This window comes from Aulostomus chinensis, chromosome 22 (genome assembly GCF_037954235.1).
Source record: "Aulostomus chinensis isolate RoL2024-O1b breed Wild chromosome 22, RoL_Achi_v1.0, whole genome shotgun sequence".
NCBI classification, from domain to species: domain Eukaryota; kingdom Metazoa; phylum Chordata; class Actinopteri; order Syngnathiformes; family Aulostomidae; genus Aulostomus; species Aulostomus chinensis.
In genome coordinates, this window is record NC_141341.1 from 3,185,677 (window position 1) to 3,302,341 (window position 116,665).

The 116,665-nt window shown below is 45.6% G+C and overlaps 6 protein-coding genes and 2 long non-coding RNA genes across 14 annotated transcripts; 3 read left to right on the forward strand and 5 right to left on the reverse strand.

The window, feature by feature from the left end:
- Positions 1-14,600: 14,600 nt before the first annotated feature.
- LOC147240370 (uncharacterized) lies at positions 14,601-16,318 on the reverse strand. The gene is made up of 3 exons (XR_015111343.1): positions 16,095-16,318; positions 15,612-15,678; positions 14,601-14,661 (listed from the first exon to the last, which is right to left on the reverse strand). It is a non-coding gene; the product is annotated as an uncharacterized LOC147240370 (long non-coding RNA).
- A 2,411-nt stretch (positions 16,319-18,729) lies between these two features.
- On the forward strand, positions 18,730-58,705 carry pleca (plectin a). The gene is made up of 33 exons (XM_086194155.1): positions 18,730-19,206; positions 21,722-21,783; positions 26,118-26,207; positions 28,673-28,750; positions 29,038-29,130; positions 32,354-32,520; positions 34,440-34,555; positions 34,669-34,775; positions 35,304-35,423; positions 35,504-35,599; positions 36,193-36,320; positions 36,901-36,994; positions 37,074-37,228; positions 37,404-37,755; positions 38,808-38,885; positions 39,062-39,223; positions 39,315-39,419; positions 39,508-39,603; positions 39,710-39,835; positions 40,233-40,385; positions 40,468-40,622; positions 40,721-40,847; positions 41,691-41,874; positions 42,643-42,800; positions 42,921-43,099; positions 43,188-43,326; positions 43,423-43,779; positions 44,086-44,169; positions 44,252-44,356; positions 44,880-44,978; positions 46,900-50,247; positions 50,414-57,418; positions 57,839-58,705. Exons 1-32 carry the CDS (start codon positions 19,092-19,094, stop codon positions 56,603-56,605), a joined length of 13,620 nt encoding a protein of 4,539 aa, XP_086050281.1. The 5' UTR covers positions 18,730-19,091; the 3' UTR covers positions 56,606-57,418; positions 57,839-58,705.
- Positions 58,706-60,924: 2,219 nt separating this feature from the next.
- Positions 60,925-64,544, reverse strand: LOC147240372 (uncharacterized). Its single transcript, XR_015111342.1, has 3 exons — positions 64,001-64,544; positions 63,855-63,913; positions 60,925-61,509 (listed from the first exon to the last, which is right to left on the reverse strand). It is a non-coding gene; the product is annotated as an uncharacterized LOC147240372 (long non-coding RNA).
- An 81-nt stretch (positions 64,545-64,625) lies between these two features.
- eppk1 (epiplakin 1) lies at positions 64,626-87,819 on the forward strand. 2 transcript variants are annotated; one of them, XM_086194149.1, is made up of 3 exons: positions 64,626-64,642; positions 73,085-73,182; positions 73,495-87,819. In XM_086194149.1, exon 3 carries the CDS (start codon positions 73,501-73,503, stop codon positions 87,379-87,381), a length of 13,881 nt encoding a protein of 4,626 aa, XP_086050275.1. In that variant the 5' UTR covers positions 64,626-64,642; positions 73,085-73,182; positions 73,495-73,500; the 3' UTR covers positions 87,382-87,819. The 2 variants fall into 2 exon arrangements, with proteins under 2 accessions (XP_086050275.1, XP_086050274.1); XM_086194148.1 differs by lacking the exon at positions 64,626-64,642 and adding an exon at positions 69,083-69,181.
- A 150-nt stretch (positions 87,820-87,969) lies between these two features.
- Positions 87,970-95,894, reverse strand: fbxl6 (F-box and leucine-rich repeat protein 6). Of its 3 annotated transcripts, none has more exons than XM_086194151.1 (10): positions 95,764-95,894; positions 94,118-94,770; positions 93,629-93,787; positions 93,394-93,457; positions 92,844-92,975; positions 92,466-92,573; positions 91,955-92,068; positions 89,621-89,852; positions 88,483-88,726; positions 87,970-88,311 (listed from the first exon to the last, which is right to left on the reverse strand). In XM_086194151.1, the coding sequence occupies exons 2-10, from the start codon at positions 94,642-94,644 to the stop codon at positions 88,182-88,184; spliced, it is 1,710 nt and encodes a 569-aa protein (XP_086050277.1). In that variant the 5' UTR covers positions 94,645-94,770; positions 95,764-95,894; the 3' UTR covers positions 87,970-88,181. The 3 variants fall into 3 exon arrangements, with proteins under 3 accessions (XP_086050277.1, XP_086050278.1, XP_086050279.1); XM_086194152.1 differs by having other exon boundaries at positions 94,118-94,700; positions 95,764-95,891; XM_086194153.1 differs by lacking the exon at positions 95,764-95,894 and adding an exon at positions 95,407-95,607 and having other exon boundaries at positions 94,118-94,700.
- Positions 95,895-96,083: 189 nt separating this feature from the next.
- Positions 96,084-106,070, reverse strand: LOC147240375 (tubulin beta chain-like). Its single transcript, XM_086192488.1, has 5 exons — positions 105,895-106,070; positions 100,831-100,939; positions 99,714-99,824; positions 99,249-99,493; positions 96,084-99,017 (listed from the first exon to the last, which is right to left on the reverse strand). Exons 1-5 carry the CDS (start codon positions 105,949-105,951, stop codon positions 98,205-98,207), a joined length of 1,335 nt encoding a protein of 444 aa, XP_086048614.1. The 5' UTR covers positions 105,952-106,070; the 3' UTR covers positions 96,084-98,204.
- A 532-nt stretch (positions 106,071-106,602) lies between these two features.
- Positions 106,603-108,742, reverse strand: aamdc (adipogenesis associated, Mth938 domain containing). Of its 4 annotated transcripts, none has more exons than XM_086193179.1 (4): positions 108,520-108,742; positions 107,620-107,759; positions 107,426-107,521; positions 106,603-107,243 (listed from the first exon to the last, which is right to left on the reverse strand). In XM_086193179.1, the coding sequence occupies exons 1-4, from the start codon at positions 108,536-108,538 to the stop codon at positions 107,103-107,105; spliced, it is 396 nt and encodes a 131-aa protein (XP_086049305.1). In that variant the 5' UTR covers positions 108,539-108,742; the 3' UTR covers positions 106,603-107,102. The 4 variants fall into 4 exon arrangements, with proteins under 4 accessions (XP_086049305.1, XP_086049307.1, XP_086049306.1 ...); XM_086193181.1 differs by lacking the exon at positions 108,520-108,742 and adding an exon at positions 108,331-108,412; XM_086193180.1 differs by lacking the exon at positions 108,520-108,742 and adding an exon at positions 108,327-108,410.
- Positions 108,743-110,932: 2,190 nt separating this feature from the next.
- Positions 110,933-116,112, forward strand: gdf6b (growth differentiation factor 6b). The gene is made up of 2 exons (XM_086192805.1): positions 110,933-111,330; positions 111,561-116,112. Exons 1-2 carry the CDS (start codon positions 110,991-110,993, stop codon positions 112,451-112,453), a joined length of 1,233 nt encoding a protein of 410 aa, XP_086048931.1. The 5' UTR covers positions 110,933-110,990; the 3' UTR covers positions 112,454-116,112.
- Positions 116,113-116,665: the final 553 nt, after the last annotated feature.

The window sequence follows — 116,665 nt, forward strand, 5'->3', positions numbered from 1 at the left end:
TTCGCCCAGACGTCCAATAAAAACAGACACGGAGTGCAAAGGCCACCTGGTAGAGGTCACTTCCTGTCAGTTGCTACCTGATAAAGCTTGTGACTGTAGGCGAGGGTTTCTTCTTCAGTGTGTTAATTTATTACGTGAGTATTTCATCTATAAACAGATTCAGCAGCAGGACTAGAAACGATGAGCGGCAGGCGGCACAAAGAACTCTTCTCTACTGGCCCTTGCTCCCGACCTCCAGGTTCTGAGATCGATAGGTATTTGACTGAACGCTTTGACCGAGTCGTGCAATAGAAGCTTAAGTTCCACGGACCGGCACAGACTGTTTCATGGCTCTCCGTCTGTGTTTGATGGTAGTAAGCAAACACAAGCTCGTCTGATTTCAGGCAGGACAGGGAATGAAGAGCACATGGAGATGCCAGGCGTCTGGGGCTGCCTCGGGCTCTGAGATGAATCAAAGCTCCACCAGCCCTTGTGATCTGCTTCCCTCATCCACAATCTGCTGATCCACTGTGCCAGATCTCAGTCTTTACACACATATCAGTCCTCACCCGTTTGGGATTCCATCCATGTTTATGATTGAGGGTTAATTTTCCCAAATATCTTCACATACCGCTTCAGTTTATCATTTATATTTTTCTGTCAGACAGTCAAACTGAAAAGGAACTGGCAGCACACTGTTTTACCCCTTCTGGGAAAACCTTTTTTTTTTTTTTTTTTCAGTTTCCAACGTGCCGCGCCCTAAAGAGAGGTGTTATCGCCTTCTGGGGAGTTCATGGCGCCATGATTGCAAACGCCAAAGGTCATGATGTGCGTATCACGACAATAGAAAGAGATTTCTCTGGATGCCAGGTTTTATCGGAGATGGCGCCGCTGCCTGAACGCCCTGCCTGCTCCCTTTGATCAAATCTTGGCACCTGGTTGTTTTTTTTTTTTATCTGAAGTACGAAGCTGCCTGACGGTGTGGAAACAATAAGAAGAACTTTGTTCGCACTTTTTTATCCATCAGTCACAGAAAGAATAACACAGCAACTGGACTTATCAAGACGATCGGTCTGGAGAAATCTCTGCTAAACTATGAGGATTATTCTCTGACACTTAACCTACTCACTGCCTCCCAGTGAGTTTTCATGAAACATTGCTCCCAGTAGAAAAAGTATCTGCTTCACATTTACTTTTTTTTTTTTTTCTAACAGAGCAACAAATAAACAGGCCGAAGGTGATTTTCATTTGGGGGATCTTGAAAAAGCTTGCAGGGATGAATTATTACCGTGTGGATTTATTGAAACAGAACAGTGGGTCCAGATGTTCCTCTGTGTTTGCGGAGCAGGGAGTTATTTTCTTGTATTTGAGAGGTCAATGTGGCGAGGCGTCTGCATTAGAACTGTAGTCTAGTCAGTTTCATCCGCGTCTACATCACAACAGAACTGCAGGGCTTTACGTTAGTTGATAGACACCTAACATTTCCCCACGAGTAAGCAGTTTAACTGCCTTTTAACAGGTGGAGACGCAGCGCAGACTCAGGTGCGATGGCGGCCATCGGCCTCAACCGGTTCAAGTGAACGAGAGCAGGAAGTGACGGAGAATAAAAGGAGCACCAAAGTATCAGGATTAATACATCCAGATACAAATACCATACTATGACAACAGTGATGCAAATACTAGCACAAGTACAGAAATAATGATGCTAATGCTAATACAAGTACAGTAATGCTACTGCTAGTACAGTAATGCTAGTACTAGTACTACTAATAATTGGAATTGGCAGGATGACGGTGAAAGTGTGCAGCTGTTACAGGAGGGCTCAGTTCTACCACCTCATTTAAAAGCGAAGGGGAACAAATCTCAATCGCCTGCAAACATTTTCCAAACCCTCTTTTTGTATTTTTAGCTCCGCTGGCAGCCGCCGATGCCCTGGACTCCATGTTGCTTTCCGGTGTCGATGTAAGTGGAGGCCGAGTAGGAGAAGAATTGAACACAGGCGCAGTTGTCTTTGCTAAATGGAAAGAAATGACTTGATGGCTTTTCCATTGAGCTCTGCAGAATTGGCCGGTGGGGGATGTGGGCTATGAATGTGGAGGGAAAATCAGGGAGGCCAGAGATCACGGACTGTCAGTGCTCGAAGTGGCTGACCTTAAGTGATGTCTGGCCTTTTCCAAAAGAAACACACGAACCATCTGACACAACGCCCACTTTTTGGAAAGGAGTAGTGACACCTTCAGATGGGCGCCTCTGTCCATGCAGTGGCATCCGGCCCTGACTTTTAAGACGAAAAATAGAGGATTTGCATGAGCTGTCGCTGCAGCGGAGATGACACACGAAACAGGAACATGCCAACTTTTATGGGAATAACACTTAGTCTGACCAGACAAGCTAATAGGTGTCCTTCTTTCTTCTCTTCATGCGTTCCGGATCTCCGGATGCCGACCTAGCTAGTTAGCTTAGCCACAGTGAAGGCTAGCAGCGGGGGAAGTAGACAGAGAGATGTCTCAAGAGTCATCAAATGCACTTTTCTCCAAAACGGTGATTGCCGGCGTTCGTAGAACTAAGGTTACGCTTAACATTCGCCATGAAAAACACCTTTCACATGTTATCTTAGAGTCAGATACATAGCTGGAACTACTTTTCTGACTTTCCAGGGTGCAGTTGTTTGACGCAGCACCTCAGAAGCCCCTTTGGCCCCACAAATCAAAATGTTGACAACTAGAAGAGGGACTGCTACTGATGAACACAGTCGACTTCGTAAGAGAGGACGAAGAGGACGAACCAAGACCCTCAGCGTTAACCATTTATTTCCAATCCGGTGCAGCCACTTCTTTTCACAGAGGCAATCTGTCAAAACTTCACATGTAAACCTCCGTTTCAGCAGCAGCATCCGGCTTTATTTCCTTCAGCATCCATCACAGGATGAGCGGGGTCTTATCTTTCCTCCTCTCGTCTGCGGTACAGACAGATGGGTGTTGTTTGTGCTCGGGAGGCTGAGGGAGGGATAATTTGATCCTCTAACGATACAAGTAATGGTCTTGTCATTGTTAATAAAGCTGCATCACTACCAGACTGCCAATTAGTGCAAGCATTAATAACTGTGTCATCCTTTGGTTCGCTGGCAGGGGCTTTTATCAGGGGTCACAACATTTTTGATATCCTTGAAGCTGATTGGCTGACAGGAGGGAGGGGTCGTATGACCATAATGATTTACATCATTCATTTTTTCTCTCTTGGGGATATTATGAGCAGGTTGCCATTCAATTTTTGGGGGGGGATTGTTAAAAAAAAATCATGTTTAAAGGCCTTTAGCTATGAAAAACTTGTCCAGAAAAGTCTCCCATTTACACATCTGTATTTAAATGTTGGGATTTCACCTCAGTGGGTTGGTCCTCCGTCTGAGGGGGTTAATTCTGCCCTCTGCTGGATAGAAAGAGACCTACTTTAAGCACTGCTACTGCACAGTGTTGTTCATATTTCAAGACATGCAACAATGTATGTTCACGTTAAAAAAAAAAAAAAAAAAAAAAGGTTTGAAAACCGGCATAAGGTCTGGTTTAGTGCCCACGCACCTATTAAACCGCTGGCTTCACCTTCAGCTGGTTTGCAACTTTCCATTGTGGAGGCTGAAACATGACTAAGCAGGGACGACGAAATGTGAGGCCAATTAAGCCACACTCAGCTTTTCCTGCCCGTACCGCGGCGGGAAGGGCGAAGCAGCCAGGCAGCCCAGATGGGAACATGTGGCAGTTGCCACCTTTCATCTACCCTTCCGTGTTTTAGCCCAGCCTGCCATGAACGTGAACTCCACCATTTAAAAGACTCCACCGTACTTGAATGGAGTAGCTACAGCAGCACGTAGCCTCTAACCTTGTTCAGAACTATGTGTGGGTGCATTTATCAGGTTGTGTAGTGTGAAGAGCTGCGATGGAGATGAATTATACTAGAGACTTCATGGAGGCTTTGATTCAGAGCGGCCAAGGTAGGAATCTTCATTCTTGGATCAGTTCTATCTTCTTACCAAAAGGTGTCAGCACACAAGTAGTTTTGTGAGCGAGCGGCGTGGTCCGGAGGATGAAGCAGGTACGGGTGTGTGCTCAGCTGCTGCATCAGATAACCAGACAGGAAAGCCCTGCGTGTCCGTCATACAAGTGGCAGCACTCTATTTTCCGCCAGAATCGGGCTCTCCGACCGCTTTGTTCAGATCCACATGTGCAGCCAAAGTTTATTTGGAGTTTAGGAGTGAAGCAAATTACAGTTCATAACTTCAGACCTTGAGTTGGACACCACCCACGGTGCCTGGCAGCGTCTGGTCTCTGCTGTTGAATCCAGGGGGTGTGGGCTGTGGGAAGCCCCCTGACTGGCTGCTTTGTACATGCAAGATTGTGATGGGTGAATGCTCTGCAGCACATTGATGTACGACGCCCGGGGGTGGGGGTGGGGGTGGGGGTGGTGGTTAAGAATAATCCACTCCAGCATGGCCAGCATGCCTTCAAGACTCAACCCCACATGTTGCCTGGAGCAGGTAGAGCCTAGCAAAGAAATGTTCGTAACAATACCTCAGAGCCTCAAATTACTGCAGTAGACAGCGTACTCTACTCTCAGAACTGTAGTTTTTAGTCTCATCGTTCACAGGTTCGAAAAATACCTGGAATAAATAAATAAATACCTGAGACTTACATGAGCAAAGGAGAAGTCCTCAGTAACCTGGATTTAAACAGGACGTGTGGAAAAAGGAACAAAAACAAAAGCACTTATATTTTTGAGAAGTGTCATTTTACTGCATTACGTTAAAGTTTTGTTTTTTTTAATTATGAAACAGAGAAAAAAAAAAATCTAATTCCAGGTGAGACCCTGGGAAAGTTTGCCTTTTTCTGCCAATGAATAATTGGTTTTTGTTGAATTCTTTGACACATCCCACCAATATCGCCCATTATTGAGGTCATTACAAACTCCTGTTAAATGGGACTGAATAAGAACTTGTGCTTCGTTAAAAACGAACCCTGCCCGCACAAGTACGACGACAACAACAACAAGGTGTCAGGATCACTTTATTCCACAGCGAGTTCCTCCACATCTTCCCAAGGGGTCCTAATTTTCTGTGTCAACAGAAAATCCTGCTTCCATCCACCAAGGTGAAACCAGCCAAACCCTCACATTAAATAAAACCCAAAACATATAACGAGCTCCTCAGCGGAGGTAATGAAGGAGCCATGAGCCCTTCATCTAATAATGTGAATCAACAACAACCTATATCCAGTTATCACATGTGGCCCACTTCAGACGAAAGCCCTCATGTCAAGATTTATGTCAAAGGAATCTCCTCCAGTCGGAATGTCGTTTTCTAATGTTGGTAGAAAGAGGCAGCCCTGAATCACAGCTGCTTCTCCAGTAGTCACACAGTGTGAGCCACATCCTGTGCAAGTGGGGCAGATTTGCTCTGTCTCCCACTTCTCTGCGACTTCCACAGAGAAGCCTTTGTTATAGCAGTTTTCCGCTCTTTGTCTAAATCCTGTAAGAAAACGTGAATCTGTCCCTGGGAGTTTCTGCAGCGCTACACATGGATTCCATCCAGCGGCGCTCGTCAGAAAACCACCACGCATGAGATGCTGTTTCCACTGAGGAAAGCCTCACAAATTAAACCCAACTCGCAGCGCTGCCTAGTTCCCAGTCTGGCCTCCGCTTCTCTTTTTTTTTCCTGTTTTTTCAGCACGCCCCCCTGGTTTTGATCAGAACACAATGTCGTGAGGTCAGATCTGTCTCTTTGGCATTTCAGTGTTTTCTCTAAAAGTTGTGAAGGCGCTGAGAGGAGATGGACTTGTGCTGTTGTTTCTGCTCTGGACCGCCAGACGGTAGGTTTGCCTTCTTTTTTTTTTAAGGAGGAAAAAAAAAATTTCATTTTGGAAGTCAAGTCAGTGAGGTGCTTCGTGTGAATGAAACTGCAGTAGGCTGACTTGAGTGTTTGTGTTCTGTATGCTGCTCCCGGTGTCGGTACTCATTCATAGGATCGTAGACTTAAGACATCTGGAATTCCACTCATCGCTCCTCTAATCCCACCTGTGCTGGCAGGGCTTGGCTCAGTAATTAAGATGTTTTAATGGGGATGAAGTCGATGTAGGAATGTGAAGTTTGGGCTGTATTACGGACGTGCGAGGATGCAGAGCATGTGTCACAATATGGGAGTCATGGAGCACATACCATGTGAAGAAAGTGGGAGTGGGCTGGCTCCTCCCATGAAGCAATGGTGGAGTGAATGTATTCCAGACATCTGCTCTGCTCCCTGGGTTTTATACATTCTCTTTGTTCACTGTAACTAATTTCCAAACTGTGCTGCCAGTTTCGAAGGCTTTGAGGATTTGGTAGCATTTTCAAACCAGGATTATGTGAGGTTTGGCCCACAGCGAAGTGCCAGGACGTCAGAACAACACTCACTCTTTCCTCTTTGTTTCAAGGCTCCTGATTTCAACTGCTCGTCCTTAAGTTTCATGTCTCATACTGAACTGCAGGCGTTTCCAAACTTTGTCATGATCTGGACCCCAAGGTTGACTCTCAGTAAGCTGCAGAGGATCCGTGCACATCTACGGATACGAAGGATGAGGCTGGGTTTTACATCTGCTTTATTCTGGTCCAGCATCCCACAGCTCCCCCTTAAACAAACCCCAGTTATTCAGTAACGAGTGCCTGCTTGGAGCCACTCCGCTGTGAGTGCGGTGAGTCAGGCTCGGGTACGAGCATCTGTGCCATCAGGCATTTTAAAGAGGAAGAAGAAGGAAGACAGTTGAGAAACAGCGGAGGGTCCATCAGCAGAGCTGTGCAAGCCAGGATTATTATTAACCCTTCAAGTGCCGTGACTCTAAATCGGACACCTGAGCAGGAATGAGCACGCCGACTGGACCTGTGAATTAAAGTTCACGTTCCGAATCATTACAAAAAACATAATAAAGATATTTGAAGAGCAGTAACAAAGAAACGTGACATCATTTGAGACGCATGTGTCACCAGGATCCGGTAGAATGGAATAGAGGGGATTGTGGGTATTGTAGTTTCATCTGAACTGCAGTTTTCTGCTTTCTGAGAACTTGTGTACTTTATATAGACATCGCACAGATGCCTGTCTTATTTTTGGTTTTATTTCTGAGGTTGATCTATCTATCTGTCTATCTATCTATCTGTCTATCTATCTATCTATCTGTCTATCTATCTATGTATCTATGTATCTATCTATCATCTATCTATCTATCTATCTATCTATCTATCTGTCTGTCTGTCTGTCTGTCTGTCTGTCTGTCTGTCTGTCTGTCTGTCTGTCTGTCTGTCTGTCTGTCTGTCTGTCTGTCTGTCTGTCTGTCTGTCTGTCTGTCTGTCTGTCCATCTATCCATCTGTCTATCTATCTATCCAATAGTTATCAAATTTACGTTGTCAAATCAATTCAAAAGCCCATCGCAAACATTTTAGAGACATCAAACTGTTCACTCCTGTGTGTGAGAACCCTCAAGGGCCCCTGGAACCCCACTCAGAGAACCACTGGAACACTGGAACACTATATTTTCCAGTCTGTCGAAGGCGTGTGCATCACAACTGCATTCTGGAAACTTAACAGGGCCTGGAGTACAGGTTGGGATGTCTATTTCGGCCAGTTTAATGGAGCCCGGTCGTAGTGTGCGATGGTGACTTTGGCCCCGGTGTTGGGTTTCCGTGTGGCCTAAAAGAGGAAAGCGACACCTGCTCCGCACAAGCTGGTGTTCCCGGGCAGTGTTCTGACAACAGACACAATGGAGGAGCTCCTGTTTTGCCCGCAGCAACGTGATGCTTTGGGTGTCTCAATGGTGGGGCAACCCGCCATTGTGTGTGTGTGTGTGTGTGTGTGTGTGTGTGTGTTTCGTCAGTCGGGCAGTTTGTGTTGAAATCAACAGGTGTGTTTGGTTCATCGTGCCAACCAGGTGAAATGCTCACAGCACAGGGGCTCGGCTGAAGACGCTCGTCACTCCTTCATGACAGGGCCGGTCGAGGGGAGGAACGATAAGCACTTTCTGATTTATGGCTTAAAACAGCAGTTGGTATTTTGGAACGTTTGGTGGTAAAATGTTATCCAGTTTAATACGTTTCTGGGAAGTTTGCTGGTCAAACTCGCCAAGCATAAGGAAACAATTAGCGTCTGATGGAACAGTGAGGTTGCATAATGAATTAACATTGAGTTCTGGAAGGGGAAAACTCAAAAGTGGAGGCATGGCTTCGGTGTAAACATTTGGAAAGAGGAGGAAGGGGCTGGTCTTGGATGATCCAGGACTCGTGAAGCAAAATGGAAAATAACTGCGAGCTTCAGCTGGTAAATCCTATGGACTGGATGAGTCGGAAACTTTGACTCGAGCTCAAGGTGGATCTCAGAGTTGTTGTGCTTCTTATCAAGGCTGCTGCGAGGGAACGAGCGCTCTGTGTGTGTGTGTGTGTGTGTGTGTGTGTGTGTGTGTGTGTGTGTGTATGCGTGCGCGTGCGCGCACGCGTCCCACAAAAGAGCCTCATATATTATTAACTCCTGCAGATAGAATGCAGCCAGCGAGGAATGCAGCGCACCACTCTGTGTGTGGCAGAGCAGTGGAGACACTTCAGCTGTATGGAAGAGGAGGAAACTTTTAACTTCTGGAAGATCTCATGTTGAAAAACAGTTGAAATAAGAGAAAAGAGTTCAGCACGGGCGAGGAAACAAAGGGGGAGGGAGGGACAGAGAGAGACCAGCCACCTCTGGCTGAGCACAAGGAAGAGAGGCGAGGGAGGGGTGCTCTTTCGTTCTCTTCTCGCTCGTAAAACTCGTGGACAACTTGGCTGCAGCTCTCGTTTTAAAGTCCGGGATGACACCACACCCCTAGGCGCTCCCCCGCCACCACCACTACCACTCCTCCCCCCCCCCCCTTCACCTTTCACCTCACCCCCCCCCTCCTTCAACCCTCCCACCTGTCTTCAGAGTCTGGGTCACTTTGTACCAGGCCCGATGCCGGCAAGCCCCCCTGGAAATGTGTTCCCAGCCCTGGTGGTTGTGGGCCACATTGTTACCTTGATCGTTGCGTGGCGGTGGAGAATACGCAAGAAGGAAGGTAAGAAAACTCTCAACTGCGACTCTTACTTCATGAAAACTGCTGACACGAGGCTTTTTAAAGGTAGATTGAAAGTTTTGCTGTGCAAATAGTCTCTGCCCGGCTGTCCTCGTCCATCGTCTCTGCTCCCTCTCGTCCTGTGTGTTACTCCCCCTTCTTTTTTTTCCCTCACCCGTCTCAGTTTCCTGTGGTGTGGAGTTGCTGCAGTTAACCCCGTAAATGCTGGTTGTAAAGTGGTGACGTCAGAGCTGGAGGGGTCTGCTCTATTGGCGGGCTTTAGCTGCGTCACAGCTTCCATGAGAGCAAACCTCGGCATGTCTCCGTCCGTCGTTCAGGTCTCTGGAGAATTCATTGTTGGTTACATTATTGTTTCATGAGCCGGTTCTGCTGGTTTGAGTTTGAAGCACAATCCTCCTCGCATGTCAGTCATCAACTACCAGCAGAAAAAGAATCACTTGATGCTCTGAGCAGTCGGAGGATTTGCATCGCTGGCTTTTTAATGTCACGGCCACACCTCAGTCAGGCGTATCGTACTGTTGACACTGCTGATCACAATGCTGGCTGTCAAACTGCAGGCGACACACCCCGAGGCAAACGCAGCCATCGGTCAGGTGGGGATGGGACGACAAACGTCCGAAACCTGTTTGAACAGCAGGAAGTAAAGCAGCCAAAATCAACCTGAGAGTAGCCTGGGGACACGTCGGCTACCTGAATAGTTTGGAACAGGATGCTCACCATCTTTGTTTAACTGGAACTGCAGCCAGGCACGCTTTCCTTATCGCTCCCTCAAGAACCAGGTCGAATAATAGCACACTCAAGCCCTTCGACACAGGAAATAGAGAGGACACACCTTGATGAGATAAGAGCGGTTTTCACAACATTGACCTGCCTGAGTTTCTTGATTTAAGGCCGTTTTAATTAGGCAGAAGTTTAGAACTGCAAAGCTTTTTATCTGCATGTCTGTTGGCTCAGCTTCAGCCAGTGCAGGTTGCCCCGCAGAGCGGCTTGACGAGTAAATTGCAGGCAAACATTGCATTGCAAAACTCGGCGTGCTATCTCTTCCTTCTGTCAATAGCCAGCTTATTTGCCTTTGAAGAGATCTGCTTTCAGCTCTTGACGCAGTGCAGACAATATGTCTACACCCCGTGCACCAGCAGCGGTCATGTTCCCTCTTCCTAGACTGCGTCTGAGCTTAAATGATGTATTTTTAACCGAGGAGGGAGGAGTCCTGATCGATGTCTCCAAGCGTGGTCATTGTTGACAGTACATCTGTGGGACAGATCTGCAGCGTCACATGGTCCATGTGAAGACACTTGTGGGAAGAAGCAACAAGGTGCCTTTGACACAGTGGGAAGGTGAAAGTAGGTAAAAGGGGTTTACCCAGAGCCAGGTTTAAAAAAAGCCCAGCGAGTGCCACACAGGGCAGGCGGCAGGCGGCTGGCGTGTAGTCGTGCACTGGACACTGGGGACGGTGGACTGTCTCCTGGATACCATCATAACAAACTTGAGGGGGGGAAATTCTGTGGTTTTCCTTCACGAGGCCTCACGCTTGCAAAGATGCCGAGTGGGTGCTCGGGTTATGAATCTACAGACGAATCATAAGTGCTTGGTGATTCCGTACCCTTGATTATGCTTTGAGATCTTTAGTGTGCGAAGCTTTCTGAAGAGTGGAAATGTGACCACTTAGGAAGCCACACCCAAATCTGCACGGGCATTCGCGGAGAATGCAGTGTGCCTGCTTAACCGCACGCCACATTCAGTAGATTGTAAGTTTGGTTTCAGAGTTTGGCTGCTGGTGTGCAGCTGTGACTCACTTTCCTGTCTGCTTTCACTGTGGCAGTAATGACAGGCCGGAGGAGGGAGGGAGGGAGGGAGGGAGGGAGGGAGGGGGGACGGATCTACTTAAACCCAGAAGTGAGAAAAAAAAAAAGTGTTGTCTAAGGACGCCAGGTCTTGAACAATGCTCGCCCATGATGTCCTTACTTGCCCTTCACAGTAAACCGTTCTAGCGTTCACGTTCGTCTGCTGCGTCTCTGGCGGCCAGCGCTCGACACGCTTTTAAACTGATCTGAATAACTTCTTTTAGGAAAAAACAAATTGGCACCGACCACAAAAATCCAAACACGTGCGTCCCCTTTGATTTTATCAAGAGCACAAGCGATGTCTTTGACTCGCTGATTTTGCTCATTGCTTCTCTCAAGCTTGTTGCTGTTTTCCAACGCCAAAGTCAGCAGGCTTCAGTCTGCTGAAGCATCTGACCGCTGCTGACAAGAAGCAGCATTTATCATCATACTTTGAATATCACGGCTCAGCAGGGCAGAGAGGAAACGTTGGCAGGGATTTCACAACTAAAGGTTGCGGTTTCAGTGCGGTGCGATGTGAGAATACACTCATCACTCACCTAAAAACTCCTCGTCTCTTTCTGGGGCAACAAATGCTTCATGATGCTATTTGGGTTGCAACGAGATCTGACTTTTAAAGTACAAATTTAAAAAAACTTCCTTGAGTTAAAGATTATTGTAGTGCTTTTATTACAAACTGTAGTTCTTTAAATTGATACTTGGCCAGAAAAAAAGTATATTTTACCTTTCAAGCACTCCCAAAGGATGTCTTGAGTCCTGCATCACTTCTTTGCAACTCCAGAACGCAAAACGAGCCAGACGCTTAGCTTCAAGCTAAACGGCTTGAGGCCAAAGGCGACTGGCGCTATAGCAACAGCAAAACTGAGAGTTTGTAAACTTACCTGTCTGGATAGTTTTCCAGTTGTTAGCAACCAGTCGGGATTAGCTTCACGCTAACGCTACAGTAAGTGGCTGGCTCTTCCTGCATTCCGGATTCATAAAGGAGTGAACCAGCTCAAGATGTGTATTTGTAAGTAATGAAATAAAAATTTGGAATCAAGTGTTGTTTTAATGTAATTCAAAAATATTTATGAATAAATATGTTCTCAACAAGGCTGTACTTGTCCTGAAATGGGAAAACAGTCTTGTTTGTTTGTGTTTATTCTGCTTCAACTTTACTGAGGTCAGATCATATTTATTTACCCTGATTGGAACAAAGGAAAATCGGGTTGCTCAGTGGGTGCCAAAATGAAAAACATATCAATGCAAATATGGCATGAGCAGCAGCACTGCGATGCCCCGCCATGAGGTCCCCTTGGCTTCCACTCCTCCTCAGGTTGGACAGTTAATTACGTGGAATAAAACGCGCTTTCTCTTCTGCTCTGACTCGAAAAGAAACCGCTTAAATGTGAGGAATTCTCAGAGAAAAGAAAAGAGAAACAAGACTTTTACTGTGTTTGTGTGTGTGTGTGTGGGGGGGGGGGGGGGGTTTACGACGCGCATCTGTTGTTAATGTGTGAGGGGGAAGAATGCTATATCACCCGCGGGCAAACGTCACTGTCAAACGCTCCTCTGTGCTCACACACACACACACACACACTCACAAACTCTGGTTGTGATTACCACACGTTAAATGCGTCTTCCCAGAGGCTATTCTGGTTTACATTCGGGGGTCTGGTGGTTATGTAATCCTGGGAAAGACACACACACACACACACACACACACACACACACACACTAAAACAGGACTGTAGTGCAGTTCGTCCTCAGCGGTCTGCAGACTACAACCCTCCGGTCCGGTATTTCTGGGGCGAGTCGTTGTTAGGCACGAAGGCGAGAGGCGAGGAGGAGGATGGAGCGTCTCTCAGGCAGCCGGAGTGGGCTGGGCTTGTGACAAAGTGTCTGCAATCCGACACGACCTCGTTTGGTGCGTGTGCGTGTGCGTATGTGTGTGTTTTCTTCTCCATGTGGCTGGGCTGGAGTGGAGAGGGAAGTTCGCAGGGCTGGGTCTGGGGGCGTTTTTGAAGACGAACAGGCGCGCTCTGCCTTGACGCGCGGCGCACACACAAGCCGGGATGGCTGAAGTGGAGGAGTCGGGGCTCGTAGCCGCGGTACCGTCCTGGTGTGGCGGGCTGGAATGGAACATGATGTACCGACGAGCTAATTACATCCACGAGATGAGCTGCGGGGAAGTGGGGCCGCATCTCTACAGCCGAATGTGCTGCGCAGGTACGTCGGAGCGCTTGCCGCTGCCTCCATCTCTCCGCGACTGTAATAGGAGGAGAGTCCGGGTGGGAGGGGCTACTGGGGTGCAGGGTTAACCATTTCCATGCCTCCTCCCACATGTCCTTGGAGTTGTTGTTGTTGTTTTTTAAAATTTTTAATATTTAGAGCACTACATTTTAAAATGCATGTACTTTTTACTCCATAAAAACCACGTGAAACTATCAGTCAAAATATATTTGCTTAGTTAAATAAAAACCCCACGGCGATTAATGATCACGTGAACTTAAAGATCAGGATCATGTTGAGAGGTCAGTCAAACCTTTTTGAAGCTTCGCAAGAGGAAAACGCTGTCGAAAGAGTTTAGAGGCGGCGTAAACATCCCCAGTTTTGCAAAGAAGTTTTTTTGTACTTCAAGTGAACAACACAGGAGATGGAACCCTTGTTTCCAAAAAAAAGTTGTAATGAAAGTCATGTGACTGACCAGCTGATACCTAATAGCAGCCGCTTCCTAAGGGCAGTTACAGCTCGCTTTCCTAAAGGCATCTCTTCTTCTACTCCACTAGTTTCAGCCACAGCCATGCGTCACGGCGGCTGTACCGCCATCTGCTGGTAGTAGGATGTTGGTGGAAACACCTGATTCCTTTTCTGTTGGCTTTGTATCTGCAGTTGGCTTAAAATTCACTTGATGACTCAATGGAAACTTCATTAATGGCTAAAGGACAGTAAAAATACATCATGTACTTTTGCTTTTGATACTGAAGTAAACTTAATATGAAATATGTTTTTACTTATACTTGAATACAATTTTGACTTTTACCTGTAAAAGAACTGTTGACTTTCACCAAAATACTGTTGCATCTAAAAGTATTTCTATTTTTACTGAAGTAAAGAAACTGCGTACATCTCCCCCGGTACAGCAGGGCCCGAGGTTCAGAATTCGACGTGGACCAAAGCTGTGTTGAAGACGTACTGTCGTTGTTGTAGTAGACGTAGTAACTAGTAGTAACTTCATCACAGCTGCTGCAGTAGCTGAGTAGAGACTTGAGTTTCAGTCCAGAATGGAAGTTATTTTGAAGTTAAAAAAGAAGCCCTTAATGACCGACTCCAGTAGCACAAATATCAATCATTTACTCGTTTATTGGAGGTCTAGGAAATGCAAGCAGGTGTTTTTCTAGTGACATGAACAGTTGCAGTGAGGTGGCTCTCAGCTGGTCTGGTGAGCTGGACTTGTGTCGTCTCAGCATGTGAGAACCCGAGGAGTCGATTGACTGGCTGAAGCCTGTCTGCCTCTGGAGCAGTAGGGGGCGGGACCCCCCTCACAGCTGGTTACAGTCAGACCTTCTCCTCTTTGACCTTTTGCGTCACACACTTAGCAAGTTAGCAAGGGGTCCATCTTGGCTACTGCAGCGCGAGCTAGTGAGCATGCGTAAACTCCCAGGCCAGTCAAAGCAGAGCGAATCCCTCCAGTGAGTCGAGTCGGACGGATGCAAGAGATCGTTTAAACGCGCCATCGTGTGTGGTCCTGCGGGGGAATCAACGTAAACTCGTTTGTGTTTATGTCACAAACTCGTCAAGTGATGGTTTTGCGGTCTAAAAGTGCTTGTTTGAGTAAAAGAAAGAAGCCTGGTGTGTGTTTACGGGCTCTCCAGGGCTTCACCACACAATTCTAATGTTGCCTGTTGAATAAACCAGCAGTCATCGACTGAGTCAACATCCTGGCTGAGTGCTGACAGGATTAACCAGATTATTTCATGATTAATCTTTGCTCACCTGCTGATCAGCCACACACACACACACACACAAACACACACACACACACACACACACTCGCTCATCTGTTGCTTCTCAGGTCCTGTAATCACTCTGTAGGAGCTGTGACAAATGCTTTTATTCCCTTGAATTCGCAGTTCTCTGTAGCTCTGATGTCAAAGCCCCTCCTCTGCAAACAGAGCTGAGTGTTTTTACTGTGTTGTCATGGCAACTCCCCTCACAAATCACTCTTCCCATAATGAGACGTGACTCTGTAATAAACAAGAGCAGAGCCCTGGGTGACCTTGGACTCTCCCAACAGTAGTCTGAGCGTTGGCAGCTGCTAGTCAGATATTATAGGAAGGGCGATCAACGTCTCCGACAGGAGAGGGAGACAAACAGAGCTCAACATCTCTGTTACCTGCGTCACACCTGAACACATCCAGAGGATCCAAAGCTGATCTTTTCACAACTTGGAGACCTTAAGGATTTCTTTTTGTGTGCCAACTCCCTGCCTCCATAATCGTGAGATAAATCTGTTCACCGGCTCAAGAACCGCCTCTGCGTTGTTTACCAGATGAATTCTGCATCTCCCATAGTTTTTATCTGCAGCTGCGCTTGTTTTGAAAGCGAGTACATTCCTCCGTTAACAGGCGGCGCTTGCTCTTCTTCTGCCTGCATGCTTTCACTGCCCCAGAATGCCCTGGGGCTTCCATTCCTCACCTTGGCAAATCTCCTACGTGAACCAGAGTTCATACCATCATCCCTCCATCATAAATCCCATCCGGACCTGTGAGCCAGATGATACCTGGTGTTTGTTAACATTCCTGACTCCGGGACCGACATCGCATGCTGTCACTTGCACAGGAGGTTTTCTGGGCTGGGGAGAGGGGTTATCGTAGAGAGGCGGCTCCTCCGATCTGTGAGGAGGGTGGGCGCGCCCTCCGCAGGCATGCATACCTCTCACGCCAGAACTAACATCAACAACAAAAAAAAAAGAACCTGCTATCAGCTCTCTCTACTTGGGTTGTCGCTGCGCGTTATCAGTAGCAGAGAAAGGAGGACTATCCACCCAGCAGTGAGTGAACTAACCTGTTGATAAGACCGCTAACAGTCACTTAATTACATCAGCATGATAGAAAATGGAGCTTTAAATCCCTGATTGTGTCAGGAACTTGATTTTAAGCCACCGATCAACTCACTCACATCCTGGCTTTGCTGGTTTCAGACACCTCCAAGTCGTGGAGGCGCGTCTGCCCCTGCACACACACCCGCAGGTTGAGTCGGGGGTCGAGTGAAAGTGTAATATTAGCAGTTTCCATTCGTCTTGTCCTGACAAGCCGCCTTCATCTTTAAGCATCCCAAGAATCTCTCTCTTCTGTCAGTGTCTGCAGTGAAAATTGATGCTCTCAGAGTGAAAGGTGATGCAGGTATTTATGGGGAATGAATGAGGCAGTGTGGACGTGCTGGCTTACAGCACCTTTGGGGTAAAAGTGGAATGTCACTGTGAAAAAAATGTGTTTACCCAGGAAAATGAAACATATAATACACGCATATTCCCGGCTTAATCCTGTGTTTCTGTGTTCGTGCTCCATTTATGTCTTGACAGATGCCAAATATATGTGCGCAAAAACAGACTCAAACAATACATTCGTCCCTCCCACATCCATCTCACGATGCTCTGAAGCCCCCCAAATTTTGCCAGACTTAAAGAAGCGGCTCTAAAATGGTGGATAAAAAGATTTGAGCGTTACACAACCCGGGCGAGATGACTCATTTCATCAGAATCTGACCCATTTGGTCCTGTGAAAGGCTAAAGGGGAAAACAATTCCATTATTTATTCACATTCAAGTTAGCGGAGGGCTAACTGGCACCAGAAGTAGCTTTCTGGTTATTGCTAACTTAGTTGCCGTAAGACGGTGGATAACAAATTTAAGCATCGCTTAAACCTGCAAACCAACTTGTGAGTTTTACCCATTGGGCCTGAAATCATCTGGAAAGTTAAAAAAAAAAAAAAAAAAAAGGATCCACAAAAACAAAACGATTCATGCTCATTCGTGAGCAAAGAGCTAACCAGAGGGAGCAGGTAGGGGTCGCTGGTGTGGATGCTCTGTCAGGCAGAGGCCGTTTTGCCACTGGCTGATGAAAAACTCCAGTCAAACCAGTGAGGTCCTCCCTCAGTTCATGATTTTGAAACACTTGAAGAGTTTTTGATGCAAGAAAAAGTCTCAGATGCAACACAATCCTCCTTTTCTCCAGGCACACACACACACACACACACACACACACACAGTGTTCAGAGCCACAATAGCTGCTTTGTGTCGGGGATCCAAACTTACTGCCTCTCTACTTCTTTGTCTATCTCATCTGGTTTGTAGTAGAACTGGCACAACAGAATCCTTTACACAAGTTTGGAAACTAATCTAAGAGTCCAAACCAAATGCTTGAAAGCAGACTGTTCTCATAAATGCTTCCATTATTCCTGGAGCCTCTCTTGTCGACCCCCGCGTACGGAAACAAAGACATGGGTGCCAGTTTCCCTGTAATCGTCTCCGTATGGTCGACGGGGTCAGCCAGTGATGTGCCGTGTCGTTGTTTCCACTGTGTCTTCATTAACCTTTCAGTGAGTCTGCAGTAGCGTGTCCAGCCGTCCCGCTTCTGACCACACACACACACACACACACACACACACACACACACACACTCTTGTGGATGTCGAGCTCGTTTGAGGTTATCAGGCTCCACTGGACCTATTTTGTAAAGCTTAGTCTTAATGAAGGAATTTCCAGATTAGTGACCTGTGCAGACTCTCATGCAATAATTAGTCACTCTGTAGATTTTAGGGCCGCAGGGTCGAACTGTTCTAAAATTACCTGAGTTCAAACCTTTTCACACACACACACACACACACACACACACCTCTCTCGCTAGGTTGCTGTTCTAACGATCTCTGAATATTGTCTCCCAACGACGGTAGTAACTCCACCTCTTATTTTATCACAAATTAGCTTTAATTTTCTCTCAACAAAACCTCAGGAGAGGCCAACCTCTGTGTTCAGCTGCCTCGCCTACGTTTGCTCTGAGAAATGCTGCGAAACGGGATCATTGAGGTGCCTTTGGATTTGCCTGTGCCCATTGTTGCTATTTTATGAGTTTAGGAATGATGTCTGATGGAAGCTGCCCTGAAGCATCAAGCCAGTGTGCAACCGCCACTAACTGGATCGTCTCAATTTGGTTGCTTGCTAAGCAAAGTGTTGCTTTCCACGGCGAGAACAACAAATAACAGACGGAACAGTTTGTTTTCAGCGGTCGCGTTCGAACACTAAACTGAAAATGTTCTTCATTTTCTCCCCTTTTCATAAAGCGGCAACTAAAATGAGGCTAAAATTAGCAATAATTGAATAACCTCATTGTGACTAAGACTAAGATGTGTTTTAGTCAAAAAAATAAATCAAAATCTCCCCAAAACCCCTAAAAAGACACATCAAAGCCAAATCTGATGAACAAAAACGCTCCAACTAAAGTCGGCTCATCCCCTCAGCCTCTCATCTCTCATCGTGCCAAATGGAGTCAAAACATCTCGGTTGAGTGAGGGTTTTTTTGTTGTTGTTTTTTCCTTGCATCACTGAAATATCACTTCGCTTCAGCGGCGAGAGGTGATAATAACAGAATGAGTCAAGATGATGGGAACTGAACGAGAAAAGAAGCTGCTGAAATGGAACCCCCATGAACTGTTCCATCAACTCCTACCAGCTGCTAGAAGATGTTGACCTGGGGTTCGAGAGACCAAGGATGAGTGCGGATGTTACTGAAGCTCTGTGTGTTCGGGTGTTGCCTGTGCGGAGGTCTGTTTCAGTTGGGAGGTCCATGAAGATCTCTGTTGAGGTGTGGTTTAGTGGGTGGGGTCATGGCTCAGCCAGGAGGAGATCCCTTCCACCCTACCCCCTCCCCATCCGGAGACCACTCTGAGGTGAATGACAGCTTCTGACACCGTTGCCCGCAGGCAGGCATTTTGCAAGAGCTGGTGAAAGAAAAAAGATGCAAACGTAGCGTGCTGAGGGAGTCGAGCGGCACTCAGGAACTGAACCCTCCCAGTTAACTGCAGGGCTGTGAAGCAGTCGAGGCAATAAGGAGAAGTCTGATAAAGTAGTGAAGCCTGCAGAGGCTCCCGTTGTGTTTGTGATCGCTGAGATACGGCCAGCATGGCGATGCAGCAGCGATTCAGAAACTACTCCTCTGACAGCATGAGCAGTGACGGGGTCTTCATCGAGGACTCCTACTACCAGGGGATGCTCAGGGCCATGGATCACAGGAAAGGTAGAGTCGGCTTTTATGTGTATTTCATGTTTTCTGTCACTGGAAGAACCGCTTTCATGTAGTTTGTTACTCAGAAAAGCTAAGAGTCGAACGTCTGTGCAACAAGTTATAGAATCCCTCCTTGCCTGCGGTGGTCCTCTGCCTCCTTTCTATCAAACGGGCACCACCCCTTAATATGTCATCACTTTTCCTCTTATTATTGGTCAGCTTCTCCGACACCCATTTCAGGCGGATGGATAGAAAGACGTAAAGACATCATGCAGCTTGTCCTCCCTCATACAAGAGCTTCAACAGTTCCTGCGCCTAAAAGAAAAGATTCTGTATCACAAAGCAGTCGCCGGATGCAGCGTTGTGCAAAAAAAAAAAAAAAAAACAACCACTAGATTTGCGTGACAGGCTGACTTTCTGTCTCTATATCACATCTGAAGTGAGCGCAGAGATCAGATCTCTCTCACCTTATCTCTCTGTTTGACAGAGAGGATGAAAGAAGCCAGTGAGAGCTCTGTCTGCAGCTCCGGGCTACGAGAGTCCGCCAAGAAAACCCAGTATTTGTAAGAAGGATCAGTCGAGTTTGTTTTGCTGTGTCGTGTGTTTCTTCGGTAAGACTTTGGGAATGTCTCACCGTGATCCCTCGTAGTTAAAATAACACTTAGTGTGTTGCCTTCAGGATCCAGCTGAATTCTCAGTTTATTTCCACTATTTCAACCCAACATGCCTCGTCTTGCTCTTTGTTTCACTGAAGCAGAAGTTAGTGACTTAATTTGGATAGAATAAACCGAATGAGTGAATGCAAGTGTAACTTCTGTGTGTGTGTGTGTGTGTGTGTGTGCGCGCGTGTGACACACAAGTCATGAGAGCATGTTTGTGAGTCACTCACCCAACGCTACCCTGCAATGGGCGTCGGCTCCACAGGGGAGGTTCTGTGGTTCCTCTGCTCCTTCATCATCTGATCACTTCTCCGGCTACTTTGATGTCAGATAATTTAATCAATTTAATCATCACTGGTTGAGCAGTGAGACTCAAACGTCAGCGCAGCCACGCAGCCGTCTCTGTGGTGACCAGAGGTCCGGCGGGCTTTGCCGTGATGCTGCACGAGCGAGAATGTTCAGGGGAAACAGCTCGTCGCTGCTGGAATGCGGGGGCCCTCGGTGAAACAATCAGGCGGTAAAATCAAAACCAAAGCAAGGCGAAACTTGCTCCCGTGGAGGTGATAACGTGCTGGGTGACAGAGATAATTTACTTTTGCTTTCCTGACAAATGCAACCATAAGAGTGAGTGAAGGTTCCCCTGCCAGTCCTCGGCGTTCCTGGCTGCAGGCTGCAGAAATACGCTGGGAAAACCACAGAGCATTTCTGTCGATGGGCCTGATGTTTCCCCGTCGGGTCATCAATTGTGGGGTCGTAACTATTGCTTTGTTTTATCTCATTAAATACAAGTTGGGTTAGCAGGGCTCATCTCAGGGGCCGCAAAATCAACTCCAGGGGATGGAAGCACAAAAGATCTGTTTCTGCAGTGGAAGTGTTTACTTTTTCAGAGTTTGCTTCAACTTTTGCCTCGTTCTCATGGAATGACGGCCAGTTTTACAGCCGCTCCAAATGACTGAAATAGATTACGCTGAGAAAAAAAGGGCGTGTTTGTTTTCCTGTTGTTGCACCATGGGAAGACAGTCAGCAGCAACGGGAACAAGAAGTTGCCCTTAAGTCTGGGCAGCGTTCAAAAACTGAACCTACACCAATAGAGTGACTTCACGACAGATTAATATCTATCCATCCATTTTCTGTGCCACTTATCCATTAATGTTCACAGGGGTGGAGCCTATCCCAGCTGACATTTGGCGAGAGGCGGGGTTCACCCTGGACGGGTCACCAGTCCATAGCAGGGCTATCAGGAGCAATTGGGGGTTCAGTATCTTGCTCAAGGACACTTGGACATGGTCACCAGGGGAAGTGGGGATTGAACCAGTGACCCTTCAGTTGCTAGACGGCCACTCTACCTCTGAGCCGCGCCGCCCCCATATTAACATCAGTTGTAGCGTCATACAGTTACAACTGACACTGCGTAGCATGTTCAATTACAAATCTGTGGGTTTAGGGTTCAGCTGTTTGACGTTTGCACACACAAAACAGTTTCTTAACATGAAACTACAGGACAGGACAGCTTGGTAGGGGGAGCTGGTGGTGCCCCGGCCCACGTGCCAGAGATTTCACCACCGATGCCAAACTTCATTTATAACTGAAGAAATGGTTGAACACACGGGTTTGTATGTCCGTGACGGCTCGCTCTTTACGCAGTATTGAATAGGTTCCAAAAATAAAACGCGTCCGTTTAAAGATTCAAGAGCGTCACAACTGTGTCATAGAGGTGGCTGAATGTGCTCCACATGTGCAGCTGATGTGATGTCACGCTGACATGCAGCTGCACGGTCGGTCGTCGTTACACTACCATAGAAAATGTTTGACCTGAACTGTAATGAAGTTGAATAAACTGAACCTCCTGCATTTCTGTCTCTCGCCAGATGAACGGGACCGAGTTCAGAAAAAGACCTTCACAAAATGGGTCAACAAGCACCTGATGATGGTAAGACCCCTGCGACAGAAACACCTCCAGTAGTAATACTGCTTTTCACAACAAGGTCCAACGACAAAGCACATCTTCAGCTTATTTATGGTTTTAAACTCACTAAAGGACCCCAGATGTCCTTGAATGACCCTGAACACCAGGCTATCCTTCCTGCTTACAGTAGCTTCAACAGCATGAAACGCTTTCATGAGGAGAAGCTGCACTCTGTTCTAAATTCAAACCCACGTTCTGGGATAAAAAATAAGCTGCCAAAAAACCAAAACAAAACCCGACAACAACAATCGCACATAGAGAGCACACAAAGCAGCGTGTGTGTTCGACTGGCTACACCTCTCTCAAAAAAGGGAAATGGTTTTGAAAAGGTGAAAAACATTAAACTAATCACTTCTCCACTACGCGCTTGTGGGCGGCTGAGTCATGACCACCTGGTCCTGCCACACAGAGGCTTCTCCAGGTCACATCTGGACTCCAGACTGTCGCCGCGGCCTCACAGGGCTCCTCAGGGGAACTGGAGGCTCTGAATCAGCAGCCACCTCTGCTGAATGCCTCTACACCCATGGCACTGTAAGAGGATCCACCTGGCGCTCCAGCCCTCGACTGCTGAAAAGGAAACAGTCCCCGAAGCTGCGCTGCAGCGGATGATGATTTTCAGTCTCAATGACGTGGGAGAAACACGATCGCTTCACTGGCCGCAGTACAATCGCATCAAAGGATCACTTCGCTTTGAGAGGCAGGTGCGGGGGGGCGAGTCCACGGAAGAACCTTAAACTTGCGTTTCTTTTTGCGACGTTCCTGCGCTTCATTAGGTCACCGGTTCGTGACAGCGAGAATCAGCTTAGACAGGAGGAAGTGGCTGCAGGATCAAGTGGAACATCACGTGTCATGGCACATAACCCCTCACCTATTAAGATAAACAGCACATCTACAGAAAAGCCGCCAACGTTTCAAAAAAACAGCAGGGGCTCTGAAGTATTTTGACTAAAATGTTTAGTTTCAGGCAAACCTTCCAAATATTGGCTGCTTTTATCTCCTTCAGTGTGAGAACTGTTGGTGTAACCGATGATGAACTCAGGACTGACAGACACCCGAAGTGTCGGGGCTGTGGTGACCTTCTATTCATCCAGTCAGTGAACCCTTGTCGCAGGATTGTGATCCTCTGCAAGCTATCTCCAGTAGATGTTTGGGGATTTTAGCGAAGAAGATTAGTAGCCAAACAGACTGTCGCGTCGGAGACTACGACACAGCACTCAAAAGAAATGAGATAATCAATTAGCATTGCCTACGTCAGCTGATCTCGTTTCCCAGAGGACAGAGGACGTGATCATGCGTTGGCGTCAATGAAAAGATTTCACTGTTAGTCTCTTTATGATCTTGTGACACTCACAAGAGGCTCAGTGGGACAGTTTACTCTCCACAAAAAGATCCTGCAATGATTTTATACCTTAGAAGAAGAAAATGAAGCCCATTTTAAGCCCAAGTCCTCATTAAAGGGGACATGTTAGCCTAGCCTCCAGGCTAAAAACAAACCAGGTTTAAACTAGCAACGATTTTGACCCGGATCACTCGGTTCACTCCCGGCCCAAACCAGACTTCTATTTAAGAGTGACAATGATCTAAAAACTATATTCTAAAATAACAGCTTTTAAAGTTGATAAAGAGTCCATTTTGGACAGCTGGTAGCGGGCGAAGGCAGCTTGCTAACCGTGAGCATGGATTCATGGGCACCAGCTGCAGGTTTGTCACCGTGTGTTCAGGTTGGACTTTTGGTGCAAAAGTTGGAATTTCCCTTTAGATGCTGCTCTTTCGAAATGAGTCAGCATCGGGGACCTGGGGACCTGTTTTTCCTGCTTCAACCGCAGGGGACCTTTCTAGCTTTCAGCTGCCGTGACAGTTCCGATCTCTGGATTCCATTTAAATATTTCTGAAAATGTTCTAAGATCAGCTCAGTTGTCCTGCAGATTCTCCTCCGGATCATTTCAAACACTCATGTTTCCTCCTGCACAGACTCCATTTAGAACACCTGTGGTTCTGCCTCTTGGCTCTCTGACTACACATCCAACCGACAGTTAAGACTCGACTCCCTGGGAGCGCTGAGGAGAACAGAACCCCTGACCAGCGGTTACACGGGGACAGAAGGGTTCTGAACTGTGAGGAATGTCGAGTCTTTGCCATGTGCGTCCTGTGATACAGGGCACTGAGCAAGATGACTCACAAACTTTATTGTCACACATTGTTTTTACATGTCGGGAGATTTCTCTGATTTGAATCCAAAAGACTCAGCCGGGTCGGCCGTTTGGCGAGCCCTTGGGTGTGGTAGACTCACGGACACAGCAGAGTCGTGGGAACATGCCAGTTTTTTGGGCAGTAAACTTACTGTCCATCATTTTTGGAGCCAGACAAACAGATATGTCTCTACAGACCTGCTGGACCTGCTGACTGCTAGTTAGCTTAGCTGCAATGAATGCTAGCAGTGAGACATTAGAGAAAACCACTCGAAAGTCATCGAATACGTTTTACTTTCTGCACTGCAAGCTTTCGCAGCAGCTGGGTTAACTAGCAGTGAGCCGTCTGGTGGAGCTCTGTCATGCACACAGAGGAGAGAAGGGTCATCTGCTTGTCCGGCTCCATAACTGTCATTTCCCAAAAAGCCGGCATGTTCCTTTAAACTGCGATGCCTGGGATTACGGATAGCAAGAGCCAGACATTATTCTGTTTCGTATCAAAAGCAAGACCAGAATGAGAGTCTGATGTTTCGTTCCTCTTCGTTTTAACAGTTGACTCAATCAAATGAATGAAATAATTCAAAGCATAACACACAGGAGAGGTCCAACTGTCTGTCTAACATCTGTCATGACAAACCCGTGTCTGCGTGCTCGCCTTTACTTCTTCTGTTCCCTCACGAATCCCGGCAGTTTTGTATCTTCTCTCATCATACTGTTTCTTCTTTCCATCCTCCATCCTGTCCTCCATCCTTTCACACCAGCACTGGAAGCCCGAGGTAGGTGCTGTCTGTGTCCACTGCTGTCTTTCATCTCTGCCGGCATGTCTGTGTTAACATGATTAACCCTCTCACTTCCATCCTTTGCTGCTGATACTCAACTTTTTCTAACTTCTAGTAGAGTCTTCCCTGCAGAGCAACTCGTCAAGAGTTAATTTACTGGTTACAAACTGGGTTTCTCTCAGTTTTTGGAAATAATCTCTGGTGAATAAAATGCTGTTTTACTCAAACATACACAGACATCAAATTTGAAACTGTGTTTCACTGTCAGTGAGGGTTTATAGGCAGTACTTCAGTGTACATCTTTTATATTTCACCTCCAAGCAAGGAAGCAAGTTGGGGTCCTCACCTAAGTGCCTGTTAGTTGATACACAAGACTCTCCGAAGGGAGTTAGCTTAGCACAATGACTGGAAGCAGATGGCAAGAGTTAGCATCAGAAGTCATCAGACCCTTTTCTCTCCCTTGTGTCTGCATGTATTTAATTCAGATGCTACCGTCACTGCTAAATAAAATTACTTCAAATGGGGGTCCATGGCGGGCGGCACGGTGGTGCAGTGGTCAGCACTGTTGCCTCACAGCAAGAAGGTTCCAGGCCGGAGCCCCGGCTGGAGCACGGGGTCTTTCTGTGTGAGTCTCCATGTTCTCCCTGTTCCTGCTGGGTTCTCTCTGGTACTCCAGCTTCCTCCACAGTCCAAAGACACCAAGAGGGGACCAGGTTAATCCAGACTCTAAATTGACCGTAGGCGTGGCTGGGAGAGCCAATGGTTGTCTGTCTCTATGTGCTGGCCCTGCCATGGACTGGTGACCTGTCCAGGGTGAACCCCGCCTCTCACCTGAAGGCTGCTGGGATAGGCTCCACCCCCCCAACACCCTTAACCGGAGAAGAGGTAGTAAATGGATGGATGGATGGATGGACGGGGGTCCATGGCAACGTGAAGTTGTTTGAGGACCCCTCAGGTAGCCGATGTGGTTGACATGTATATGTGGCTGCTGAACCGTAGCTCCCCAAATAGGAACGACATCCGGAACTTCAGAAATTACAAAAATCTTTAAGAAAGAAACTCAGACGTGAACCCAGTTGCTCCTGCAGAAGGAAGACTAACTCATCTTACTCGCTGCGTGTGTTGAGGTTCTCACCTTTCTGTTGCTTTCTTATTTTTAAGCAATTGTCAAAAGGAAGTGTAGTCTGTGTGGAACCCCCCCCCCCCCCAGCATTGCTCCACTGCTGTTTGCATTACGCGTGAATGCACTACTGATGCCGACGTGACGGCAGACAGCATTTCCCTCACCTGGAAATGATGGCTGAAGATGTTTCCTGTGTTTGCTCCGCAGGCCCAGCGACACATCACCGACCTGTATGAGGACCTGAGAGATGGACACAACCTCATCTCCCTGCTGGAGGTGCTCTCCGGAGAGACACTGGTGAGCTTCGGTGACGTTGGGTGATGCTCGGACATCCGCTTCCGCTGTCTCACGCTCCCCGGTCCTCTCGACTTTATTTGCTGTCATATTTTTTCTACTGTCTTCTCATTATGTCTTTAAATGTTTATTGGATTTTACTGCGGAAGGTTTCCTGTCTTTACTCGTGCATGTTCTGATTCTGACATTTCAGTACATGCACTCTTTACTTTACTTTGGGAACACACCTCCTGGTGATGTTGCTGTGAAACACACTAATTTTCATTCTTTGCTTCCATCTCGTAACCTTACTGCACAGACTTGTTTGACCCCTGTTTTTTTTTCTTTCTCTAATTCCTGTTTGCTGACCTTTGCCCTGACCTTTCCCCCCTTTGCCTTCCTCTCTTGCGATGCTCGTGCTGTGGTAGCCGAGGGAACGTGACGTTGTGAGGAACGTGCGGTTGGTGAGTGGTGCCTGGACTGTGGCTGGCCGCCTCCGCAGGCGTGGCATGTGTCACCGCCCCAGGTTGCTGCTGGGTTGTGCATGATGACCGTCACACTTCCTTTTTGTGTCAAACATTGTCCTCTCTCATTTAATCAGCCAGCTGTCAGAAAGCTTTAGTTTATCAGGTGTCATGTAAGTGGACAATCAGAGCGGTCGCGTTGTTCGCAGCGTAAGTAGGGTCAAGTAGTCGTGTCAGTTTGCCAGTTGGCTCGACGGTTGTTGTCCTACGGTGCCTTTTCTTGGATGACGGCCTTGTTAGTGGACACTGCTCTCGTCGTCAACGCGACAAATGAAAGAAACGTTTCTGTCTTTTTTATTTTTTTTGTGCAACAGCCTGCATTCAATAATTGTACGACTTTGATTGAGATGACCAGACATGTGTGTATAGTGTTGATCTTTGTGCTAAAATGTTCCCAAATGTTCAGATCTGGAGGAATCGGTCGTCATATCCCACCTGCATCCTCGTGTCGCTCCAATGTAGCGCCGTTTCCTGCCACACAGTCAAACAGCAGGGACATACTTCATGTCACTGCCAATCAAGCTAACTCTTAGCTACCAAGCTGCTGTGTACGCTAACGTCACCGTGACCGCGGCACAATTTTTTTTCGACCCCGTATCACAGTGCTGGGCTACTTTACAGTTGAATTCGCCACATGACCGTTAGCTAACGCGACCTGTGTCTGCTTCAGGAGAAGGAAATCCCGTTACAAGAGGAAATGCGACTGAATTTAAAGTGGACAGAATTTTTAAAACGTCACCGTGGCTGTGAGTCCGATTGCTGCCCCGTCACATTCACCGACAGTCTGGCTTGTTCATGATGTCATCACACCGTGTCTGTTGTTATAGTTTTGTCTTAGTGACCCTTAGTGGCTGAAACTATATGCAATGAAATGGTGTGAACATGTGAGCAACTGGAACTGCAGGTTTGGGTTGAGTTGTTCATGTTCCCTCACGACTGGGATGCACATTTCAAAGATGGATTCTTTGACGCTCGCTGGGGAGATCGACACCATGGCAGCTTTGCACTCAGCAGCTCCAGCCGAGGCAATGAGGTCCAGCTGGTTGCCTCATGGTGAACAGCTCTTTGGCGTGTTACCAGTGGCGCTCGGTTGCGTTACCACCAAGAGCCGCTAAGAACGAGCAGAATTCTTTTTCACTTTTTTTTTCTTTTTTAATCACATCAGTTTCGCGTGGTCATGAAAAACCTGCAAGTCATTTAATTTGGGAAGATGGCACTTTCAAGGATTGGCAAAGGTTCTGAAAAATGAAGAAAGCCGGAGTGTTTTGGAAAAGTCATTCCCAGATCCTTCAAAAAAAACGTATGCTTGTAAATTTTGACATGCCTTTCGATGTTTATTTTATTGAACCAAAACTTTCAGAGAAATGTGTGACCCTGAGCCACACGGACCTGGACGTCTGTTAGTAAAAATGGAAATAAGATATAAATCTATTATCTCTCTAAGATGACAGTCACATGCAAAATTACCTTTTAAACAATAATTTCATAAATATTTGAATATTCAAAAATCCTGACGCGTATGCGTATCTCCTTCAAACGAGCAGCAGTGAGTGCGTCCATCACCATGCAGACATGGACAGAGGGACTCTGTAGCTCCACACCGGGACGTGGAAAACGTTGTTGATGTTTGGGAGAAAGACTGACAGCCTCTACCATCCATCCTCATGCCTTCACCTGCCGACATCCTGGCTGCGTCTTTAGTGCACCTCAGGTTCACGTAGGGTCAGACCTGCTGGCCAAGTGCTGCTTTGATCACAATCACGCAGAATTTGAATCCCACTTCAAATTTGCTTCCCAGACCATGACTGTAAAGACAAATAGAGTCGACCTTTCTTTTGAAGCACAAGAGGTACGGCTGGACTCTGAAACACCTGCTCCTCAGTCATGGGGCCGTTTCTGTTTGTTGATCGTTCCAAACCTTGTGTTCTCTGCTCCTCACGCTCCCTCTTCTCTCCTCTATTCCAGCCACGGGAGAAAGGGCGGATGCGCTTTCACAAGCTGCAGAATGTGCAGATCGCACTGGACTTCCTCAAACACAGACAGGTCAGCCTCTGACACATCTGGATGCTGATGTTTCTCCTAGTTTCACCTGCTTGTCCTCATTGATCACAGTTACTTTTTAAGTTCCAGTTGTGGAACGGTGGCTCTGTTTCTCACGTTTTGCTGGTATCACTCCTCCGCTTGGTTCTGTATTCCTTGAAAGTGATACTTCAATTTACAGGAAACGTCCGAAGTAGAGCCTCACACAGGACGTCACAGCTTGATTCACTGCTCAAGACAAACTCAAACATATCGTCTACAGGACAGTCATCGGTTTCTCTCCATTCCAGGTCAAACTGGTCAACATCAGGAACGACGACATTGCAGATGGAAACCCCAAGCTGACCCTGGGGCTGATATGGACCATCATCCTTCACTTCCAGGTAAATCCCAGTGGGTTTGTGTTCCCGGGTTTGAGAGGCAGATCTCCTCAGACCAGGTTCATGGTCGCCCCCACGAAATCGGCTCTATTTTTGGTGGGGAAATGTCTTTCTGAGCTGAAGACGTTTATTTGAAAGGCAAAAACACTTTGGTTCCCCGCTTCTCAGAGCTCTCAGAAGCTTCCTAAGACCTGCACAGTCGCAACCCCCAACTGCCCACCAACTGCCCACCAACACATTATGAGTTCCCTTTCTCTGGCTCGTTTCTGTTTTTCTCAATTGAATTATTGCAGAGAACTGAAACGAGGAGAGGAGGTGTTACTGGATTTAATTTCCAACTGTCTGCACCTTATTTGGACAGCTGAGCCACATTTCCTGCAGCTCCATGCGGTGTTTATCAGTTCAAGTGCACAGGAACAGCTGATCGCGTGGGATCAAACTCTCCCTCTGAACGTGAGTGGTTTAGTTAACTCTCAGTACAGTGGGATCAGTTCGCTTCTTCTTTTGCCTCTTCTCCGTTTGCCGTTGCCGCGTCTGATGTTCTCTCATCAGCTTCAGGGTGTCGCGATGTTGACACAGCAGTTACAGTAGAGTCCAAAAGCAAATCACTTCCAAATGGGCTCAATTGGACTCTTGGCAGCACTCAGGCTCTTGTACACAACCACCTCCGCTTCTCAAGTTCCTGAGTACACAAAGACTAAACAACGGAATAAAAAAACCTCTTCATTCATTCTCACACATCAGGACATTTCAGAACCTTTTTTTCTCCATCTCATGCAGCTTTCTAAGATTCGGGTAGCAGCTTGAGCTGGTTTGGAGGGTGTGGACGCGTGTTCAGAGATTGATTTAGCAGATGGTTGGGAAGAATCCGGTAAAAGAAAGAGTGGGAGTGCAGGATGAGTCTTTGTCGCTGCCTCGGGTATGATGGCTATGTTGGGATGTGGTTGTGAGATCTCATCCGGTGTGACTCAATGGTTCCCTCGAGAAGGCTGGAAGAAGATGAAGGACGTGACCATCCAGAACTCGAAAAGTCTTCAGAAATGAGAGAAATGTTCCTCCGCTGCCTGTCCCTGATGTCTAGCTTAGCATGGATGTAGTTTTCAGGGCAAAACCTCCCCAAAAAATGTCCCTTTGAATTCACTTCACGGCATGGCAGTGATTATTTCCTCAAAACAAACACACATAACCGCTTCGTCCTGGCACATGTGATTCATCATAAACAATGGCGGGGTTTCCTCCGGGCTCCCCCGGCACAGCTCACCCTGCTGACACATAGGTTAGAATCCCGGCTGTGTTCCCTGACAAACAGGGAGTCGGGATTCTTGCAGCACTTAAAAAAAAAAAAGAGGCTATGAGGGTGGAGGTCCAGTTTCCAGTCTGAGTCACGCTTTGCCCACATTGACACTGTAGCACTGAGGTTTCCCTCCTGAAAGGAAAAAAATAGCTGGAGGAAGAAATGCCTTCTTTTTCCCCTCCTCCACCCTTGCCAAAAAAAAAAGCAGCAATCATTCGTTCTGCTGTGACTCATCCTCATACCCCCAAAACACTGAAAATACTATGCAGTGGTAACAAAAAAAAGTAGTGTTTCAGCAGAGAACCGTGAAATGAAGCAGGAGTGGAAGTGAAACTCTGATCTGCGGCTCATTCACTTTTTCTCCTCTCCTTTAGTGGAGAAAAAAATAATCGAACATTTTTTTTTTGTATAAAAACACATTTCTAATATTTCTATTGAGCTGAAAGGGTTTTTCACGTCGAGTCAAGTTAAACAGAAGCAAACACAATTCGGTTTTCTTCAGTTGTTGCAACTCTGCACATGAAAGTAGTTCTGCGTGATGAATCTGCCTCTCTGGACCCAAACGAGCACTCGGGACCTGGAGCGATGGACTCGTGCTGCAAATCACACCAGCAGGAGCTCACGCACGTCTCAGTCAACCGAACCTGCAGTAAAAATATACGTATGAATGTATCTGGCTCTGGGACGCTGTGTTCTTATGACTCATAGCTCCGTTTCACAGCTCTCAGAAAAGAGGAATTCTGCCCGGGGTGGTCCTGCAAACAGTATTTATCTTATTCATTCAGTGACTCATAGACGTTTTAACTCATGTGATTTCAATTTTGTGCTCGTGTACTTGTGAAGCGTCTAAGTTTGTCTCAAAAACTTTAATTTTCAACATGCCCATCAAGCAAGTTGTTATTTGAGGTTTTTGAATGTGACTCATCTCAAATCTGGAAGAAATCAGCGGGCACATTGGAAAAAGTTCTTTACTTCAAGCACTTGCTGCCATGTAAGAAGTCATTTTAACTTGACGTGCTTCTGTTCATGTTAGTTTCCAAATGGCAGTATTAAACCAAGGTTTAAGTAGTAGAACTACCCCTCATCACGACTGTAAAAACTCCCTAAAACACAGATCCAAGCGTAGCCGCGCTGCTCCTCCAGGCGGAGTCGCCCGTGCCTCCGTCTCTGGTCCCTGTCCTTCCTGCAGCCGTCACTGGAGATGCTGTTTTCTCAGAGGAGCTCCATCGCACGCAAACAGAAGCTGCATGCAACACACAAAGAATTCATAAAAAATGAATCACCAAATATTTGGATCATGAATGAATTATGTTTTTTCAAGCAAATATCTCAAACATTCGCTGCTTCTGCTAAATCTTGAACAGGACATGAAGGTTCTTCATGTTTTGGATTGTAAAATGGGCAGAAGAGGCGATTTAAACATGAACCTTTGGGTCTGGGGAAATTGTGATCGTTGGCCATCCCTCTCTGAATTGTTTTTGACGTTTTCTCAGGATTAAATTAGTTGTTAGTTGCAGCCCTGCAGCAGAACACAAGATGTTTGTCTGATTGCGTCCTAAAAATCAATGGAATTACTACAACATTTGCTTTCCAATCATGTGATGTATGAGCGCTCACTTGAAAATGGCGTTCTGTGCGGGGCCAGCTTGACAACTGTTTCAGTTTTTGTCTGAGCCTCATTCTTCAAATGTTCTCACACACAAATGCGTTCTTGTGCTACGTTCCGTATGATGATTTTCACCCTCCATTCAGTCTCACAGGCAGGAAGCAAAGCCTGATGCTGTTTCCTACTCCTCCTGACATCTGTAATTCACCTCTTGTAATGATAAAGCCTTTACCAGCCAGAGTGACTGACAGCTGTAAAAGGTGTGACAGATGCCGGGTGTGGCGAACCTCTCAGTGCTGACCCGCTGCAACGCTCTGGCCCTCTAGATCTCAGACATTCAGGTGAACGGCCAATCAGACGACATGACGGCCAAGGAGAAGCTGCTGCTGTGGTCTCAGAGGATGGTGGAGGGCTACCAGGGTCTCCGCTGTGACAACTTCACCACCAGCTGGAGGGATGGCAAGCTCTTCAACGCCATCATACACAAACACAGGTGAGACGCTGTCGACCGCCATCCTCAGAGTCTTAACAACTTCTAGGACACCTAAGACGTCTTGCCCCAACTTGAGATCTCGTAAGACCAAGAATTTCACTCGGTTAGAAGGTCTTCGCCGTGACCTTTTGCATTCCTCAACTTGACACGGATCCCCAAATCATATTTGAGGTTGATGGTGGGACACTTGACTTGTCACTAAAAAATTTTGATGGGTTGTCATAAATATGGAGTATTGAGATAAATTCCCCAGATGATTCATGGCATTCATTTTGGTAAAATGTGGGCCTGTATTTTCTTGGACTGACTTCTGTGCAGGTTCAGGGCGCGGGGGGGAGGAGCCGCTGTGGCCAGCAGGATTTATGTTGTTTTCAGAGGTTTCAGTGAGAGAAACACTTCTGGAAGCATCTATGGAAGCTGAAGAAGCTGCTCCTGCAGTGTGGGCCTCTTGTATGTGTGCCAGACTGTTAATGCTGCATCCAATTAGGTTGAAACCCACAGTGAATCTGACAGAAGGCCACATGTCGCTGATTTGTGCCAAAAAAACAAAACAAAAAAAACCAATATCAGATCTTTTTTTTTTTTTTTTGTGCAAGATTAGTTTGAATCATTAGACAATAACGGAACCAACACAAGCAGAACTACAGACTTCATTCAGACTTTCCACGCCCATCAAGCACGTTCACAGCACATATTTTGGGTGGAGTGCCACTTACAAAAGGCCTGCAGGACCAAAAATAACAACTCCAGTTGGCAGCGGTCCGGCTGGTGTGAATGGGTGCGCGTCTCATGGAAGGTGTGGGTGTATCGCACTAATTTGGGAAAAAGGATGCCCCAGAGGGATGCTCTCTTTTGGATCGGCAGGTTGCAGCAAAACACAGCTACGCTCGTCGTTCTGCTGTAGATTCCATCCGGCTGGGGGAAGAGGAGGACCTGCAGAGACCGAGGAGCTGCAGAGCTGCAAAGAAGCGTGGAGCCTTGATGACCTGGCGGAACAGAAATGGAGCTTAAGAAGAGGATTTGGGTTCGGGCAGGAATGAGTGTTGGACTTCAGCCAGCATGGCGTCCTTTAAATAATTTGATATACAGTGTTTATGATAGGAGCTAAACCTTGGAGTATTGAGAGCACCAGCCATTCCTACAATGTTGAACCTGAAGAGGAAGTTCCACTCAAAGATGCGGCTGAATAGCGCCTCCAGCAGCACGGCGGGCTCCGCCAGCGACCTGGAGGACAGGGTGGTCATGCTGTGTGAGGACGTCCCTGCTGAAGACTCCTCCGACTCCAGCCAGGACTCCCGCAGCGCCGAGGCTCGCTGCAGTCAGAGCTCCCAGAGCGAGGAGCAGGAATCAGGATCAGAGTCCCAAATCATCCACCTGAGCAGGGACAGGCTGTCCTACAGGAAGGCCTGCTATGTGGAGAGAGACCCGGCTGAGCCACAGAGGGAATACTACATCCAGAGAGTCGTGCCAATTTACAAGTACACGCTTCCATACCTGCGCTTTTTATAACCTGGGAGTCATGAGATGCTCTGTGCATGTGCCTGCATGTAGTCAGACCGCAGTTATCTGGAAGGCAACATGTCTGCTGTCTTTGTGTACGACATGATGGGGAGGGGGGGGGGGACTCCTGTTTTTGCTTGTCCTCTCTGCTATGAGAGAACGGTGATCAAAGCGCCTCCAGCAACATCTAACATGAAATATGTAACTTTTTTTTTACCTGACAGCCGTCATCAAGGAACGAGGGAGAGTAAAAACCATAAGTGGAGTAATTAATGAATATCTGTGGCTGCGCTGGGGTGTTGCAGCTGTCACACTTGATTTAATAGGAATCCTGATTGACAGTAATAAGAGAGGAACCATCCGCTTCCACTCACTGCTCTCTCTCTCTCTCTCTCTCTCTGACTGCTCGCCATCCGCAGGCCCACTCTGATCGACATGAGTAAAGTCTACCGACAGACCAACCAGGAGAACCTGGAGCAGGCCTTCAGCGTGGCGGAGAGAGACCTGGGCGTCACCCGGCTGCTTGACCCCGAAGGTGTCAGAACACGTTTATTATCAGTCCGTCACGAGGAAACCTGACTTTCATTTTAAGTGTTGGAACAAATTTCAGCTTAATTGAATTTCTTTCTTTTTTTTTTGTCTGGATAGACGTGGACGTGCCACATCCTGACGAGAAATCCATCATCACGTACGTCTCCTCTCTGTACGACGCCATGCCGCGGGTACCAGACGTTCAGGACGGCGTCAAGGCCAATGCAAGTCCTCCTCCTCATCTGTTCATCTCTCCTCAAAAGCACTGTTGCTTTAGACAGGATATCACCTTCCTGCTACACTATGTTGATATACTCCTGCACCCCTCGTACTGTAATGTATCATGCCATCGCCGTAACGTGGGGTTGAAGTCCTGAGAAAACGAAAGCAAGTGGAGGAAAGCTTTTTTCCAGAACTGTTTTGCTTTCAGAACTGTAGAGGGACTGCGTGTGTTGAAGCCTTTTCTTCGATGGCGGTTTTATGAATAACCTCCTAAAACCTGATAGAAAAGTCAACATCCACTGAAATCTTTATTTCTCAGCAACTTAAACTTTAAAAACATAAAATAAAAACCTGGAGGACGTTTGGCTTCTGTGTAGCACGACCTGCCTTCGCCTTCTGTTGGTTGACGTCTCCTCAGGTTTTAGAGGGAGAACAACCTCGATGTTCTCAAAGTAGCAGCATTTTAAGAGCTCAGGGTAATAAAACCTTCCCGGCATCATGGAAACTGAGGCGTCCGTCTACGTCCTCAGGAGCTGGAGCTGCGCTGGCAGGAGTACTACGAGCTGGTCACCATGCTGCTGCAGTGGATCCGACACCACATCCTCGTCTTTGAGGAGAGGAAGTTCCCCACCAGCTACGAGGAGATAGAGGTCGGTGGCTTTGGGCTTACGGTCTGTTTTTTCATTGGAAAGTTGTTGTTTTTTTAAATTAATTCATTGAAACTTTGTAGGTTCTTTGGCGTCAGTTTCTGAAGTTCAAGGAGACAGAACTTCCTGCCAAGGAGGCAGACAAGAACCGCTCCAAACACATCTTCAAGTCTTTTGAGGTGAGTTTTCCAGGACGCTGTTGGTCTTCAGCTTTAGTTCCCTACCTCCCCATCAACTCACCTGTTCTGTTATTTCGTTCTTGTGCTCTTCATCGTAATGCTGTACTTGTTTTATTCACAATGCAGCGTTTACTCCGTTAACTTCATCTCCACCAGCGATTTCTACGCTGTCAGTCAGGTTTAAATATCCTGTCTTTGTAATTTTGACTCCTTCTTGTCTTGTGTTATCTTGTTATTTGAATCTGACCTGTGGCGTTTCCCCACTTCCTGACATTTTGTCTCTGCTTTCATTGTTTGAAGCATTTTGTGCGACGACACATTTTGTTGACATTTTTAAAATTCATAGAATTTTTTTCTTTGACTTTAGCAGTCCCTCTTTAGAAATTTTACTTTTATACCTCTCTGTTTCATAGATAAACAGGGACATGATGATTTATGAAACGGTAACGGTAGAGGTTGTCCTAGCATGATTAATGGAGCGCGCACACAAAACAAAACCTTACAAATGTGCCTGTTCGTGTGAATAGAAATGAATCTCGAGGGTCTAATGATACAGAGGAGATCTCCTGAGGTTACGTGTGTGTGTTTTCCAGGGTGCAGTCCAAGCAGGGCACATCAAAGTGCCGCCAGGTTACCATCCCTTCGACGTGGAGAAGGAGTGGGGTCGCCTGCACGTGGCCATACTGGAGCGAGAGCGCCTCCTCAGGATAGAATTTGAAAGGCAAGAAAGCTTCTAAGTGTCACATGATTGCTGTTGCCAAAGCAAACCACCACGAGGCATTTATAAAAAAAAAAAAAATAATATTAATGAATCATGAGACAACGGGCATTGTGTGACCATGACTCACTCATCAAGGCCACTTTTGCAATAAAACAGAAAGTGGGTTGGCTTTGTCGGAGCGGACGTTAAAAAAAAGAGAAAGAAAACCCATGACAAGCAACAGTCTCATAAAAAAATAAGGTCACTTGATGTTTTGTCTGTTAATCACAAGATTAGCATCGATGGGCACAGCTTGTAGTTGCAGCAGACTTGTTAGACCACCGTGGAGCGTTGTGAAAGCATCATCTCTATCCTAGTGGACCTGACAAAGCTTGCGTCATGGCTTTCATGCATCAAGGATACGAGTTAAAGTATTTATTCCACCGGAAGATGGAGTGAGTGCTTTTCATGCAACTTTTTCAAGTTCAGTTCAGCCTGATCTATCCAGCAGGAAGTGTACCCTGCGGCGTTGTTAAGTTGCTTCTAAAGTGGTTTTTGACCTTTGACCTCCCCTCTTCTCCTCCTCCCCTTCCCTCTGCAGGCTGGAGCGACTTCAGAGGGTTGTCAGCAAGGTCCAGATGGAGTCAGGGGTGTGTGAGGAGCAGCTCAACCAGGTGGAGACTCTGCTGCAAACGGTGAGACTCTGACCCGGGACCAAGATGAACCTTTCTGGCAGATTCCGGGCCAGCCTAGATAGCCGTCTCTGTGTTGCAGGATGTGAGGATGCTGAGCTCAGGAAAACCAGCTCAGCACACAGCAGAGGTGGAGGCCGATCTGGAGAAAGCAGAAGGGATGATCCGCCTCCTCTTCAACGATGTTCAGCTGCTCAAAGATGGACGCCACCTTCAAGCTGAGCAGATGTACCGCAGGTGCATAAGAATTCAGCTCTACCTTTGACTGTTTGTGGTCGATTCCTACGATTCATTGTTCATTCACAGCTTCCGATCAAATGTTCACAAAATTCCATATGAAATGAAAAATATGAAAAAAGACAAAAAGGGGAGACATTAATGTTTGTATGTGTCACTTACTGATGTGTCCTAGGGTTTATCGTCTCCACGAGAGGCTGGTGAACCTCCGCAGCGAGTACAACCTTCGCCTCAAGTCAGGTGTGACCGTCACTCAGATCCCCATGACTCAGATCCCCATGACTCAGATCCACACTGCCCAGGTTCTGCAGCAGGCTCCCATGAGGGTGCGGCCTGAGCTGGATGACGTCACCCTGCGCTACATCCAAGATCTGCTGGGCTGGGTGGAGGAGAACCAGCGCCGCGTGGATGACGGAGAGTGGGGTTCTGATCTGCCCACCGTCGAATCCCACCTGGGGAGCCACCGCGGCCTGCACCAGTCAGTGGAGGAGTTCCGCTCCAAGATCGAGAGAGCGAAGGATGATGAGGTATGATGGATGCCTCCACTGCAGTGTGAGTGCCGCTGTTTCATAATCCATGAAAACCAAGAGGCAGTGTGATGAACTCTGACCTTTCTCAGCCTGCTGGAACCCTCCGTACCTCACGAGATCAAGAGCTGAGCTCTGCTGTCACATCCGGGTCGCTCCTATCTAGAGCCACTATGAGCAGGCATCACCTTGACAGGCATGACAACAGATGTTATTACACATGACATCGTCAAACGCTAAATCCGGGGGATGAAGGGTGAGGCCGGCGTTCTTCCGCCAGTCCATCCTCCTGCTCCTCCGAGTCTGTTTCTGAAAAAGTGCACTCACAGCTGTTTTAATTCCAACCACCACCAGAACCAATCAGGAGCCACGTTACTGCTGAGTGGTACTGCTGGAGTTCTGACTGGTTGACCCCTACGTGCTCATACTGGTCTGAGGGGGGTGGCGATGGTTGGCAGAGGTGTTTCAGATCACATCGAAGCGTCTGATCTCAAATGAGGAGTGAGACCTAGCTCCTGAGGACAAATTCGTTTCTGTATTTTGCTCGGCGTCTTCCTTCAGGTCCGTCCTGCCGGCATGTCTTTCAGACAACTTCACGAGACCTTTTAACACCAGAAACACTTTTGTTCTTCTGCACCACAAAGATATCAACGACTCTTTGATTTTGCCGTTTCTTCCTGTTACCACCCACGGCTGAGGCGTCCAGCCTGGGGCCGGTCCAGTCAGGAAACACCCCTGTGTCAGCTGTAGCAGCTTAAACTCCACAGACTCTGAACGACTGCCGGCTCGCCGTTGATTTATCTGATCGAGTCGTCTCTCCACCAGACGATTGTGTCGTGAATGTTCTTCTGACTTGATAAGCTACAGCACGTAAGACACTGATTGGCCCCAGCATTGAAAACCACTGGCAGCGTGTTTTTATGGGGTTTAATTTGAATGTTCAGTTATTATTGAATCTATTTGAGAGACGTGTCATATTTCAGTATTTCTTGTGCTAAACAACACTGAATGTTGCCGAACTGATGTGTAACTTTGCCTCGTTGCTGCTCCAGAGTCAGATCTCACCTGCCAGTAAAGCCGCCTACCGCGACTACCTGGGAAAGCTGGAGCTGCAGTACAGCAAACTCCTGGTAAGTTCTGAAGATACGGAGCAGTAAAAGTCTCATCAGACGGGTTAATGGACTGTCTTTCATTGTGCAGTCACATGGAGTGAAATGTGACTCTGATAAAGTGATTTATTTTCAGAACTACTCTGTCAGTCCCTCTGTTGTGCTTCCTAACGTGGTTCTGGTCTGCCCCCCTTTAGAAAGCTTCCAAGGCTCGTCTGCACTACCTGGACCAGCTTCACGCCTTCGTCACTGCAGCCACCAAAGAGCTGATGTGGCTGAACGAGAAGGAGGAAGAGGAGGTCAACTACGACTGGAGCGAACGAAACACCAACATGACCGCCAAGAAGGATAACTACTCGGTAGAGACGCATCCCATCTCTCTCCTGCTGTGCTCTCCGGTGATGTGGGCAACCGTGTGATTCTGGTCTGTGTGTCCTTGCTGTGCAACAGGGTTTGATGAGAGAGTTGGAGCTCCGGGAGAAGAAGATGAACAGCGTCCAGGCCACAGGAGACAAGCTGCTGAGAGACGGACACCCTGCTAAGAAGACCGTAGAGGTGCGGCCGTCAAAAACTTTGTAGAAATCAGAATTTACACTAATACACGTGAAATGCCTGAGATCTGATGTATCCCACCTCTCTGCAGGCCTTCACCGCAGCTCTGCAGACTCAGTGGAGCTGGATCCTCCAGCTGTGCTGCTGCATTGAAACCCACCTGAAAGAAAACACCGCCTACTTCCAGGTAGGTGGAACCATCGGTTCTCCCGTCCTCTTCTCATCCGGTGTTTTTCTTTGGACAAAGGTGAATCAGACATTTGTTCAACTTTCTCTGCTTTGTCGTCCTCTAGTTTTTCACTGATGTCAAAGACGCGGAGGAGAAGCTCAAAAAGATGCAAGACACAATGAAGAGGAAGTACACGTGCGACCGCTCTGTCACGGTCACACGGCTGGAGGACCTCCTGCAGGACGCAGCTGTGAGTCTCTCAGAGTGGTGCTCCAGGCTGTGGAGGAAGTCTGTACCTGGCCTCCTCCCCTGCTCCAACATCCTTATATTAATCACTGTCTACGTCATGCGTGCAGCTGCCTGCTCGGAGGTTACAGTCACTGTTCGGTGTGCTCCTAGTTGCAGAGTCACATAGAAGCCCCTGAAATAAACCCTTAGTATTTGAAAAGTATTTATTACACTGGTCAGGAGTAAATTGCAGAATGTAAGATGATTTCTAGCTGCTGCAGACACTTGCTGTGAGCGATGCACCGTAGTACTAGTACTGTGATGATGAAGGACTGGCAGCAGGAAATACTTAAATGTCCTAGTATTTGCACAGGGAAACTGTTTGATGTCCTGTAGTAATTTGTGGATTTTCCTCACAGGATGAGAAAGAACAACTGACTGAGTTCAAAACTCACCTGGAGGGACTGAAGAGGAGAGCGAAGAACATCATCCAGCTGAAGCCGCGCAACCCCGCCACCTCAATAAAGAGTAAACTCCCCATCCAGGCCGTCTGCGACTTCAAACAAATGGAGGTTAGAAGGAAATGATTTTAGATGATCGTGGCGGAGTTTTTTTTCTAGAGTTTTCTGACATGAGCCTCTGTGTTTCTTCCAGATCACCGTCCACAGAGGAGATGAATGCGCTCTGCTGGACAACTCGCAGCCCTACAAGTGGAGGGTGCTGAACCATCAAGGCAGCGAGGCGTCCGTACCGTCTATCTGCTTCCTGGTGCCGCCCACCAATAAGGACGCTGTAAACAGTGTTGCCGGGTGAGCTGAAGCATCAGGATCAGTCAACGGCAGCGCTTAACTGAAGCACAGCGGAGCTGATCCTGCTAGGTGCACTAACGCCTCCCTACCCTCCTCAGGCTGGACGGGAACCTGCAGAGGCTCCAGACCATGTGGCAGACCCTGTACGTGGACCTGAAGAGCCTGCTGTCCTGGCAGTACTTGATGAGAGACATCCACATCATCAACACCTGGAACATCTCCATGGTAACAACAGCGCCACAGGACACGCTGGACAGAACGCAGCAGAGATTCACTTCTCCTGAACACACAGAAGCTGTATTGAAATCAGAACATTTCAGATGAGATTAACTGATACTGACTGCAGTTTGACCCCCCGGAGGTTTTAAAATGAAGGAAGGTGCGAATCCGTTTGACACAGACCCTCCCCAGATGACTCCATTATCACCTAAATGGGTTCGTCAATGGAAGTGATGTCATAATTCATTTTAATTAATAATGATAAATAAACAATAATGCAAATCATATCGCGATATCGGTCAGAATTAATCACAATGAGATATCTTTCAAAATCTTGCAACTCTTCTATGAATGTTAATGACCAAAAAAAAAAGAAAAAAGAAATCACATTTTAATTTTCATAGTCGGAGAATAAGCTGTTGTTTAAATAATTAAATACATCTTTGATAATCATAATCATAATATTAATAATAATCATAACGTCACGATGGACGTGCAGAAATGAAATGACAGGAGATATTTTTATCCATTCTTCTAATCTGATTTTCACTAAGAGAAATTAATTATATAACTGTAAACATTTTTCTCCTATCACCCCCAACCAACACACACACACACACACACACACACACACACACCACAGCATGGCAATACAAAGTCAGAAAAATCAATGTTTGTTTTCTAAAAGAAACCAAAACGACCCACCGGCTCGTTTCAGTCATCAGGAGGAAGGGAAAGGAAATGTGGATTATTTGATGCACCTCCTGTATTTTGTCTTCATGGAGTTGAGCCAAGCTGGTGCTCTGGCTCTCAAGATGTCTGAAGCTAAAGAACTGTCCTTGGCTGCAGTTTAAGAGCCTGAGGGTGGAGGAGTACCGGCTGGCGCTGAGGAACCTGGAGCAGCACTACCAGGACTTCCTGAGGGACAGCCAGGATTCCCAGATGTTCGGAGCCGAGGACCGTATGCAGGTGGAGTCCCACTACAACAAGTCCAACCAGCACTACAACTCACTGGTCAGCTCTGCAGAACAAGGTGCCAAGATGCTTCCTGTGTATATTTCGTATTTGTGTTTTTTAGCATCAAAACACTGAGTTCATTCTCCGACACGTTCATTCTGCCATGTTCAGTTCAGCTCTGGTCATTCGAGTGTAAGTTGACTGTTGGATTCATGTTACAGGCTACGTGCCACCCAGGGCAGGTAAGGGGCTTCAGTACGCAGTAGGAGCTTGTGATTGGCTGAACACAGCTCTGTGTGTGTATGTGTGTATGTGTATGTGTGTGTGTGTGTGTGTGTGTGTGTGTCGAAGGCTGTTGTGCTGCCATGATTCTTTCATTCATTCATTAACTCAATCATCGCAATCATCATCGTCCTCGCTGATTGTCCTCCCCCGGTGCTTTCTTGTCTCTGTGCATGGATTTCCACCTCAGTCACTGAATTGATCAGTTGTGTAATTAACCGCTACGAAGGATGATGGACGTGAAACTAATCAAGCATGAAGACAGTGTGTTACCACGCCAGCGAACGGCTTCAGTTTCCTGATTGCTGAAACGTGACAAAGTTCTTGTTGAAGAATCCTCAAGTCGTACTAAAGCGGATGATTGCGTCCCAGAGCAGATTCTGACACTCACATTTTCAGGCTGTTTTGTTTTTTTAACAGTTGTTTAGTCGTTACGTTTAGCTTGCAAATCCAGGAAGAAAAAAAAAAAGAAATCGTCAAAAAGTTACAGCCCGATGAGGCATCCAGAGTCTCTGCCCTCTGCCGTGAACTGACGTTTGTCCCACCGTTACATTTCAACCAGGAGAGCAGGATGAGTCCGTGTGCAAGATTTACCTGACCAAGATCAAGGACCTGCGACTGAAGCTGGAGGGTTGTGAGAATCGAACAGTGACGCGGCTTCGCCAGCCTGTGGACAGAGAGCCTCTCAAAGCCTGCGCCCTGAAGACCACGGAGCAAATGGTACGATTGTTAAAAAAAAAGAAAAGAAAAAAGAAACCTGAGATGAAAACGTGATTAGAGGATGAGAGGAGCACGTTCGACGATGACCAATTACTCAGGAAACCATCTTCTCTGTGACAGAAAGTCCAGTCGGAGTTGGAGGGTCTGAAGAAAGACTTGGGTTCCATCGCTGAGAAGACCGAGGAGGTCCTGGCGTCTCCTCAGCAGTCCAGCTCCGCCCCGATGCTCCACTCCGAGCTGGACATCACGCTGAAGAAGATGGACCATGTCTACGGTCTCTCCTCCGTCTACCTGGACAAGTGAGGCTGCGCGACTCCCTGAATTCTCACTCTTGTGTTTGATCCTGGTCTCGTTCCTGTCATAAAGCGTTAACCTCTCGTTTGTCAGGCTGAAGACCATCGACGTGGTGATCAGAAACACTAAAGATGCAGAAGACACACTGAAGAACTATGAGACCCGTCTGAGGGACGTCAGCAAGGTGCCTGCTGACGAGAAAGAGGTGGAGAGTCAACGCAGCCAGTTAAAGGTCGGTTCAAACTCCTCATCTCTGACTTGCTTGTCGTCTGTTACCTGGATCTCCGCTGTTAACCTCCGGTGTTGCGTTCACTGTGTTACTTGACAGAAAATGCGAACTGAAGCCGAAAACGACCAGGTGGTGTTTGACCGCCTGCAGGACGAGCTCCAGAAGGCAACGGCCATCAACGACAAGATGACTCGCATCCACAGCGAGCGCGACGCCGAGCTGGAGCATTACCGCCAGCTGGTCGCTAGCCTCCTGGAGCGCTGGCAGGCTGTGTTTGCTCAGATCGACCTCAGGCAACGGGAACTTGACCTCCTCGGACGCCACATGACGTCCTACCACGAGAGCTACCAGTGGCTGATCCGCTGGCTGGGAGAAGCCAGGAAGAGGCAGGAGAAGATTCAGGCTGTGCCCATCGGGGACAGCAAGGCTCTCCAGGAGCAGCTGGCAGAGGAGAAGGTAACGTTCACCATGTAGTTTTTACCGTCCCTCTGAGTGAACAGCAGAGACGCTCAACCTTGCATGTCTCTCGCCCTCTGGAACACGGCATGAGAACCCAACTCAGCCCGGTTCAGCCAAGAATTAGAGAATTAGGTTCTACAGCTGCAGCCGCTGTGATAAGACGGCAGAATTAAAGCTACACCTGACGGAATGACATGAATCCGTTCCTTACTGTTCATGCGCCAGGAAAAGATGGTTCACGTTGCTCTAAATCTTGTCACTTACTTCAGTGCTGATGCATTTTTTTCATTCATACATTTGCAGAAACTCCTGGAGGAAATTGAGAAAAACAAAGACAAGATTGAAAACTGTCAGAAAAATGCCAAGGACTACATTGATTCTGTCAAGGTTTGTCCTGACGCTTCCAGGTTCAGCGTGTTTAGCGTGAATGCCGAACTCTGGCGTGACTCCTCTCGCTTTCCTGTTTTAGGATTATGAGCTTCAGATCCTGACCTACAAAGCCCTCCAGGACCCCATCGCCTCCCCGTTAAAGAAACCCAAAATGGAGTGTGCGTCTGATGACATCATTCAAGAGGTAGGTTCCACGAGCCATCTGCAGGCTGTGATTGGTGCCCTCTTGTGGAAACAGAACCTTTTCTCTCCCTGGGACTCGTTCCTCATTCCATTTTATAGATACAGTGAGTTCTGTAAAACTGAAAGAGGCGGCAAGTGTTCTCTCGCTGTCAGCGTTGGGGCTTTCTCATATCAACTCAACTGAGGATAAAAAGTCAGCTGTGTTTACGAAAACGATACCAAATGTCCAAAATGACCACTGGCCACTTTGATGCGGTTAAACAGAAGTTAAGAGTGACGGACAAAAATAAAAAGAGTTACAACATGCAAATAGCAGCCAGTCAGAGGAATTTCCTCCTCGCATCACGGGTGACCATTTCCTCTAACTCGAAACTAAAATACCATTCATCTTATAAATTTGTGCGTATATACATATATATATATGTGTGTGTGTGTGTATATATGTGTATCCTACATGTAGAATATGTTAATAAACAGATTGACTGTTTCAGAGTGAACACACTGACCTGTTCCGTGTCCTCTAGTACGTTACTCTGAGAACTCGCTACAGCGAGCTGATGACTCTCACCAGCCAGTATATCAAGTTCATCATGGAAACGCAGCGCCGCCTGGAGGATGAGGAGGTAATTACATGCACGCTCACACGCTCAGACGTCAAACACCACCGACTCTTTTCTATTTGGTGGGAAATGATGGGTCGTCAGATAACCCTGAAATGTTTGCGCTCCAAATGTGAAAATCTCCGGTGGTGGAGCAAACGGTCTCATCCGAGTGTTGCAGCACATCACATCCCCACTACAGTTGACGTCTCTCACGCTGCATCCAGTCCGATCATAAACCTCCGCACTTCGGATTCGGAAGCCACTCCAGATTCACTCACATTCTCCAGCTGCTCAACTGCTTGTCCACAATTTTGATTTGTTTCTTTATTTCCCCCTGAAATCACCCGCACTTGTGATTTAAAAGCTGGATATTAGTTTTTAAACTGCCGCTTCAACCCCACCCCCCCTTCCTCCTTTCTAACTTTGTGTTGTTTTTATCCTTTCGACCTGCTTGCCAGTGCTTTGTCATGGTGAATATTAATCACACACTTAAGAGATGAAAGCACCAGGTATTTAAAGAGACGGCTCCTGTCAGTCCTCTCATTCCTCTCCACGTCAGACCCTTGTCTGCAGTCAAGGGAAGGTTCAGGATTGTTCTGCGAATGTTCCGAATCGATCCGCTTCTCAATTTATCTAAAATTCACATGACGCTGACGGAGCAGTTGTCTGATTCCTGTCAGCTTTTTCTTATAAATTGATGATGACACGCAATGATTTTTTTTTTTGTAGGACTAACGGAGATTTTTTTGACAGCGCTGTTTTAGTTTCTATTTGCACGTTAGGATGGAACGTTTATTATTTAGTTTGAGATGTCAGGAAACTAAAAAGAATCTAAATGTCTTTTGCAGTATCAGAATTTCCTCACCATGTGGAAAAAAAAATCTGTCAATTTCAGATTTTAAAATGACTTAAAAAATGAATCTAATATTAAAATATGAATCCATCCATCGACTCCACATTCAAATACTTGGTAGTTTCAGCTCCAACGCGTTGTCTTGGACTGGCAACTCTTTTATAAAACGCTGTCGTCCCGATGTTGGAAACGACTGCTTACCGAATCAGAATGTAAAATTTTAGAGTTTCTAAAATGTTGAACCTTCCTTTTAGGTATCAATCACGTGTACAAGTAACAGCAATCCACTCTTGATGTTCGTTTTCTAGTTTCTCATCAGAATCACTCTTGATCTTGGATTTATGTTTTGTCTCTTCCATTCTAATCCAAGATTATTTCTTGTTCTGTGTTCCATGAAGTCATGCTGTGTTTGCTGCATCACTATGCAATAATTAGGAACAATAGACAGGGTGTTCTATCTGGGCTACACTTTCATTATAAGAAATCCTATTTTTTGAGCGGTCATTAAAACAACAAACGATTCTTTCTGTTAATTCCATGCCACTAATTATTAATCTGTTTTATTCTCACATTTTTTTTGAAAGCTGTTTTTTTCAGAATGTTAAGACTGAGGAGACTTTAACCTCTGAGTGATTAACACATGCAACAACTCTTTGTTATTCAAATCAAATCTGATATGTTAATAAATGTGATCTTGTTGTGGCACTGTAGCAGCAGCAGACACATTATTTTCCTGTCTCAAAACAACATGTACATACGGGATTAATACCAGTTGCACAAAGTAGGGGGATATATATAAATTTAAATATGCGAGCTGCATGAAAGCCAAGTGTAGTGTTGTGATGTGTTGTGCAGTAGTTGTCGTGTGTGTGTGTCATACATTCAGTAACTATGACAAGTTAGTCCACACACAGTATTTTCTCTCTTGTAATAAGAGTCTGTTAAATATAATTGTTGTGACATATTCTCACATATTTACATTTCTGTGTACCTTCATGTACCAACAAGCTTTGACTTTCACGATGTTTCTCATGAAGTAGCATGCTAACGTTCGCTCCTCTACTCCCTGCTTTCCTTCTGCAAATACAGAAAGCTTCTGAAAAACTAAAAGAAGAGGAGAGGAAAAGGATGGCGGAGATACAGGCTGAGTTAGACAAGCAGAAGCAGTTGGCTGAGGCTCACGCTCAATCTGTGGCCAAAGCAGAACAAGAAGCCCAGGCGCTGAAGCTGAAGATGAAAGAGGAAGCCAGCAAGAGGCAAGACGTTGCTGTGGATGCTGAGAAGCAGAAACAAAACATCCAGCAGGAGCTGCACCACCTCAAGAGTCTTTCAGAGCAGGAGATCAAGTCGAAGAGCCAGCAGCTGGAGGAGGCATTAATCAGTCGTACTAAGATCGAAGAGGAGATCCACATAATTCGACTACAGCTAGAGACAACAATGAAACAGAAATCCACAGCTGAGACTGAGCTGCAGCAGCTCCGAGACAAAGCTACTGATGCAGAGAAACTCCGAAAAGCTGCCCAGGAGGAGGCAGAAAGACTACGCAAGCAGGTGACCGAGGAGACTCAGAAGAAGAAGAATGCAGAAGATGAGCTGAAGCGTAAATCTGAAGCAGAAAAGGAGGCTTCCAAACAAAAGCAGAAAGCATTGGATGACTTACAGAAATTCAAAATGCAAGCTGAGGAGGCAGAGAGACGGATGAAACAGGCTGAGGAGGAGAAGCTGAGACAGATCAAGGTGGTAGAGGAGGTGGCTCAGAAGAGTGCTGCCACACAGTTGCAAAGTACATCCAAAACATTCACTGAAAAGGCCACCAAACTAGAGGAATCGCTCAAGAGAGAGCAGGGCACCGTCCTTCAGTTGCAGGAGGAAGCTGAAAAACTCAGAAAACAACAAGAGGAAGCTTACAATGCAAAGGAACAAGCTGAGAAAGAGCTTGAAACGTGGAGACAGAAGGCCAACGAGGCTCTGCGCTTGAGGCTTCAAGCTGAGGAGGAGGCTCAGAAAAAGAGTGAGGCCCAAGAGGAAGCAGAGAGGCAAAAAGTTGAGGCTGAGCGAGATGCCAAAAAACGGGCTAAGGCTGAGGAAGCTGCTCTCAAGCAGAAGGAGAATGCAGAAAAAGAGCTGGAAAAACAGAGGACCATGGCAGAGCAAATAGCTCAGCAAAAGCTCTCTGCAGAGCAAGAGTGCATTCGCTTAAAGGCTGACTTCGAACATGCTGAGCAACAGAGGGGCCTGCTGGATAATGAGCTCCAGCGCCTTAAAAACGAGGTGAACGCTGCTGAAAAGCAGAGGAAACAACTGGAGGACGAGCTGGCTAAAGTCAGGGGTGAAATGGATGCTCTTCTGCAGATGAAGATCAAAGCAGAGAAGGAGACTCTGTCCACCACTGAGAAGAGCAAACAGCTTCTTGAGACCGAAGTGTTGAAAATGAAGCAACTTGCTGAGGAAGCAACCAGGCTGAGATCAGTCGCTGAAGAGGCCAAGAAGCAGAGGCAGTTGGCAGAGGACGACGCGGCCAAACAAAGAGCTGAAGCCGAAAAAATTCTTAAGGAAAAACTGGCCGCCATTAATGAGGCAACTCGTCTCAAGACTGAAGCGGAAATCGCCCTGAAAGCGAAAGAGGCCGAGAATGAAAGACTCAAAAGAAAAGCTGAGGATGAAGCTTATCAAAGAAAGCTGCTGGAGGATCAGGCTGCTCAGCACAAACAGGACATCACCGAGAAAATGACACTCCTGAAGAACTCATCTGATTCTGAGTTACAGAGACAAAAGACAATGGTTGAAGAAACTCTAAAGCAAAAGAAAGTGGTTGAAGAAGAAATTCACATCATCAAGATCAACTTTGAGAAGGCCTCAAAAGAAAAATCTAATTTGGAAGGTGAATTGAAGAAACTTAAGGGCGTTGCAGAGGAGACCCAGAAGAGCAAACGCAAAGCTGAGGAGGAAGCGGAGAAATTGAAAAAACTTGCTGCAGATGAAGAGAAGAAAAGAAAAGAAGCTGAGGAGAAGGTGAAGAGGATTACAGCAGCAGAGGAAGAGGCGGCTCGACAGTGCAAAGCTGCCCAAGAGGAAGTTGAGCGCCTGAAGAAGAAAGCTTCCGAAGCAAATAAACAGAAAGAGAAGGCAGAGAAAGAAGCAGGAAAGCAAGTTGTCCTGGCAAAAGAGGCAGCACAGAAATGCAGCGCAGCAGAACAAAAAGCTCAAGAAGTTCTCGATAAGAACAAAGAAGACATTCTTGCTCAGGAAAAGTTGAAAGAGGAATTTGAAAATGCCAAGAAACTTGCACAAGCAGCTGAAAAAGCCAAAGAGAAAGCAGAGAAAGAGGCCACCCTCCTTCGTCAGAAGGCTGAAGAGGCTGAGAAACAAAAAAAAGCTGCAGAGGTTGAGGCTGCAAAACAGGCTAAAGCTCAAAAAGATGCAGAGAAACTGAAGAAGGAGGCAGAAGCAGAGGCCTCCAAACGAGCAGCAGCTGAAGCCGCGGCTCTAAAACAGAAGCAGCAGGCTGATGCCGAGATGGCCAAGCACAAAAAAGAAGCTGAACAAGCACTGAAACAGAAGTCCCAAGTTGAGAAGGAACTTTCAAAGGTCAAGCTGCAACTTGAGGAAACTGACAAGCAGAAAACTGTATTAGATGAAGAGCTTCAACGGGTGAAGGGTGAAGTCAGTGATGCTGTCAAACAAAAGTCACAGGTTGAGGATGAACTCTCTAAAGTAAAGATCCAAATGGATGAGCTCCTAAAACTGAAGCTCAAAATTGAGAAAGAAAACAAGCGTCTCATGCAGAAAGACAAAGATAACACTCAGAAATTACTTGCAGAGGAAGCTGAGAAGATGAAGAGCTTGGCGGAGGAAGCTGCCAGGCTTAGTGTAGAGGCTGAGGAAGCAGCCAGACAGAGGCAGATTGCAGAGTCTGACCTGGCTGAACAGAGGGCCCTCGCAGAGAAAATGCTGAAGGAGAAAATGCAGGCCATCCAAGAAGCAACAAAACTAAAAGCTGAGGCAGAGGAGCTCCAGAAGCTAAAGGACCAGGCACAGGAAAAGGCTAAGAAACTACTCGAGGATAAACAGCAGATCCAGCAGCGTCTTGATAAGGAGACAGAAGGCTTCCAAAAGTCATTAGAGGCTGAAAGAAAGAGGAAACTTGAAGTTTCAGCTGAAGCAGAGAAGCTGAAACTGAAGGTGAAAGAGCTCAGTGATGCTCAGGCCAAAGCTGAGGAGGAGGCTAAGAAATTCAAGAAGCAGGCAGATGAAGCAAAAGCTCGTCTTCAAGACTCAGAAAAACAAGTTTCAGAAACTGTTGTGCAAAAGTTGGAGACCCAGAGACTTCAGAGCACCAGAGAGGCTGATGACCTGAAGAAAGCCATCACTGACCTGGAGAAAGAGAGGGAGAAACTGAAAAAAGAGGCAGAGGAGCTGCAGAAGAAATCCAAAGAGGTAAGTGACAGGAGTGAATATTGTCAGTCTTTTTCCTGCCCTGCTATTGTTAAACACATTAACCACAGCTTTTGTGGTGCTTCACCCAACAGTCCGCTCACTACAGAAGTGTTCATGTTTCATCAGTTTTACTCATTGTTCCTCTGCTTTTTTTCTCTTTAAATAGATGGCAAATGCCCAACAAGAACAAATAGAGCAACAGAAAGCCATTCTTCAGCAGACTTTCCTCACAGAGAAGGAACTCTTGTTGAAAAGAGAAAAGGCTGTTGAAGATGAGAAAAAGAAGCTGGAGAAACAGTTTGAGGATGAAGTGAAAAAGGCCAAAGCTCTTAAAGATGAACAGGAACGTCAGCAGAAGCTAATGGAAGAAGAGAAGAAGAAGCTTCAGGCCGTTATGGATGAAGCTTTAAAGAAGCAAAAGGCAGCTGAGGAGGAAATGAAAAACAAGCAGGTGGAAATGGAGGTGCTTGAAAAGAAAAGGATCGAGCAAGAAAAACTTCTAGGAGAGGAAAACAAGAAGCTCAGAGAGAAACTCAATAATCTCGAGGTTGTTTCAAAGCAGGGTTCATCCAAAACGAAGGAAATGGAGGTCCAGACTGATAAAGAGGAGCAGCTCGTAACTGCAACGATGGTGGGAACAACAAAGAAAGTCTTCAATGGTTCTGTTGACATTGATGGAGTAAAGAAAGATGGAGAATCACCATTTGCATTCGATGGAATAAGAGACAAAGTTCCTGCTGAGAGGCTCCATGATATCGGTATCCTGACCAAAAAAGAATTTGACAAACTGAAGAAGGGTAAAGTCTCTGTGCAGGACCTTGGAAAGACTGATAAAGTTCAAGCATGTCTTAAGGGTCAGAACTGTATTGGCGGTGTCATGACTCCATCCAAAGAGAAAATGAGCGTCTATCGTGCCATGAAAGAGAACAAGATTACCCCTAACACTGCCACCATGCTGCTGGAAGCTCAAGCTGCTTCTGGTTTCCTTGTGGATCCTGTTAAAAACAAACTTCTCTCTGTTGATGAGGCTGTCAAGGATGAGTTGATTGGCCCTGAACTCCATGACAGGATGCTTTCTGCAGAGCGAGCAGCCACTGGTTTCAAAGATCCCTATACTGGAGCCAAAATCTCTCTATTTGAGGCCATGAAAAAGGGACTCATTGACCAGGAACAGGCTGTCAAATTCCTGGATGTACAGCTTGCAACTGGTGGCATCATTGACCCCATCAACAGCCACAGAGTACCGCTGCAGACAGCCTACAAGCAGGGACAGTTTGACGCAGACATGAATAAGAAGCTCACTGATCCCAGTGATGACTGCAAATTGTTCATTGACCCCAGCACTCAGGGGCAGCTCACCTACAAACAGCTACTGGACAAATGCACTCAGGATCCAGAGTCAGGCCTCCTCATTTTGCCAGTGACAGAGAAAGCTGCGCAGACTGAGCGAACATTCACAGATATGGAGATGAAAGAAGTGTTCAGCAAGTCCAACATTGATGTGCCCTTTGGCAGATTCAAAGGAAGAAAAGTCACCATTTGGGAGGTCATAAATTCAGAATATTTCACTGAAGAGCAAAGGAGAGAACTGATCCGACAATACAAGACAGGCAAGATCACGGTGGAGAAGATTATCAAGATCGTCATTACTGTTGTTGAAGACAAGGAGAAGAATAATGAGAATAGTTTCAATGGTTTGAGGGCTTCCGTCTCTCCCAGTGAACTTTTAGAGTCAAAGGTTATTAACAAAGAGCTGTTCAATGAATTGAGTGATGGAAAGATAACCATTAAGGAGATCTCAGAGATGGAACCGGTAAAGAAGGCACTAAATGGAACACCAAGCATCTCTGGCTTGTTTAATGAACCAACCAAAGAGAAAATGCCTTTCTATCAAGCTATGAAGAAAGAATTGCTATCACCAGAGACTGCAGTAAACCTACTTGAAGCTCAAGCAGCAACCGGGTTTATAATCGATCCCGTCAAAAACGAGAGGATCCCTGTTGATGAAGCTGTTAAGTCTGGCCTTGTTGGCCCAGAACTCCATGAGAGACTTCTGTCTGCAGAGAGAGCTGTCTGTGGCTACAGCGATCCTTACACAGGGAAGAAGGTGTCTCTCTTTGAAGCCATGAACAAAGGCCTTATAAAGAAAGACCACGGCATTCGTCTGCTGCAAGCACAACTTTCTACAGGTGGAATTATTGACCCCATCAAGAGCTATCGCATCCCACATGAGGTTGCCTGCAAACGTGGGTATTTTGATGAGGAAATCAGCAAAACCTTGAACAAGATGAGTGACGAAACAAAGGTCTTCTATGATCCTAACACACAAGAGGATGCCACATATTCACAGTTGATGAAGAAATGTGTGACAGACAATGAAACTGGACTCCCATTGCTTCCTCTCTCAAAGAAGGCCCCAAAACCAAAGGAAGAGAAAGAGATTACAGAGGCTAAAACTAAAGAAGCTTTGAACCAGAAAACTATGGAACTGGAGTATGGGCCTTTCAAAGGAAGAAAGGTCACAATTTGGGAAATCATACACTCTGAGTACATCACCGAGGAGCAAAGAATAGAGTTGATTCGCCAGTACAGAATGGGTCATGTGACAATAGAAAAGTTGATAAAGATTGTGGTAACAATGGTTGATGAAAAAGAGGACAAAACAAAGGAGGAAGCCTGTTTTGAAGGTCTTAGGGCACCAGTCACTGCCAGCTCTTTACTTGATTCCAACATCATTGATGAGGCAACCTTTGAGCAGCTCCAACAAGGTAAAAAGACCCCCAAAGAAGTGAGCGAAACTGATAAGGTCAGGAAATATCTGCAAGGCACCGAACGTATCGATGGCATCACAATGGCAGAATCAAATGCGAAACTAAGCATTTATCAAGCGATGAAAAATAACATTTTGCAGCAAAACACGGGGCTCGCACTACTTGAAGCCCAAGCTGGAACAGGTTTTGTAACTGATCCAGTCAAAAATCTTAAATACACTGTGGACGATGCCGTGAAGGCTGGAGTAATTGGTCCAGAACTTCACGAGAAGCTTCTCTCTGCTGAGAAAGCAGTGACGGGATACAAAGATCCATATACAGGCAATAAGATTTCCCTCTTCCAAGCCATGAAGAAAGAACTTGTTCTGAGGGAGCATGCCATTCCTCTCCTTGAGGCTCAGTCTGCAACAGGAGGTCTTATCGATCCAGTCAGCAGCCATCGAGTTCCCAATGACGTGGCCATTAAACGTGGCTACTTTAGCAAACAAATGGCCAAGTCCTTTAACGAACCCTCAGGAGATGTGAAATGCTTCACTAACCCCAACACCAATAAAAGTGTAACATACGGCCAGCTGCTGGAGCAATGCACTAGAGATCCCACCTCTGGCTTGTGCTACCTGCCCCTGTCTAAGGCTGAAACTCCTGCTCCAGTTGAGAAGTCCTATCAATACTCAGAGGAACAAGCCCAAACAGATCTTGCCAACACTCAAATTGAGATCCCTCATAAGAGTTTTGCAGGAAAGACTATGACTATTTGGGAAGTCATGAACTCAAATATGCTTCCAGAAGAAGAGAGGCGTCGCCTCATGGAGCAGTACCGCTTGGGACAAATCACAAAAGAGAGAATGTTAATCATCATCATTGAAATCATGGAACACAGGGAGACTCTCAAGTCAGAGCAGAGCATGTCATGTGATGTAATCAGAAGGAGAGTCACAATTGAAGAGCTTTACAGTGCACGAATCATTGACTTGCACACATACAACCTTTTGAAGCAAGAAAAAATGAATATCCGTGAGGTAATGGAAATGCCCTCAGTAAAACAGTACCTCTTTGGCACTGGTTGTATTGCTGGAATCATGTCAGACAGTCCTCCGAAGATCAGTATTTATCAAGCAATGAAAAACGGGAAGATTAAGCCTGAAGTTGCTCTGAATCTCCTCGAGGCCCAAGCAGCAACAGGATTCATGATCGACCCAGTTAAGGATGAGCTTCTAACAGTTGATGAGGCTGTTCGCAAGGGGCTTGTGGGGCCTGAACTCCACGACAAACTTCTTTCTGCCGAGAGAGCCGTCACAGGCTACAAAGATCCTTACAGTGGAAAAGTGATTTCTCTCTTCCAGGCAATGAAAAAGGACTTGATTCCCGAGGATTATGCTTTGAGCCTTTTGGAGGCTCAGATTGCTACTGGTGGACTAATGGATCCTGAATACTACTTCCACCTCCCCACTGATGTTGCCATGCAGCGTGGATACATTAATAAAGAGACAATTGACAAAATAGCTGAACCCACTGGGGACGTGCAAGGTTACACTGATCCGACAACAGATGAGAAACTGTCCTATGCTCAGCTTCTGAAAAGATGCAGAGTTGATAAAGAAAGTGGGCTGCGGCTACTTTCACTTGCAGACCGAAGACTCCTCTTTAAGGGTCTCAGAAAGCAAATCACTGTGGATGAGCTGCTTCGCTCTCAGATCATCAACCAAAAGACATATAATGAACTCAGTGAGGGTCTCATTACTGTAGAGGAGGTCAGCAGAGACCTTAAGAAGTACCTCGAGGGTGCCAGCTGTATTGCTGGCGTGTATGTAGAGTCTAGCAAAGACCGTCTGTCAATCTACCAAGCAATGAAGAAGAACATGATCAGACCAGGGACTGCCTTTGAGCTCCTCGAGGCTCAAGCCGCCACAGGATATGTCATTGACCCGATTAAAAACCTGAAACTAAATGTCACAGAAGCTGTTAAGATGGGGGTTGTCGGTCCAGAGTTTAAAGACAAACTCCTCTCGGCTGAGCGAGCTGTCACTGGCTACAAGGATCCTTATTCTGGCAAGATCATCTCACTGTTCCAGGCAATGAAAAGGGATCTCATCCTGAAAGACCATGGCATTCGTCTGCTGGAGGCTCAAATTGCTACGGGTGGAATCATCGACCCACAGGAGAGTCATCGCTTGCCAGTTGAATCAGCATATGAACGTGGTCTCTTCGATGAGGAAATGAATCAAATCCTCACTGACCCGTCTGATGACACAAAAGGTTTCTTTGACCCAAACACAGAGGAAAATCTTACTTACCTCCAGCTGATGGAGAGATGCATGATAGACCCAGAAACAGGGTTTGCTCTTCTGCTGCTGAAAGAAAAGAAGCGGGAAAGAAAGACATCATCCAAGTCATCTGTTCGCAAACGTAGGGTCGTTATTGTCGATCCAGAGACCGGCAAAGAGATGTCTGTGTATGAGGCGTATCAGAAAGGGCTCATTGACCACCAGACCTACCTGGAACTTGCAGAACAGGAGTGTGAATGGGAGGAAATTACCATTACCTCATCTGATGGAGTTGTAAAATCCATGATTATCGACAGAAGATCTGGTCGGCAGTACGACATTGATGATGCAATCTCAAGGGGCCTGATAGACAAGTCAGCTCTGGACCAGTATAGAGCAGGAACTCTGTCCATTACTGAGTTTGCAGACATGCTGTCTGGAAACATGAGCGGTGTACGATCACGCTCATCCTCCTTTGGCTCTACTTCGTCTTACTCTAGTCCGGCGCCTAGTATAAAAACACCAGCAACCACATGGACCGACCCTACAGAGGAAACTGGTCCTGTGGCTGGAATCTTGGACACGGAAACACTGGAGAAAGTGTCAGTCACAGAGGCCATACACAGAAACCTCGTAGACAACATAACGGGTCAAAGACTGCTGGAGGCTCAGGCCTGCACAGGAGGAATCATTGATCCAAATACTGGAGAGAAATTCGCTGTTGCAGATGCCATGAATAAAGGGCTCGTGGATAAAATCATGGTGGACCGCATCAGTCTAGCCCAGAAGGCATGCAATGGATTTGAAGATCCTAGAACCAAAGTCAAAATGTCGGCTGCCCAAGCTCTAAAGAAAGGTTGGTTGTACTATGAGGCTGGACAGAGATTCCTTGAAGTCCAGTATCTCACCGGTGGTTTGATTGAGCCGGATGTTACCAGCAGAGTCTCCATCGATGAGGCTGTGAAGAAGGGCACCTTAGATGCACGCACTGCACAGAAGTTACGAGATGTTAGCGCATACTCTAAATACCTCACATGCCCTAAAACCAAGCTAAAGATCTCTTACAAGGATGCTATGGACAGAAGTATGATAGAGGAGGGGACTGGTCTGAGACTTCTCGAAGCATCGTCCCAATCAAGCAAAGGCCTTTACAGTCCCTACAGCGTCAGTGGATCTGGGTCTGCTACTGGGTCACGGTCTGGCTCCAGAACCGGTTCAAGATCAGGTTCCAGAAGAGGCAGCTTTGATGCCACAGGATCAAGTTTCACTACAACCTTCTCTTCCACATCCTACGGTTCACCCAGCTATGGCCGTCGATACTGAGGGGTTCAGGTGACCAAGCAAATGAATGAATCTCTAAGGGAAGGATGCACTATAAAGCCACATTGCTCACCAGATGCCTAATTCTCAGCAGAATAAAGACTACCAGTACTCCGCTCTGCTTGTGGTTGTTACAGGAATTTCATTATTTAATGTTATGCAAGTTAAATAATTGACTTCCTTGTATATTTCACCTTATTTTATGTTACTGTTTCATACTCCTTTATTGTAAGCCATTAGCATATGCAAGAGCTGTTATAACTTCCAATATCTATCACAAACGTATCCAGTGTACATGATATTTTTTTGATTTTTAAGCATTAGTAACAAGTATTTACTGTTGCACAAACATTATTTGCTTTTGATGTTGTGTGTTACATTATAAAGGATAGTGTTCACGACCATCATAGCCTAATTGATGAAAGACCCAAAGTTGGTGTATGAACTAAATTTTCTATGTATATTTCTGAATATTGAAAGAGATATCACTGAAGACATAAAAATGCCACTCTGCAGAGCAGAATATGGAGTCTCACACAGATGATTAACATGCAGAGTGTCTGCAGGGAGACTGCCAAGCTTCAAGATCTTTTCTCTGGTGGACGACACTGTCTCATAGTACTGCGGCAGGTTCTGAACTACGCCTTATTCCCAACTGTCTGCCCTAAAACTTGGACAAACAAGAGCAAGCTCCCATGAATCGAAGGATTATACAGCCAAACATGACCATTCACACATCTGACATTCTGGCCATGTCCCATACAACACCTCAAGACCATTGGAAACCAGCCCCTGCCTTTCCAGGAAGTATTAAAGGTACGTAGAGTGAAGATTTACTGTACTTGTCATTACAGTACTGCAGTCAAGTTGTAACGTTTGTGTCATGACCTGCGCCAAGGATGTAATGTGTGTGTCCGTTTTATTAGAGGGATATCGGAAAAGCTCATGGAAAATTAATTTCCCAATGCATTGGCCGATGTTTCTTAATGTAATTAGCCTTTTTTTTAATTAATTCATTTAATTGGTAATACTAAGCTCCTGGGGGTGACATGGATCGTCTTCTGGAACTTTGATCCAGAAGATCTCTATTTTGCGCACGGAGAGAAAATTGATGTTTCTGATGATGCGATGGAGCCTCCTTGGCAGAGGTCATCCTGACTTTACTCTCTGGGAACTTTCATGTCCAGTTTGATCTCAAATTCTTTGTTGTTGTTGTTGTTTTTTAATCTGTTTCAGATATTCTCTTTGGCTTTACTACGCTGTCTTCCAGACTCATTTGGACCACGACCTTCACTGTTATCAAGGATTTTATGCAAAAGTACTGAAACGCATTCGCTCATATAACAGTGTACTATTTTCAAGCGTGCATCCTCAATCGTGCACCCATTTGAAGGCGTGAACCATGCTTTGTAAGTGCCTGCAAAATACAGTTACAACGCTTTGGGAGGGTATTGAGTGTTATTCAATGGTGCTGTGGTTTTATTTAAAACTGATGCATGACTGAAGGAGCAGTGCCACCCACGACTCTGATCCATGTGACAACTGTGCTACCAGGTTAGCCTTGTCACAGTCCGACTGTTGCAATCTAGCTTAACAAAACAATACTAGCAAATATCTGTCATAAATATGGTAGTCATGCAGGGATAAAATGTATGGTCTGAGCTAATATTTACATTATTTGACTGACAGCCAAGTAATGGATGCACTGTATAACGTTGATTGCGTAGAATGCTATTGCTGAAAGCCATTCATAAGCATTTTTTTGAGAAAGATCTTTAAGCTTCGCCACCAGTATTTCTATTTTCCACCACAAATTTATGTTTTGATGTTAAATATTCTTTGTGGAGCTACACGTTCAGTCTATATCCTTTTATTTTCATACTCTATATTTCTGATTTGCATGATTTACTAACATTTTAAAAGGTGCAAAAATGAAATAGCTGTATCCTTTAAATCGTTTGTTTTATTCTTATGCTTCAAAGGGTTTGAAGGATGTATTTTAATTAGGGGTGTCAAGCCCTCTTTAACATGGTGTATTTATAATAAAATGGTGACAAGGAATTTTATTGTAACACCTTATGCTATATGTAAATAAATATGGAAATGAAACTTTTCTCTCTCATTTTTTATGTTAGTTGGATCAAATTGTTTTAATTGTATCATATAATAACACAGTCTTGAACCACTAAACAAGTAGACAGTTATACATATATATTATATATATATACATATATATAATATATATATGTATATATTGTATATATGTATATATATATGTATACATATGTATATATATGTATATATATGTGTATATATATGTATATGTATATATATGTGTATATATATATATATATATATATATATATATATATATATATATATATATATATATATATATATATATATATTAGAGAACTACAGCTAATTAGTTGTGATGTTTTTGTCCAGGAGGTAGCGTTGGTTTAAAAATCTGTAGAAAGATTATTTGTGCATCTAAAAAAAAACAAAAAAAATCCAAAGGACAAAAACCTGACTTTCAAGATGTTGCTCTAAATGTGAATAAGTATTCTCTATAAACAGTACAAGTACTTCTTAAATGTGTCATAAAGATTTAAAATAGACAGGTTTTCAGTTGTACTAACAGAGTTCAGGGGGCAATGAAGGTTTTGCACAGGAAAACTTCAAGGACAAAGACAAACTCATCGGCCCCGTTGTCGTGAGTGGGAGGAACAGAGTGGAGATGAAAAACGTTGGTCAGTATAAAACGATGTCTGTGGGCCCTGGCGCCTCCTCCGTCTGGCCCTCAAGGTCTTCATGGGGGGGAACAAAACTCCCCAGGGGTCAATAACAGGCCGTGTTCTCTCGGGATGTCAACGTCTGGGCTGCTATTGAAGTTAATTCCAACAGAGGGCGCTGTGTACTTTATACTGGCCTGAAGGTCTCAACTGGATTCTTATTCATGCCTCATGAATGAAAGATCAAGAGTGACGGGATTTTCTTGCCAGCTTCTCGTCCGTTATCGCTGTTATCAGCGTGTAAACAAGACAGCACCGAGAGTTTCTGATGTGTGGAATTCACTACAATGTCTTCGTCATTTTTTAAAAAAATAAACTGTCCAATGTGTGGCCATTGAACGAACTCATCTACATCACCTGACCGCTGGTAACGGAATCATCAACAGCCTTCAGTTACTCAGCACTTGCAGGCATGTGAGGTTTGAGGTCAGTACATAAAAGTGATGCAGGTGGAATGAAAGAGGCTCAGCGTTGAGTTTGAGGGGAAAGAAGAAAACATGGGGGCCCAAAACTGGAGAGTCCATGTGAAACAATCCCAGTCCTAAGCGTGTCGGATCCGGTAACAAATAACCTTTAAACTAAAGAGAAAGTGGCTGGTGGTTGGTTGCCGATCACTGACATTTATCACCAGAGTGTTGCAGCACCATGCCGCACCCCTCTGGCTTCACCGAGCGGGTGGGATTTCATCAGACTGATAAACAGCTGCTGTAAGCAGGTCAGGCTGCAGAGAGGTGAGGATGTGCGCCGGCAGTGTGAACTCCAGAAGAATAAACACTTATTAGCAGTCTCTCCGCCACCGCTTTGATCTCTTTGATCCCTACAGGCCAAGTGGCGTTTTTAAAACACATTTTTGTCCACATCTGGTTCATCAGCTGGTTTGAAAGTATGAGGACACAAAATATCACAAAACCTAAAATGTGTAGTACACGGAATACTTAAAGCAATACTTCACCTGAAAAACACATTTTGCCTTTCAAGTACTCACCAACAGGTCTTGAGCTCAAGAAGCCATTTTTTCCCTCCTGCATTACTTCGCTGTAACCCCAGATTGCAGGAGGAACCAGCCACAAATAGTTAGCTTGAAGCTAATGGAGCTAACAAGAGTAAAACTTTCAAGGTGTCCATCTGCAAACTCTGGAGTTCATCTTCCGGTGTGATCCATGTCACTTTTATCCAGCTCTGTACTCTGGAACCCACAAACACATGTTGGTTTGAGCTAAAAACCAACAATGATACTCCCAGTTCTGGACTGCCATGAACCAGTGTGGACCAGTTCCAGTGAGTTGGTTCATCTAAAGGTGACACCTGGTCTGCACTCCATGTTGGTTCACTGCAGCGCCGAGCGCAACCAGCCAGTGAGTTCAGTTGAACCAACTCATCCACGCTCCTTCACAGTAGCAGGGAGCCTGAAGTGTTGAAGCTTTGTTTGTTCCTCTCAAATAAAAGCCATTGTGGAAAACTGAGCTTCACGCTAAACAAATTCAGGTTCAGATTCAGAAAAACTTTATTTTTTCCCCTGGGGGGGGGGGTAGGCAACTAGGGGAGCAGAGAGCAGTACAGTTGGTTACACAACAACAACACAACATGTCGCTGTCGCTTTCTGCATTCCTGAGTCACAAAGAAGAAACTCAGACAGGAAACACCTGTGTGAGTGCAAGAGAGGTAAAAAGAGCCAGATTCCATGAAAAGAAGTCCCTTAGCAGTCCTTTCTTTGTTCTTCAAAGCACTTTAAATCCTCGCTCCGGTACTCCAGCTTCCTCCCACAGTCCAAAGACATCAAGAGGGGACCAGGTTAATCCAGACTCTAAACTGACCGTAGGCGTGGCTGGGAGAGCCAATGGTTGTCTGTCTCTATGTGTTGGCCCTGCCATGGACTGGTGACCTGTCCAGGGGGGAGGCTGCTGGGATAGGCTCCACCCCCACCACCCTGAACAGGAGAAGAGGGAGAAGATGGATGGATGGATGGATGGATGGATGGATGGATGGACGCTTAAAATCCGGGCAGCAGATTTACTCAACCGGTCTTACGGGTCCCTGAGAATCCTGGTGTTTAACTGGAGTTGAAAGATTCTGAAGTCTCATCAGTCAGCAGGTCTTAGCTGTTGCACGCCCCTGTGCGTTAAACAAAAATGTCAGGGCAGAGGTCTTACAAAGGTTTGAGGAGGAGCAGAGAGTTTTTCTGAGTGAAAAGCAACAAAGAAAGAGCAGGTTTAGCCTTTAAATTTCTCCTTAATTAATGAGTGATCATCAGAGGGGAAGATACAGTATTTCCCACTGTTTCCGGCAACGCTAAGCTAAGCTAACTGCCTCGTGTCTAATAATTTGTTTTGCATTCGTCTTCCTTTAACACGATATCATGAAAGTGAATATCAGAGGTGTTTTATTATCAAGTTTCTCCGTCACCGATTCAAATAAATGCTCAGCTTAGTTAACCACTGTGGTCCTGTCAAAGGATCACCACGTATCGGACAATAAGTCCTCACATTTGTTCGCTTTTTAAAAACAAAAGATGCTACTGCCACATTCAGAAGGTTTTTTTTTCCCCCTGATGATTTCTGGTATATGCTAAGCTAAGCTAAACACCTTGTTAAGAGGTCACCCTAAGATCACCCTGGAGCGAACCAGTGTTTACTCTTTCTGCATTAAAAACAAAATATATAACAGATCAATACAGAATTTTTCACCATTTCTAGCAATGCTAAGCTAAGCATGTTGTTAAGGGGTGGTGGTTATGTCATGAGATCTAGTTTTGTTAAATTATATAATCTTTTTTCTAAGCATTTTTCTGCATTCAGATATGTTAATTCACAAAAAAGCAGATGTGAATACGTTCACGTGAAGTTATCTCTCAACGTCACGGTCCATCTTATGCTAAGCTACCCAGGAGTTGCCTTACAACAAGGGCTGCTTGTACTCGCCTCTAACTTGGGCGAGAAAGTCAAGTCAAGTCGAGTCAGTTTTATTTGTTTTGAGCAAAATCCCAACCAAAGTTCTCTCCTGACTCTTTCCAAGTAGAGCAGGTTTAGCACCTCGCTCCTTCAGTGAATCTACAGCCAACAACCCCCCATGAGAGCGAGTGATGTTGGAGATGAATGGACAGGAAGCGGAGCGTAGTCGTAGAGCCACTCCCACCACTGACACGCAGCACGCCTCGTCATGTTTCCCAGAAGCAACACCATGCAGGGCTAAACGCATGAACACATTGATATAAATTACTTTGACATGTACAATTCAGCACCTCGCTGTTCAAGGCCCCACCGGTAGCTTAGCTGTCACGCCTCCTTGTCTCTCTTGATGCATGTAAAGAGAAGGCCTGGGTGTGCCAGAGATAACACGCTGATAAAACCTGTCAAGTGGGGTCCTGGAATGCCAAAACATACTACATGTTGCTTGGGTAAACATCCAGATTTGAAGGTTCAACTGCTGAGAACCAACCAACAGCTGATGAGCGTTTCCAGGAATCATGTAGAGCGGACAGTGGAAGCTGACAATGAACTTCAGTAAAAATGGGAAAAAAAGAAAAAAGAAAGAAAGGTGTGATTTGTGCCGATGCAGCTGCAGGACAGAAGAATGTCTGACAGCTTCCAAGGATTCAACGTGTAAGTGTTAAATGTTAGAGTGGCCTGATCATCCTGGGCTCATCCTACAAAGTGAGTCTGATAACACCAGACGACAGTTTGGGTTGCCAAGGGTGCAAAGGGTGATGGCGCCCAAGGAGAACGTTCTCTCTATGGCCTGAAACGCTACAAGTGAGAGCACCGACACCCTCACAGTTACTGGTCTTATTTTTGGTTTAGTTACTGATTCTACAGAGACCTCATCCTGAGGGTTTGGCAGCGGCGAGCACAGCATGCAGCTCCGATCACGGCGGACAATGGGAGCGCTCTGAAAAACATTCCTGACCCGGTGAATTAGTCCAGGAAGACTGAGAATAGAACACTGAGCAACATCCTGCAAGGCCCGCAGCAGCGCCACCAGTCACAGGAGGAACTCTCTCGACTTTAAGTGGGCAATGAAAGAAATACGACACGGGTTGTGACAACCACACAGGGCATTAAAGTCTCTGAACAGAATAAACAGATATCCAATACTAATAAAAGAAATATCACAGGGGGACAAAAAGCAATCAGGAGGAGGGCTTGAGCGCGGATCAGCTGAGCGTCTGAACAGTCGCTGCTGTGGGACGAAGGTGGATTTAGGATTGAGAATCTGTAAATAAGAACGGAAGTACGAGCCTCCCGTCCTCAACATCAAAAAGCCCTCAGTGCAGAGCTGCTTCATTCCAAGAAAAACCTGCCTGACGCTCCGGCCACTGATGGCGGCGACCGCCTCCGACCCTCTTGAATAATATCCAGACATTTTTCTGTTATTATTATAGTTCATACTTCACCCCAAAAAATGTTTTCTACCTTTCAAGAACTCACAACTTGAGTACAAAGACTTTTTTTTAATTTTACCTCCTGCTTTACTTCCGTGCCTCCAGAGTATCTTCTTTACCAGCTGTATGCACAGTAATCTGCAAAAAAAAAAAAAAAACAAACACTTTGATTTGAGCAAAAAACAAATACTTATTTAAGATATAAAACTTAACATCGGCAGCGACCATGAGCAGGTGCGGACGACTTGGCTGAACCGAATGGTGCAGCTGGGGCAGTTTGGGATTCCTGCGCTGGACCGACCGCAGCCTGAGAGTCTGCATCTCCATGTTCCTGAGGAGTGTCCTTGTTGGTGGTTAATTCTACTTTCTGGGTTCCCACAGAAGTGATGCAGGTGTGGGGAAACACATGCGATGCAGTTTTTGAACACGTGACTATCTGCCTTACCACACCAACACCAAACCTCCATTGTTCTGAACCATAAAAGCTGCTCCAGTCATTGTGGACCTTCTGCCCGTTTCCACCGCAGAAAGCAGGGTTGATGGCCACCGGCCCTCTGGATGCTGATACATGCAAGGGAGCCTGGAGCGAATGTGGACCTAAACAACGAAGCTGCCTGCTGATAAACACTGGACGCTTGAAAGAGCACACAATCAAACCTCAGTCTCTACAGACGCGTCTGTTTGTCTCTTTTCAGTTTGTTTCCCTTGTGGTCTGATTACTCAGCAGTGAGAGCTACGCTCCGCCGAGTCAACAAGTCAGCCTGGCCGAGTCTCGATCCCACTGTGTGTTCCTGAGAGACAGATGACGTAGTTCTAAACATGCCTGAACCAGTGCCTGGCAGCGGAGGCCTGCGGCGAGTTTAACAGGTAAATATTAAAAGTGAAAGACTTCTGCAAACATGCTGTTGGATAAATGCCGGCGAAGAATCAGCACAAGTCTGTTCAGGTTAATGAGCGGAGCTGCGGAACATAAAACCACCAGGGTTCAAACAGGCGTCAGCACAAAGTCAGTCTTTTTTAAACAATTAACTTTGGTAAATACTACAGTCTAGCAGAAGCACTCTGTTTCTGTGCTGACTAGAAGTAATTTAACTCATCCCTCATCTGGGGGTCCTGCTGCACTGCTTGGGTGGGGTGGGGTGTTCCTGGGGGGGCAGAACGTCATTCCTCCACTAAAACGTGACGTGCTGAGTCACCTGTAACGGGCTCAGCAGTCCAAACCTCTTTGGTTTGAGCTAAAAACAAACCAACTGTGAGCCCTCTGGTCTGGCACTGAACCCTGAGGACCAGATGTGCTGGAGTTTGTTTTCAGCTCAAACCAAAGCGTGTCTCACTGAGCGCTGGACCGTTGGAGCTGCCGCAGCTCTGTGAGCAGTTCGTGGCCGCTGGCAACGCCTTTATCAGCTCAAGACACTTGTTGTGATTTGTGACATCCACTGATGTCTCACCTCGATAAGACAGTGATTTCCAGTCCACTTGCGAACTAGAATGAGCTGTAGTACCCAGTGTCACTGTACTTTTACTACTGGTGCCACAGAGTTCACATCACTTATATGTCTTATTCTTCTGGTTTCAACTCGGTGAGTTTGTCTGACGGGACGATGCAGAGACGAAGGCAGGTTACCAGAACTGTGAAAGTGGTAACTCAATACATCACGCCACCCTCCTGTCTGAGGACACGGTGGTTTATGATTCCTTAGAAACCACAAAGGTGATAACACCTGATCATGATGCCAAACCAGTCGAGCTACTACATGTTTGGTCTCATACAGATTTGCATTTGTTGACCTTTCAATTTTGGCTGTGGAGTAATGGAAACGTTTGGCAGCTAATACGCTATCTTCCTCATGTTTCTGCCCCACGGCAAACCACGAAATACCAGCGGTTTGGCCACCAGATCTCTTCAAACTGGATCGGTCTGGTCCCAAATCACGCAATGGTGCACTCCTTCGACCTCATTGGAGTCAGTAGTTATGCTCACGTCCACGTCCTGCCTTTGGGGCTAACAGTCGAGATGGGGGACTGGATATCCGCATCACGGTCGTGGTTATGAAGCAGTGCTTCAGCCCAGCAGGTTTCTGTTCGTCAAACAGTGGGGTACGTTTTAACAGTGAGTCAGTTAATGACTGACGACATCCCACAGAGGAATGCTCTCGCACATGCGGTGTGAATGTACAGTGAGAAAAAGCTATGGCACAAATGCCGTGGGATGGATCTGAAGTAGTTTTACCTTGAGGGTGTTCAAAGAGCTCTACAATAATGGCTCTTACTCACATTCCCCCTCCCACCCACGGCTACCAGGCCTCAGATCACTCATCAGGAACAATCAGAGACTCAAGATGTTGCACACAGACACTTTCTCAGGGGGGACGGGGATCAAACCAGCGGCCTTTCGCGACCATACGGTCACTCCGAGCCTCATGCACCACATAGATGATTTCAGCAAAACAGAGTCATACGAGACTTGTTCACACCAAAACAGCCTCTCAACAAACAAAGCACACATCCATACCATCCACCAAGGACCCCAGGAGGAGCAGATGCAGGCACTGGAGGTACAAGCTAGCAAGACAGCACATCTGGAAGCAAAAACAAAACTACGCTCAACCAAGACACCTCATACTACGCAAGATGGAAATTCAATAGAAGCATTTTATGCTGCCAGCATGAACAAACGTGCCAAAAAGCAGAGAAAAAAAGAAGGTTACATAAAATATCCATCCAGCGAGAGGTGGGGTTCACCCTGGACGGTCACCAGTCCAGCTGCGATTCTCACCCACTTTGTAAATGTTTGATTGTTTCTCATGACCTTTCACTTTAAAATTGTAACACTAGAAGTTTAGAATGTCAAAGAGTGAGAGTGCAGTAATCTGAGTGCCACAATGAACTCTGGGTGAAGTTCACGTCAGTTGATGTTGATTCTGTTGTTGATGTTGACACCAGGAGGAGGATTTGCAGTCCTACGACTACATTCCCTGCACATGTACCGGTACAACTTTATTTCCGAGGGAAAAAAAAAATATATATATCCATTCCATCCATGTTCTCCCTCTCCTCCTGTTCAGGGTGGTGGGGGTGGAGCCTATCCCAGCAGCCTTCCCCCTGGACAGGTCACCAGTCCATGGCAGGGCCAACACATAGAGACAGACAACCATTGGCTCTCCCAGCCACGCCTACGGTCAATTTAGAGTCTGGATTAACCTGGTCCCTCTTGATGTCTTTGGACTGTGGAGGAAGCTGGAGTACCAGAGAGAACCCAGCAGGAACAGGGAGAACATGGAGACTCACCCAGAAAGACCCCGTGCTCCAGCCGGGGCTCCACCCACAACCTTCTTGATGGGGGGCCACGGTGAGGACCACTGCTCCACCGTGCTGCTCTCAGTATAAAACTTATGAAACTCTATTTGGAGATATCAATTATTACGAAAGACATTTTGTGGGACAAACTATTTAGTTCTTGAAGTTCTTGAAACACTCCCTGGCAGAGATTTTCCATAATCATCCTTCCACAGAAGCCTCCAAGCCCATCCCAGCTCTTCACCAGAACTGCATGTCAGGAAGCCAAATGCAAACTGGCAATTATGAAATGATGAGGAAGTCAAACAGACCAATTAAGATATATCACTTCCTTGTGTCAGGTAAACAGGAATCATTTTTAATTACTTAGCATCATTGAATTTCTGGTTCTCTCGTCTCCAAATCAATGGGCTTTGTTGAAATGCCTTAAAATACAGGTGTGGTTAACACAAGCTTAACATGTTTTTGAGGCTTAGTTCTACAGCACTGCTTACCAAACCTTTTTGGCCGCGCACCCCCCTTCTATATCCCAACTGGGTCGACGCACCTGCAATCCCCCACACCTTTAGGGAATAAACCCAACAATGCCACATGGAGCGCGTAGAAGATAACTACTTCTGCGATTTGTCTGAAAATGAGCCGCATTTTGAATAGCCTGCATTTATTTGTTAATCAATCTCAGCTTTGGATTTTAAATTTTGAAAAGGATTTGTTTTTTTGTGTGTGTGTTGTTTTTTTTTTTTACATTTCTTCATTGTGTGGGAAAATCCCACTTAAAAAAACATTCCAAAGCGCCATTACATTTTTTTTTTCACCCACCCCCGAGTGGCAGCTCGCGCACCCCACTTTGGGAATCTCTGCGCTTGAGATACAAGCTAGCAAGACAGCACGTCTGGAAGCACAAATAAAAACATGTTCAACTGTTGGTTGCTTTGTTGAAATGCCTTTATATACAAAAAAAAACACTGCAACCTGCACATTTTTTTAATCAGGCGCGCCCCCTAGTGGCAACACTCTCACCACACTTTGGGAGTCCCTGCTCTGCAGCACACGACGCGTCGGTAAATACCACACCTGTGATTTTACATTTACATCCAGAAACAGTTGCTGTGTGCATGGAGGAAGAAGGACACAGCTCCAACCTGAGTAGTGGAGCTGCAGAAGTCGAGCTTTGTTTCCGCAATAATTTAAAAAAAAAAATTCCCCTCAGCTTTTGGTGGAGGGAACCTACGGCGACGCCAACCCCTTTTTGAAAAACGTTCACGCTGTACGACGACTTGCATTTGAGACTTTGCGTTTGGTTTACCAGCAAAAAGAAAAGTCAACGAAGCTTCACGTTAAGGTTGTAAGGCTGATCTTTACTCCCGATTGCAAAATGTCTCCTATGCATTCAGGACCCAGGTACCATGACTCAAAGGTGCAGTCAGGTGTCTGATTTGTGATAGCATGACATGTCCTCATCACCTGTTGTTGGCGTCATCAACTGCCGATTTCTCAACTCTGACGCTTGTCTTTTTATTAGTCACCAACACAGCTGTATTTCAAACATGTCACCAGCAGGTGATGAGTGCCTTTGCAGCTGGTTTGTGAAATGATGGACATAGAACCTGCCAGACAGGACCAGTGAAGCTGCCCCGCGTCACACACGGCGCCCGACTCTGACCGTCTCAGCCAGGCTACTAAAATAAGAAAAATAACATCACTGTCTCATTTTTTAAGAGAGAATAATTCACTGAAAGTCGATAAAAGACAAAGATGGTTCAAGACCTGTGTTCGAGCCACCTGTTAACCATTTAACTGCCCACCTGCTGTCCAGTTAGAACAGCAGGATTTTCATTGAAGTCATTGTTTGAGAACACAAAGAATACGTCTGACAGGAATTCCTGGCATCCTGAGCTCAGTGCGAACAGTTCTGAGGCCGTTGCTCCCTCACAGTCAGAGGAGAGGAGGAAGTTCCTCATGAGGGGAGGGGTTTAATATCTGGACCTGCTTTATATCGGAGCTGCAAGAGTGAAGGACGACCTCTGAGAAGGTGGAGCTCACAGTCTGTCTTATCAGCTGAGACAGACTGCAAACCAGTCCAGAGTCCCTGCAGCCCAGGACCCCCAGGTAAGGGATTATTATTTTCATAAAAGTTTTGAAAACAAGACACAGAAGGGCGCCTGGAGAGAGACAGAGAGAGAGAGACAGAGAGAGAGAGATCTTTTATCAGAGTTTTTTTCTTAGGAGAACAAGTAGACCTGAGCGCTGGATAACTCTGTGTCCGCTGCCAGTGTGGCCAACACCCATCTCATAAACAGGGACAGCCAACATTCCTCACTGCTCACCTTTGACCAAACTTGAGTAAAGTGTGTCTTAACACCGTCGATGCCATCATCTGCTACTGAGGCGGACGCTGCACCGGGCACAGAAACTGTTACGAAACACCCATTGCCTCATTCATCCTGGCTTTGTTTTTCTTTTACTGCTGAAGAATGCAGTAAAGACGAGAGGTCATGAGGCAACGGATGATACGAGCAGTGTTTAATCCGGGGGGGGGTGGAAAACCTGAAGAATCACTTACTAATTAGTCATGAGCAGAAATAATTCATCACACCCCCCCTGAGGAACGTGAGCTGCTATTACATCTGGTTTAAAAACCTCTTTTGTGAATGAAGTTTAGTGAAGTACATTTTATAAGCGCTAAGAAAGAGGCAGCACTGTTGTGACTGAGCTGCCCATCTCGCATCTGATTGGATTAGCAGGACAATCAGGAGGAGATACATCAGTAGATATCACGCAAATTAATATTGAGGTACGTTTTCAAGCAAGTCGTGGGTTCCTTGTCTTCTGAAGCGGCTCGTTGAAAAAAAATTTAATTCATTTGAAGAAAAACGGGACGGCCATACTTTCTCTGAAGGAGGATGTCAAAGCGTATCAGCCTACGTTTCCAGTAAATAACATTTGTGACAAGTTACGTGGTTTGATTCAAGTCAAACGTTTAATATGGCAAATCAGCTTCACCTGGAATTTCTTTCTGGCGCGCTGGAAGATTATGAAGTTTTTTTACTTCATTTTTACACCTTTTATTGACCAAACTATTCATATTTTTTAAAAGTAAGACAACTAAAACAATTGTTGATTAAATCTCCAAATAGAGTTTCGTAAATTTTATCCTGAGAGCAGTACGGTGGAGCAGTGGTCCTCACTGTGGCCCCCCATCAAGAAGGTTGTGGGTGGAGCCCCGGCTGGAGCACGGGGTCTTTCTGGGTGAGTCTCCATGTTCTCCCTGTTCCTGCTGGGTTCTCTCTGGTACTCCAGCTTCCTCCCACAGTCCAAAGACATCAAGAGGGACCAGGTTAATCCAGACTCTAAATTGACCGTAGGCGTGGCTGGGAGAGCCAATGGTTGTCTGTCTCTATGTGTTGGCCCTGCCATGGACTGGTGACCTGTCCAGGGGGAAGGCTGCTGGGATAGGCTCCACCCCCACCACCCTGAACAGGAGAAGAGGGAGAACATGGATGGAATGGATTTTTTTTTCTTTTTTCTTTTTTTTTTCTCGGAAATAAAGTTGTACCGGTACATGTGCAGGGAATGTAGTCGTAGGACTGCAAATCCTCCTCCTGGTGTCAACATCAACAACAGAATCAACATCAACTGACGTGAACTTCACCCAGAGTTCATTGTGGCACTCAGATTACTGCACTCTCACTCTTTGACATTCTAAACTTCTAGTGTTACAATTTTAAAGTGAAAGGTCATGAGAAACAATCAAACATTTACAAAGTGGGTGAGAATCGCAGCTGCGGTCAGATACTGAGCCTCTGCGGTTACACACACACACACACACACACACACACACACACACGCGCGGGTGGCATCATCTCTATTTGCACTCTTCCATTTACACTGAGCTTTCAGCTTCTACAGTTTTCTCCAGTCCTGTTGTTTGCTTCCTGGTTAGCTTATCAAAGCTCTCCTGGTGTTTTGAGTTTGGTCCGCGTGTTCCATTCAAGCCCTAGTCGGTGTGTTTTAGTTGCACAGTTCGTGATGGTTTAAGCCTCACCGGGGTGTGACGGTACTTTTATGCACATATGGAAGAGTTAACAGTAGAGTTGGACTTCAGTCTAGTGTGAGCGGCAGACGTCTGTGTTTTTTGGCATGTCTCATTGTGATGATGTCATCCCTGGCTGTTGCTACATTGCATGTAGGGAGAGGCGTACACACCTTTTCCTCCTACAGAAAGCAGTGTTTTTATTCCACGGTTCCCACCAGCGATTGTCCCAGAAATATCTAAGAGGCTGGCGACTTTCATTCCTGTGTACATTTAGTTGGGCTGTCTTTATAATTGTTTTCTACATATTAATGAATGGAACAGACAGAAACTGTGGTGAATTTTTCTTTTAGCTCATCAGTGTATATTCAAAAAACATGACTTCTTTGTGTGTGTGTGTGTGTGTGTGTGTGTGTGTGTGTGTGTGTGTGTGTGTGTTTTCCATTTAATGAAAATATTTTAGAGGTCTTGTGTTCCTTTTTATGCATATTTCCACACAGTTCAGCAGCAACTGCATGATTGTAAAGTTCAGTTGGGATCTGGGCAATGTTTGGCTGCCAAGCAGAACAGTAACAGTGAGGCGTTAACCTAACTGTGCAGCGTTTGTGTCTTTAGATTATTTTCTTACTATCGTGGCTGGACAACTCAAGGTTGTTTCAGTTCAAGGTACCAAGTGTTGTCAGACCCAAGCAAATACATCGTTCATGCATCCATAAAGCTCTCCTCCAGCTTATTTCTTTTTAATTCGTGGAAGAACGTTGTGAAAAGGCCTTGTGTGCAAGTTCCTGTGCTTGAATCACATGGAAACGTATCTGCACAGATCCACCCTAATACTGTGGAAGAAAAGTAACAGGAGTATATTAAGATGTAATCATACTAATCGTGTGGCTTTCCTGAAATCAAGTTTAATTAAAATAATTTACACAGGACTCGTTTTGATCTGCATCAAGAGGAGCCTGTGCCAGGAGACTGAGAAAGTAATTCTGTGTATGTGAAAGTAGGATGTCCACAGCAGTTTTGTTACCCGGGCATTTTGTATTGGTTTATGTGGCTCGCTTCAAGCGGAGACACACACACGATACGAATCACTCCAGATGAAGCCAAGAAACGGCAGGAGGATGGGCGGCGATGAGGGCGTTCAGCTTCGACGAGTCTAAAACGCAGCACATCTGAAACCAGGGAACTGCTGTGGGATTTACTGTCAGAGATGGTGGGAATAAAAGGTGTGTTTATGTCTAAAGCTGGGTCAGTGTCAGCGTCGTGTTTCTTTGAGTTGAACATTTCGACAACATGGGGAGGGGCTGATGATGCTCAAGTGTTGCATGCATCACACTGCATTACATCCCTGTGGCTCTGTTTGCATGGGCCTTTGCATTTGCAGGGGTCCTGGGGTGAAAATTCCAGGGAAAACTACCTGACATATGCCAGCAAAGGCAGAGGTCATCTGGTTAGAGTAGTGCCATGTGAATGGGCCACACGTATTTTGTCATGGTTACAAATCTGGCAACGAGCATTTTGAAAACATTTGACATGAAAGTCTTTTATTGAATTTTTCTTTTTTTTTTGTAAAAAATGACTTGTAGAAATTAATAAACTAATGTGAATTTAGCTCCTGCTCTTAGCTGCTAACCATCCTTTTACATATCAACTGTGTGAGATGGTTTTTGTTTCAGTGGGAAAAAAAATAAAAAAAAGTGAAGCGTTTTGAGTCCAGGGCGCAATTTGAAATGAGGTCTTGTTCCAACCAAAGCATTACCAGGGTTGCCAATCTCGTTCCATTTGTCTTTGTCTAATACTAATAAGATGATTTGAGTTTAGGGAATAAAAAAGGTCAAAAAAACATTCACAAAAGAAAGACTAGAGACTTCACGGCATCATAAAACAATGATATCAAATCACCATTCAAATTTTTGAGGATGATCTTAAAAAATTAAAAAAAAACAATGAACAAACTTATTCAGCTTGTCTCATATCCACAGGGTCAAACGGCTGTAGCCTTGGTTTTCCTACTGGACTGTGAGACGGCCAGAGCAGTGCATCGAGGATCTGAGGCGGCCCACAACAGGACACAAAAAAGGTTTGAAATGTGTTGACACGCGGACGATCGTGTGTGTACTTGGTGTGAATCACTGCTTGCTTTCTGGCAACCTTCACGCAGCTTCATGTGAAAACATTGTTTCGTTAAATGCCACATGTATTTGAAAAAATATTAGGGTAAAATATGTGTTTATAAAAATGTATTTACACATTAAACCAAGTACATTAACACTGAAACAACCACCTTTGGACTTACAGATTAATTGTAAATATTTTAATGTGACTAAGAGAAAATGCAAGCAGTATCCAAACCAACTCATGCAACTGTTCCTGCTCACATCAAACTCTTTAGGCCAAGATGGATGCCAACCATGAAACAGAGATGACGCAAAATGGCTCCACAAAACGACATGGACCCGTGGCTGGCGTATTTCTGGAGAAGACAAAGGAGAAGATAACCATATATCAAGCCATGAAAAAACGTCTGCTTAAACCAGGAACAGCATTAGCTCTGCTTGAAGCCCAAGCTGCCACCGTAGGCATCGTAGACCCCATAAAAAAACGAATACTTCCTGTTGCAGATGCTGTGAAAGAAGAAATAGTTGGGCCAGAGATGAGAGAGAAACTTCTCTCTGCTGAGAAAGCTGTAAGTGGCTATGAAGATCCATACACCAAGGAAAAGATATCTGTTTTCCAAGCTATGCAAAAAGATTTAGTCCCAAGAGATTATGGATTGAGACTGCTGGAAGCACAGATAGCCACACAAGGCCTGTTTGATCCTGTTCAGAGGATAAGTATTTCCGTTGAATCTGCAATTCAGAAAGGCTTCTACGAAAAAGGTCTGCTAAATGACCAGATGTCAGAGCTACATGTATTCTACGATCCAAGCTCACAAAAAACTCTCAACTATCAAAACCTCCAAGAGAAATGCATTGTGGAGCCTGACACAGGCTTGCTGCTCCTTCCCATCCACATCAGCTTCAGAGGTCTGAGAAGAGGCATCTCTTCCACCGAACTTCTTGAGTCAAAAGTCATTGACAAAGAAACATTCGAAGACCTTCAGAAGGGGAAGACCACAACCCAGGATGTGATGTTGATGGAGACAGTAAAAGAATTCCTCCAAGGCAAAGGCAGTATTGCAGGCATTGCAGTGCTCTCATCCAATCAGAGAATGAGCATTTATAAAGCCATGAAGCAAGGCATACTGATGCCTGGAACAGCGCTTATCCTATTAGAGGCGCAAGCTGCAACTGGATTCATGGTAGATCCAGTAGAAAATAAGAAGTTCACTGTAGATGAGGCCATAAAGAACAAACTCATTGGACCAGAATATCATGCAAAGCTGCATTCTGCCGAGCGAGCGGTAACAGGATACAAAGACCCATACTCAGGTGAAATTATATCCCTGTTTCAAGCATTGTCAAAGGATCTCATTGTAAAAGAACACGGCATCCGCCTACTCGAGGCACAAATCGCAACGGGCGGAATCATAGATCCAATCCACAGTCACAGACTCCCAACAGATGTGGCCTTCAAAAGAGGTTATTTCAATGAAGAAATGAATGCCGTATTAGAAGATTCTGGAGATGACACCAAAGGATTTTTTGATCCCAACACAGAGGAGAATCTAACTTACCTTCAGCTGATGGAAAGGTGTGTCATCGACCCTGCCACTGGACTGTGCCTCCTCCCTCTCCATGATAAATCAGACGGGGCTAATTTCAACTTCATCGACTACCAAACTAAAATGGCCTTCAAAGAGGAGAAGGTTAATGTGACATGTGGAAAGTATATGGGAATGACAGTATCTCTGTGGGAGCTGCTGATGTCTGAATATTTTAATGAACATCAAAGGAGAGACATCATTCAACAGTACAGAAAGGGGAAGCTCACCATCAAGATGATTGTCACAACAGTTTTTGAGGTCATAGAGAAGTCTGTGAAAACAACCAAAGTTGTCTTTGAAGGCATCAGAGAAACAGTCACAGCCAAACAGCTTGTTGAAGCAGATATCATTAGTGAGGAGGTCTTGGAGGATCTGAAAAAAGGGAAAAAGTCAGTGAAGGACGTTGTAGAAGATGAAAATGTAAATGTGTATCTACAGGGAAAAGACAGTATTGCAGGTATTCTTCTACCTGATTCCCAAATCATGACCATCTACCAGGCCAAACAGAAAGGAAAGTTGATGCCAGGAACTGCTCTGGTTTTACTGGAGGCCCAGGCAGCAACAGGATTCATTATCGATCCAATCGGAAACAGAAAGTTTTCTGTTGATGACGCTGTAAAAGCCAAGCTTGTGGGCCCTGACATCTGTCAAAAGTTGCGGTCAGCAGAAAAAGCAGTCACAGGTTACAAAGACCCATACGATGGCAAAGTAATCTCTTTGTTCCAAGCTATGCAAAAAGACCTCATCATAAAAGACCACGGAATTCGCCTCCTGGAGGCCCAAATTGCCACTGGCGGGATCATTGACCCAGTGAATAGCCATCGCATTCCTGTCCATGTGGCCTATAAGAGGGGCTACTTTAATGAGGAGATGAATGAGATCTTAAGTGATCCAAGTGATGACACCAAAGGATTTTTCGATCCCAACACCCATGAGAACTTGACATACTTGCAGCTCATGGCCAGATGTGTCACAGACCCTAGTACAGGGTTCTGCCTCTTGCCACTCAAAAGCAAAAGTAACAAGATCAACATAGATGATAGCATTAAAGAAACGTTCAAAACAACAACAGTTAATGTGAAGTATGGCCGCTTTAGTGGCAAGCACACAACTCTGTGGGATCTTATCAATTCAGAGTATCTGACAGAGGACAAAAGACAGGAGTTTTTCAAGCTCTTCAAGTCAAGGAAAATAACAACTGAGCAAATCACGGTGACCATTTTAGAGATCATTGAGGGAACGGAGATAAAACGGGATGCAGGACTGAACTTTGAAGGTCTCAGAGGAAAGGTCTCTGTGGTGGATCTTTTGGAGCTTGAAATTGTGAATGAAAACACATACAACAGTTTGATTGATGGAAAGATCAAGACCACAGACGTGATGAAAATGGACAGTGTGAGAGCCTACCTACAAGGGAAAAGTTGTGTTGCCGGGGTGATACTACAACCCTCAAATCAGAGGCTAAGCATCTATGAAGCACAGAGGATAGGTATCCTCACACCTGGCACTGCTCTTTGCCTCCTTGAAGCACAAGCAGCCACGGGATTCATTGTTGACCCCTTGACAAACAAAAAACTTACAGTGGAACATGCCCTGAGAGAAAAAATCATTGGTCCACAGATGTATGAAAAACTTCTGTCTGCAGAGAGGGCTGTCACTGGTTACACAGATCCATACACTGGTCAAAAGATCTCACTTTTCCAAGCCTTGAAAAAGGATCTAATTGTGAAGCAGCATGGCATTCGTTTACTCGAAGCCCAAATTGCTACAGGCGGCATCATTGACCCCTTGAAGTGTCTTCACTTACCCCTTGAGGTAGCATATAAGAAAGGATATTTTGATGCAGAACTGAATCAGATCCTCTCAGACCCAACTGATGACACCAAGGGCTTTTTTGACCCAAAGACACAAGAAAATCTAACATACATGGAGATGGTACAGAGATGTGTAAAAGATAAGGAAACAGGGCTCTTCCTGCTGCCTCTGAATGAGAAACCAAAAGCCTCAGGAGCCAGCCTGAAAATGTACACTGATACAGAGATAAAGGAGGAGTTTGATCATACAGCTGTAAGCATATCAGTAGGACGCTACTCAGGAAAATCAGTTTCTCTGTGGGACTTGATCCACTCTGGATACTTTACTGAGGACCAACAGCTTGAGTTCATTGAAAAATACAGAACGAAAAAGATTAGCAGACAAACCATAATCACATTAGTGATTTCTACCATTGAAAGACTGGAAAAGAGCGGGCCACCAAAAACAATAATGGGCCTGAGAAAGCCTGTCTCTGCACAGCAACTACTGGATTCTGATATTATTGATGCAGATACATTCAACCAATTGAATGAAGGGAAAGTTGCTTTTGAGGACATAACTCAAAAAGAAGCTGTGAGACAATACCTAAATGCAACCAGATGCATTGCGGGAGTTAAGGTTTATCCATCCCAAAAAGTTATGAGCATATATGGAGCCACAAAGGAAGATCTGCTGACTCCTGCTGTTGCACTTAGAATGCTTGAAGCACAGGCTTCAACAGGATGGGTCATAGATCCTCTAAAAAACAAGTTCTACACTGTTGATGAGGCAGCTAGAGAGAAGGTAATTGGACCAGATGTGCTTGAGCACCTTCTCGCAGCTGAACGAGCTGTCACTGGCTATAAAGATCCATATACGGATGTAACCATATCACTATTTGAAGCCATTAATAAACAGTTGATTCAAAGAAGTGATGGCATTCGCCTTCTTGAGGCACAGATCGCAACAGGTGGAATCATCGACCCAAATCAAAGTCACAGGCTACCGATTCATGTTGCTATGAAGAAGGGATATCTGGATGAGGAAGTCAAAAACATCCTGTTGAACTCCACTGATGATCAAAAGGGATTCTTTGATCCAAATACCAAAGAAAACCTCACTTACCTCCAGCTGATGAAGCGATGTGAGAAGGATGCTGAGACTGGGTTGCTTCTTCTTCCGTTGAAAGAGAAATCCCAAACATTTCACACAGAAGAACAAATTGAGCTTGAATTCAAAAACAAAAACATTGTAATTAATGCAGGAAAATTTCAAGACAAACAGGTGACTTTATGGGAAGTCTTGCTCTCAGAATACATATCACAACAGAAGCGGGAGCAGCTCATTCAACAATACAAGACTGGAGCCATGAAAATGGAGGAGATAATTGAAATACTTTCGGTCATCATTACAGAAGTATCATCCAAAGAGAGAAAGTTCAAGGGACTAAGAAAGCAGGTCTCAGCAAGTGAATTGTATGAGTCAAAGATCATCTCAAAGGAACTTTTCACACAGATAATACAAGGGGAAGTAACAGAAGATAATGTGAAGAAAATGGAATCAATACAAAAGTATCTTGGATCTACAAACTGTATAGCAGGAGTCAGAGTTGAGTCTACAAAGAAAGTTATGAGTATCTACGAAGCCAAGACAAAAGGCCTGTTAACTCCTGGTACCTCTCTGATTTTGCTGGAAGCTCAAGCTGCCACTGGCTTTGTCATCGACCCGGTGAACAACAAGAAACTTTCTGTAGACAAAGCTGTGGCCCAGAGAGTTGTTGGCAGTGAGTGGAAAAACAAACTGCTTTCCGCAGAACGAGCAGTTACAGGATACAGAGATCCTTACACTGGAGATACAATCTCTCTGTTCCAGGCCCTGAAGAAAGATCTCATTGTCAAAGATCATGGCATTCGTCTCCTTGAGGCACAAATTGCCACAGGAGGAATAATTGACCCTGTGCACAGTCACAGAGTGCCTGTTCAGGTGGCCTACCAAAGAGGTTACTTTGATGAGGAAATGAACCAGATTCTGAATGATCCAGATGATGACACCAAGGGCTTTTTTGATCCCAACACGCAAGAGAACCTCACCTATCTCCAACTCGTCGAGAGGTGTGTCACAGATCCCAAAACGGGCCTCAGTTTGTTGGTCATTGTGAAGAAAGGCGAGCTTTATTTCTTTGTTGACGAGGCAACAAAACTCACTCTGAAATCAACAACTACCACCAAAGCAGGAGGGAAATATCACGGAACAACTGTGTCTCTCTGGGAGCTGCTCTACTCCATATACATCACCGAGGAGAAGAGGAGAGAACTTGTGCAACAGTACAAGTCTGGAGCGATCACAATTGAACGCTTCTTGGAGAGCCTCCTGACGATCATTCACAAGCAGACCACAACAACTTCATCGTCATCATCAGTGGTCAAATGTCCACTACCAGAGACAAAAGTGGAAAGCAGCACAACAAAAACCACCATCACCACAACAGTCACAGAGACAAGTGACGTTCAGAACTTCCATGGAATAAGAAAGGATGTCAGTGTTACAGAGCTGCTCGAATCCCAAATCATCAATGAAGATCTTTACAAAGACCTTAGCTCAGGAAAACTCACAGTGGAGGAAGTAAGTGAAATGGACTCGGTCCGGAAGTACCTAGAGGGAACCAACAGCATTGCAGGAGTGTACCTGCAGTCCACCAAAGAGACCCTCAGCATCTATGAGGCCAAATCCAGAGGCCTGTTAACTCCAGGTACCTCTCTGGTTTTGCTGGAAGCTCAAGCTGCCACTGGCTTTGTCATCGACCCGGTGAACAACAAAAAACTTTCTGTAGACAAAGCTGTGGCTCAGAGAGTTGTTGGCAGTGAGTGGAAAAACAAACTGCTTTCCGCAGAACGAGCAGTTACAGGATACAGAGATCCTTACACTGGAGATACAATCTCTCTGTTCCAGGCCCTGAAGAAAGATCTCATTGTCAAAGATCATGGCATTCGTCTCCTTGAGGCACAAATTGCCACAGGAGGAATAATTGACCCTGTGCACAGTCACAGAGTGCCTGTTCAGGTGGCCTACCAAAGAGGTTACTTTGATGAGGAAATGAACCAGATTCTGAATGATCCAGATGATGACACCAAGGGCTTTTTTGATCCCAACACGCAAGAGAACCTCACCTATCTCCAACTCGTCGAGAGGTGTGTCACAGATCCCAAAACGGGCCTCAGTTTGTTGGTCATTGTGAAGAAAGGCGAGCTTTATTTCTTTGTTGACGAGGCAACAAAACTCACTCTGAAATCAACAACTACCACCAAAGCAGGAGGGAAATATCACGGAACAACTGTGTCTCTCTGGGAGCTGCTCTACTCCATATACATCACCGAGGAGAAGAGGAGAGAACTTGTGCAACAGTACAAGTCTGGAGCGATCACACTTGAACGCTTCTTGGAGAGCCTCCTGACGATCATTCACAAGCAGACCACAACAACTTCATCGTCATCATCAGTGGTCAAATGTCCACTACCAGAGACAAAAGTGGAAAGCAGCACAACAAAAACCACCATCACCACAACAGTCACAGAGACAAGTGACGTTCAGAATTTCCATGGAATAAGAAAGGATGTCAGTGTTACAGAGCTGCTCGAATCCCAAATCATCAATGAAGATCTTTACAAAGACCTTAGCTCAGGAAAACTCACAGTGGAGGAAGTAAGTGAAATGGACTCGGTCCGGAAGTACCTAGAGGGAACCAACAGCATTGCAGGAGTGTACCTGCAGTCCACCAAAGAGACCCTCAGCATCTATGAGGCCAAATCCAGAGGCCTGTTAACTCCAGGTACCTCTCTGGTTTTGCTGGAAGCTCAAGCTGCCACTGGCTTTGTCATCGACCCGGTGAACAACAAAAAACTTTCTGTAGACAAAGCTGTGGCTCAGAGAGTTGTTGGCAGTGAGTGGAAAAACAAACTGCTTTCCGCAGAACGAGCAGTTACAGGATACAGAGATCCTTACACTGGAGATACAATCTCTCTGTTCCAGGCCCTGAAGAAAGATCTCATTGTCAAAGATCATGGCATTCGTCTCCTTGAGGCACAAATTGCCACAGGAGGAATAATTGACCCTGTGCACAGTCACAGAGTGCCTGTACAGGTGGCCTACCAAAGAGGTTACTTTGATGAGGAAATGAACCAGATTCTGAATGATCCAGATGATGACACCAAGGGCTTTTTTGATCCCAACACGCAAGAGAACCTCACCTATCTCCAACTCGTCGAGAGGTGTGTCACAGATCCCAGAACGGGCCTCAGTTTGTTGGTCATTGTGAAGAAAGGCGAGCTTTATTTCTTTGTTGACGAGGCAACAAAACTCACTCTGAAATCAACAACTACCACCAAAGCAGGAGGGAAATATCACGGAACAACTGTGTCTCTCTGGGAGCTGCTCTACTCCATATACATCACCGAGGAGAAGAGGAGAGAACTTGTGCAACAGTACAAGTCTGGAGCGATCACAATTGAACGCTTCTTGGAGAGCCTCCTGACGATCATTCACAAGCAGACCACAACAACTTCATCGTCATCATCAGTGGTCAAATGTCCACTACCAGAGACAAAAGTGGAAAGCAGCACAACAAAAACCACCATCACCACAACAGTCACAGAGACAAGTGACGTTCAGAACTTCCATGGAATAAGAAAGGATGTCAGTGTTACAGAGCTGCTCGAATCCCAAATCATCAATGAAGATCTTTACAAAGACCTTAGCTCAGGAAAACTCACAGTGGAGGAAGTAAGTGAAATGGACACAGTCCGGAAGTACCTAGAGGGAACCAACAGCATTGCAGGAGTGTACCTGCAGTCCACCAAAGAGACCCTCAGCATCTATGAGGCCAAATCCAGAGGCCTGTTAACTCCTGGTACCTCTCTGGTTTTGCTGGAAGCTCAAGCTGCCACTGGCTTTGTCATCGACCCGGTGAACAACAAGAAACTTTCTGTAGACAAAGCTGTGGCCCAGAGAGTTGTTGGCAGTGAGTGGAAAAACAAACTGCTTTCCGCAGAACGAGCAGTTACAGGATACAGAGATCCTTACACTGGAGATACAATCTCTCTGTTCCAGGCCCTGAAGAAAGATCTCATTGTCAAAGATCATGGCATTCGTCTCCTTGAGGCACAAATTGCCACAGGAGGAATAATTGACCCTGTGCACAGTCACAGAGTGCCTGTTCAGGTGGCCTACCAAAGAGGTTACTTTGATGAGGAAATGAACCAGATTCTGAATGATCCAGATGATGACACCAAGGGCTTTTTTGATCCCAACACGCAAGAGAACCTCACCTATCTCCAACTCGTCGAGAGGTGTGTCACAGATCCCAAAACGGGCCTCAGTTTGTTGGTCATTGTGAAGAAAGGCGAGCTTTATTTCTTTGTTGACGAGGCAACAAAACTCACTCTGAAATCAACAACTACCACCAAAGCAGGAGGGAAATATCACGGAACAACTGTGTCTCTCTGGGAGCTGCTCTACTCCATATACATCACCGAGGAGAAGAGGAGAGAACTTGTGCAACAGTACAAGTCTGGAGCGATCACACTTGAACGCTTCTTGGAGAGCCTCCTGACGATCATTCACAAGCAGACCACAACAACTTCATCGTCATCATCAGTGGTCAAATGTCCACTACCAGAGACAAAAGTGGAAAGCAGCACAACAAAAACCACCATCACCACAACAGTCACAGAGACAAGTGACGTTCAGAACTTCCATGGAATAAGAAAAGATGTCAGTGTTACAGAGCTGCTCGAATCCCAAATCATCAATGAAGATCTTTACAAAGACCTTAGCTCAGGAAAACTCACAGTGGAGGAAGTAAGTGAAATGGACTCGGTCCGGAAGTACCTAGAGGGAACCAACAGCATTGCAGGAGTGTACCTGCAGTCCACCAAAGAGACCCTCAGCATCTATGAGGCCAAATCCAGAGGCCTGTTAACTCCAGGTACCTCTCTGGTTTTGCTGGAAGCTCAAGCTGCCACTGGCTTTGTCATCGACCCGGTGAACAACAAGAAACTTTCTGTAGACAAAGCTGTGGCTCAGAGAGTTGTTGGCAGTGAGTGGAAAAACAAACTGCTTTCCGCAGAACGAGCAGTTACAGGATACAGAGATCCTTACACTGGAGATACAATCTCTCTGTTCCAGGCCCTGAAGAAAGATCTCATTGTCAAAGATCATGGCATTCGTCTCCTTGAGGCACAAATTGCCACAGGAGGAATAATTGACCCTGTGCACAGTCACAGAGTGCCTGTACAGGTGGCCTACCAAAGAGGTTACTTTGATGAGGAAATGAACCAGATTCTGAATGATCCAGATGATGACACCAAGGGCTTTTTTGATCCCAACACGCAAGAGAACCTCACCTATCTCCAACTCGTCGAGAGGTGTGTCACAGATCCCAGAACGGGCCTCAGTTTGTTGGTCATTGTGAAGAAAGGCGAGCTTTATTTCTTTGTTGACGAGGCAACAAAACTCACTCTGAAATCAACAACTACCACCAAAGCAGGAGGGAAATATCACGGAACAACTGTGTCTCTCTGGGAGCTGCTCTACTCCATATACATCACCGAGGAGAAGAGGAGAGAACTTGTGCAACAGTACAAGTCTGGAGCGATCACAATTGAACGCTTCTTGGAGAGCCTCCTGACGATCATTCACAAGCAGACCACAACAACTTCATCGTCATCATCAGTGGTCAAATGTCCACTACCAGAGACAAAAGTGGAAAGCAGCACAACAAAAACCACCATCACCACAACAGTCACAGAGACAAGTGACGTTCAGAACTTCCATGGAATAAGAAAGGATGTCAGTGTTACAGAGCTGCTCGAATCCCAAATCATCAATGAAGATCTTTACAAAGACCTTAGCTCAGGAAAACTCACAGTGGAGGAAGTAAGTGAAATGGACTCGGTCCGGAAGTACCTAGAGGGAACCAACAGCATTGCAGGAGTGTACCTGCAGTCCACCAAAGAGACCCTCAGCATCTATGAGGCCAAATCCAGAGGCCTGTTAACTCCAGGTACCTCTCTGGTTTTGCTGGAAGCTCAAGCTGCCACTGGCTTTGTCATCGACCCGGTGAACAACAAAAAACTTTCTGTAGACAAAGCTGTGGCTCAGAGAGTTGTTGGCAGTGAGTGGAAAAACAAACTGCTTTCCGCAGAACGAGCAGTTACAGGATACAGAGATCCTTACACTGGAGATACAATCTCTCTGTTCCAGGCCCTGAAGAAAGATCTCATTGTCAAAGATCATGGCATTCGTCTCCTTGAGGCACAAATTGCCACAGGAGGAATAATTGACCCTGTGCACAGTCACAGAGTGCCTGTACAGGTGGCCTACCAAAGAGGTTACTTTGATGAGGAAATGAACCAGATTCTGAATGATCCAGATGATGACACCAAGGGCTTTTTTGATCCCAACACGCAAGAGAACCTCACCTATCTCCAACTCGTCGAGAGGTGTGTCACAGATCCCAGAACGGGCCTCAGTTTGTTGGTCATTGTGAAGAAAGGCGAGCTTTATTTCTTTGTTGACGAGGCAACAAAACTCACTCTGAAATCAACAACTACCACCAAAGCAGGAGGGAAATATCACGGAACAACTGTGTCTCTCTGGGAGCTGCTCTACTCCATATACATCACCGAGGAGAAGAGGAGAGAACTTGTGCAACAGTACAAGTCTGGAGCGATCACAATTGAACGCTTCTTGGAGAGCCTCCTGACGATCATTCACAAGCAGACCACAACAACTTCATCGTCATCATCAGTGGTCAAATGTCCACTACCAGAGACAAAAGTGGAAAGCAGCACAACAAAAACCACCATCACCACAACAGTCACAGAGACAAGTGACGTTCAGAACTTCCATGGAATAAGAAAGGATGTCAGTGTTACAGAGCTGCTCGAATCCCAAATCATCAATGAAGATCTTTACAAAGACCTTAGCTCAGGAAAACTCACAGTGGAGGAAGTAAGTGAAATGGACTCGGTCCGGAAGTACCTAGAGGGAACCAACAGCATTGCAGGAGTGTACCTGCAGTCCACCAAAGAGACCCTCAGCATCTATGAGGCCAAATCCAGAGGCCTGTTAACTCCAGGTACCTCTCTGGTTTTGCTGGAAGCTCAAGCTGCCACTGGCTTTGTCATCGACCCGGTGAACAACAAAAAACTTTCTGTAGACAAAGCTGTGGCTCAGAGAGTTGTTGGCAGTGAGTGGAAAAACAAACTGCTTTCCGCAGAACGAGCAGTTACAGGATACAGAGATCCTTACACTGGAGATACAATCTCTCTGTTCCAGGCCCTGAAGAAAGATCTCATTGTCAAAGATCATGGCATTCGTCTCCTTGAGGCACAAATTGCCACAGGAGGAATAATTGACCCTGTGCACAGTCACAGAGTGCCTGTACAGGTGGCCTACCAAAGAGGTTACTTTGATGAGGAAATGAACCAGATTCTGAATGATCCAGATGATGACACCAAGGGCTTTTTTGATCCCAACACGCAAGAGAACCTCACCTATCTCCAACTCGTCGAGAGGTGTGTCACAGATCCCAGAACGGGCCTCAGTTTGTTGGTCATTGTGAAGAAAGGCGAGCTTTATTTCTTTGTTGACGAGGCAACAAAACTCACTCTGAAATCAACAACTACCACCAAAGCAGGAGGGAAATATCACGGAACAACTGTGTCTCTCTGGGAGCTGCTCTACTCCATATACATCACCGAGGAGAAGAGGAGAGAACTTGTGCAACAGTACAAGTCTGGAGCGATCACAATTGAACGCTTCTTGGAGAGCCTCCTGACGATCATTCACAAGCAGACCACAACAACTTCATCGTCATCATCAGTGGTCAAATGTCCACTACCAGAGACAAAAGTGGAAAGCAGCACAACAAAAACCACCATCACCACAACAGTCACAGAGACAAGTGACGTTCAGAACTTCCATGGAATAAGAAAGGATGTCAGTGTTACAGAGCTGCTCGAATCCCAAATCATCAATGAAGATCTTTACAAAGACCTTAGCTCAGGAAAACTCACAGTGGAGGAAGTAAGTGAAATGGACACAGTCCGGAAGTACCTAGAGGGAACCAACAGCATTGCAGGAGTGTACCTGCAGTCCACCAAAGAGACCCTCAGCATCTATGAGGCCAAATCCAGAGGCCTGTTAACTCCTGGTACCTCTCTGGTTTTGCTGGAAGCTCAAGCTGCCACTGGCTTTGTCATCGACCCGGTGAACAACAAGAAACTTTCTGTAGACAAAGCTGTGGCCCAGAGAGTTGTTGGCAGTGAGTGGAAAAACAAACTGCTTTCCGCAGAACGAGCAGTTACAGGATACAGAGATCCTTACACTGGAGATACAATCTCTCTGTTCCAGGCCCTGAAGAAAGATCTCATTGTCAAAGATCATGGCATTCGTCTCCTTGAGGCACAAATTGCCACAGGAGGAATAATTGACCCTGTGCACAGTCACAGAGTGCCTGTTCAGGTGGCCTACCAAAGAGGTTACTTTGATGAGGAAATGAACCAGATTCTGAATGATCCAGATGATGACACCAAGGGCTTTTTTGATCCCAACACGCAAGAGAACCTCACCTATCTCCAACTCGTCGAGAGGTGTGTCACAGATCCCAGAACGGGCCTCAGTTTGTTGGTCATTGTGAAGAAAGGCGAGCTTTATTTCTTTGTTGACGAGGCAACAAAACTCACTCTGAAATCAACAACTACCACCAAAGCAGGAGGGAAATATCACGGAACAACTGTGTCTCTCTGGGAGCTGCTCTACTCCATATACATCACCGAGGAGAAGAGGAGAGAACTTGTGCAACAGTACAAGTCTGGAGCGATCACACTTGAACGCTTCTTGGAGAGCCTCCTGACGATCATTCACAAGCAGACCACAACAACTTCATCGTCATCATCAGTGGTCAAATGTCCACTACCAGAGACAAAAGTGGAAAGCAGCACAACAAAAACCACCATCACCACAACAGTCACAGAGACAAGTGACGTTCAGAACTTCCATGGAATAAGAAAGGATGTCAGTGTTACAGAGCTGCTCGAATCCCAAATCATCAATGAAGATCTTTACAAAGACCTTAGCTCAGGAAAACTCACAGTGGAGGAAGTAAGTGAAATGGACTCGGTCCGGAAGTACCTAGAGGGAACCAACAGCATTGCAGGAGTGTACCTGCAGTCCACCAAAGAGACCCTCAGCATCTATGAGGCCAAATCCAGAGGCCTGTTAACTCCTGGTACCTCTCTGGTTTTGCTGGAAGCTCAAGCTGCCACTGGCTTTGTCATCGACCCGGTGAACAACAAAAAACTTTCTGTAGACAAAGCTGTGGCTCAGAGAGTTGTTGGCAGTGAGTGGAAAAACAAACTGCTTTCCGCAGAACGAGCAGTTACAGGATACAGAGATCCTTACACTGGAGATACAATCTCTCTGTTCCAGGCCCTGAAGAAAGATCTCATTGTCAAAGATCATGGCATTCGTCTCCTTGAGGCACAAATTGCCACAGGAGGAATAATTGACCCTGTGCACAGTCACAGAGTGCCTGTACAGGTGGCCTACCAAAGAGGTTACTTTGATGAGGAAATGAACCAGATTCTGAATGATCCAGATGATGACACCAAGGGCTTTTTTGATCCCAACACGCAAGAGAACCTCACCTATCTCCAACTCGTCGAGAGGTGTGTCACAGATCCCAGAACGGGCCTCAGTTTACTCCCCTTGCACAAGTGAAGAAAACAACCTTTCCATGCATTTGTGTCTTCATCATGTTTATTCAGTTCTGTTAATTTTTACTGAGTTCAAAATACATCTTACAGTGTCATACTTTTTTTGGTGTTCATTTTTCAAGTGAGATGGTGAGAAAAAATACACACATTTTCCACTGTAATTACTTCTTGGTAATCATGTTTAAAAAATTGGGAATGTGTGAATGTTTATTACTGTTTCTGTGTCCGATATATTTGTTGTGAATTAACCAGCAAATATTTTCACATTTATTTGCCTAAATACTGTCAAACTACAAAGAAAGTTTTGCATACAGGATGATGTTTTTTTAATATTTGGACCTGGTGTTTTTCTATTATTCGCTTTTGCAAATTCAGTAATTCATACTGTTATTGGTTTCTACTTATGGGAAACATTTCTTTATTAAACTGTTGAGTACGCTCAGTATGAGTACTTGCTTTTCTTTTCAACTTTTTATTCATCTCACGGCTGTACGTTAAGAACTGCTTGAACCCAGCAAGACTGATTCTTCCGTGGTCCCTCTGCTACTGTAACCTACAGCACTCTCTAGTGGGAGGAAGTGACAACACCATATTGAAATGAAAAACATTTATTTACATGAAATTTCAAATTTACAGTATTTAAAAAGAACTGTTGCCTCAAATTACTGTAACAAAATTCCCGCAACGTTTTTAAACAGAGCAGGGCTGGTACTGTGGTCTTCACAAGGAATTCCCAAAGATAAAAGGCAGTCAGCCGGGCATGTCTTGTTTTTCATTTGGTGGTTCGTGAAAAGAGCATCAGATCTACTCCAGCTTGTCAAGCAGCCGGCGAATGTCCTCTTGGCCGCGGTAAATTCTCTTCAGTCCTCTTGGGAGGTAACGGCAGGAGGAGAGATTGAGGTAATTGAGAGCTGTCATTAAGCCGATGATTGGCCTGAAAATGCAGAAGGACAATATTTCAATACCACCAAAATAATAGCGCTCGGGATTACAAAAACCCAAATGTGTTCGATTCACCCTCAAATTTGTACACACACATTGTCTTTTTTTATTCATCGTGAATAAGAATGTTGCAGTAAAGAGTGGGAAGCGGTGACCTGATTACCTTAAGGCTGGCGGTGTAATTCGGGTCCCGCTGAGGTTGAGTGAACGGAGGGTTTCTGCATCCGTCGCCTGAGCAAGATGAGACATTGCCGTCTCCAGGTCCTCCTCAGAGAAGAGCTGATTGGCGATGTCAAGCTGTTGCAGCGTCTGGCTCCACTTCTGAGTGACCAGATGAAGACCCTTCTTAGTTGAGGACGAGCCGACATGGCTGCTAAAATACTGTCCCCAGAACAAACACTCCAGCTCTGCCAAAACAGAAATGGGACGCACCGATTCATAAATGGCTCTCGAAGGCACAGCTAAGTAGCTGCTAAATCAATTCAACATTATTACTTAAAGCATTTGGAAGCATGTTGGAGTCAGCTGAGAGAACAAAAATCCCTCTCTCTCTCTCAATAAGGGAAATGACTTGAAATCCCAAGACAATGTTTTCAGCCCTACTCAAGAGCCTGAGGACGCAAAGACGTCCCGCACGTTTACATAATCCAGATTCATTTGCTCAGAGCTTTAAATCACACAGCTGCCGTCACCTCAGGACTTTGTGGCTGTTAAGAAGGCAGCCCCCTTTTCATCGATTCAGAAAAACAGAGTTTATTTTTATGAGACATTTATCTCACAAATTCAGAAGACATGGGTGTGTTTTTTCCATCTCAGGTGGATGCAACATGCTTCTTCATTCCTTATTTTTATACCTTTTTATAAATTATTAGGCCCTTGTGCAAGCTTTATAATCCGACTACAATTTCTTCTGTGGACATCTTAAAATAAAAAAGACCTTCTGGTTTTTTTTTCGTGTCCCAAAATGGCCTGGACTGTGCAGGGTTACAATTTTCAATTCAATTTCAAATAAAGATTAGAAATATCCTATTTTTTAAACCCCAAATTGTAACAAATGCAAAGTGAAACCTGAAAAAAAGCTCACCCTTTCTTTGTTGACCCTCCAAACAAACCTTTTCACACCGATTAGAAAGAGACTCCAATTCCATTTGTTTCTTGAAGCATAATTGTAACTGATGAAATAATACCAGCCCTTTGTGGTTCAAAACCATGATTTCATGTTTGTACAGTTAAAATCTAATACCTTTGAACTTCCCATTACCTGCATCACCCCAACATGCACTAAAGATCACGTGACTTACCAAGACAAGGCAATGCTGCCAGACCAGAGGGAGTGATTCGAGAGCAGCCTCGCAGGTCCAGCACCCGCAGCCTGGTGGAGCCGAACAGAATGTCCCACAAGTCTTTGTCGCTCATGTAGGAATAAGAAGTGGTTGCAATACAAAGCTCCTCCAGCAGAGGGAAGCCTGGGGTTGATTCAGCACCGTTACGCATGGTCTTGTGCAGAGGTCGGACGTTCAGCATCCGGAAGGTCTGATGGGATGGACAAGTGTCGAGGATGGGCGCGGTGAAGACAGACTCTACCCTGATTCCTCACACAGAGCTAACACACACGTCACCAACACGTTTCCACGACTACACATTCTCTGAAAACATCTGTGTACAACTAAAAAATAAAAACGAATGAAAAATTAATGTTACCGTTTCTTGCAGTGTATTCATCTAAAATCAAAGACTCGCTATGTGCTTTCATTCACGAAATAGGAATTTAGGTGGGTTAGAGCACGCCAGCGTAGATCCAGCTGATCTTAACTGAACCACATATTTTCTTATCTAGACGAGGGGTGTGAATCTCAGCACTGAGGACGACTCGATACACATCTCGATGCACTGCCAGCGATACGATACTTTTAACAATTATAATTTTCTGCCGATACGATGCGATACGATACGATTTACCCTCTTCACAATGCGATTCGATGCAATAATCATTTAGTTCAAGTCAATGCGATACGATATGATGCAATTTGTTGCGATATGATGCGATTCAACATGATGCAAATAAGCAAAGAAAAAAAAGAAAATGAAGTACCCTCTGGCTCAGGCCCTAAAAAAAAATGGAATTCAGTTTGGTACGACAGAAAGGATTTGGCTTTATTCCTGATGGGCACCTGGCAGTAAATTCAACAAAAGTGCTGTTTGTCTTTTTTACTATGCACCACTTCATGCAAATTCTTTTTGCCATCTTAAAACAGCAACAACTTTCCTCACACTTTCACATCGGCTATGCAATCACAATAGCAGCGGTTCTCTAACTTTTAAATTTCAAGGACCATCATAATTCTGAGTCTACAAATAGAGCCAAATGAACCCATGAGTGTCCTTTGGGTTCCGTTTTGTAGTTACACGGATTAGACGGACCTGCAACTGTTAAGGAATCTGAATCAATAAAATCCTAAAGGATTCCAATCCCAAACCTACATCACACAAGAGCTCTGTCCTAGTCGGGTCATGTTACAGTGCATTATTGAACAACTAATGCACGGCCTCACATGGTGCAAGTAAACCATTCAATGGCCATGACACCGTCGGCCAAACTGCTAGAGTTGACTTTCTAACTGGCCACTGAGAATCAGTGATTTGAGTGAGTTCTGCAACAATAAAAGAGAAAAACAATTAAACAATAATTACTGCTGTAAAAGTACAGTACACAGCAACAACTAAACACTCAATGAGTAACCTAAAGGGACTTTTTCAACAGTGCAATCAATGTTTCTCCGGTGTCCGGCGAGGAACTAGACGGGGAAGCGGGGAGGTGGCGGTAGACTTGTCGGTGATGTGGTGCACTCTTCTTCAGTGGGTCTGCATGTTTGTCGTGCTGCCGTTGTACGGCTTCCTAACGCGGCATTCTTTGCGAATGACGGACGTTTTGTCGCGCTTTCCGTCTTTCTTTGCGAATCCGTAGTGTTTCCAAACATACGATTTAAACGTTGCGGGTGCATTAAATATAGAAGCTTCCTCGCTGCTGTTCGCGCGAACGTCCATGCTGTTTTACTAGTAGTGTATTGTTTGTGCCTCACGGCTTCCGTCCGTATTCAATACAATACGCAAAGTAATGATGGTGCATGCATAGCTCCTGGGGAACAGCAGATGGGGTGAAGTTTAACATGAAGAAAACGGCGCTTGCATCGGATTTTACCGATACCCACCAACGCATCGAGATGAATCTAGATTTCACCCATCAATTGCATCACACCCAGTGAATGAGCCGATGCACTCGCATCGCGCACATGCACATCTATGCATCGATTAATATCGATTATTTTCCACACCTTTAATCTAGACGTGTTTGTGAAGCAAATTTCTGACTTTTCCCAACTTCTTCCAGCTTTACTCATCATTCCAAAACTTCCCCAAGCCTAGAGGTTTTCCGACTGATACTGATGTAGTACTTGATGAATGAGTGAACAAATAACCAGGCATCACATCCAGGGAACGTGAGGAGTGCAAATGTGGGATCAGCGGAAGACAAAGGGGTTCTTTCATCAGACTCATTTTTCAAAGTAAGAGTTTTCTCCATTAGTAACTCTGCACTGTGGAGGAGAGCGTAGACAGGAATGGAACTGAAACATTACCTTGAGTTTGGGACAAGCGACCTGTAGAGCCTGGATGCAAACAGGAAGTTCACAGTCTTTACTGTCAAGTTTGGTGTTGACCTCCAACAACTCCAGGTCTGGACAGCAGCCTCTCTGAAAACAGCAGGACACGACCCTTGGTGTCTGTTTACCCGTGTTCTAGGGAACCTTCAGTAGCGTGTTTACATGTGCAGCAGCTGTAGGAACTCCTATTTACACGTTAGTTGGCGTATAACAAATAAATCATTCTCTGCACGTGGACGCACCTCACTTCGGGCTCGTCGCTAGGGCAACCGCACTGGATTTTAAGTTCACGAAAGTTGTATTAAACTCATTCTTGAACCAAATTAATTAATTACTTAATTTTTTTTTTTTAATCCTAAAAAATTTTGTTGCAAAAAAAAAAAAAAAAAGCCACTGCAAAATCAAGCATTTTTAGATGCAACAGTCACAAAGTGCAGGATCCAGGAGGGACCGAGTATGGAGACGCGTGGGAGACCCGGGGGCTTACGGTGATGGCGGTCAGCAGGCGGTCGTTCTTCAGGCCGTGAGTGAACAGAATGTGTCTGATCTGGACTCCGTGATTCTCAAGGTACCCGAGGAGACCATCAACCTGAAACTACAGCAAAAGGAAGTTTTTCAGAAGTCTGCTGAGCCGAGGAAACAATTCCTGTGACATCACATCGTCTAATATTGAGAGCGAGATGCTGCTGGAGAGGAGAGGAGAGGGGAGGAGAGGGGAGGAAAGGGGAGGAGAGGAGAGGAGAGGAGAGGAGAGGGGAGGAGAGGAGAGGAGAGGAGAGGAGAGGTGACAGCTGGATGATGTCCACCCACAGCTACGCTGCTGTAAAGCTGCTGATCTCGGGGCTAACCAGTGTCACGGGTCTACCTCTGTATACTGCAGATTCAGACTTTGCAGAGAGCGGCTGTGCAGGCCGAGGCTGTGGAAGGCCGTCTCCGTCAGGCCGGTGCAGTAGGACAGCGTGAGGGAGCCGAGGTGAGGGCAGAGCCGTGACACCAACTGCCACACAAAGAAGGGAACAGAAGTAAAGGTTAAACTACACCACCTGATCAGAGATGTATTTTCAAGTTTGTAAATAATACATTTACGTATTTATCAGTTAATACTCTGGTCACACACACGCAGAAACATTTCATGACATCAAGGTTTTAGGGTTTGTTTCATCACTGTCTCCATGTTTTTGAGACAGACAAGCAGCCAAATGGGCCGTCAGTATTGAGCCGCCTGCAGAGCACAGCCTCCATTCATTGTTTTGTCTAAAGTGTAAGACAACCATCGAAAAAAGTATTAATTATTTTGTGAGTAAAATAATTACATGTTTGAAAAATGTTGTTTTCTCAGCTTGATTCTTCTGCTGGTCATTGAGCCATAGCCTAAAGATTCAGAGGAGGATGACTGTTTCGTCTGAGAGACTCACATCGATTGCATAGTTGACATTCTTCGTCCAGTGATGGAGAGAGAATTCGCGCAGCTGAGAGAATCTAGAAAATTAAAACAAAACATTATTTTTCTATTTCATTTCCTACCCTGGGACAATGAGGTAAATAAACGGTTTTGCTCTCCACAATTTTTTCTTCAAGATGTTCACAATAGTGCCACTTCTTTCAGCTCATAGCATCTGACAGCTCCAGGCCGAAGCTGGTCATGCAGACCTGTTGTGTGCCAGCCAGCTGAACGTTTCCTTTATCTTGGCCTCAGTTTTCGGGAGCTGGCTTTTTCCTGGAGCAATCCAGCAGTAACTCACAGTCACTTTGCGCCACAGGACCGGACTTGAGGCCGCAACGTTCCACAGACGACAAACTCTGCCCACCCTGCAGCAGAGACCCGGCAGACACACGGGAAGGACGTGAATGAAGGCCCCTGCAGTAATCGAGCTCTGATACGAAGCCATATTATTGGAGCATTGGTAGGATTTTGCTGATGTCGATGCAGAAAACTCTTAGAACATCAACACTTATTCAATAACCAGAAGAAATGTTAACAGAGATGTTGATACTTAGTTTGTAAATTAATTGTTAAGGCAACCCCCCCCCCCCCCCCCCAAAAGTCCTCTCCTCATCTCTTGACCTTCCACCTCCACAAATCTCCCCTGGTACGCTGGACCCCATGCAGATGGTAGGAACTATGAACAGGCCCCCTACCTGCAGAGGAATGGAACTGCACCATCTTGGACCACCACCAGCTGAAATATGTTGATCAGCACCTCCTCAGGAAGACTTTGAGCCCATCGCTGGTCTGTTGCTTTCTCCGGCTCAAACAACAAAGGAACCTGCTTCTCCTCAGTAACCGGCGCTTTCACCAGTTTGCTCTTGGCACCAACTGTGTTTCTTTTCTTAACTTGAACAGTTTTCCCTTTTCCTTTGCTTAGTTTCTTTTTTTTGCTACCCTTCTTTTTGGGAGCCCAGACTGAGCCATCGTACTGAGACGTGCTACTGGATATGACCAGAAGCATGTCCTCCCCCTGGTGGACGGTGTAGCCAGGACCAGCAGACCTCTGGACGCGGCCTTTCTTTGGCTTCTTTGCTTTGCGTTCTTTTGGCTCACCAGATTTCCTCTTCATCGACTTGGGCCTGTTGTCTCCTTGTCCGGATGCATTTGATGTGCCTGCTGCAGTGTCTTTACGCCCCTCACTGTGGGGGGAGTCTTCCCCCTGAGAGGAATCCATCATGTCCTGCTAACTGGCCACCAGCTTGATCCCAAGACAGTGCAGTGACATAGCAGCGTCTGGAAATGGAAGCAGATTCAGATCCGTCTCAGTTGATGAGGGCGATTTGATGTCCTTGGTTTGTTACAACTGCCAATAAGAACAAAGATGATGGACTCAAAACACAGGCAGAAGAACCAATCAGACAGAAGCTCACGGTGACCACTTAATATCAGGAACCTTTGCAATCTAGAGGTGCAATTAAACTAATTAGCTGGTCAGAGAACGGCAACGACAACAAGACTAAAATCTCATCAAACTGGAAATATGGACTGCTGCAATATTATCAAATTACAGGGAGGATTCAAAGGCGAATTATGAGCCGAAAGAGCATTTCAAATGAAATATTGCGGTGCTGCAGAGGTGTCCCGGCTTCACAAACTTAAGAAAACCTATTTGATATATCTTGACATATATTGATAAATGTCCCCACAGAACTCACACCACTACCCCTGGAACGACAGCTTCAGTGCAAATACCGTGAAAATTTGTAAATCCTATTGTAATCAAAACAACTGCAATAAGATATTGTTTTCAAAACCTGCAGCCCGAAACAATAAATGTCCAAAGTTGTTACATCACGTCAGTCGGACAGAATTTCCCCTCTCCATCTTGGAGATAAATATTTGACAGGTTCAGCTTTACGAATTTACTTATGCTTCTTCATCTTAAATGTGTGGAATTAACGAAGAGGGCAATTTGCACCGAAATATGAAGTAAACCTACTTCAAATAAAAGCCCAATGCTCTTCCTGCTGGCACAGTGAGTTTCCACCACCGACACCTCCTCGATTGCAATTTACAACAGAACTGCGCGCACACTCTCCATGTTTGGAAGAGGATAATCACAAAATGATGCACTTCACCAAGAAGCTGGTGATGGGTTACCTCAAAACACTCAATTTACACTGGCGATGAATCAAGGAGGACAAGGTAACGTGTTAGCTAGCTGGCTCACATCGGTGGGTTACAATTAGCTGTTAGCTGAGTTAGCCATCAGACCTGCACGCAGCATTATAACTTAACACAAAAACATAAAATTGATATCGACCCCCCCTCAAAAACAAAAACCAGAAGCTCTTACCCAGAGTATTTCAGGTCACAAACCCACCCAGCAGCTCAAGCTGAGCGATCCCAGAATCCACTACGAGCTTCAGTGAGTGGTTCTTCTTCCTTCGCGCAATGGCGGTTGCTTTCTAGCGCATTAGCGCCACCTTCTGGACTGGAAAGACTCCTACCCCTGCTGACCCAGTCAGATTTGATCACTTTCTCCATATAATGAATGTAGACAAAGATATGCTTAACTTCCTTTCCACTGCCACTCATGCTAAGCTAACCAGCAGTTAGCCAGTCATGCTCAAGTGTTTTATTCGATTTATAAGAAGAACACAAAGTGGAGGTGTATTTTTTTTTTTCCTCAGACAAATGCCTTTTTATTCATTCCACAGGTTTCAGTCACTGGAAGTACAAATCAAGTTGTTTCACAGGAAATTAAAAAAAAAAGAAAAAAGAGCAAAGACATGAAGACAGTAGTGGTCAACGTGATGTGGATACATGATGTAGTGGCTCAGAGTGTAAACATTCACAGAACAAAAAACACATTTAGCTCAACACTGATCTCTGTCAAAACCTGCCTTTTTTTTATGTGTTTCATGGAGTCAGAAATTAAATACCACGACACAGGTGCTGAATAAAGCATCATTCTCAACCCAGGTTCAAGTTTAGATGCACGAAAACAGTAAAAGTCTATGTTTTGCCTCCTTCGTTTTATTCTCATGATTGGAGATTTCATCCTGACTTCTTTCCAAAGGGACATCTGATCCTTTTGTGTTTGAGAACATCGAGATTCAAATGCTTCCAAAAGCCGCTGGAGGTCAGACAAAACGCTCTTTTGTCATTTCTTTCCCGCAAATCTGAATTCTAAAAAGTCAGTATTTGGTAGACACGTGGTTCGAAGACGCTCCGAGCCTTCAGCATCCAAACACTGAGGAATGGGAAGTGAACCCAGCTAATGCTAACACGGTGCTACTGACGCCACAGGGCTTCACTGCGTCCTCCTCACAACGTTGGCTGGCGTCTGAGGAAAAACCCGCAGGGGAAATCGAACCATGAAAATCTACCATTGCGTCGTTTCCATGACAACAGGCCTCTGGCAGATGTAGCAGAACTGGTTCGGACATTTATCTTGTGCTATTTGAACAAAATAAAACCGTGAGAAAACACGGACTCTCACTCTGAAAACGAACTAGAGGGAAAAGTAGCGACAGTCTAATGGAGTTACCTTTTGCGTCTTTATCTTAATAGAAGAGATGAAAACCAGTAGGTGGCGCTAAAACCAAGGTCAGTGCATTGAAGCACGTCACAATATCGCAAAAATAAAAAACTTGATATCAACGTGTTTGCTGAAGTAAATTTCCAAGACAAAATGTACTCTGGAATTGGCGGGGATGTTGTAGAAGCGGTCACTCACGACGGAAACAAAACAATCAAGGTGACGCGTTTTGGCCCCTGAACCTGATTTTGATTTTCACTATGAAGATACAGAGGACGCCATGCTGTCGCACCTACGACCTAAAATCACATTCAACCGGAGAGAAAGCTAACAACAAACACAATGAATACTGATGAATTAAAAAAAACAAACCCAAAAACACTGGACGTGGAATTGCAGAATTTCACATTTCTGAAGCTCATTTTAAAACGTTGGCGCTGGATCTTCCCGACTGCTCGAAATTCAGTTACTAAGTGCAGACATTTGAATATTCCGATGTAAAACGCAGTTTCTTGTGCAAGAAGTCATTATTTGGCAAAATTTACAAGGTAGTTTTCGGGGAGTTCTAAGTGCAATACTTCACTTCGATCTTTAATTTAGCCATGAAACACTGCCTGTGCTCCAGTTTACAGTGTCTCAGGACGGTAAAATGCAGACTTGTTCTCTCAACTTAATTAACTAGTAGCCACAAGGTATGACTTGTTTTCTTAATTTAACCGTTTCAACGCCTTCGCGAGCTACTGTGCGGGAACAAGTTCTATCTTACGGCCTCAACATGTATTGTGTCTCTTCACGGCTGCTCCGGGACTCAGAACTGTTCCATGGGCTACTTTGCTAACTGTGTTACCTTCTCGAAATATGAACCCTTCAGGAGCAAACAGGGTTGGAGGTGGTGATGGATGGTGAGAGGAGCTGATGGAGGTCAAGTATACGATGTGTGTGTGTGTGTGTGTGTGTGTGTTTGCTACCACACAGGGTCTTTGTATGGAAGAGACTTTGGGAGGCCAAACATGGCGTCATGTTGAACTGTAAACCACGGCACGTGAACTTGGTCTTGTATGTTGCATCTTCTTTCACTTCTCTGCCTCCATCTCTTATCCTGACTTCATCCCTCCGTTATTTCTGCTCCATCACACTCTCTGCAGCCCTCTTTACTCTCTGCTACATTCTTCCATTTCAAGTCACAATTTTTCCTTTTTTTTTTTTTTTTTTTTGATGATAAATTTGGACTTGAGGTTTTTTTTCCGGCCCTCTTAAGCATCTTCTTCCACCTCCTCCTCAAACTCGCCCTCCTCCTCCGCCGTGGCGTCCTGATACTGCTGGTATTCGGACACCAGGTCGTTCATGTTGCTCTCTGCCTCGGTGAACTCCATCTCGTCCATGCCCTCGCCGGTGTACCAGTGGAGGAAGGCCTTACGGCGGAACATGGCGGTGAACTGCTCCGAGATGCGTTTGAACAGCTCCTGAATGGCGGTGCTGTTACCGATGAATGTGACGGCCATCTTGAGGCCACGTGGCGGGATGTCACAGACGGCCGTCTTGACGTTGTTGGGGATCCATTCCACAAAGTAGCTGCTGTTTTTGTTCTGCACGTTCAGCATCTGCTCATCCACTTCCTTCATGGACATGCGCCCACGGAACACAGCAGCCACTGTCAGGTAGCGCCCGTGGCGAGGGTCGCACGCCGCCATCATGTTTTTGGCATCAAACACTTGCTGGGTGAGCTCGGGCACGGTCAGGGCGCGGTACTGCTGGCTGCCCCTGCTGGTGAGAGGTGCAAAACCGGGCATGAAGAAGTGGAGACGTGGGAAGGGCACCATGTTGACGGCCAGTTTCCTCAAATCCGCGTTGAGCTGGCCGGGGAAACGCAAGCAGGTGGTGACGCCGCTCATGGTGGCGGAGACCAGGTGGTTGAGGTCGCCGTAGGTGGGCGTCGTGAGTTTGAGGGTGCGGAAGCAGATGTCGTAGAGGGCTTCGTTGTCAATGCAGTAGGTCTCGTCTGTGTTTTCGACCAGCTGGTGGACTGAGAGCGTGGCGTTGTACGGCTCCACCACGGTGTCCGATACCTGGAAACACGGCGAGGAAACGTCACAACCCAGATGCTCCGCAGAGAGTCACTGATACGTCATAAGTGTAGCTGTCTGAGATCAGAAACCATTTCACCAGTGTGGCGCCAAACTAATAAATAAGCTCTCAATGTACCAGCTGAGACTCGAACGCACTCACAGTTTTCAGTGTCTGCTGACAAACGGGAGAACACACATCAGCTGTTCAGCACACACACTTGGATGTGTTACCTTCGGAGACGGCACCACGCTGAAGGTGTTCATGATGCGGTCGGGGTACTCCTCTCGGATCTTGCTGATGAGCAGGGTGCCCATGCCGGAGCCGGTACCTCCTCCCAGGGAGTGGGTGAGCTGGAAGCCCTGCAGACACTCGCAGCTCTCAGCCTCTTTTCTCACCACGTCCAGAACCGAGTCCACCAGCTCAGCTCCCTCCGTGTAGTGACCTTTGGCCCAGTTGTTACCTGCCCCACTTTGACCTTGTTTTAACAAAGAAAAAGAAAGTTGTCAGTTGTGTTCCGACAAGTTGATTCCATTTCATTTGAAGAGTATAAAAAATTATGTACCCCCCCCCCCCCACTGCAAGAATTACCATCAAAAGCCAACATTAATCTCTCCGAACTGTTTTGAAGCGTCATCTGAGTCAATAAGTGGACCTGCGAGGCCCATGTGACCGATGGAGCAGCACTGAGTTCTCACCAAATACAAAGTTGTCAGGTCTGAAGATTTGTCCGAAAGGTCCGGAGCGCACCGAGTCCATGGTGCCTGGTTCCAGGTCCACAAGGATGGCTCTGGGAACATACTTCCCCCCTACAAACACGAGAATGATTGTGTTGATAAAACCATAGAACGTGAGGTATAAATACCTCAGTTCATTGACGTCCACTTGTAGTACCACAGAAGGCCACAAGATGGAGTCAAACATTCTAAAACTGCAGATACAACGCATTTTGCCCAAGGAGGCAGGTCCGCCTCTGCTCTTCCTGCTCGTGCGATTTCTCCCTGTTCTTCTCAAACGACCAAACTGAAACTGACACGTTTCATTTGTCTTATCTTTCATCCCTGTCGGTTTTCCGGTGCTCAAATTCAACTGGACTAGATTTTTAAATGAAAGTGTGTGTGTGAAGGAGCAGAGTTGCAAGTTTCCCCCCCCACAGAATCAGTGGTTTTGTTTACATCTCAACAAACGGCGTGCGTGCAGACAGCTCATAATCCTCTTGGTTTGCTCGCTGTAATTGGGTCAGATCATGGTGGGACTGTGTTCTGACTCCAGCTCAACAGCACACGGGTTCCTCTGGACGTGGGCGAGGATCACCAGGTCGGGGGGGTGAAGCGGTTCCTCTCTTGTTATTCTTGTTTTAAGTTCTGTTACTGTTTACACCAGCGGTTCAATTCAAACGGACTAAATGCCGATTTTGACTTCTGACATGAGGAAACGAGACGTGAGCGCTGTTGTTGTAACAGTGACATCAAATGTAGTCACCGTTCACGCCGTCAGTTTGTTTTAGCTGTTCATCTCTACATGTGCAGCTCCTGGTTCATGAGCAAGCAAATTCAATCAAATCAGGGAGTCAAGCTCCTTGTGTGTCAGAATCTGGCGCCAGACAGGAAGACAGGAATGATCGGGAATTATCCGAGATACGATTGGAAAAATAGGGCCGGGTTCAATCTCTTAATGTAACATGGAATGACAAATGGAAATCTGATATGTCAACATCTCATTCCTCGCTTGAGCAATGAGCCAGTTTCTCCACCAGGGGGAGAGGGGGCTTCAACAGACCCCCTCCCCCCCCCCCCTTCAGCAGCATCCACCCACCTGTGGCCTCGTTGTAGTACACACTGATCCTGTCCAGCTGCAGGTCGCTGTCTCCATGGTAGGTTCCTGTTGGGTCAATGCCGTGCTCATCGCTGATCACCTCCCAGAACTACACACACACACACACACACACACACACCATCAGTAGTCAGCATCATTAACAGTGAGAACGGTGCTGCTGCTAATAACAAGCGTGTGTGTGACAGTTTGTCTGCTTCCAAAGTGTAAGAGGTGATTTCCTGTCGCCACCAGGTGGCGCTACGATTAATCAGCAACAAAGCGTAACGGCTCTTTCCTTGGCTCTTTCTAGATCCCTCCACCAAGTTTGGTGGAAATCTTGGCATAATCCAGCTAACGGACAGAATAAAACTCCACTTTCAACATGGCCTCCTCAGATCCCTCACTAGAAACGACCTTTTCTGGTTTTCATGGAGAACCTGCAGTTAGCAGCTGATAAAATGCTGCGTAGCATCGTTCAGTCACAGATGTGGAATCCCGCCACAGGTACACAGTCACTCCTCAGTTTTCCATGTTTGCCAGGGACGAGCTGATCCGATTACCTTTTGCAGTCACAAGACTGCCTAAAAACGGCAACATGCAGCAAGACGTTGTCTCTTTGAACGTGGGGAAGAAAGGTTGGAAGTCGGATCAGTGCTCTCCATCTCTGTGCTGATTAGAAGCTGCACTGGCTGCACTGTGTTTAAGTGTGCGAGCGTGAAGCGACTGGATCACTCTGACCCCTGGACGACGTCCAGACGAGGGCTAGAACGAGGCCGCGGCAGACATAAGGAGCTTGAAAACAACTCTACGCATTTGTTTGAAGTCCTCTGCTACAGTTGCACATTAACCACAGTTGCACCGACATGCAATCCTCAGGAAAACGTTGAGCCTCTGCTCTTGGGAGACTGCTCAACAAGGAGAATATGGAGTTTCAAGGCCTTGGGAAAGTGGCAAGACAAATAGAGCTGGAAATAATTTGGGAAAGATGGAAAAAAAAAAAAAGCAGCAAGAAAATCCTCTTCCATTCATCTGAAAGCACTTTGATATCGCTAACACCACAAAACCCAGTCACAACTGGTCTGGTTGTTTTCTCAAGCTCAACTACGTCGCTTTTTTTTTTTTTTGGGACACTAAATTGTTTAAACCTGTGGGAGGATTTAATCACAGGGAAGTCAACGCTGTCGCTGCCTCCAGACGGAGCCATCGCGGCTCTTGAGGAGGACTTTACAGCTTGGTTCTGATGGGCCGTCTGGTGTTTTACATCTGAACGCTCTTGGACTTTAAACTGCTCACACACAGGCCTCTTTTCTCCCTCCTTCTATATGCTCCAGAATGTAGAAAAACCCAGACACGCACAGTAAGATCGAAACTACTGGAAAGTGACGGCCACCAAGAGCAAAGATGGCCAACAGCGTTTGCGAACAGGCGCGTTTTATTGTTTTTATTTCAAATCAGTGTTTGTGTATTAATATCTCACCTGAAGTACATTTACAACCACACAAAGTTATGTATTAACAGAAATGCCTGCCTCAAAGTCCACCGTGGTGCAACCTGAGGCGACGCATCCCACTGTGGGTCAGTGGTGCTGACCGAGAGACTCCTGCTAATCCGGGGATTTCTCATGTACGCGCGTGCTACGATGTTGGAACGCTCTACATTCTCAATTCAGCCTCAACGGGCAATCATTCAAGAAACGTTCTTATGCACAAATGTGTTCTTGCAACACTTTTTTATCCAGTTTAGTGTTTGAGACAGGAAGCCTGATGGATTCTGTTGCACCTCCGTCCTGGTGTGCACTTCCTGAACCTGGCAATCAGCCACACAAGCGACGGCGCACCTTTTTATCGTTTTTCTGACAGATTCCTGGCCTCCGCCGCTTTAGCGCTGCTATTGTTTGCATTAGCGAGAGCAGAGCTTCCTCTGAGGGGTCCGTCAACCTCGTTTCTGCAGGCTGAGACATTGACGCCAAACTCAGTTAAGACAACAGCACAGACTGTCACACCAGCTCAGTCAGCTGACCCTAATCTATGCCAGGGAGTACGAGTGTGAGTGCCACTGAGCTGGTGTGTGTGTGCGCGTGCTTGTGTGTGTGTGTGTTTCCCCTCCTACATCACGTCTTTGTGAATCCAGAATCCAGACAGAGCCATTCACGTATAGTTAGCTTGAAGCTAATAATGACCAACTAAAAAGGAGCAAAAAAAACCCCCATCAATTTACAAACTTTCAAGAGCAACTAAAACCCTCCACGTTCACGGTAGCATCCAGCGTGACCAGCTGGTGTATTCACTTGAAACAATTCACTCACGCCTGCTCGCGGTAGCGCCAAACAATGGCTTATTTTAGGCTGTTTTTGGCCCAAACCAAAGTATTGAGCCTAATGTGGGTTACGGAGCAGATGGCTGCATGAAGACGACGTGGATTACCAGATGATGCGCCTGAGAGTTTGCAAACTGCCGTTTTTTGGACAGTTTTTCTGTTGGCTGGTTACGTAAAGCTCCATATCCACCGGGCAGCCATGAATTAGCTTTGTGGCTTCTTGCCTGGCTCTTTCAGCAAATGGAGCGACAAAACAGTGTTTGGGGATCGCAGGACCTCAACTTGAAAGGCAAAATACAGTTCTTAATTTTGAGGAATCCAACCACGAAAGTTAAAGTGAAAAACTAAGTCAGTAAATAAATGAAAGTTTATGACATCAAGACTTTGAATATTCATGTGTAAATTGTTTTTTGAGTTGTTGGGAGAGGGCCAGCAAAACATAGTTTTCTGAGTTCCTGGTGAAGGTTGGGAGTCAATGGGTTAGGATTAGGCTGTTTTTATGAAGGGAAGTCAGTCCACTCCTATAAAAGGTTCAGTGCCTGTGCTAACCAGTAAGTGTGTGTGTGTGTGTGTGTGTGTGTGCGCGCGCGCCTCTTAGACAATCTAACTTTTAATCCTCATTAGCATTACGCTCACTATTTTTGGCTGTCCGTGAATTCACCTCAATGGGATTGCCATAGCAACGGGTTACCAAGATGTTTGTGGAAATTCCATTAAGGGACTAAAACAATAAGAAGAATGTAAATTTGGGAAACGACTGAACTTCTGTTCCAGACAACTCAGCCTCTGACTGGTTAATGGAACGAACCCAGGCTGACCTCAGCCTGACCAAGTCCTCGGAGACACAAGTCCTCACTGCCAAATGGCGCCTGAGTCACTCCCAATGTACCTGCCAGGCCGGCTGTGTGAGAGCAACATATGAATAAAAATGCATGTATTCAACATAAATGTCTTGGTTAGAGAAAGTCTTTATCTTGGATTCACGAATGAAATTAAAGATCGCCTTCAAAACTCAACTTCTGTTCAACAAATCACCGGACAGTCAAGTCCACGAATTCACATTCTCTCATAGCGAAAAGCACATCTCAGTCGTGCAGCAGCCGCTATTCTTAATTCACAGGTGAGGCGTTATTTTGACGTGTTTCATGTCGGAGGCTGCAACAGCAGTTTGGACCCGACAGGAGAGGACAGAGGGGCATTGACGCGCTGAGGGAGGGAGGCGGCGAACGCCTCCGGGAACCCAAGACTCAAAAACCTACATGACATTTAAAGGCTTGCTGGAAGACAACACTGATCTCCACCATAACACCTGAACGAATGCACGTCCACGTGTTTGTCAGGGCGGTGGTTTGGGGGTGGGGGGGGGGTTCATCTGACACACTGACTGGTGATGATCTCATCTGTGCTTTCAGAGCAGACACAGAGCCACTTGTTATCCACCCCCCACCCCCCACCCCTCATCTCTGCCTCAGCAAATCTCTCCTTTCTTTTCACCCTCTTCTCACGTGTTTTCCCCCTCAGTGACAAAGAGTCTATCAAGCTCACCGGGCGGCCAAGACAGCAGCTGGCCCGGCGTCTGCTGAAGCCCGGCCAGCCCCATTTGTCACGGATCAGCGGCTTTAATCTGGGGTTCTTGAGAAACTCCCAAATGTATGAATTCTTATAGTATTCAGACACGATCTGCCGATGAACATAAATAAATTACCAGAACCGGAAATCTCATTCATATTTTCAGCGATAAATTTCCACGGCTTTGTCCTGCCCTCGAGGAAAACGCTCACCACCACGCAATCAATGAAAGACTGTGACATGAAAACTTTCACTCAAGTCATTTTTCTTTTCAACTGAACCCCATAGGATCTCGTTTGTGAAGCGCAACATTTACGAATAAGAAGCTTTTCCAGGCCTGGAAATGACCGTTTTTGAGTTCCATGAGTTTTCCAGGGTTTCCAGGACCCTTTCATAGCTCACATGGAGTTTAAGTGCAGTGAAATTTGGAGCTTTATTTGGCATCTTCTCGCAAAACTTCCATACAGTATTTAAATCCTGTAAAGGCTTACTTAGGTAGACTTTTCCTTCACTTCTTGGTGACCTCATGACCCTAATAATCTGGTCATCTTGGTCTTGTAGCATTTTGTATTGTCTCGTTTTAACCGACAGAACAATTTAAAGAAAGCTTTTCACTGGACTTCTTCTTTAGCTGCCAGTTAAATGGCATCTTTTTATATAAATAATTTTATATTCGTGTAGTGAGCTAAATTAGCACAACGCTCCTTTTCAGAAGGGCAGCTGACACCAAAATAGATGAATTAAGTCCTTCTTAACTGAGATTAAGCTTTTCTTTGGATAATGAGGTTCACCCTGGCGATAAAACCGACAGTGATTCTGGTGCTCGTCTTCAATATTTTAGTCTTAAAACTCCAAAATGTGAAAACTGAGCCTGGGTTTCCCAGGTCCGTGTTTAACAGGGGATTAAGTAGGAGGTGCTAACAAAAGGCCGGCTGCTTTCTGGTTGCTGGTGATACACAGAAATAACGTGTGGTTCTTTACTTTTTAAGATAAGAATAAAGAGATTGATGTAAATAAGTGCCACATTACTATTTTCATTAAAAAATTAAGGTTAACAGAAAAGACGACAAGTGCGGTAAAACAAAGAAAAACGTTTTAAAGCTAACTTTTCTGAATCACTCATTAGCAAAAATAATACTCATGATGATAGTAAGTTAATGCGGTTCTACTTCTTCTTACCTTCGCACCGATCTGGTTGCCGCACTGACCGGCCTGGATGTGCACGATTTCCCTCATGATGGACAGAGACTTAGTGACGGTACTACAGTGGAGACGAGGCGGTGTGGGGAAGCTCGTTTGGCAAACACGCAACAACAGTCTATCTCCCGCAGAGTGGATGAAGCCGACTGCGCCCCGGAAGGTGGGGCAAGGCGGCTTGAGGAGGCGTCACACACGCACGCCATTGGCTGCAGCTGTGGCAGGCTCGGCGCTGATTGGCTGGAGTTTGAGAAAAAAAAGGGGTTTCCCAGAGCCAAAGACAAGGACCGGAAAAGAAGAGAGAGCGCCGTGTCGTCATCACTGCCCCGTTGGAGGTTGTCTGAAACGATGCAGAACAGAACAGAATAGAATAGAACAGAATAGAAAAGAATAGAATAGAACAGAACAGAATAGAATAGAACCTTCTTCTCACATATGTGGAGGAAAACACAAAATAAAAAGCTGTTAAGTGTCATGGGGGGGGGGGGGCTGGAGCCCATCTATTATATTAAGTATCAACAATAGACACAATATACAGACTATATTTTCCTTTGACTTCCAAAATGTGTCATTATGGTCAGTTTGAACCTTTTTAAGAAATCAGAGAGGTTAAAAGTGCTGAACCTTCCAGCTCACACTAATGAACATCAACAGTGATGCGTCACGCCGGCTAAAAGCAACACACAACCGTTTTTTTTTTAGAAAACGTTAAGTGTTTATTTGTATTTGGAGCACAGAAGAGAATCAATCACATTCAAATGTAAACTCAGGTAGAGCTCACCCACCATATGTTCATTCCACCTCCAAACACGCACTCCTTAAAGTACGTAGCATAAGCTTAAATCAATACTTTAACCCAAAAATGTATTTTGCCCTTCAAGTACTCTAGTACTAGCAAGTCTTGAGCTCACAAAGTAAGACTTTTCCATCCTGCATTTCCTCTTTGTGAATTAAGAGGTCAGGGAGAGCCAGTCACGTATATTTAACTCAAAGCTAATGGTGACTGATGGCTAACAACAGCAAAAACTGCTCAAAATCATCCATTTACTAACGTCTGGCGTGACAAGCATCACCTTCATCCAGCCCAATGCTCAGGAACCCACAAACATTTCTATTCGTCATATCTGCAGTCACGCTGAGGAGCTACGCAGCAGGGCAACAACAGGCTCTCTGGTGAGGCAGTCGCCGCATCAACAGGTGGAGTGGAAGACACCGCCGACCTTTGCCCCCTTGGCTGCTAGCTTGTTGTATTCAGCGACGGCCTTTTCAGTCTGCAGGACTTTGACATCAACGCCTTTCTGCTTAACGAAGTCCAGAGTGGAGGAAGGAACCTGAGGGCAGAGATGGTGGCACGAATGAACTCAGAGCCTTCCAACAAACGAGTGATTGAGGTGTTTTCACGGGCCAACCCAGGAGTTGGCATCTTCATGAGCTCCCCTGACCAACAGCCAGAGGAAAAGCGTGGTGATTCTAACCTCTGGGTTATAATCAGACTGATTATAGAAGCGTTTACCTGCAGAGCTTCACTCATGCCTCTGCCAATGACCAGCAAGTCAATTCCCTTCTTCAGCACCTCCTCCAGGTCGGCAGGCTGGACACCTGGGTAATGCTGGGGTGGGAAAATTCAAATAATGAGCGCCGTCGCAGGTAGAGGGACGTGTGCGTCTCTAGGTCATGATACTGAAACATGCGTTATCTTGCACCCACGTCAGTCCCAGTCTCCCGCCAGTCCCAGTTGCGGCTGCCTCCAGGCCAGACCTTGCAGTCCTTGTAGCTGGAGGAGCATCCCTTCACCTTCATGTGGCCCCAGGAGAGAGACGCGATCTCCGGAGAGGACATGATGTTTGCTGTCATCCAATCAAGGAGGGACACACAGACATACAGTCATATTGCCAATGAAATTAATAATAATGCAACAATAATAATACTGAAACTCATGCTGGCTTATGTTTAATGTAGACAAAAACAACAGTAGCGCTGATATCAGCCAAATATTCATGCAGCTGACACCCTAATTAACTCTCAGCTTAAACTTTAACCACTAACAAAACCAAGGAAGCGTTCGGCCTCACGAACATCTCTGCACTTCCCTGTTTTTTTCTGTCATTCAAATTATAAAACTATGTCGCCTCGCCACCACCGAGGGCCTGCTGGGGATGACGTCACTCTGGTGGGCATCTAACATTAGTAGTGCGGACATCTAAGGAGAAGTAAACACTTTTAGCAACACTGGCAGCTCTGCTCGACACCATGGCTGAGCGGAAGCTATTCCTGTGCCTCGAAGTCCCCTGAACCCCCCCACCCGAAAAACTTATAAAACACATCGGAGACCGTTGCTGCAGTAAGTCTGACCTCTACAGAGTTGAAAAGTTCCGTGACATTTCAGTAATATTACAGTAACGAGAGCTGCTTACGCACTCTCGCTTCCTCCTCCACTGCTACCGCTTCTTCTTCTTCTTCTTATGTTCTAACAGTGTTGACGCTACTCTCCGCCTTACTGCCCCCCGCAGGACGAATTTAACACATGCGACACATTTCACTTGCTACAAGAACAGTAAAGTCCACACATGATTATCTAGACGTTCATATGAATGTCAAAATACTTACATCTGAAGGACTGGAACATTTCACTAATGAGTGATAAAATGATGTCAGTCTAATTGTAGCTGGACTTCCAAGTCATATGTACAGAGACATGGCGGACTATCAATCAGTGTTAGCTTAGCCAGAGTGTTAGCCTAGCCAGGGTGTTAGCTTAGCCAGGGTGTTACCTTAGCCAAGGTCCTAACTTAGTCAAGGTGTATGTTTAGCCAGGGTGCTAGCTCAGCCAGAGTGGTAGCTTAGCTTTATAATAGCAGCATTTTCACTGTGTAAAACTCCAAACTAATATAACTCGGTTTGGCTGTCTAGTCAAGCTGCATCCTTCTGTATTCACACAAGAAAGACGTCAAAATAAAGGGCGCATCTGACAAGGCGCTCAAAGGAAAACCCAGAGTTGGTTACCCTTCAAGAACGTCTTTAGCGGCAAAGCTGACAAAGAGAGTCTGCCTTTCTGTGTTAGTCTGCAAACGTCTGTGATTAAGACTGAACCTACAACCTCTGAACGAAAGGCAGATTTCTTTCTTCTCTTCTTTTTGTGTCACTGAGCAACACAAAAGTTAGTTGGAAACGTCAGTTTCATCTCTGGTTAAACTCAACGACTGAACAAGTTAGAGGCACGATTTCTTCAACACCGTTAAGACCATGAGGTCAACAGCATGAGCATGAGACAAATGGGGAAAAACAGATTTTATTATTATCATTATTATTATTAGTATTAGTATTAGTAGTAGTAGTAGTAGTAGGGTTTCAAAAGTTGCTGCCTTTTGAAGATCAAAAGTTGATCATTAGTTCATAGTTGGCCTCATAAAAGAGTAATATCAACTTATGACACCTAGTTAATAATTAGCATGTTTTTTCTCATCTGTGCTGAAGATAAAATGATATTTAAGTTTACTAAATTATTACACAAGCACGTCACATAACTTCCAGACTAAATTTCCAAATTTTGTCATTTGTCTTATTATTATTTAGTAATTATTTTATGTAGAACTTGGAAACTGCTTTGGCTAATGCTGTTAAAATTGAGTAACTCTAGTCTTCTTTTTTTTTTAGTTTTCATTTTAAATATTACTTAATTTAATTAGGTCTGGTGTAACTAGTCTGCTGTCTTCTTTCATATTTATCGAACTTAAATTCTGGAACATTTTTTTTTTGTAAATTCTACTTAATTTTGTTGCATCAGGTCAACCTAATCATATTACGTTTTACCAACTTAAATAAACAAACAAACAAACAAACAAACATCAAGCTCACAAAACTTAGAAAAAAAAAGGGATTGGAAAATGTTCCCTCAGTTTTTTTTAAGTTGCATCTCAGTAACAGTCGTCACAGTGCGTACCATCTTGTTTGGTCAGGGGATGTTTGGCCCGCCATGACCACCATGATGATAAGTACTTTCATAACTCCTCGCCAGGCCGGACGGTTCTTTCCTGAGAAGAGTTTGATAGACGTGAAGATCTGGAACCCGCAAAGTCAGAATCTTATGGTTGTCGACTATCCAACTTATTTCTGGGGAAGATAATCAACCAGTAAAGCTTACGATGACGAATCAGAATTTGACTTCAAAAACTACAAGATCCAACCTGATGGTGGTGAGGACCCCCCCCCCCTCCCAAAAAAAACAAAACAACAACAACTTTTAACAGGAGACAGAAACCTCGAGGGGAGACTCATCAATTTCTCTTCTTGCAGAGCTCTGAGGAAATGAGATTGGTGTTGACCTGCTGCCCCCTAGTGGTTTATACCAGCAACATCAGTTGGCGTTCACGATCCGAGGTTTTGACGGAAGAGGAAAACTCTGGTTCGGGATTCGTTTTCTGCCTCTGGTCATTCATGGACGGCAGGAATGACTTTGTTTCTGCAACACGGAGACAGAGAACAGGAACGTATCATTTAGAAACAGCCGGTAATTCATCCACGTCGGGGATGTCGTCCTCAATTTGACAAACTACTCTCTGTCCATGGTGCTGAATGACGCTGATGACGTTTCGGCCAGGCGGCTGTTTGAACGCGTCACTAGAGGGCAGGAGTGTCCGCGGTAAAACATCGCTCCGAGTTCAGGGGCAGGCTTTCACCTCCAGTCCTGCTTCGACTGAGAAAAAAAGTTATAAAAAATAAATAAATAAACAAGAGGAAGAAAAACGTTGCTCCTGCACAGAGGAAGTCCCACTCAGGAGGCGGTCAGAGGGTTTGGTGAGATGAAGTTTGTGGAGAAAATCCGCTCCAACATCTGCTCCGTGGGGGGTTGGGGGTGACAGAGGAACAATTACTTTTACAGCCTTAATTTGAGCCTCCTATTTAGCAGCGGCGATAACAGACCTACACTGTGGGCGTGTTCTCGCCCCCCTTTTCTTAAATCTTTGCACCGCCTGTCCTCCGGAGCTGTGCGCACTTTGCTGCAGTGTGGATGCAGCGTTCCGCTCCGGCGTTGGTCCCCCGGCCTCAAGCTCAGGCTCCGGCGCTGATAGAGGACCAGGATGGACGTGTGTCACCTCACGCTTCTCTGTGGGGCGCTTGTGCTTGCGTGGGAAGCCCCCTGCCTCCCGGCTCTCGTTATTTTACCCGCCAAGAGCAGCAAGTTGGCCAGGCAGTTTGATGGGCAAGAAGCCTCGAGGTATTTCAAGGAGTTTTACTCGCCGCCGCCTTCAGTTGACAGGAGCACGAAAGCGGCATCTAAAGAGTTAATTGAGCCCCACGACTACATGCTGTCCATCTACAAAACTTTCTCCACGGCAGAGAAACTGGGACTCAACGCCAGCTTTTTTCGCTCCTCAAAGGCGGCAAACACCATTGCAAGTTTTGTGGACAGTGGACAAGGTATGTGTGTGTGTGTGTGTGTGTGTGTGTGTGTGTGTGCGTGTGTGTGCGTGTGTGTGTGTGTGTGTGTGTGTGTGTGAGAGAGAGAGAGAGAGAGAGAGAGAGAGACTCGTATTTTGTCACCAAGGTTAAATCGGTGCAGACAACAGTGGGATTCTTTGTCAGATTCCACCTCTCTGTGTTATGTACATCATCTTCATCTGACGCCGCTGTTTTAATGTGTTCCACAGATGACCTCCCACTCTCCCCTCTGAGGAGACAGCAATATCTGTTCGATGTCTCAACCCTTTCCGAAAAAGCAGAGGTGCTGGGAGCCGAGCTCAGGATATACACCAAAGTGTCTGGGAATTTCAGGATATCAGAAACAGAGCCCGTGGACGTCCAGCTCCTCTCGTGCCACGACCAGCAGCTGCTCGACTCCAAGACGCTGGACCTGCAGGATTCCCACAGGCCGAAGTGGGAGGTGTTAGACGTGTGGGAAATATTCAAAGAGTGGCAGCAGCAGAGCCAGGGGAAGCTTTTCTGTCTGGAGCTGATGGCCATGCTGGACAACCCAGAGAGGGAGGTGGACCTGCACCTTCTGGGCTTGCACCGGCATGCAAGACCCCAGCAGAAGAAAGCCATCCTTGTGGTCTTCACCAGGTCCAAGAGGAGGCAGACCCTCTTCAGCGAGAGGAGGGAGGGGAGGGCATTACTGGGCCTTGGGAGAGAAGCTAAAGAGAGAGGCCCTGGCACCAAAGCCAGTCGGAGAAGGAGGACGGCTGCATCCAAAACCCGTCACGGAAAACGGCACGGCAAGAAGTCCAAATCCAGGTGCAGCAAGAAGCCTCTGCATGTAAATTTCAGGGATCTGGGCTGGGACGACTGGATCATCGCCCCGCTGGATTATGAGGCGTACCACTGCGAGGGCGTGTGTGACTTCCCTCTGAGGTCCCACTTGGAGCCCACCAACCACGCCATCATCCAGACTCTGATGAATTCAATGAACCCCAGCAACATGCCACCCAGCTGCTGCGCCCCGTCCAAACTCAGCCCCATCAGCATCCTCTACATCGACTCAGGAAACAACGTGGTCTATAAACAGTACGAGGACATGGTGGTGGAGTCCTGCGGCTGCAGGTAGTAGCTGGGTTCACTTTGACCTGCGTTGTGCTCATCAGGCTCCGCGGTTTCTGAGCGAGGCGCCACATGAAGAGAAGATGGAGATTTTTTTAAAACACACAGTGATGAATTTCACAGCCGTGCACCCAACAAGGTCACATGATTAATACCTCATACATGTTGGTTTTTTTTTTTGTTTGCTCTAGTGGTTCTTGTCTTAAAGCAATTCTTCTGTCCAAAAGTGTATTTCAAGGACTCGCAAATAGGTGTCTTAAACTCTTGAAACGGTTCGTCCCCCCTACATCACCTCTTTGTGACTCCAGAACGCTGGAAGAGCCAGCCATGCCGGTGAAGCTTGAAGCAAATGGCAACATCAACAGAGCTGCCAAAAAAAACCCCAAACAAAACCGTGCACTTACAAACTCTCAAACACATTGTCCTGTTTCATCAGTGCTCAGTGAGCCACAAACATTTTTTTTAAGCGAAAGACTAACGACATCATTTCCTGTCCAGAGCTGTTGAGAGTGGGCACAAGCGAGTTGGTTCGACTGAATCCACCAGCTGGTTGCACTCGCTTGTTGGCGGACCCGTACCGCGCCGCGCGATGAAGAGGACGTGGACGATGCACAGGAGAGTTTGTCAACTGGTATTTTTTTGGGACAGTTTTTGCTGTCGTGAGTCCTCTAAGCTAAATATAGGTGGCTGCGTTCTTCCTGCGCTCTGGAGTTACAAAGAAGTGAGGAAAGGAGGGGAACATTTTCTTTGTGAGGTCAAGACAAACCTTTGTGAGTTCCTGAAAGGCAGAGTACAATTTCTGGATGAAGTGTGGCTTTAATGAAGTCCATCTGGCCTCTCAGTTCATGAATATGTGATTAAAAAAAACCAACCAACAACTCTCATACGATCTCGTCTACGTCCCCACAAACAACTAAAGATTTCAAACACTAGCGCATCATTTTGGGAAATGTTACACCTCATTGCCAAGAGTTGGACTAAAGGTCGATAGAATTCCCCTGTTTATGCACAACAGATTAGCGTAGCTTAGCATAAAGCAGCTAAGGGTAAGCAGCTAACCTGGCTCAGTCTGCAGGTAGCACAATAAACTTACAGTCCCCCACATGAACCCTGGCAGAACCACAAGTTGCCACTTCTCCGAATCAAGTTTGATTCAGATTGAAGCGATGAAATTAAACACGTGAATTAGCGAAGGAGCCGAAGAGCGGATTTGGTTACATTTGGGAAGAGTCATCCTCGCCGTGTTCCTGTTTCCACTGAACTGAAATGAGCGTCTGGGATCAATCAGCTCATCTAACTCTTGGAAAGAAAGCAAATTAGATTAATTCAGAAAATGCTGAAGTTGTTACTTAAATGGGAAACATGAAATCATCTATTAGAGGAAAAGGAATTTGCTTTTGGCAAAAAAATAAATAGACTTGTACCACATTTACCAAACATTTCCAGACTTTGGGACACGACTGAGCTTACTGCTTGATCCACTGTTCAGATCTGATGGCCTTGAGTTTTTGCAGATCCGTCTTTCTGTCTAGTAAAAAAAAAAAGAAAAAAAGGAAGCATCGATTTGAACATTTGCATTTTAACATTCCAAACCCCCAAAGATCTCACACGGAAACTTGATTTACATTTCATTTCATTCAGACTTTTGAGCAGAATTTCAACAGTCGCCACTCAAATATTCAAAGTGGAATTCGGCGAGAAGCTGCGTTGAAATCTGAGCGCTCAGAATTACAAAGGAATAACGAATGCCCGTGAAATCCTGGATGCAACTCAAGAGTCGATGGGCTGAACCAGTATTTGGAGATGAGTGTGCTCACAGAGGAGGATCACAGCCTGCAACATCAAAGTAGAAGATCAGAGGAGCTCGTGAATCCTCTTAAATTGTCTTTATTTGATGGAAGAAAACCTTTGACGTCTGTTTGATTGGAGAAGAAGTGCAGCTCCCCCCTGAACACAAGGCATTGTAAGATGAGCTGCAGCCAGGAGTTCAGACTTCAGTTTACTATCTCCTCATAAAAATAACCCATAATGCACGACAGAAAATACAAATCTAACCTTGACAAATGTGGCGTCTCCCAATCTGATCTGAGTCTGTTTGATAGGTTTTAAGCCACTTGTCTGTTACTGTCCTTATCAGGAAGCGGCTCCTGGCACCAACACCTTCCCGGAGAACTGAATCAAACTGACGTCTTAGAAACCCCCATTGTTGTGTTGTCTTAATTCAACCGAAATTTCCCTCTCAGCTCAGCGACGTAAAACCGTGCGCGGCGTTATTTCGGAGGCCAAGAAGGAAGTAAGCATCGCCGCAGTTCCCCTCAGCCAAAATTCAGTGGGATTGTTTACCATTCAGTTTTGGACTCTTGCATCGATTTCTTGTTCAGCAAGATGATTTTCACAAATGAACACCACTTAAACGACAATTGTTAGAGGTGCAAAGCTAATGCTAGCTATGCTAAGCTATGCTATTGAACTACATTTTGCGGACTACAACTAGCTTCAGGTGTCTTCTGTTATTGGTGGGATGAGATTTCAACTTCTGTTGTCTTGTTGATGCATCCCATAAAAATCTACAGAATCCTAAAGTATGGATATTTTAGGATGTGGAACAATCGGGGGAACCGTGAGTCCATCAATGCTCACTTATTCTTCTCTTTTAGGATTCTCTTTTTCTTTTATATATATGTGTGTGTTTGGGTTTGGAAAACTTTATTAGCTGATAGAAGCTTCTTGAAATGACATTCTCTCTTTGAAAGTCATGTTTAATGATTCCGAACAGGAAGTGTTACACTTAGGCACATGAACACGGTCGGTGAGTTGAGGACTCAAACATCCATCTCTTGCTGGAAAATGGGGTGTTTCTGGTACCAACCACCACCCCAATCTACCCATAAGGTGTGTGTTTTTTTTTTACTATTTCCTTTCACGTGACATTGTCAAAACCACACACACACACACACACACACACACACACACACACACCATGAAAATGAAGCCTGATTTATTTACATTGGCATCATTTGTTAGTTGAGCATGTCCTGTGTTCTATGTGAGGTCGGTCTGTGTGTCTCAGAACAGACGCACGCTTAAATTCATCCCAAGTTTCTTATGAAAGATGTTTAACAACTGGACTGAACTAATTTATTGTTGTTTTCCTCTGTTTACTGAATGACCCCCCCCCAAAATGATGAGCTAGCGACAGTGAGGAAGCAGCACCTGACGCGGCCTATGACTCAGGGAATGTACTCGAGTGCTGGAGAGAATGTGAAGCTTGTGTTTTAGATGAATCCACCGGTACATTTCCAACAAAACCACCCTAGTTTACTTTGTGCTGGACGGGGAGACGTACATTTATCTGTGTCTGTTATGCACTGATGTTTAAAGGTACCATGTGTAAATATTTGATATGGAAATAATAATTTATGTTCGATGAGTAAGTTATTGCATTTTTCCGCCACGTCCCATTAAAGTCCAGGCTATAGTCTGGACCGTCATATATGGGTAAAGTTGTGGGGAGGAAAATGCAAAAGACTGTGAAATATTTTATCAATTCTATGTATATAAATAGGAAATAAGAAGTCACCTCTTTGAAATCTGTGTGGGGTGAATTTAGGCTATACAGCTGTTTGAAATATAAGTAACATATTTTAGCCTCTTTTGCTTCATATTATTTACTGGAATCTAATATATATATATATATATATATATATATATATATATATATATATATATATATATATATTCTACTGATTGATGTCATAAAAGACAACAGGATCAATCCTGTTTCTACTTCTACTTGATCTTTCCTCCATCAACCCTCCTGAATATTTTTGTAATTTGTCACATTATCAAAATGAAGAAATCACGTTTTTACAGCGTAAAACAAATCTTTAAAATTGTTTAACCGAACCAAAGGAATCTATTCTTATAAAAATGTATGTGACTGTAAGATACCAGGCCGATTAAAAGTGTCTTCAACAACGTTTTGGTTTATTTCTCATTCTTCATTCCCCCATGTGGCGTCGCTAGGTCACATGACGCAGAAGGATTGAAAAAATATATGGATTTTGTAGTATATAAAAAAATGAATTTCACACTTAGATATTGATATAAATACATAGGACTGCAATAAACTGCACTAAAAACGTGGCGTGTCCTGTATTTTCAGTCTTGTATTCATAGCTGGAACAATTTAGAGTCCCTGGGTCACATGACGTGGATG

Excerpts from the sequence above, each read along its gene's own strand:
- pleca (XM_086194155.1), top strand. The coding sequence starts at position 19,092 with ATGGCGATGCAGCAGCGATTCAGAAACTACTCCTCTGACAGCATGAGC. Across the intron at positions 29,131-32,353 it reads CCATCATCCTTCACTTCCAG|ATCTCAGACATTCAGGTGAA; the intron begins GTAAATCCCAGT and ends CTGGCCCTCTAG. Across the intron at positions 36,995-37,073 it reads TGGAGACTCTGCTGCAAACG|GATGTGAGGATGCTGAGCTC; the intron begins GTGAGACTCTGA and ends TCTGTGTTGCAG.
- eppk1 (XM_086194149.1), top strand. The coding sequence starts at position 73,501 with ATGGATGCCAACCATGAAACAGAGATGACGCAAAATGGCTCCACAAAA.
- fbxl6 (XM_086194151.1), bottom strand. The coding sequence starts at position 94,644 with ATGATGGATTCCTCTCAGGGGGAAGACTCCCCCCACAGTGAGGGGCGT. Across the intron at positions 89,853-91,954 it reads TCGCTTGTCCCAAACTCAAG|ACCTTCCGGATGCTGAACGT; the intron begins GTAATGTTTCAG and ends CCATCCCATCAG. Across the intron at positions 88,312-88,482 it reads ATTACACCGCCAGCCTTAAG|GCCAATCATCGGCTTAATGA; the intron begins GTAATCAGGTCA and ends CTGCATTTTCAG.
- LOC147240375 (XM_086192488.1), bottom strand. The coding sequence starts at position 105,951 with ATGAGGGAAATCGTGCACATCCAGGCCGGTCAGTGCGGCAACCAGATC. Across the intron at positions 100,940-105,894 it reads GCAACCAGATCGGTGCGAAG|TTCTGGGAGGTGATCAGCGA; the intron begins GTAAGAAGAAGT and ends GTGTGTGTGTAG. Across the intron at positions 99,825-100,830 it reads GTACTACAACGAGGCCACAG|GGGGGAAGTATGTTCCCAGA; the intron begins GTGGGTGGATGC and ends TCGTGTTTGTAG.
- aamdc (XM_086193179.1), bottom strand. Across the intron at positions 107,522-107,619 it reads GGCGGGAGACTGGGACTGAC|CATTACCCAGGTGTCCAGCC; the intron begins GTGGGTGCAAGA and ends TTCCCACCCCAG. Across the intron at positions 107,244-107,425 it reads GCATGAGTGAAGCTCTGCAG|GTTCCTTCCTCCACTCTGGA; the intron begins GTAAACGCTTCT and ends CTCTGCCCTCAG.
- gdf6b (XM_086192805.1), top strand. The coding sequence starts at position 110,991 with ATGGACGTGTGTCACCTCACGCTTCTCTGTGGGGCGCTTGTGCTTGCG. Across the intron at positions 111,331-111,560 it reads TTTTGTGGACAGTGGACAAG|ATGACCTCCCACTCTCCCCT; the intron begins GTATGTGTGTGT and ends TGTGTTCCACAG.